Raw genomic sequence first — 144,179 nt, 5'->3', positions numbered from 1 at the left:
AAACTTAAATGCCACCTCTTCCATGAAGCCTTCCCTGAGTCTTCAGGTGAAAGTTACTTTTCTCTTCTCTGAGCATTGTTTGTAGTTCTTTTGTGACACATATGCACTTTACCTTCTGTTATGGTTGGGTGCACATTTGACTCTCCTTATCAAACTGTAGGTTTTTAATAGAGTAAGGATCATGCATCTTCCACAGAACTTAAAAGAATGCCTTGGACATTGGAAGATCTAAATAAATACTGAATAAGACCCAGTTTTTAATCTCTAGAAGTTGTATTCCAAGGCTTATCACAAAGGATTATTTTTCTCTAGCTTTAAAAAAAAATATGGTTCTCTTCTTCATGAATTCAGGCCTGCCTCAGAAACTAATACAGGGTCAGAGGCAAGTGAAAAATAATGTGTGATGCCTCAAAGAAATCAGACTGTTAAATAAAAACAAATATAAATCACTTATATTCTCCTTAAGTAGTGGGAGCTGACTTTTTTAGGCAGCCGATGTTGATTCTCATCAGAATTTTTATTGTTATAATACTGAGTGTGGAAGGAGTTGATAAAAATATGTAGTAAATTTACCTTTCTTCATATATACATATGTATGCATATTTATCCATTTTATGGAATAAGAAGGTATAAAAGAGTTGCAATTTGCACTTTGGCTCTGCTTTCTCTGCCCAGGAGGACTCCAGTCTTATGGATAGAAAGGAAAGAACAAAAATAGCTAATATTGGGATAATATATAAGATAAATAAAGAGATAACAAGAAAGTACCCCATTGTCCTTAATGAATTTAAGTCACCTGGTCCAGATGGACTTTGACTTTGCTTGCTGGAAGATCTGGCTGGACCACTCTAATAATTTCTGAAAATCACTACCTTTCTTGATATACCTCCACTCTCCATAGTCCCCTAGTATAGTCCCCTCATCTCCAAATTATGATGTATCTATTTCATATATATTTTGAACATACTTATATGTGCATATATTGTTTCTCTCAACAGAATATGGAAAATGATATGTACAAATATAAGTAAATATAGAATAAATACAAAAGAAAATATAAGGTTGTATAAAGAGGGAAGGCACTGGTAATTGGAATTAGGAATTAGTGGATTAGGGGAAAAAAAGCTTCATGTAGAAGATGATACTAGAGTAGAGTCTTGAAGGAAGTAAAAGATTTATTTAGTGCCTACTGTGTGCCAGGACCCTCATGGTACAAGATTTGAAGTGATCTCCTTGATTTGTCATATTAAAAAGATATTTTTCAAAGATAGCATGGCATAAAGGACCAGCCTTGGAGTCAGAAGGACTTGGGTTCAAGTCCTGCTTCTAATAAATAGTAGCTGTATATTTCTGGGCAAATCATTCAAGTCCTTAGAGACTCTGTCAACATTAAACTGTATGTTGGTGATCTTTTATATTAGTGTGGAGCTTAGTTTCTTACACTGATGAAATCATGTAGGGCTTAGATTGCTTGAATCAGAGGCAGGAAGACCCAGGTTCAAATCCAACCTCAGATACATACTTGCTGTGTGACCCAGGGTAAGTCACTTAACCTCTCTGGGCTTCTGTTTAACTTTATTTGTAAAATGAGGGGTTGACTCGATGGCCTTTCAGGGTCCTTCACTCTAAGTCTGTGATCCTATGATGTCTCTGGACCTCATTTTTCTCATCTATAAAATGAGGGGGTTGGCTACGTGGCTCTTTAGATGTCTCTAAATGTATAATATTTAATCCACACCTCCTCTAATCCCCCCATCAGCCTGCCAACCTGTCTGAAATTCCCACTAATTACTCATACTGATCTAGACATTTTACAACCCCTGTTAAAAGCTAAATATTAGGAAAGGAGTTTCTGGTAGCTATTAACATCTCAGCACACATTAGTTTGTCAGATTAGCTGTTAAGGAGAAGAAGGGTCAGAGATGATGGGAAATGACAAGGCTGTTTTCATTCGAGGAAGGAGGTTAGGGGTTTAGGGAAAAAGCAGTGCCTGATGGAGTTTCATAGAAAGCCATGAAAAACCAGGGGGAGTTGGGCCAACCAAAGGAAAAATTCCCCCTTGCTGAAAGGGGCATAGCCCAAAGAGAAATTTAGCCTGTTTCTCAATATTGCCTCTGGCAGGGCCTGCCAATACCAATACTTTAAATTCCATGCCAATCTCCTACCTCCTGAGACACATATTTAACATATAATAATTTTCTTAGTACACTTAAATTTAATACATACTTTAACAATAAAATGTGAGGCACAGTGACAGTATGAAGGATTAATCCCCTTGCATAGACTTCACAGAGGGGTGAAAACTGGACAAAGTAGAATATTTCTATTTCACTGCCTTGAGTTCCCTGAGGGAAGACTTTCTGTTTTTTATTTTACACGCTGTGCCCTTTAACTAATGAGTCTAATCTATTCAGTCAGCTCTACTTCATCCATCTGGTTTCGGAAGTGCCAAGTTTTCAGTTAAACATTTCTCTTTTCAAATGGGTCTGGCCTAAGAGCAGATCAAACATTTGATGAGTTTCAGATTCATTCTTCCCCTTCACCTCCCCCAACTGAAAAAAAAAATCCTTCTCCAAAAAAAAGGCAAAAGGAACTGAAACTAGACTAGACTAAAATGATAATAGAGCAATGCTAGCTTCTGGAGGCTTCACAATCGTGCCTGTCTTCCCTGACCCATGACCCTGTGTCTTGGAAAACTATCATTCTTGGAAAGAAATTAAAGGCAAAGGGGAGCTGGCAGCTTCTAGAGACGAGCTTGTGAGAGGCCTGGAAAATGATCTCACACTGACATTATGAATCCACATGAATTGCTTTACCCCTGTTTCATTTTGAAGATCCCTGGTTAGTCTATGGAAAGAAGCCAAAACGAATTTCCAAGATTTCTCATAAGGTTACTTAATATCTGTGCCCTTTCTAAGAGGGAGAGAGCTGATCCTCTGGGCTAGCTGCAAGGCACCTGATTTATATCAAGAAGATCTAAGATATCAAAGATGAAGAATTCCAAGTAAGACAAGAGGCATTCCCGATTCATTAGTGGCTCACACACTTGATTTTCAGTTCTAACAGCAAGCAATTAGTCTAAATAGTAATACCACCAAGTGAAGCATAACTTAGTTAAAATTTACATTTAAATGAGATCATTTGAAGACTCAAATCCAGGGCAATCTGTTATTTTTAATGTAACGATTCATAATATTTTCCTCTAGTAGGTATTCTGTACAATGTGATTTTATTACTTCTTAGTACCAAAGTATCATTTGTGCATACTTGAAAAGTTTTGTGACTTCTGTGAAATGTAATTTCTTATCTGATACTTATTCTTTGTAAGGTTAGACAATATTGCTGAGTCAGATTTTCAATGGTGTCATTCAAATGCTTTGTTTTTAGAACCTCTGTGCTATAATAAAGAACGTACCAGTTCAGCTGATGTTGAATTGGATGAATGATTGAAAAACCATTTTTAAACACTTATTATGTGGTTGGTACCATGTGAAAAGTGCTGGAGATACAAATATAACAGTGAAATTTTTCCTGCCCTAAAAGAGTTTACATTCTGATATGGAAGATAGCACATGTATGACTTCAATTCAGGGTCTACAGACTGCTTTGGCTAAATAAAGCCATTTCTAATGCTGAGTGGCTAGTGTCTATAGCTAGTATCTGTTTCATTGGTGTTAGAATGGTGGGCAGAAAAGAGGTAGCCTCTGCCTGCACTCAATCTCTCCAGTGTCCTAGGTTTCCCATAAGCTGAGGGTGTTTTGACATCCTTTCTCATCCCTAAGGCATATCATGGTTGAGCTTTTTCTTCATCTGGATTTTGATTCCACCATATGGGTCAATCTTTGGGTTCCAAATGTTCATTTACAATTAGTGGATGAGCACATCTGGGGCCAAATTTCTCGACTCTTCTACGTTCCTGGCTTTTCATTTGACTAATACCCTTTTGGGTAAAAAAGTGATTGCGATACATCACATTTGCAAGGTACTATCTTGTTGACCAACAAATTATCTAGATTTTTAATCACTTGGTCAGGAGTGACTTTTGACCAGGGCACTACCATCTGCTTTCCTAACACATTGAGATTTCATTGCAGCACTCTATACTATAGCTAGAATTCTTAACAGTGAAATCAAGTGTAATATCATTGGTTATCATTTGTGCTTTTTTGTCCCAAATCCATAGGCAACAGGCCTCCTTCAACAGTTCTCTCAAATGATCAGTGTACTGATTGTGTCTCCACATTTTCCCTGTCTTTGGAGAGTACAACGCACATGTCAATAAGCCATCGTGGCTCTTGCCCAAAGATCAACAGGTAAGAAGTAAAACCTGGAGTGAGAATGATAAAAAACCAGCCTGTGGGATGAAGAGAGAAAAGTGATAGCTTTATCCAGTAATTTGTGAAAGAGAAAGAGAGAAAACCCAGGGATAGTCTGACATGTACTCTATATTTATGGAAAGAACACATTTAAAATGGTCAAGAGAATAAATAGGAAGGAGACCCTGAACTAAAATTATATAGAAGAAGTAAATCTAGGAGAGAAGGGAAATTCTCAAGAATGAGATTCTGAAAACGCCAAGAGAAATAATACAGTTAAGTAGGAAAAGGGAAAGTTGCTTATTTAGATGACTAATTTGGATTTTTCAGACATGTATAGAAGATCAAAGTAAGGAAGCAAAATAAAGAATGAACTGTTGTTTGCCCTTTATTTTCAAAAAAGACCAATAAACTCATAGGGTGATGTCTAGACTCACACATGAATTGGATTTAAGCAAGGCAAAGTTGCACAAAGTTCTCAGCTTCACTTCCTTTTGGAGAGTCATTGAAGTCCTACGGCAAGAGAGAAGTCAGGATGACCGGCAATGGCCTGGGATGCAGTAGATGACCTTGGCTTCTTTGAGGTCTGACCAAGCTCTAAGCATGCTGCAGCAGGAGTCCCCATCTGCCCATTCTGCTGGGGTGAAGTCTTCCCATGCTTAGGGTAAATATCCCCCTAACTCACTGACAGGTTTGAGGCCTGTCAGTTATCCTCAATCTGGTTTAGCCCATCTGCTGAGATGATGTACCAGAGTATGGCCTCCATACATGCTACAGCTTCTTGGAGCCACAGGTGAAGGTTGGGTGAAGGTGGACATCAAAGGTAGATAAGCAGCCCTGAAAAGGGCTTGAAACCCTCAGAGAGGTTCTAATCCTCTCTGAGCACCCCATATACCCCAAAGAATAAATACAAATGTGTCACATGATCCTATGACATACTAAAGTTCAAGGATGAGCTGAGGCTGTCATGGAATTTAAGAACAACAAAAAAGGGGTTTTTCTGCTTCCTTTTGTTTTTAAGCTACATGAAGGATGGGAGAAGGGAGGTTGCCATTGCTCAGGGTACCTGGAGAGATGATCATGGACAGCAGAGAGATGTTAAGCTGTCTGCTTATTTTGCTTCTGTTTTCTTTGCTAGAGAGAATGATCTTTAGACTAGAAAGGGAAGTATAAAACTTGTTAGCAGGGAATTAATAATTAAGGTAAGTCAGAAATTAGGGAAAGCTCATCTAACTGCCTTTAATAATTTCAATTCACAAGGTCCAAATGAATTAAACTACATCCTAGGAGACAGAAAAAATATGGCAGATAATGTGCTGCAAAGACTGTTTTCTCCAGTTAAACTTTTTTCCTTTTAATTTTAGCTGCATTGATTTTGTTTGTGCATAAACCTTTCAGTTTTAAGTAAAAGAAAATTATCCATTTTTTATCCTCTGTGATACTTTCTATCCTTTGTTTGATCATGATCTTTTCACCTATCCATAGATTGGAAAAATATTTTTTCCTTGTTTCTGTAATTTATGATGTGGCTTTCTGTATCTAACTCCAGTTTTCCCAACAATTTTTGTCAATGGGTCCTCATCTCTGAGCCACTAACTGCAATTTTTCTAAGGATTGTGGACAGAAGACATAACTTTTGTTGCCCCTCAAATCACACCAGGGTTATAGGTGCTTTCTTTGCTTACACATAAGGCTAACTCTATTACTCAGACCAAAAGGCCTATGCAGAATTTAATAACAGAAGAATTTGAACCATAGCATATTTTTTTATTTTTCTTCCTTTCATATTGTTTAAATTGCCCAATGTTTGACAATTTTCTTTTCAAAAAATTAATGATTAACTTAAATGCCTACATAATGAATTATTGAAAACAGAACTAATCCAAATCAAGACTTGATTCCTGCCCTCTCAACCCCACCTGCCTTCAGACTTTAATGAACTCTGCCTGAGCACAGTAAGAAAAACCTGGTTGGGCAGGGGTAAAAGAGTGGGGCTTAGTGACAGCAAGCTCAAAGTAACAGCCAAGTGCTGAGGCCAAAAAGTGATGTAAATTAGTACAAGTTTGGTCATTTTAAAAGCAAATCCCAGACTCATTATTCATTCCAGATCAACTCTGTAACTTCCAGTATAATAAAACAAGATTCTAAGCAGTCTCATTTTGACATGTTTATGTGCTCCTGGTACACTGCCTTTCTCTGTTTCAAAGCCTCATTCTGGCCTTCTCAAGAGGAGAGCCAAAGGATAGATTCCTTTGGAAACTAAACCATAGTACTATCTCTGGGCCAGGTCAGAGTTAAGGGCCACTTGTGGGGCACTGTGTTTAGGCACATCAAATATTTGTAGCGCTATTGCTCTTTATTTTCCAGAATAAAGTCTTCAATCTGTCTTCACCTAACTTTTCTCTATATCCATGGAATTTCATACTTGGAAGGAAAATTGCACACCAAGAAGCCCATGTAGGCTGATCAAAGTCTTATTACATTTATGATTTTTTTTGGGGGGGCGGGTAAAATCTCAAGACAAGTGCTAGTTGACTCTTACAAAACAAAACTATACTAAAATAATCATATTGGCATTCTCTCCCCTCTCCCTTTCTTAAGAAATTAACAGAAAATTAACCAAAACGCACACTAACGTACACACATACACACACATTGAACACCTCGTATGCCAATTCTACCATCCACTAAGGAAGAGCAGTGTGGTACAGTAGATAATGTGTTTAACTTGAGAGAAGGAAGTCTACGTTTCAAATCCTGTTTCTGAAACTTACCAACTATAACTAATGTAGATATGTGACCATGGGTAAATCCCTTTATCTCACAGAAGCTCAATTTCCCCTTTCCAAACCTTATAGCATTACATCAGTGTCAGCTTTAGTACTGTAATCAATAAATAACCTTTAAGTTTTCCAATGTATGTGATGCTGTATAAACTAAAGACACATATACCCACTAATCCTATTACCCAAGACTTTGCATGTTAATACAGATCCAATTAAATTTGTAATAACATACACAACACTGCCTTAATGTGAATGAATGAGTATAGCAGAGAAGCATTTGAGGATATTAGGAAGTGTGCTGATCTCAGAATCAGAAGGCCTAGGTTCACATCCCAACTAAATGACCTTGGTAAATCATTTAGCTCCTCTAAGTTTTGATTCTCATTTACAAATAGGTAATAATAATTACACTCACCATTTCACAGGATCATTTTGAAGACAGTACTTTGTAAAGATTAATATGCTATATATGTAGGATTACTTTGAAAAATGAGCCATTGCCATACAGGCCCTGTGTCCACATATAAAAAGCGGAAAGGAATAAACTGAATTCTCATGTTGGATAGTATGTATTAATTTCTGAATGAAGTAGATGGATTGGTCTCCACAGTTTTTTTTTTACTAAAATATTTATTTCAGATATAGTGAATTGTATTATATGTAGAGATTTCCTATCAAAAGTCAATAGCTCTTAAGGATGAGGCATTTTGTTATGGACTGTGATTGACAGGTTGACAGATCTTTAATCCATTAGGGGATATCATATAAATCATAAAGTTGGAATCTTAGAGTTCAAAGGGGCCTTCGAGATCATCTAGTTAAAAATCCTATCTGATAAAGAAACCCTTACTACAGGATCAATAGCAGGTGGATATTTCAGCTTTAATATCTCTAATGATAGAGAAGTCACTACTTCAGGCAGTTCATTTCATTGCTGGATAGTTCTAATTACATAGAAAATTCTTCCCTATATTGAGCTAAAATCTTTCCTCGTAATTTTCACCCATATTAGTTCTGCCCTATGCAGCTATTCAGTGAATCTACTCTTTCTTTTAATCCTTCAAATATTTCAGGACAGCTTTCATGGACTTCAGAGGCCAAAGGTACCATTCATTTACTCCACTTGGCAAGAGTATACCATGGTGCTCACTTGCCCGAAGCATATAGAGTTCTCTGCCAACATCAGTACCCAGTGTTATATATTATCTGCTAGCATGTTCTAGCAACTGGATCAATGCTAACTGATGTCTATGGTTTACTGACTGAATAAAAAATAGGCGTGAAGGCAGCACACATATAAGTACAATATATTTTTATAGATTTCGCAGCACCCTAGCTATTATCACAATGACTACTGAGGCCCAATTCAGATCACCCAGGATTAAGTTTCTGATTCTGTCCTTATAAAGAAAACTAAAACAGATGTTTTATTGAACAGTAGTAGCAAATAGTAGTGCACCTGCATGTTTTATTCTGGATGCTGTTTACATAGGAAAAATATATAGGGCACCTGCTGTGACTGGATTGAAGGCAATAATTTGGTCAAGGATTTTGCTGACATTGGGAACTCTATTGTAGTTCATACCGTTGAATATAGACTCAGGATTGAATTACAACTCTTGCATCTATTGAATTGCATGTATTGTCATTCATAATGGAAAAGGACAATTCTCAAGTTTAAAAAATGGCTGCACTTGAATAGAGCTAGAATATTTAGCAACTTGTCACCCCAAAGGAAATTATTATAGTCAGACGAGCAAAATTTCACTGAAAGATTTAAGTGGCTAAGGATGGCAAATGGACTTCTTTTTTGAAATCACCTTGGCTTATGAATACTGGGCCTTTATTCTTGATACTATTTTCTTGGAATAATGAAAATATTTGATTATTGAGGCACATTAAATCAGTTTTCAATCACATTAATGCTAAGCCAATCAGTCCTTTATTAGTAATGGTAGAGCAAATGAAATTCAAAGGATAAAAACTGAGAAATAAGCATGAATTAAGTTTCAATGCAGGGTATTTTTCTAGGGATTTCTCTATTTTATTATTTCTTCATTTATCATCACTTAGAAGGCATTTTTAATTCCTCCCTTAAGTACTCTAGTTGGTTTTATAAAAGAAGATGATCAGTCAACAATAATTTATTAATGAGACACCTCAATGGCACAGTGGATAGAGCACTGAACTTGGGAGTCAGAAGACCTGAATTCAAATGCTGGCTCCTATACTGACTAATTGTGTGACCCTTCAACTTCCATTCACATTCTTCTCTTCTTTTTATATTTAAAATCTCCCACACCATGCTAAGAACTTTCAAATGCATAAGAGCAGGTAGAAGTTCTCACTCTTATAAAAAGCTTCCATCTGCATTATTTTATTTATACTCACCCCAATCAGGGGTTTGGATCTGAGGATTTCTCATGTTACAGGTAAAGACTTTCAGACCAGGGAGCTTGGAAAGGTTGTGGCCTCTCTTAGAGAGGGCCTAGAAATGTCTGGCTGAGTTAGCTATTGGAGATGTATAATGTTGAGATAATCAGAGGCAGAGTGCTGACTTCGGATCTGAAGGGCATTGGTTTCAGAAAGGTCTGATCCTGGGAGAGTGGAGGTTTAAATTCTGAACAAAGTTCATGCAACACAGTTTGTAGCACTTGGTAGGGAAGGTTTTCTGTAGCCTTGGAGGATCCCTAAGCTAGGGGCCAAAAAGACTTGGAAACAAGAGCAGAGGAGGATGCAAATGAAGCTGCCTGCTAATGGACTGTTCCTTTTTCAGTTTACCCTTGCTCAATGTCCAAGTCTTTTTGATAGACCTCTATAGGATGAACTGTATTCTTTAATCTGCAGAACCTTCAATATAAGCATTAGAGCTAAGTCCTGATTAGTGCAAATTATTTGAATTCACACTAGCTGAAGTTAAAATTTCATTGGTTCTAACTCAATGGAAATAGGCAGTGTGAATTTGAATAATGTTAACCACTCCATGGAATTCATTATTCACACTAAGCAAGAACTAGCTGCTATAAAAGGGCTTTAATCCAATGTTAGCATCAAGGTCTATTTGATCCACTGACCAAATATCTCAATTCTTGGTTTGTGAAATATACTGTATTTCTAGGGGACTTGTTAAGAGGTTGGCAAACTTAAGCCAATGACTAGAGGCTTCCCACTTCTTATTTTAAGTCTTTCTTGATTGTATTTAATTAAGGAAGAAATACTACAGGACAAAAAAAAAAGAAGTATTATAGGAGGTAGGGACATATGTGAATGAGTGAAAAGAACCTTTGTAAAGGTGAGAGAATAGGCCCAAGAAGACTATACAGAAATGGGAACTGGAAAAGAAAATAAAAAGAGATATAAGAAGCTCCCTTCAGTTTCCTCATCTGTAAAATGTCAGGGTTGGGTTATATTATCTCTAAGGTTCATTTATGTCCAGAAATCTATGAGTATAAGATTAATTTGAATGGAAGGAAATAAGGAGGAAGGGAGAGAAGAGATTAGTACCATAAGGCAGGTGGTCTGATGTAAGATCTTGAAATCAGGTATAAATAATTTTAAATAAATATAAGTAAATGAGTCAAAAGAAAATAACACTTTTCTAAGAAAATAAAAAGGCCACATAAATGTAGTACCTTTGCAAAGAAATTATTTTCTAGTCTGCTCCCCTCATATGAGTTATGATTAAGGATCACATTGGTCTGATCTCTACACAGCCTTCTATTTGTGTCACTGTTCTTGTACAAACAAGTTTGACTCCATTCAGTGAAACGGGGAAAAAAACCCCCAAACACCTGAATTTAGTAATGAATGAGTTTTTATTGTCTTTTAAATTGTGTTCTACATATCCAAAAGCAGGAGTAATGAAAAGACTATCTGGTAGGGAATTAGAGGAGACTTGGGTCCTAATCTTAAATCAGACGATTATAGATTTGGAGGTAAAAGGAACTTCAAAGATCACCTATTCCAACCCCCTCATATTACGTAAGAAGGAAAAGAGGCCCAGGAAGGTCAGGTAGTATTAGAGGCAGAATTTGAGCACAGGTCTTCTGACTCTAAATCCAGTGTTCTTTCCACTGAACTACTCCTGCCTTGCTCTGCTACTGGTCTGCTGTGTGATCTTGGGCTTTAGTTTCCTCAAATTAGGGATTTGACTGGGATGATCTCTACTTGTCCCTTTTTGCTCTAAGATTTTATGACAGATACAAACTTTGATTATCTGATTCTTCCCTTCTCCCAATTTTCAGCCAATTGGCTTGGTAATGTGACCAACCAGCCTTAGACTTTTGCAATGTTCCCAAGTCACAAAATGGCAATGCCTGAATTATTTTACTTTTAGATATAAGCTAAAGTGTTAGCTCTGCAAAGTTCAGTGACAAAATACCTGGTGTGGAATCTTCCTGCTCCCTTAAGTTCATAGCAGATGTTATAGGTAGCAACTTTGTTGGGAGTGGAAGACCCACCCTAGTGGATAGAGCTATGGAAACATCTGCCTCTCTCTTTAGAATTCTGTCATGCTGCTGCTTTCTTGATGTTCATGGTGTTTGGGGCAGTCTAGGTAAAGTCCAAGAGAGTAGAGGCAGTGGCTATGCAATACTTTCGGTCCCTAGCCAACTATCTACCACATACAGACTGGTAATAAATTATGTTTGGTTTTGTTTCAAAGGGTAAAAATAGTTGCCCTTGATCTTTTTGTTAGCTCAAAGTTTTGTTGTCTTCAGGGCATCTGTAATTCTAAAAGTCATGTATCCTAAAAGCTGGAGAACAATCTCTTGCCTCCTGCCCCCAACCCTATGTCATTTTCTTCTTTAACATTTGGCAGCCCTTGATACTTCTCATATTTATTTTTTACTCTTACATTCAGCTTGCTGATGTCATTACTGAGGTAAGCCCTCAGGCTGGAAATCTGGATGAAATCTACATTTTCCTTTTTAGCTGTCTATGGCTTTCCAGAGTAAACTGCCTTTTATTTCAAACTTTCTTGAGGAAAGATCAGTGGGTTGGGAGGGGAAAAAAGTCATTCATTTCCAGATCAAATCAGGTTTAAAATAGTTTAGATTCAGTGCTACTGTAATTGTATTTGACATTTACACTTTAAACAAAACTACACCATTGCCCACAACTTAAACAAACTTTACTCTTTGAAACTGTGGCTGAAAAATGTCACCAGTATCTCACTGTGTGGGTGAAGTATACAATTTAGGTTGAATTCCTTAACACAAAGAGGATGGAGGAGGGGAGGAGGAAGACTTATAAAAATAAAATAACAGCTGGACAAATGTTTATGTGCACCCTGAGCTGTGGAAGACCTTTGCTGGGTTATTGGGTGACAAGTCTTTTTTTTTTCTTTTCTTTCTTTCTCTAGTTATGCTATTGAAACTGGGTTTACTATGACTACCCATGATGCTCCTGCCATGGCTTCTGTGAAAATTAATCCCTTAAGGTTATTTTTTAATCATCAAATTTGTGACTATATTCAACTCAAGCCAATTGAATATACCTCCTATTTGTAAAAAAAAAAAAGGTTCCAGGGATACAAAGTACAAATACAAAGTTAAAAAACCAAACAGTCCCTGCCTTCAAGGGGTTTACAATCTACTAGAGGGAATGCACATATCGAAGAAATATAAGGGACAATGAAAGGTATGAAATATTGGGGGCAAATGAGCTATCCAGCTCAAATATTCCAGAAATAGTTGAGGAAAGAGAGGATGTTATAATACTTAAGTTGGAGGATCAATACAAGTTTCTAGAGTTGTTGGCTACATTGAGTTTGAACGCCTAGTCAAGAGAAGTCCCAAACAGGTTGTTGCAAAATGGACTTATGGAGGATATAGAAGAATCCCCAAGGACATAACCAGTATGGGGCAAGTATGACTTTGACCCAGGCATGGTTGAATTTGAGGGTATCAGATTATTATTCCAAGCATAGGTGCAGGGACTATAGGTCTTCACAAGGGAGAGCAGGGAGGGGCAGGGACATGGGGTCCAAAGCTTTAAGTTTTCCTACCATTGACCCTCTACAGAGTTAGGGGAAAATTCTTCCAGGAATTTCTTCTGATAACCATGGCACCATTGCATGGGCATCTCGCATCTAAGCCAAGACTGGGAGGAGGATCTGGAAATGGGAGTGGCTCCTACCCTAAGCTCCTAAGAGCTCCTATCTCTTTGGCCTGGAGATGACTAGGTCTCTTTCCACTTGAAGCTAGGTTTCCTCAACAGTGAGAGAATGTGACAAGTGTCCAGGAAGTGTATGGACTGTGGGGGACATTGCCTTTGAGAATGCACTCCTTTCTGTCATCTGCCCATACATTACATATACACACACATGCATACACACAGGGGAATGATATTACTACTGGAACAGAAATATGATCACCCTAGGTCACTTGAGAAGATGAATTTCCATTCTGCTCTGACTACCTCTCTGTAACAACAAGTAAAGATTAAGGTATAGGATTTTTCTTTTTTCTACATCCCACAACACCATTCAGTCTAGCCAGTTAGTAAGAAGAGCCAAAAATAGACAGCTATCATCTTATTTTATCTCTTCCCTTTCACAGCCAAAATCCATTTCATTTCCTTTTGCTCACTTCTTAACCTCTTGAAATTATATTTGCCTTCACCACTCAGACTAGAACGGTTCTTTCTAAGGTTACCAAGGATCTCTTAACTGCTAAATCCTATAGCTTTTCATTAGTCTTTATTCTTTTTGTCTACAGTTTTTGATACTGTTGACCACCATCTTTTTCTGCATATTCTCTTGCCCTCAGGTTTCCCTACATTGTTCTCTCCTGAATTTCCTCCTGTTTTTTCTTCATTTCCTTCACTCAGTCATCATCAGTGACTCACCTCAAAACCAGGTGAACCCGGAATGCTCTTTCTTATCACACTGCCTATATTATCTGTGTATGGGCTTAAGGTCATTCTCCTGCTCAGGCATTTTTCATGGTTCTTAATACCAACAAAATAAAGTTCATATTCTTTATCTTAACACAGAAGACCCTCTACAAAGTGGCTCAAGCCTACCTTTCAAACTCTTATCACTTTACCCGACTATACAAAAATCCTATCCTAACTACCCTGGTTCATTTACTATTCCCTGATCCCCTTTTTTTATCTGTACACTTTTGATCTTGCCATTTCTTCCTACTCCATGTATCCTCCATTCTTTCTCCTTAGCTCATGAAAATGCTGCCAATAATTTAAGACCCTCCTTAAATATTACTCCTAGGAAACTTTCCATGATCCCCAATCTCTAAAGTAATTGCTTCCTCCTTTGAACTCTAAAATTATTATATACATCATTTAGTCATTTATTGCCTTGCACAGTTTATTTTTTCATCTTTACATCTCATCTCTTTGATTATATAGTAAATTTCTTGAGGGCAATGGCCATATTTCATATGTATGTATGTATATATATATATATATATATATATATATATATATATATATATACACACATACATGTAGATTTTTATTTTTTTCTTTTTCACAGAACCTCTAAAGAAGAATAGCGCAGTCCTTACCCTGACCTGTGTAACTGTTTCTCATTTGTAAGATGGGCATTAACATATTTGTCCTTCCTGCCTCCCAGAGTTATTGTAAAGCTCAATTAAGATAATGCATGTAGCATGCTTTGTAACCATGAAGCTCCCTATTAATATCCTTGATATTATCATCATTACTATTTGGGCATCAAGGTGAGATTGCTTTTGGGGTTGTGTTGTCTTTTCCAATGCTTGAGAAATCTATGAATTTGGACAATATGTGGCTGTTGGAAAATGTGTTCAAGTCTGAAGGGAGACTATGAGGGGGTATGTGTATATGTGTGTGTGTTTGTGTGTGTGTGTGTGTGTGTGTGTGTGTGTGTGTGTGTGTGTGTGTTAGAGATAGGCATCCACCTTGAAGACAGATGTGCATTTGGATTGAAAGGCACAAGAGAATACACTGTAACGTCACCTATTATCTCTTCCCAGACAGAAGTGCTGTCAGCCTCCCTAAGCCCATAGGCCCCACCTAGGCTAGACTGAGTCATCCTTTTTCCCAAAGAAGATAGAGTATCATCTTGTGGTTTGCAATGTGGGAATCCTTCAAAGAAGGATTTTATTTCTGGAAAATAAAGATTCCATCATAGTTCCTATAATTGAAAAATATTTATATTCTTAGCCAGATTTCTAGGACAACCCTACTCCCACCCCAGAATTTTTGGGAAGCTGAGAATCTATTTCCTATAAAATATTATGTAGTGTATCATTGTACAAAGTTCTTTCTTTCTCTTTGTGTATGTATGTGTGCATGTATACTTATCATATAAAATTACAGTCATTTGAATACGAATCACAAAGCCTTAAAAATTTAAGGGACAAGTAGAGGTCATCAAATACAACTCCCTGCTCATTGCTCGAATCCTCTCTTCAGTATCCTCAACAGATGGCTATCCAGCTGCTATTTGAACATTTCCAGGCATGGGGAACTTGCTTCTTCATAAAATGGTTCTTTAAAGAGTTGCTGCTAGATGGAACAGTGGATAGAGTGCCAGACCTAGAGTCAGGAGGACCTGAGTTCAAATCTGGCCTCAGACACTTATTAGCTGTGTAACCCGAGCAAGTCACTTCACCCCATTTGCCTCAGTTCCTCATCTGTAGAATGAGCTGGAGAAGGATATGGCGAACCACTCCAGTATCTTTGCCAAGAAAACTCCAGTTGGGGTCATGAAGGTGTGACTGCAATGACTGAATAACCACCACAACACCACCTGCCTCCCTGTAACTTCCATCCATTGGCTTTAGTGACTGGTTCTAACCCAGTGGAAATACATAGTATGAAACTGAAAAATATGACTTGATGGCATTCATTATTTGCTCTAACCATTTAGTTCACAAAATATGTCTCTTTTTTAGGTCTGCAATATTACAGTTATATTTGTATTCAGATATTTTTAGAGATTATAGAGGAAGTATGGGGCAATAGATAGAGAATAGTAGCCTAGGATTCAGGAAGACCTTGGCTTAAGCTCTGCCTCTGACACGTATTTGCTTAACTTTAATGACCTAGTCACATTCTAGGCCAATAAGTTGAGAGCATTTGCTGATTTGTAGTGGCAGAGTTTCCTCAGTAGGAATTCCCTACACTAGGGGTAGGAAACTTGTGGCCTCGAGGCCTCATGTGGTCCTCTAAGTCCTCAAGTGCTGCCCTTAGACCAAATCCAAACTTCACAGAACAAATCCTCTTAATAAAAGGATTTGTTCTGTAAAACTTGGACTCAGTCAAAAGGCCACACCTGAGGACCTAGAAGGCCACATGTGGCCTGACAGGTTCCCCACCCCTGCTCCACACCAGTGAATTCACATGTGTGGTCCTTCTTCCCAAGTCTATATTTATCATCTAGATAAAGCTGTATGTGTGTTTTTATGTATGTGTATGTATAGTTGTATACGTGTATGTATGAATATGTGTTTATAGGGTCTCCCAAAAGTCTTAGTACAGTTGTAAGCTTTAATAGATTAAAGTTTAAGTTTTAGTAGCTTCAAACTACATTAAGACTTTGAAGATACCCTGCATATCTACCTCTTTATCTATTCTCATATGTTATATGTAGTATTTTCATATATTAGAAAGATGTACGCACACACACATACACTCAAAATTTATAGTCACAATGACACTTCCAGTTATTGTAAAAGTCATCTCAGTGATTGAACTAGTGCCAGACATCTGTTTGTTTCAGCCCAGCTGTACACCACTTGGGCTGGTTCCCACAATGGGCACATTCCGTTCCCTAAACTGATGAACCCGTCTGACAGAGGCCAATCTTGTGCTTTGTTGGACTTGTTCTGTGCTTGTTACATCCTGCAGGCTGACATGGCCAGGGGTTGGACCCTTGTCTGATCTCCACAGCTGGAAATTACTTCTCCCTCTTTGAAACTTTCAGGGAATGTTGTACCTTTTCTATGTAGATATCACATTCTAATTTGTGTTACAGTTATTTGTATGTTTATCTCTCCTAGTAGATCATAAACTTCCTGAGGGCAGAGGTGTTTTTTCTTCCTTGCATGTTCACCACCTTGCAAGTTCTTATAAAATAATAACATTTTATAGCCAGAAGGAACCTTAATACAGTGCCTTGAACACAGGAAGTATTTGAAAAATGCTTGTTGAATTGAATACAATTCCAACCCTGGCAAACTTTGGATCCTGGTCAGGAATTACCTCTTGGGTAAATGAGTTCCAGCCCAGGGCCTAGTGGAGAAATACTCATATACTAGGGCCTGATTCAAGTTTGGGTGAAGTGAAGAGAATTCTAGTCTTGGAGTCAGGGGAGACTTGGGTTTAAATCTTTTCCTTAACACTAGTTGTTGTTAATTTGGGCAAATTGCCATCTCTCTGAATCAAAGTCCCATTGGTAAAGATGGAGAATAATACCTATGATACCTGACTCACAGGATTGTTAGACTCAAATGATTATTAGAATGTAAGTTCCTTGAGGGCAGTGACTGTCTTTTGCCTTCTTTTATATCCTTGGTGCTTAGCACAGTGCCTGGTACATAGAAGGTGCTTAATAAATGTAAATTGCTTGATTGATTATTAGAAATGAGATAATGCCAACTATTACTTTTATCACTAGGGAATAACATTGGAATGAGCAATTGAGTGGAGTTGGATTTATATTCCATTACAACCCCCTTCAAAAATTATTAATTATAACTGTGCCAATAACTCTTTAAGTTTCAATGCATATCTACCCCTGTTTTTATAATTATGTTTTCTGAAAACTATCATTCTCCACCTTTTCTGTAAGGGGAACTGGAGTGCGGAGAAGTGAGCAGTGGGAAGGGTAGAGGAGTTGGTTATGCTGCTAGGTGGGCACAGTGGCTAGAGTGTTGGGCCAGAAGTCAAGAAGATCTGAGTTCAAATTCTATCCCAGACACTTATTAGCTGTGTGACCTTGGACTGGATCAATTACTTCACTTCTCTTAGCCTCACTCTAGTTTCCTCATCTGAAAAATGTAGATATTAATAGCTTCTACCCTTTCAGGTTGTTGTGAAGATCAAATGAGTTAATATATGCAATGCACTTCAAAAACCTTAAAATGCTATATAAATGCTATTATCATTATTTAAATAAAATTTGTGAAAGTCAGAAATAAACAGCTGAGGAGATACTTATAACAACAGGGACCCAGCCAGGCCAAATACCAAATAGATTAATGCTACTTATTTGGATGCTCAAATACTCAAGGTCATTGGTATCAGCTCAAATAGAAAGGAGACCACTAATCTGTGCATAAAGATCCCTGCCAGAAGCTAGTAAACTCCATTTTAAAATGTAATGCTATCTATGTTTTATTGTATTTTTATTTATTTTGTTAAGCATTTCCCAGTTACATTTTAACCTGGTTCTGGTGCCACTTAGAGACTGACTTCAGGGCATCTCTGCTCAAAAAGTTATAGAATCTCATCATTTCAGGAGTTTTCTCCAAGAACATAGACCGTAATTTAGCTTTTTAAAAAGGGACAAGCCAGAGGTGACATAGTATTGTAACAATTCACAATGATTTGGCACCACAAGGTTGACAAAATATTTTCCTCACACTATGCCTGGAAAGGAGGTAGTCTCAGTATTGTTTAATTTTTTTTGGTCTGGATCTATAATTTCATTTATGTAAAATGCGTTCCAGGTGAGGAACTGTGGCCGATGAAATTTAGCACCTGCTCAGTAACTTAGTCTTAGCTGTCCACACTAAGAGACTACGGGATTTGCCCAGGAGCACATAACCAATTTGTGTCAAAGTGGGGCTTGACCCCTGGTCTGCCTGTCTCTGAGGTATGGGGGGTGTTTAGGGAGGGCTGCCCCCTCTGGTGTGAGGGTTGCTGAGCTGCTTGTCCACCTTTGGTATCCATTTTTCACCCAACTCTCACTTGTGACTCCAAGAAGCTGTAGTATGCACAGCTGCCACACCCTGGTAAAACCTTCTCAGCAGACAGGCCAAACCAGAGTGAGGGTAACCAACAGGACTCAAACCTATCATTGAGTTAGGGGGATGCCTACCCCAAGCATTTGAAGACTTCTTCTGGTGGAATGGGCAGATGGGAGGAACACTGTTCCATTGGTCATGAAGGTGGCTGAAGCAGGTGCTATGGAGTGTTTAGAACTTGGTCAGACACTGAAGACTCCGAGGTCATCATTGCATCCCTGGCCATCACCAGTCATCCTGACTTTTGTCCTGCCACTGGACTTCGATGACTCTGGAAGAGACAACGAGGCTGATGACTTTGTGCAGCTGTGCCTCACTTAAATCCAATTCACAGGCAAGTCAAGACATCACCCTCCTGATGTCATTGGTACTCTTGGAGAATGAAAGACAAACAACAATAATAGCACTGTCTCTGAGACCAGATCTGTGTACCCACTATCTCTCTAAATATTATTACTGATGCCTTTGGCAGGTGAGGAAACTGAATCTCAGAGTCACTAAGTGATCAATCCCATAACTAGTAATGAGGAGAACCAGGATTGAGGCCTAGGGCCCACCTGACTCTGAGGACACTCAGGATCCAGTTTTAGTTTTATTATTAGCTAACTTCATGACTTAATAAATTTCTCGGGCCTGAATTTTCTCAACTATAAAATGAGGGAGTCAGATTAAAACAGTGGGGTTAAACTCAAATAGAAATTGATGCATATTGACTTAGAAAACCATGAATTAATATTATGTATGTTGTATTAGAATTTTATTTATTTTGTCAAACATTTCCCAATTACATTTTAATCTGGTTCAAGTCACTTCTTGGAGTTTTGCCCCATGTGGGTGCTAGTTTGATATCTCTGGATGTAGGGGAAGCTAGGTGGTGCGGTGGATAGAGCACTGGCCCTGAAGTCAGGAGGACCTGAGTTCAAATCTGACCTTAGACCAAACATTTGACACCTACTAGCTGTGTGACCCTGGGCAAGTCACGTAACCCCAATTGCCTAAAAAATACAAAATAGATAAAAAAATAAAATAAATAAATAGATATCTCTGGATGTGATGATGACTAGGTTCATTCTAGTTATAAAAATTTTATTATTTTATGAGAACTCACAAACTGCTAATTCAGGGAAAAGGATTAACAGTGATGTTTTTCACCAGTTCTAACATCATCCATTCTCTAGTTTTCTCCTAGAATTGGAAACAAGTTAATATTTTTATGCTGATCTCTGAGAAATAATACCAGACTTTTAGCTGTCATCATCAATATCATCATCATTATGATTTGTTCCAAGGTTTAAATAGAAACCAAATGTAATAAGCCAGAAGAACTCATGCTTAAAATACCAAAGTTATCAGTTGACTCTAGTACGGGGTAAATGAATTTAAAAGGGAGGGTTTGAGGCTTTGAGACATTGTCTCCTTGGAGCTCTGCAAATGAAGGAAGAGGGCACATGACTTTGGTTCATTGGCAGAATGGGTACAACCAAGCAGCCTCATCATAAAAGATGTATGCACCAGCACTTTCAATTCATTGCTAATGATTTACATTCAATTTATAATTAAAATGAAAGGCCCAAAGATAGAGAGGGGGCATCAACTATAAATGATGTGTGCTAAGCAACACAGTCAAGTTCCAGAGTTGGAATGAGGTCACATAGTAACTTTCATAATATGCAAAGCCTTTGTGAGTTCCAATGAGAGACTGTCAGATGCTGAGATTTCAACTGAGCTTGGTTATATACCAGCAAGGATGAGTAAAAATAGATCTAGTTGTTCAAAGACATAATCCTTCTAGGCACCCCTGTTTGAAACCTTGGCAACATCCTTGCATCTTCCCTTTCTGTCTTCCTTCAGATCCAATGAGCTGCTAAATATTGTTATTCCCCCCCCCTCCCGCCACTGTATCCCTATCACCTGGATCAATCTCTCCATTCAACCTCTACCCTAGCTAAGACCTTTATAATCTGTCTCCCCAACTACTGTAATAGCCTCTTAATTTCTTCTATTCTTTCTTCTCCCCAATCCATTCTCTACGAAACTGACAAAATGATAATTCTGAAATTAGGTCAGATCTTATCACTCCAGTAATCAATCATTTTCAATAATTTCTTCTTGCTTCTAGCAAAAAATACAGAATTCTTAGTTCGAGATTTAAAGCCCTCCACAATCTGGCTCCCATCTACCTTTCCAATCTTATTTCATATTACTCCTTTCACACACTTTCTGGTGAAGACAAAATGGTTCACTGGTTGCTCCCTGAATGTGACATCTCATTTCCCACCTCCTTGCTTTTGCACAGGATGAACCCTTGCCTGACTCTCCCAACTCACTCCCTCTTTAGTTCTGTCTCCTAGAATATCTTCTCTTAAAGCACAGTTCAGGTATCACCTTCTCTCTGAGGTCTTTCCTGATTTCCACCTCACCCAGTGTCTCCCCCACTTCTTGTTAGTGCTTTCTCCCTACTGTAATTATTTTTTTATTTATTTGTGTGCATACTTTTTTCTCCCAGTAAAATGTAAGCTTTTTAGGACAGGAACACTTTCTTTTTTTGTCTTTGTGCCTTCAGTACCCAGTTCAATGCCTCTGCATGGAAGGTTTTATTGAATTAAATTGAATTAATGCCTCTGGTTTAATGGCTTTCTATGAGTATTGGTATACCGTTTTTGTTCCTACACTCTTTAGAAGTAGGAAAAATTGTGACATAAGATTGTTTGTACTTGGCCCCTCCTCTTTTATCAACTCTCTAACCCTACTAGGCATTTATTGTTCTCATGTTACCCAGGATTGCCATTTCTAAGACTACTCCCCTGTTTGTGAGCCATACTCTCATATCTGTCCTGCCCACCCAAAACAAAACTAATCTATCCTGTATCATATTGCCTGAAATGAAGCTCTCAGTTAGTTTTCCTGATTTAAAATGGATCATCTGAACTAATTTCCTGATAAAGTATTATAGTTGATAATATCTTCCTTCTCCTAGGGCTAACTTGCCTTTCAACTGAGGACCAAGATATTAACCCAAAGAAAAGATTCCACTAACCTTCCAGGGAGGGAGCGATTTAGAAACTATAATATAAGGTTTTAGTGTCTTCCAGATCATATCACTTAGATAGCTTTGGACTTGGTTGACACTGCCCCCTAGCTTAGCAATATTCCATTTTTTTTTCCCCTGAAGGGGCCAAAAAGTTCTTATTAGCCTAGGCCCACAGCCTATTAGCAAATGGAAACTGTATTAAGGAGGAGTCCTTCAAGGCACCAGATACTTTGGCATTTGCCAGAATTGCCAGATGGCCAGACCGCCCTCATATTCCAGGGTATACCTCTCATTAAACACCTGGTCCCTGCAGGAATCGCTGCAGTCTCCATATTTTTTGAAAATATTATTCTTCATTTGTGCCAGCATAGAAACAGCCACCATCAATTATAACCATAATTAAGTACTCAGTATGGCATCAATTTTTTTTTCCTTTGCTAAAACCTCAGTGATTTTCCCCCCCAAGTTATCCATAACATTTCCCTAGTTCTCTTCAAAGGCACATACATTTTCTACACAAGGCAAGTTATTGATCCTTGAAGTCATTTTTACACAAGGCAAGCAGATTCAATCAGAGGCTATGATTTGATCCTTCTTTTCCCACTTCTTCCACCCCTTTATTTCTTTTAATTTATCTACATGGTATTTGGCAAACTGGAGTTGAAAATATCTATGTGTAGTAGAGTATAAGGTCCTTGACTTTCATTTTTCCCTTTGTTAGCCTAGCCTCTAGCTCAGCATGGGCATATACTAGATGCCCAGTAAGTAATTATTGAATTGAATTAATACAGTAGCTTTGTGGAATTGCTCCTAGCAGTTATAATAATAGTGGCCTTAGAAATGGCTTCCAAGGAATATCTTATTATGGAACTATATATATCTTGAGAAACCTTCTTTGACTGTGCACTGGGTTCCCTGGGTTAATCCCAAATTAGCATGAGTGTCCTAAGGCTATAGATAGTCCTAATGATATTTTTAGGATTCATTCTCCTAACAATGTTTGGTTGGTTGAAAATGTGTGTATTGTAGGGTGGGTCGGGGAGAGAGAATTAGTTAGGAGTTCCAAAAGTCCATCCACATAACCAAAGAGTCTCAGAATTAGAAGGCACTTCTGAGTGCACCTATTCCAATTCATACTTGAATGAGAATATCCCTAACAAAAGAGCATTCATCAGTGGCTTGTGTCCCATTCACCTTTGGATCTCTCTAATCATGAAAAAGTCTTTTCCTTACAACAGGCCTAAATTTGTTTCTCTGAAAACTCATGTGCTTCTCCTAGTTCTCCGCTCTAGGGCCTAGCAGAACAAATCTAATCTCTCTTTTGCATGATAATCCTTCAACTATTTGGAAGACAGCTACCTCCAGGCTAAATATCCCCAGCTTCTTCACCTCATAGCTGTACAGCATGATCTCTTTAGGCTCTTTGCCATCTTGTCTGTTTTCTTCTAGTTCTCGCCAAGCTTTTTGATGTCATCTGAAAATATGGTGTCCAGAACTGAACATAATCCTCCCCATGTGGTCCAAACCAGGGCAGAGGGAGACTACTGCTGTTCATCTTCCAAAAACTACACCTCTTAATGCAGCCAAAAATTACAATAACTTTTTTGCTCCCATATCACACTGTTGACCCATACGGAGCTAGCAGTCCACTAAAACCCCCAGATCTTTTTCTCCAATCTTTTCCTGGTGACTTGTTCTCTTTCGCCATACTCATCCTCTCCTCTAGCTGCCCATCTAGGTTTGAGGAAGTACTCTTTAAATGCTTCCATAGGTAGATCAGAGAGTTGGAACTGTTAACACAACTAACACAGAAATTTTTGCTATTGTTGTTTGCATGCAAAACACATCAGTTTGAAGCAAACCTTTTACTAAAATGTTTCATTGGGTAGAGTCACATCCACCCCTCCCACTTCCTGTGAAGAAAAGCTAGTTTATCCTATCCTAAAATGGGGGCCAGACATGATAAACAAACAGAACTGGAGTTACTCTCTGTCCACTGACATTGATTCAGCAATGGCATTCCTACTGGTTGGATAGAAAAGACATGTTTCTCTTAATTCTTCCTTTCAGGCTTTCCCCCCTTTTTCTTTCCAGTGAACTTGCTTTCAGTTTGTGACACAGTTCTTAGCACTCTAAAGGTTATGTTGACAAGTGTCTCTTTTCCACCATTTTAATTTGCATCTATTTATAAATATGAATCTTAATCCGTGTCTGAGCTTCCAAAGGCAGCCGTTTCCTGTCAACAATATTTAAATAAATCCAAATAACTTCTATTCCTTCTCAGTGTGGCAGAATTGCATTTTAACATCTCTATGTTATGGCACTTTGCAATTCATATATACAGTAGCAATGTCAATTTCCTCTCTCTCTGAGCAAAAAGGCTTTCCACTTTCTCCACCACAATTTTCTGCACATTTCTAAGACCATAATAATTATGATGATAATAACAGGCTCCCTTATGCTATCCATAGACAAAAATCCCATTGAAGACAGTTTTTAAAACCCTTTGAAATCAATAGGCACTTGAAGGAGGATTCTTGAATACAGTCAAATAGCAATATTAACAATTTTTGTAATTTATAACAGCATTTTTATTCCAATGAGTTCAGGCTGTTTGAAATTACTAAAAAAGCCTGATGCTTACTAAGACGATGTCTGCTCAAGTATTTCAAACAATATTTTGGTGTTTGGCCCAAATTATAATGCTGGGAACATAGTAGGCATTCAAGATATGCATTTTCATTGATCTAGTTTCTCTGTTCTTCCCCCTTCCCTCATTGCTGGCATAGTCCAATTTAGAGTAGGAGAAGAGGGTGAGGAGAAGATGCATTAGAGAAGGCTTTAAGGAAGGGTAGGACTTACCAGTTGCCATAGTAGGACAGCATAATGGCACTAAGGAAGAGGAAAGACAGGAAGTTAAATGACTGAAAGTTAGAGAAAGAGAGGGGAGAAAGCCTCAGAATCTTTGAAATCTTGCCTCTCCCCTTCTGTCCTCTAGACTAAGAGGGGGAAAAATGGTTAATCATGAGGCCCCTAGGAAGGCCCTGACTGCTGCTGCTTCCTTTCAGAAAACGAACAAAAGCTGGGCCCAAGAGGAGGAGAAATGCCCTGGCCTGCCCTGACCTAGGGGACTAGGGTCAGTATGGAGAGGAGTAGGGGTATGCTAGGGCCAGCTCAGCTCCAGAGCGTGAGCATTTATACCTTGGAAGAAGGCAAATACAACACATCAGGATTTGGTTTTTGTTGTGTTGACTGTTTAGACCTAAGAATGTGATAGAGAAAATGTGAATAATGCATTTAAACTTTAAAAAAAAGTGTCACTTTTGTTGTTCCAGAGAGCCAGTTGTTAAACATTTACTGCCTGTAAACTCTGAAGCACACCAGTGGGGTCAAAAGGCCCTATTAAACCTTTTTTTTTTTAAATAAGGGCTCTGAGATAGTATTAAAGGACTTTCCTACTCATGGGTGATTAATACATGACAGAGCTCGAGACTCGAGTCCTGACTGAAACCTAGGTCTTTCAATGAGATCAAAAGTCCAGTGTTCTTTTGACTTTACCATACTAGGACAGCTAGAGAAAATGTTGTTCAATTGTGTCCGATTCTTCACAACCCCTTTTTGGGGTTTTATGGCAAAGATACTGGAGTTGTTTGCTATTTCCTTCTCTGGTAGATTAAGGCAATAGAGGTTAAGTGACTTGCCCAGGGTCACACAGCTAGTGAGTGTCTGTGATGGATTTGAACTCAGGTCTTCCTGACTTCAGGCCCAATGCTGTATCCACTGAGCCATCTAGCTGCAGGAGGGAGTAGTTGTCCACAAATAACTGTAATGAAAGTCAGAATGAGTTAAGCCCTTCTATTCCTGAACTCTTGTTCAAGAAAAGGGAGGATTACTTATGGCTGTGGTGAAAAGGAAGGTTTTCATGGATGAATTCTGTCATTGTGAAACTTTAAGGGAACACTAAAATGTACTAAACATTTGGTAAGTGCCTATGGTATATTGAACTCTGTGCTTTAAAGTAAGGCAAAGACTCTTAGATAAGCTACTGTCTTTTCCCTGCCTAGAGCTTAGAGTGTAGCAGGGGGATTTCACAGTTTTATGCTCTAGGTAACATTAATACAGAAATGGAATCAGAGGGGTAACGGGGGAGCCCCATCCCACATACTTTCCCCAAGTCAGTTTTCATCTCTTCCCAAATTAACTGAAATAGAAAGTGGTGCCTTTGTGTATGTGGATATCATCATGGCACAGAGCCATGACTTACACCAAAATCACTTTCTGGCTCTGACTTTTCAGGAAAAGGGATATTGTCTACATGCTCAACAACATCTCCTTCCTGGCCATTGCCTCAAAAAAAGTACCTGGTCTACTTTTGTCACCTGAGAGGAGTGGCAAAATCATGGCATTAAGCTTAGTAGGAACGAGTCTTTTGTTAAATTCAGACATTTTGTCTTTTCTCATTTGAAGCCTTCAGATTCCCTTAGCTTAAAGGGCCCTACCCTATATTAAGGGGAAAAAAACATTTTTATATAAAGAAGAAGGAAGTACCTATCAGATCTCACTGATTACTTTGTCTTTGGAGGGTTCACAGATGTTCTAAGAATTGTGCCATTATATGTAGAGAGAGCTGAGGAAGATCAGGCTGTATGTAGTGTGTTATTGAGGGCAAAGAAGGTAGTAGAAGTGTGACAGTCTTTCAGCCTTTTTCATCCAGGACAGCTTCTGCTATTTTCCTAAGATAGAAGAACCTGATGGAAGGAAAGTTAAAACAATTTCCTCCCTGCATTACCAGCTCAGTTCTTTTACTCTTTGAGGTAGAGGAGTCCTGGGGATATTTATTTCAGCTAAGGAGTAGGATAAGACCTGAGAACTAAAATGCATTTGTGGATATGTTAAATGATAGTTGAACGGAGAAGGTCAAAGAAGGCAGTAGAGGAGAAAGAAGTCCACAGAAGAGAGAAAACAGGAGACTTTTGCTCTGGAGTTCCTTGCCCTTTGTACTTTGACTGGTCATCACTAGCTATCCTCAGACTTGCACTCCTCGCAGTGTTTGCTTCTTTCACTCTTATTCACAGGCTACTGAGCAAGGCTGAAGTAAGTTACAAATTAGTGACTGAGTAAATTACAAATTAATGTTAAGCAACTTCAACTTGGCCCTCACTGCAACAAGTCAGTCCTTTTATCCCCTGGCCTTACTTGATTCAGTATCTCACTCCCAACAGAAACCATTCCAAGCCTTCTCTTTCCCAAATAAGCCTCTCATATTTCCCCCAATCCCAACCTTTTTTCTGAGGACTTTCTCTCTTAACTGGTCAAATTGAGGCCATTTGATATGAGCAGTCTCTCCTTTCATCCTTTGCATCTTTCAGCCTGACATCATCTCTACCCCACTCAGTCTTCCTTTTACCTAGTCGCTGACAAAAAAAGTGACCCTTTTTCTTTCAAAATTCTAATCCTTCTACATATTCAGGTTTCTCCTTCCCATTTTCTTCAGCTGAATGCAACTTCAGTCATTCTTCCTCTTGAATCTTCAGCTTCTCCCAATAATGGTTGCTTCCCCATTTCCGTCAAACATTCCCAAATCTGCCTTATCCTTAAAAAATTTTCACTAGACTCAACTATCCTTCAAGCTATAATCTGCTATCTCTTCCTCCGTTTTCAGCCAAATTGCTGGGAAAAGCTCTCATATTTGCTTCCTCTATTTCCTTTCTTCTTAATCTTTCCTTAACTTTTTGGAAACTGAACTCTTATTTCATCACTCAACTGAAACTACTCTCCAAAATTACCAAAGATTACCAAATCTGATGTATTTTTCTCAGTCTTAATCCTTCTTGACTTATTTGACCATCTTCTTTTACAGTATAATTTCTATTCTCTGAGTTTTTGTGACACTGCTCTCTCCTGGTTTTCCTCCTACCAGTATGACCATTCCTTCTCAGTCTCATTTGCTAGCTCAGCATCCATCTCGTGCCCACTATTCTGAAGACATATTCAGAAGATGGCAGTAACTCATTGGAGAAACTGTTAATTATAGCCTTGCAGGCAGGAGACAGTGGTTTGGAGGCAAAGCCAGTTGCCAGAAGATGGAGCCATGAGAATAATTCCAGTGCAACCCTAGGAGGATATGTTTTCTAGGAAGTATTCTCTCTCCTACAAGCATGGGAATGTGGGAAGTTGCACCTTCTGTATTTAAGGGCTGTTGACATAGATTTTATTATTTGACTGTTCCTTATTTTGCCAGTTGGTCTTAAAAGACTCACTATTTAAAAATTATTTAGATAGGAAATTTTACCCATATTTGCTTAACTATGATTGTCTAAACAAAATGCCCCATGTTTAACCTAGGGTATTCATGAGGGAACCATGTTACATAAGCATTTTCAGTGTCAGTGTTGGAACGCCAGAAAAGCTCAAACTAGGACTTGGGAATGGAAAAGGCAGGAATAAAATATTGGGTTTTGGAGGGAAGAAGACCGGCAGTTCTATTGTAATTCAATATATATATTCCTCCAAAAGCTAAAAGCTTTACAAAAACTTGCAATAAAAACCACAGGGCTTAGAAGTAAATGGGGTTAAGGGAGAGTTTAGCTAACTAGGCACAACACTCAAAAACTTCATCAAAAACATATTAAAAAAAAAAGATAGGAACCTAATTAAGAAAAAAAAAGTAGCACAGTTTTAAAAATGTTAAAAGGTTAAGAAATACATAAATGCTACAATAAATAGTGGCCACATCCTCAGCCTGTGGTGGTAGTTCCATCAGTGCCCAGTTGAGACCAGGCAGGTCTCAATTCCTGGCCCTCAGCCCAGAGGTCACAGCTGAGGGACTGGGGGTGTTACAGAACAGCCATTCTCCATTCACAGCTACTATGGCAACAGAGGATATACTATAAATATGGCACTTTACCTTGACAGAGACCAGAAGTTTGCTTGTGGAAGTGGGCTGCTGAAGGGTTGCAGCTTGGGAGTTACTGGGATATGGTGCAGTTCTCTGCATTCTCCACGTTTCTCTAAGAAGAAACACAGAAGCAAACTTGAAATTTGCATTACACTCAAAGTTATAAAATAACACTAGCCAAACTGTAATCCTTATTACAGTCTGATACCCTGCTTCAAGTACAGCTTGGAAGGAAATCCTACAATTTTATTTTCCAAAAAAATTATTACTTTCATGTTTTGGGGGTAACATTTCATCTCAGTGAAACAGGCTCTCAATGGCTGATCTCCGAAAGTGAACTAATGATGAGACTGGAAAGATAGGGCATTTACACTGACGGAAAAATATCATACTTAAGTTCAATGTTTTGAAAAGCTTTAGGAGCTGCCTAGAGGGTGAAATATGCCACGTAAAAGGCCATTCCAAGATAATACCTGTCTCATCTTGCTTCTTCCCTGGAGTCAAGCTCTTTCGCACCAAAGAAGACATTATCTGGGCCTTCTCTAGAGGGTTTTGGGTAGGCTTTGGGCAGAGATACACTCGGCTCTCCCCCCTCCCCATTTTTATATGGGTTTAAAGTGGGTTAAATTAGATTGAGCTTCCAGGGAATCTGAATAGGAAACAAAAGTCACAATAGGTAGAGTGCATAGATTTAATTCAAGATGGAATCTATCTTAGAAGTCATTCAATCCAAATCATTCACTTTAAAATTGATATCTTTGATTTAGATGTATGACTTTATTTATACAGGGAACTCTCCTTTACAGAACAGCAGCAACTATTCTACAGTTTGTGGTGTTAAGAGAATCTCCTAAGAGAACCAAGAGGTCTGGTGACTTGCCCACAGTCTCACAACTAGTATGTCAGAAGCAAGACATCAACCCATCTTTTCTTGACTCTAAGGCCATCTCTCTATCCCTGTTACTCCATGCTACTTCTCACCATCTTTTTATAGATGAGGAAACTAAGGCCCAGAGCAGCTTCGTGATTTGCTTAGGTCACAAACTTCATTAAGTTATAGAGTCTGTATGTGAGCCCAGGTCCTCTGACATCCAGATTCAGTCACTAAACATGGAGTCAGATAAACTTGGGTTCAAATTCTGCCTCAGATATTTACTAGCTGTATGATCTCTTGATCCTAACATACAGAACACTTTGCCAGGTCCTGGGAGGGTTATGTAAGGATAAAAAAATCATTACTAAACTCTCTCTTCTAAAGCCGGGATTTAATACCCCCTTTGAAACATCTCTGGTTTAAGAACCCCCTAAACCATCACCAAACAAAAGAGAGTCAGTCCTTCTTCTCTGCCTTCTCTCCTGAAGGCTGCAACAGCTGGGGCTGATGTGGAATACTGGCTCAGCTAGGGGATTTGAGGACAGTCATTGCAGGATTCATCCCATTATTTATATGGAAAATCAAAAGCATTAGAGGGTGTCACTTGCATCTCTTTAACTCTGCTTTGTTGTTTTCCTTATAGTTTTAATGACACTTATTAGGGGATCAAATATAGAGTTTGTAGATAGCTACACACATGTATGTACTTAAAGTAAGTTAACAGGAGCAATGGGAGTTTCTTGTTTAAATATTTAAAAAAAACATTTCATTGATATCTTTTATTTTTATATCATCTTTATTTCCCGATATATCTCTTCCTTCTCTTCCACCTGTGAGGGTAGAGACTCTCCACCCAGTGAGCCATCTCTTATAACAAAGAAGAAAAAAAAGCTAGATCAGAAGAAACCAGAGCCAAATAGTTTAGCTAACTAGGAACTAAGTTCAGTTGTTTGTTCCTAATGAAGGAGTACAAGTACTGTCATCCTCAAATATCAAATGAGTGAATGAATGAAAAGGCATTTATTAAGCATTTACTATGTGCCGAGCAAGCTGCTGAGCACTGAGGCTACAAAAGAAAAAAAGAAGCCCTGCCCTCAGGGGGCTTACCTTCAAATAGGGGATACAACACACCTAAGGAAATGGTGGTTTGGAAAGGGCACTTTAGTTTGAAGAGTTGTAGAAATGATGAGTGGGACCATAGTGAAATAGATTGGCAGAGTTGATTTGATCATAGTGCAATGGTTCCAGACCTGGAGAGAGAGGCAGAAGAATTTCATAGTCTTTGGTGAGAATCTGGCAAAGAGGCCCTCAAAAAAAATTGGATGGAAAGGAGGGAGAGCAGGAAAGCATGGCTGGGACTTTTCTGAAATAGTGGTCCCAGAGAGGCAGTCATCAGTCAGGAGGGAAAAGCCTTCTCTCACAGCCCTGAGGGCAATTTGAGCTATTGTGATTTTTGAGCCAGGACTTGAGTCATGCCTGATAGTTTTAAAAGAGATACCCAGCCCGTGAGAGAGCAGAGAAGAGAAGGAAGGAGAAGAAACACAACATTCAGAGCCCCTCCTGGGACAACAAGGAGCTGAATGTTGGTGGCACAGGGACAGCAAATGACAGAAGCACCAGAAAGAAATGTAAAGTAGAAATAGAGAGCAGAGTCACAGCAAAGAAGGGAGAGATTGGGGTAATCCATCAGGCTCTGGGGGCATCTTGAGCTGAGGTTCTTCAGGAACTGAGAAAGGTTCCAAAAAAAGATCTGTGATTTTCCCATATTTTCCTCTCCATGCCTATCTGCTAACAGACACTATTATACTCTCTACTTGCTTCTTGTGACCTAAATATTTCCTGTATCCTGATCTTGCTTCTAACACTGGGAGCCCAAAATTTAACTGAAGATACTCTAAAATTTTAATTAGGGCAAAGAGCCAGACTTCTATCTGAATGTTAGAGATTTTCCTAACTGGGGGTTTTGAGCTCTTATAATAGTATTGCTTATCTTTTTGTCTGATAAAATTGAAGAAGAAGGGACCATATGGATCTAAGAGCCATGTTGTTTCCGCCTGGCTAAAACATAAGACAATTGTTTAATAGAGTATGACTGATTAAACCTCCAGAAAGGGGGTAGAAAGGAAAGAGGGATGGCCAAGGAGAATGTGACTCCTCAAATTACCTTCTAAGAAGATGTAAGCAAGGCTTGGGAAGGATTTAGCTCTGTCTTTATCCAACAAAAGACATAATAGAAATGGTTAAGAAATATCTGGCCAACTATATACTGTACAGTGATATCCAGAGGTGTTAACTCATCCTAGTTTTGGCAATGTTTAACAGAGCTAAATATAAACTCCTTCATTTAGGTTTTAAAAAATCATTTGCACAAATATAGAATGCAGTATATGTTGCTAGACAAGAATCCGTGTGGAAAAAATACAAGTAAAAGTGACAACCAGTGAACTCTAAGGGAGTCAGCAGTGTAACATATTGCTAACAAAGCTAATATGGTCTTAGGTTGCATCAATTGAAATATCAAGTTCAGGAAAAGATAATATCTCATTATACTATGTGCAGATATTTGTTTTTGAGTGTCACATCTTAAAAGGAACAGTGACACGCTATAAAACATTTAGAGTAGGGCAAATGAGATGGTAAGGAGCTCAAAACAGGCAGAAAAGTTGAAAGAAGTAGGAGTATCTATTTTAGTTAAGAGACAACCCAGGGAGGACATGGTAGCTGTGTCCAAAATATCTAAAGGACTGATTCATAGAAGGAAGATTAAGTGTATTCCTCATAGTTCCAGAAGAAAAAAAAAACTGTTACACATGGGTAGAAATTTGGGGAAGATAAATTCCAAATCAATATAAAGGAAAGAAAAGTAGCATTTAGAAGCATCCAAAAATGGAACGGACTCCCTAGTAAACTCCCTAGAACCAGAGGTTTATCAGTTTTAGAGGGGATAATACTACTACTACTATTCTACTAATAGCTATTATTTATATAGCACTTCTATGTGCTGAACACAGTGCTAAGTACTTTACAATTGTCTTCTCATTTCATATTCACAAGGTAGGTGCCATTTTTATTCCCATTTCATAGATGAGGAAATTGAGGCAAACAGAGGCTAAGTAACTTGCCCAGGATCATGCAGCTAGTAAGTGTCTGAGGCCACATTTGAACTCAGGACTTTCTGACTCCAAGCCTAGCACTTTATCAACTGGGCCACTTATCATTATTATTGTAATATAATTCTAATAACAAATGCATATCTTATGATTCATCAAGGGACCTACCCACATACCTGCCTACCCGTCTCCTTTAGTGAAAGTGATTTGTAAGCCTTAGAACTCTGCATGAGTTACAATAAAAAAATTAAAATTATGCAGGTCAAACAGTATAAAGAATGTCATAAAAATGTATGACTCCCCCCCCCCAATCATGTATCAAGAGGAAGACAGAACTAATAGATACCCTGGGTGCTCCACTGGTATCCTTACAATGTCGAGAGAAGATTGCCCCTGCCCCTTCCCCCTACCTCCATGGTGGATTTATGAGAGGATCAAATGAACATCAAGTAAGATAGGCAGGCATGAATGAGTCACTTATCTGCATCATTAGAAGAAATACGCACATTGGTGAGGTCACAGATCCATTGTAGCATTGGAGTATGAAAGCTAGGCCGATGAAAGAAAATTAAACTGAAAATCTTACTTTGTATTATCTCATTGCCTTGTTCCAACACATCATTTCCTGTTGTGTTAGTATCCAAGGGTTGGAGGATAGGTGGGAACAATGTTTCTGTTTTATTCCACCTGCATATCTGATGCTTGTGGTTATTACACAAAGACATATGTGGCGTTTACCAACAGGCTCCATGACGGAATGTGTCTGGTGGCAGAATCTAAGCTTCAAAGGCCTAAGGACATATTTTCTTATCCACTTATGCTTATTTGCATCACGAGGGGAATCTCCCACCATTAGTTAATGCCTGGTGATGCCTGAAGATAATTATGAGGTCTGTGAGCCACAGGCAGCCACCAAAATGCTGCATTGCATGCCCATTATGGGTTAAAGAAAAAATTCAATAGCAAAGCCTTGGTATAGCTGCATTGCCCAACAGGTTCACTAGGTGTCAGCCTGTTCCTCAGAATTAGAGCCATTTTGCTGAACAGTGATGCTCACCGTAGAGATTTACTATAATTAGAACCATAATTTCAAGGAAACCATCCTTTCTAATAATAACAAGATGATAATTAGTGAGGAAAATGGCATAAAATTATATCATCACTTTGGTGCAACTATGATTCCAAACTATACTAAAAAGATACCCTTTTTTCCCTTTTTTTTTGCTCATTCATCCACAATACCTGTTGTTTTCCTCTTTCAATGGAAAAATTTGAGTTTGCTAAATAAAATGAATGGATTTCAGGAAATTTGCTAACACTTGTTCTGCTCCCTTTGTTCTTTGAAATTTTCTGAGTCTTTTTGGAGACTCAGGTTAGACAGTAGCTAGAACAGCAGAAAGTGGAGCAGCCTTTCATCCTCTCCACCTTGTCTATTATTTCAGGGAGGCCCGGACAACAATTGCCTAAAGACTTGATTTCAATTTGGAAGTGGCTGCAGAGGGCCCCCCCTCACCTACTACCCATGCTTTAAATTTAAACGGACTGTCTCCTCCTAGGAAGCTATCTTATGCCATGGCCTGTACATGCACATTCACTGGCTCCATTTTATTAGTTCTAGGGCCTACTCCACAACTTTCATGTCTCCATATCTATGACTACATACTTCCTCTTTCCTCTTTTATCCTATCATACATACAGCCAGATATTGAGACAGCTGCTTTCTACAGACTTGCCAGAGGTTCCACAAACGGCTATTGTATACTGAAAGTAAAATTACGTCTGAAGATCAGCAATATAGAAAGAATAACTTTAACATATAAATCAATAAGCATCAATCAATAAGCTATAATTCCAAATCAATTTAATTAAGCTTAATTAATTCAAGCATATTAAGTTCCTACTGGGTGCTAGACACTGGGCTAGACACTGGAGATACAAAAACAAAAATGAAAATAAAGCCTGCCATCAAGGAACTTATAATCTACTGGAGAAGACAACATAGACATAGATGAGTAAATAAAAAATAATTTTAGTGTGTGTTGGGGATGTGAGTGGGAAGAACTGCAGGGATCAGGAAAGGCTTACCATAGGAAACAGAACTTGAGCTGAGCTTTGAAGGGAGCTGGAGATTCCAAGGAGGAGAGAGGTTTATAGTTTATGGATTTATAGTTGATAGATTTAGAACAAGAAAGGACTTTAGTCCAACTCTCTCATTTTGTAGATAAGAAAACTGAGTCTCAGAGAGTTTCAATGACTTGCTCAAGGTCACACAGATAGCAAATGGTGGCATATAAATGAGTTCTCTATCTACAGATCTATTGTAGGAAGAAGTGCATGCCAGGTATGGAATTGAGAGATAGAATATGATATATGAGAAATAGCAAATAGTCTGGCTAGAATGTAGAGTGCTTGAAGGAGTGATGTGAAAAAAAAAATCCTGGAAGCTCTAGCTAGATTGTGAAAAAAGAGATGAGCCTGTATTTTATTGTAGAGGCAATGGGAAGCCACCAACTCTCTGAGAATCTGAGCAGTGCTGCCAGGCAGATGCTGTATGGAAGATGTATAGGAGAGAGAAGAGATGGGGAGGCAGGAAGACCAGGGACTGATGGTTTGACCTCAGGCGGTGGCTGAATGTGAGAAATAGATCCATGGAGTATAGTTCTAGGACTGGAAGGAACCCCATTGAATAAAACCTCCTCATTTTATAGATGAAGACACCAAGCCTTATGGAGGAAAATGACTTGCCCAAGGTCACATAACACATCAAGGTCTGTAATTTTGTCGCTGTGGAAACTCCACATTTCTCTGACATAGTAGATAAGTTCTAGGGGTGGGATGTAAGCTGCATCTGCTTGCCTTCACTACAGTACTCAGCCTCTCCATTTTAATAAATGCAGTTTGGTGGTGCATTGGCAAATCACTTGGCCTGGAGTCAAAAAGACCCAAGTTCAAATATAGCCTCAGAAACTTATTAGTTGCATGATCCTGGGCAAGTCACTCAACTCGTGTGCCTCAACTTCCTCATCTGTAAAATGGAGATTAATATAACATCTCCCTAACAGATCCATTATAAAGATCAAATGAGATAATATTTATAAAGCACTTAGCACAGAGCCTGGTACATAGCAGGTACTATATAAATGCTTATTCTCTTCACTGCTCCTTTATATACAGAAAGAATAAAACAATGTGTATATAAAAATTATCTTTGTTTACACATCTATTTCTCCTCCATTTAGAATGAGCTACTTAAAAGCAGAGGCAGCATTGCTTTCCTATTTGTACAGTATGTGCTTGGCATATGGTAAACAATAAGTGCTTTTTAATTCATTTATAGTATGTGCTTTGTACATAATGTGTGAAGCTAGCTGGTACAGTGGGTAGATCACAGGGCCTAGAGTCAGGAAGACCTAAGTTCAAATCCAATCTCAGATATTTACTAAGTCACTAAACCTCTGTCTGCCTCAGTTTCCTCTTCTATAAAACGGGGATAGTGATAGAATTTAACCCCCAGGGCTGCTGTGAGGATTAAATGAGATAATATTTGTAAAGTGTTTTACAAACCTTTAAGTGATACATAAATGCTAGCTATTATTATATAAATACATGACATATGCCTATCAATACTTTACAATTCTAGAAAACATATGCATTGTACTTGACCTTTTAAAATGACCAAAACCAAAAAGAATTTGGAAAGGAAACGCAAAAAAAAAAACCCAAAACCAACCTAACAACAACAGAAAGTTTCTTTCATTGAAAAAACAAAACAGAGGGAAAGACTAGAGAAGATCTTGAGTTATCTTTCTAATACAGCTCTGTGTTGAAAGGAATATCAGATTCATCATTGATGATGGTAGCAGCAGTGTATTTTGGAAAGACCAAAGAGGATGTTTTCAGCACCAATCATGATAAAGTGTAAATGAGTGAGGGACAAATGTCCGAGTAAAAAGAAGAAAAGTGTATGCTTTCCTTTCTGTTTTATTAGCCAGAAAGCAAAAGGAGATAAGGCTGGGCCTCCCCATGCTATGGCTTCCCAGGCTTTTTCTCAAGAAGAACCTTAATACAATTTCCCCAACAGACTCAGTGTCCTGCTACCAGCTCACTTAGTTCATTACATAATTTACATATATATATATATATATATATATATATATATATATGTATATTATATATATATATATATATATATATGTATATATGTATTTTAGTAAACCTGCATGAAGAATAGCATAGGAAAGATGGAAAAAGAGCATTGAATTTGGAGTCAGAAGGCCTGGATATGAACTTTGGCATGAACTTTCTGAGCCTCAATTTCTTCATCTGTAAAATAAGGAGATTGACCTAGGTGATCTCTGTGGACTCTTCCAGCTCTAAACTCAATGATCTATTTATAGATGTTGGCTCTGATTCTAAAAATCAACTGCAGCTTCCAAGCTTCTAGTTCAATTAAAGACAAGAAATCCCAGACACAGAGAGGTGATAGCAAATCGTCTAAGTCCGCTTTGCTAATATGTTTCCTTTTCAAATTATAATGAAAGACTTACAGAATGCTTCTTTTATTCTGAGATACAGAGTATGTCTGTACAGTGAGTTGGAATTTCTTTTGAAATTCCATTCAGTTGGTCGTTGCTATAGGTGGCACCACATTCCTAGGAATCAAAGCCCAGGCATCGTTAGAGCAGGTATTATTTTGTGTTTAGTAGAGCACTAAATTGATGATCTATAGTGGTGATTCTGCTGGTGAATATCCCTGTTGCCATAGTAACAATATTATGTCATGTTAGCTTGTCCTTGGTGTTTCTGAGAGCAATGAGGTCTTCATGAGCTCGTCATTTACTTTGGAGACGCAAATAGGCCATTTTTATGTGTGTGGAATAAAATCAGGCTTATTAGAGGCACAATGCCACGTGTGCTGAGAATGCATTCATGTCTATTATTTTGTCAATTTACTACAGGTTGGCTCAACATTAATATTAAGATAAAATAGGCAATTAATGAACTGCAAATGACAAATTTGCAGACATTGTGTAGATTTGCCCTTTCAGTGTCAAAGTCCTCTGTAAAGGCCCCCCAAATTCTCCAGACTTGGCCATTAACCTCAGGGGTTTAAAAAATGGTCCATATTTCCCTCCCACAAAACCTCCCAGAGGGAGAGAAGGCAGTCAAGATGGAATCATATCTATTCTACAAGAAATCTCTCTTGGTTCACAAAGAGAAAAAAAAAATCAAAGAAAAAAATACACATCTTCTCCCTCTATAAGAGAAAACAAAAGAAGCAAAATGGTCTCCTGGGAGTATGAGGGGATTGGAGAGGGGAGAGACAGGAGTGAGACAGGTTAATAAGGGATTTACTTATCTAGTTACCTTTGTGCTTCTGATGGACCCATTCATCATAGTATGCTTGATAAAGACAATATTGGAGGATGAATAATAGAAGGAGTCTTAGGGATTGGTGAGCTGCGTGTGTGTGGGGGGTGGGAGGTGGGGGTTTGGATTGAGAGGTTTGGATTGAGAGGGAGGCCTGGATCTAGGAAAAAGAACCTGCAGATTTCTATGAAGAAATCCCCTTTCTAACCTGTCTGCAGTTTGAGCATATACTGTACTGCCGACCTCCAGTTTTTGAATGGAAAGAGCTCAGTGGCTGACTTTCCATCAGTTTCATGTCTCACAAAGCAGAAAGCCGTCCCAGAGGGGATTCTGAATCCTGATTGGGTTGGGGATCAGGCTGATTTTGACAATAAGTCTTTAAGTTATAGTACTCCTGGGCAAAACAATTCCATGTGATCCTAATGAACACCCACACTTACCTTTCCCTTTTCTGGGATCAGTCTGTAGCATGCTGGCCAGCAGGTGGCAGTTCACGCAGTTCACCTACTGGTCTCACCCACAATCTTGGTAAGCAGTTAATGAGAAAGCAAGGGAAAATGTGCCCTTTATTTGCCAATGGAAAATAAAGAGATTGTAACACCCCCAGAAGCTGTGGAACAGAGTGCATGGAGTAGACAGCTTAAAAATAATAATAATGCACCACAGTCCCATGGGCCAACAGACCGATTAAAAATGCCCTTGTGTCTCTACAACTTTCCCTCTCCTACCAGCCCTAACAGAGAGGCTGAGCCACAGTGTGGTTTTTTTTTATAAAAATGGGTAATAGTGACATGCAGATGAACTACAAGTTATTTGATACCTAGGGAAGGAATCTCTCTGAAGGGTCTTTGAGGTCTTGATGGACTGCGAGAATTAATGAAATTGTGCAAAGCGTAACTTACTAAGCCACTTAACAATTTGGCTTTTTTGTAGAATTAGTACCTCATTCTTTGAAGTTGAGCTAGAAATGTGGAAAGACAGGGAAACCCAGGCAAGCAAAATAATTTACTAAGTGTTCACAAAAGCTGTGTATATGGGATGTCAGAAATCTGGATATATATAAGGTGAAGTGACTTCTCTAGGATCATACAAGTATTAAGTGTCTGAGGCTGGATTTGAACTCAGTTCTTCTTTACTCCAGGCCCTAGCACTATACCATCTAGGTGCCCTATTTTTTTTTTAGTCAATTGGGGTTAAGTGACTTGCCCAGGGTCACACAGCTAGTAAGTGTCAAGTGTTTGGTCTGAAGCTGGATTTGAACTCAGGTCCTCCTGACTTTAGGGCTGGTGGTCTATCCACCACACCACCTAGCTGCCCCCTATTTTTTTTTTTAGTCAGCAGAAAACCTTAGTTTATTTCAGGTATAAGTAAGCCACAAGCAAAGGCTTAAACGACAGACATAAGTTAGAAAGCATTAGCTATTCCTTAGGATTAGAAATAGCCCAATATTGGGCCCAGAAAAGTGGGGAGGAGACTTAAGGGATAGGAATCTTTAAATCTGGATGCTCTGTCTATACCTGTGGTTCTTAATCCTGGGGTTGCAGGGTCTATGGGTAGAATTTAGGGGATCTGTGTACTTGGATGGAAAATAATTACATCTTTATGTTCCATAGCCAAGAATGGAATATAAGCATTTCTTCCACTTATAAATGTAGGGAGAGGTCTCTAGTCAGTCAGTCAATCAATAAACATAGGTTTCATCAGAAGACCAAAGTGGGCCATGACACTAAAAGGTTAAAAATCCCTGGTCTAGAGAATACTATAGCTCTAGAAAGGAAGGAGTGTGCTTAGGGGAAAGGCTCCTGGCTCTGGAGTCAAAGGACGTGTGTTCCTTTCCTGACTCCCTCGTTCTGTTCGTGTGTTACCTCAGGCAAGTCATTAGTTTCTCTGAGCCTTAGTTTCCTCATCTATAAAATTAAAGAGATGGACTATATGACCTTCAACATCTCTTCCAGTTCTATATCTATGATCTAAAAAATATTTAAATATCTTAGCTTGATAGCAGATTTGGGGGGGGGCAGGGGGAATTATGTGAAAGGGCAAGGATATTGTACCCTGTGGGAGAGATCTTGGGGTTAAGTCTCTGTCACTCACTTAACTGCTCTGTGCCTCACTTTACTCATTTGGAAACTGAAATATGTAGAAAGCAATAGCATTGCACCATTTCTCTAAGCTATTGTTTACTTGTTCATTACTTGTTTTATTATTTAGTATTTATATTAGTCCTAGAAGCAGTATATTAATCAAGAATTAATTAAATACATCCTATGTGCAAGGGATGAAAAAGAAGTAGTCTCTCTTCTCAAGGAACTTATATTCTATATGAGGGAATAATACATACACCTGTAAATAAACACAAAAAGGTACAAAGTAAATACGAGCTAATTTTTTTGGGCGGCGTAACAGCAGATTGGGGGATTGGGAAATATCTCATGCTCCTGATCATGCTTCAGCTGAGTTTAGCAGTAATCCAGACATTCTTCTAAGGCAGGAGTAGGAAGCATCCTCACTCTGGAGCACAGCGTATAAAAAGCATGGAGAGGGGAGAGAGCTTGTTATTTAAAAAGAAAAGCATGCAGTCCAGTTTGGCCGGACTATAGAGTACATGGAAGGAAGGCTGGAACTCCCTGGGCTTGGAGTCAGAAGGATCTACATTCAGGTCTGGCCTTTGACACTTAGTAGCTGTGTGACCCGGGACTGGCAGACACCTTCCACATTCTTCTGGAAACTCTCTAGGACCTAAGTCATGAATGGGCTGTGACATGGGTATCTTTTTACCAGTGATTTCATATGAAACATTTTCATGTTGCTCTTAGTATGTTATTTTATTGGATTGGATTTTGATTGTGATGTGCAGAATCTATCATATTTTTTCAATTCATCCTTTTTTTTACAATTTAAAATATGATAATTTTAAATGTTTACAGTTTAAAATATAATTTTGACTCTATGTTATTGTAGAATTGTAGAGAGCCTCGAAATGGAAGCATCCTCAAAATAGCATTTAGGCCAACTGTCTCCTTGTTTTCAGACAGGTGATTGCTGACATTTCCTGTTGTTGTTGAGTGGTGTCCAACTCTTTGTGACCCCATTTGGAGTTTTCTCAGCAAAGATAATGGAGTGGTTTGGCACCTCCTTCTCCAGATCATTTTTCCAGATGAGGAACTGAGGCAAATGGGATTAAGTGACTTGCCCAGGGTCACACAGTTAGTGTCTGAGGCCAGATCTGAACTCATGAAAATGAATTTTCCTGATTGCAGGTCCAGAACTCTAGCCATTTCATAAATAAAGTAATTGAGGCCCACTGGTGTTGAGTGTTTTTCCAAGGGCCATTTGGTTAGAAGAGAGATCATAGAAGTTTCTTCTCCTGCCTCTTCCTTCAGTGTCCCTTCCTCTGTACCACACCTGCCAAAGGTATTTGACCAAAGCTTTTTAAAATAATGATTATGGACAATTAACTCCTGCACCATATTTATCTTTAACTGGCCGTTTGAACTCGCATGTGCATGCCAGTGATCTGGTGAGTCTGTTTATTAAGGCAGCTGCAGCTGTCCTTGTATTTTAGTTAGGTCATTACCTGCAGGCTACTGTGGGCTAGATGGTTATTAGCCTTCTCCTTTAAGTTTGTTGTTTTTGCTCAGTTATTACTGACAGTTTCATCGTAACCACAGGGCAGGAGTTCACTGTTTATTTAAGTAAATTTTCTTCTTAATGGCCTTAATTTGCTGTCACTTCAATGATGTATTCTTTAACTTGCATGATAAATGGATGCCTTTTCCTGAACGAGTCTTAATGAAGTGTCTCCACGTGTGTCTCCAAGTACTTAGAGATAGGAACCTTTTTGTCTTTTAGATATCTATATGATACGATGAGTCTTTTTGGCCCTTTAAGACAAGTAAGCAATTCATAAGTCACTTACAATCCTAGAGAGTTGCTGGGGGAAGTGAGAGGGTGAGAAATTTGCTCATGATCATACGTCAATATCTATAAGAAACAGGGCTTGAACCCAGGCTTCCTAATGTCAAGGATAGCCTACTATGCCATACTGCTTCACAGTACATAAGAGTTAAAGTGAGGCTATTGGGAACCATGGCCTAGCTTTGCAAAACTTATGAATTGACTGGCCTGATTTCTTCTCCCTTGGCTATTGGAATTATTGAATGCTGCAGACCTCAGAGATCTAGGAATCTCACCTCATCATTCTACAGAAGACAAAACAGGTCTAAGAGGTAAAAATATGTAGCCAATGTCACATAGATATTGTGTGTATTTAATATTAACTTTTAACCTGTCAGATTAGCCCTCCATATAAGGAGTGAAGGGAGTTAACTGAGGAGGGGTGACTTGACTGTGACTTTGTAGGCTGTCTCAACATGAGGTACCATGGAATAGCTGGATTTGGAATCAGGAAGGCCTGAGTTCAGATCCCATATCTGACAGTTACTACTTGTGTGACATCAGAAAAGTAACTGGTCTTTAGATTCCTGACCTGTAAAACAAAGACATTAGATTAGATGGCTTCGAAGGGTCCTTCAATGATGCTATGACGCTACAGCAAAATATTCCTCCCAGAGCTATAACTAGCATATGAACAAAATTTTTTTGGGGGGGGATGGGGATGGGGAAGGAAGAATGGAAAAACACCTCTCCAAGAAAACTTGCTCGCCTGTATCCTTTCTCCCTGAAAAGAATCACAGTCTAGTGGCACCTTGCTTCACAGTCCTCTGGAGGCATAGGGCACCTTTGCAGGATTATGGGGCCCCTTCCCATAATGGCTCTACCTATGAATGGACTATGGTCTGTACCCCCTTCATGCCCCTCCTCAAAGGACTGTCCTTGAGTAACTGCACTCTGCCTTCCACCGCCACCTCCACTAAATTTTGCTCAAGCACAGTTTCAGATAGTTATGGCTGGCTCTGATCTCTCCAACGACCTGTCATGATTCCATGCTTGGATAGCTGTGATCTCATCCACTAAGTTATTTCCTTTGCTAGTGTACACTGCACGTCATCCATGCTTTCTTATCTTATATGGTTCTCCTTCAGTAATCTTCCCATTATAATCCATCAAAAGTGCCTTCCTCTGGTCTATATTAGTGCAACGATCAGACTTTCCAGATGTTCTTCCTCATTCTTGCTACATGGCTGGCCAACCTAATTTTCCTAATTTTAAGACGGATGTCTTAAAGCCACGGTAGCATGCTAGAGCCTACATATATCTACTGCATGGTTTTTCAGTTATTTGAAATCACTTACAGTTTTTATTCATCTGACAGTATGAAGTTCTGTGTCTAGGGCCATATGACATCATTAGAATAGCATTAGATGCCGTGTTGTCTAAATGTTTCATTGTGACTTGCCCTAAGGTCAAACAGACTGGAAGAGGCAGGGCTGATGTCTTCTGAGGTAGAGACAAGGAGGTGGCATTTGCCTTCAAGCACCACCCCACCTCAGAATCTGATGGGGCTAGTTCGGAACCTGGAATCCAAGAGCCTTAGGAAAAGCAATGCCTGTCGGACTACTGTTCCTGTTTTGGGCAGCCCCTGCAGCCATCATCCTAGGAAGCAACCTTTGGGAAGATAGGAGCTGTTTCTGCAGGTGTAGCAACCACAGCTAGTGAATACTCAGCTCTTGCCATCAAAGTCCTTGGCACTAAAGTGGTTCATCGGAAACACATATGATTTTATTAATAGAAATGACTGTAAAGTTGCATTACCATCTGCTTTGCTGCTACATGCTAAGGACCATGGAACCTTTCCATAAGACTTGGAGCTGCCCCCTCTTAGATGTGTTGTCTTCTTTATTGGAACATAAGGCTGCTTGAGACCAGGGACTGTCTTGCTCCTTTATTGGTTATAATCAGAGCGCAGCACATTGCCTTGTTCATTGTAAGTGCTTAATAAATGCTTATTCATTGTTCATTCATTCAGACTCCCTCTTTTAAGGGTGAGCCACAGTGTGTTCAGAAGGCAGTGGTTGAGGAATAAATCAGTTATAACAAGGGGTAACACATCAGGCTATTAACATCCATTAACATTACAATGTATTAATTTTCCAGATTTTAGCTAACTGTCAATTTAGAAAGTAGGAATTGGCCTCAGGGCAAGTACATTTTTATAGGGTAACAGGAGGAAAGAGACAAGCTTGATCTCCTTGCTCATGGTGGAGCCACCTTGAAGTATAACGGACACGTACCAGGCAGTAGGTGCTCATCTGGGCTCCCAAAGGTGAGGATGAAGAAAGAGGATGGAAAAGGAAGTGGGGCAAGAGGGGGAGAAAAATCGAAAAGGCTCTACAGGAGTGGTGGAAGGTGTACTCTACTAAGGATCTGAAGACCTAGGTCTAATTCTGATTCTGTCACCACTACATTCCTTCTCTGACCAATAAATTTATCCTCTGGGTCATGGAAATCATGATGCCTCTACCACCAGCTTCCCAGGGTTGTTATGAGAAAAGTACTCTGGTTCTATCACTTATTTCCTGTGCAACCCTGGCTGAATCATTTAACTTTCCTGGGTCTCAGTTTCCTCATCTATAAAATGGGGATACTAATAATACTGTCTATCTCACAGGCTTGTTGTGTGGATCAAATGAGATCCTATTTTTAAAGTGCCATGTAAATATTAGGTCTTATTATTATCTTAAACCAGGTGTATGCTGGTAAATGTTTAACAGCAGGCTTTTTTAAAGTAAAATGAATAGTTTTAAGCTTAATCTGAATTATTAAGATTTTCTCCATCTCTTTCTTAAGTCTAGATAGCTACAAAGAAATATATCAAGCCCAGATTTGTAGTTTGCTGGATTGTGAAGTGTAAATGCTGACACAGAAAATTTAACAATGGGAGCTTTGGTACAACTAGCTTCAGCACACCTGTAAAGTCTATCTATATAAATGTGAGCTATTTAAAATTTTGCCTAAACACTTGGGTGCCACATACAGAACAAAATCAGACATCTTCCCCCTCCCCACATAGCAGGTTGGGACTGACTCAAAGTACTCTTCCTCACCCTATGCCACCAAGGGACTGAGACATGAGCAAGTATGTGGCCCCTTTTGTATACCAGCTCAGGTTTACTCAATTGCTTCTGAGTCTTCAGTTCTTCCAGGTCTGAGCCAATCAGAAGCCTTTTCATGATCACCCAGTATCCACCCCTCAGCCACACGAGGCTGGTAACAAGTTTCAGGTTTCTATATTATCTCTTGGACTGAAATCCAGAGGAGAATATCTGCGCCTGCCTGCCTCTCACTCCAGGCCAGCTGAGCCCTATTACATAAAGAACTTGGCTCGCATCAACCCTGTGAGGTAATTGTGCAGGTATTATAATCCTTATTTTATAGATGCGGAGACTGAGGCTTAGGAGGTTTGTGACTATTTTAACATCACACAGCTAGTAAGTTTCTGATCCAGGATTCAAAAACCAATGTAACCTCCCTTTGTACTAGTTATTTTATCTTCCAGATGTAAATAGATTAAAACATTTTTTTTCTGAGTTTCTTTCTCATTTGTTATTTGGTTTACTTTCCCCCTTCATTTCCCTGGAGGTGATTGATAGGAATCAGAAGCCAATCCACAGGCAAATTTCAGATGACAACCTGTATTGTTAGAAGCCATTGGAAGAATCAGCAAGTGCTATTCTTTCAGGGATATTAAAGGGACTACCGTATCAGACCCTTTCCACTTCTACCCCAACGGCGATGAGTATATTCTCTCTGGTGCACTGATTCTCTATGCAAAATGAACATCATAATGCCTGCACTGTCCAAGTCACAGGATTCTAGAGAGGATCCACTTACTCATTTGTTAAGGGCCCTCTAAGTGGCAGGCACTGCTCCAGGAGCCAAGACCACCCAGACAAAACCCAAACAGGCCCAGCCCTCAAGGTTCATTGTTCAGTTACAGCCAAGTGCCATTTAGTCCCATATTCTCATTTTCAAAAAGAGGAAACTGAGACCCAGAGAGATTAAGTGACTTGGTTAATATCACATATGTATCAAGTGACAGAGGAGATATAGGTCCTTTGATTCTAAGTCTGATGCTCTTTCCACCATACCATACTGGATCTGTTGGGAGAAAACAAGATGACGATGAAAACAATGTGGAAATAAGTTATAAAAACATATAAAACAAAGTATTTTTTAGGGGGAAGGAAGGTTAATAGTAATGGAGGAAGAGAGGATATTAGGATAAGCCTGATGTAGGAGGTGATACCTGAGCTGATCCTAGAAAGAAAGTAGGAATGCTAGGAAGCAGAGGTGAGAAGGAAATACCTTCCAGTCCGGGTGGGAAAGCTTATGCAAAGCTATAGTGGTGGGAGTGTGTTTGGGGAGCAGCAAGTTGCAGTTTTGCTGAAAAAAATTTGCTTGAAAGAAAATAATGTTCAATACAATTGGAAAGATAGCCTCGGGCCAGATTTTGAGAAGCTTGAAATGCCAAATGGATGAGCTTGTATTTTATCATAGAGGTGATTGAGAGCCTCTGTAACAGGTTTTCTACACTTAAGGAAAATCACTTTGGCAGCAGTGTGAAGGTTGAACTGAAATGGAGAGAGACTGGAGGCGTGGGAGACCAATTAGAAAGTTGTTGCACTAATCTAGGCAAGAAGTGATGATGGCCTGGTAGTTGGCTATATGAGGGAAGAAAAGAAGGGGCTGGACTTGAGGGATGTTGTGAAGGTAGAAGTGAGGAGATTTATCAACTGATTAGATAATGTGAGATGAGGGAGAATGAGATATTGAGGATATGGCCAAACTGGGAAACTAGAAGGATAGTAGAATCTCCAACAGAAAAGGGAGATCTGGAAGAGGAAAGGGTTTAGGAGAAAGATAATTAGTTTGGGTTTTAGATCATTTGAATTTGAGATGTCTCTAGGACATCCAATTTGACATGTCTAATAGGCAACTGGCCATGTGGGATTGAAGCTCTGGGGAGAGACTGAGATTGAATACATAGATCTGTAATTCATCAGCATAGAAATGATAATTAAACCCATGGGAGCTGATGAGATTACCAGGGGAGAGAGGGGAGAGAGAAAAGCCAAGAGGATAGGACCTTAGGGAGCTTTAATATATGAATGAGGAGCCAACTAAGGAGAATGAGAATTCAACAAGTAGGAAAAGAACCAGGGAAGAGCAGTGTTACAAAAACCAAGAGAAGAGAGTAGAAAGAAAAAGAAGTCAGGTAACAGTGTCAAATGCAACACGTAGGTCAAGATGAAGGAGAACTGATTTTTTTAAAATTAGACTTGCCAATTAATAGACCACTGGTAACTTTTAGAGTAGTTTTAGTTGAGTGATGCCAGTTTGCAGAGGGCTAAGGAGTGAGTAAGAGGAAAGGAAGTGGAGTTAGCAAGTGTAGATATCTTTTTCAAGGGAGATGACTGAGAAAGGGAAGAGGGAGATAGAACAATAGCTTAAGGGGATAGATAGTAGGATCTAGTGAATGTGTTTTAAGAATGGGAGACAGACATATTTGAAGGCAATATCAAAGGAACCAATACACAGGGAAAGATTGAAGATTTGGCAGAGGGAGAGAATGATTGAGGATGCAATTGGCTACAGAAAGAGGGAAGGGATAGGGTCAACCAAACATGTAGAGAGGTTGGTGGAAAGCAGATTACTAGGTGGGAGGTTTAGAAAAGAGGGTTCAAGAACTGCAGGGGTAAGTGGAGGAGATATATACACTGTAAAACTATGGCTGGCAAGGAATGCAAAGAAGGATGGCCATTGTGGCATTTTGGTTTGACTCTGATGATTGTAGAGTCAAGGCACAAGGCTACAACATTGGCTAGCCTGCTGCTACTTATCAGCCACTATTTTTTTGCCTCTAGGGAATCCCAGAAATGACACAGTAAGAGGCTGATATCATTGCACTTTAAGTATATCCCACCAGAGGTATGAAGCTATGTCCTTCCATTAGGCTGGAGAGAGAGACTGAAGTGGGGGATGGGGTGAGAGAAGAGAAAGAGGGAAAGAGGGAATGAAGCAGAATTAGAGTATAACTCCCCTGGAGGTATAGGAGATCACATCCCTTTATGTATGGATGCAGATAATATTTTACTTTTTGTAATTATTCCCTTTTTGTGTTATTTATGTTGTTTTACATCTTAATTAAATGTCATTCCTATTAGATTTATGTGTCTGGCATGGTCTATCAGGAGAGTCACACACATGATGTAGATTCAAGCTGTGTATTTAATAGTTGTTACTCCAAAACAGTAATAATGAATCTAGGCCCTGTTGCTACACAGAAAATGAGATCTCTTGGCTTCAATTTCATTCCTAAATCTTTTTTTTTTAAATCCTAGGTTCCCAGAATGAATCTTCTTGAAGGAGACAGTCATGCAGATGTGCAATAAATGTCTTCGTTAAGTTTGAAAGGCTATTCCAAGAATAAACGAGGCAGCGTCTAGTGCTGGAGAAGCAGTGAATATAGAACAAGACAGGAGAAAGTGCATTTTCCAAGCCTTTTTCACAAAAGTTTTCCTTCAGTCTCCTCAGCTGGTGTCAGGTAAACTGTAATAACAAAACAAAATAGGTGTTCAGGGGAAAGTCTGTTTGTGGCTGCTCTTTCATTGGGAGCTCTTGCTTTTTTTGAATTAATGAATTCATGTCACTGAAACAAAGACCAACAGAGAGCCTGACCCTTCCTGAGTACAAGATTATTTATTGAGTGACAGTCAACAGAGGTTGAAATATTGACAAAAGTTAACTGCAATAATAATTTAGCAATAAGAACTATAAAAGAGCCAATCAGCCCAACCAATTATTATTAGTGTGTTTGCCCTTCATTTGTACCCATTATGCTAAGGAGCTGTCAGAGCAGAGCTACTGGGAGGCTATGGCTAACCCAACATGTGCCCTCTTCCTGTCCCAACCCCTCAGGTCACACGCTGCATAAATGCTGATGCTGAGGAAATAGAGAGCAAATAGAGCTGGGCCTTCTAAATTCTACCTCTTTCCATTATATTACCATCTTCTCTAATACCAGGGACAGACACAGTTCCTTCATGGATTCGGCCTTGTTCTTGTTTCCTGGGATCACAGACCTAAGCTGAAAGAGACCTCGGGGGACCATATAGTCCACCCCCTTATTTACAGTGGGGAAAACTGAGCCCCTGAAAGGTTAGATGACTTTTCCATGGTTAAACAGATGTAATAAGCACCAGGGGCACAATCCTTCTTCACGAATAATTCAGCCAGAATTTGCTGCTAGCATCAAGTCTTCAGATAATCTACAGAAATGGTAGAGTGTTGGTTCGCTGCTTCAAATAGCAATGCACATATATAGATTTGCAAAGCACTACCCTCACCACAACCATCTGAAGTGAGCAGCATATATCTTATCTTCATCTTATAGCTGAGAAAACTAACACTCAGGGTGGCCATGTCTCATCCTTGGTCACACAGCTAAGCGTTGGCGAGGAAGCAAACTTAACTCTTCTGGATCCAACTCCAAAGCTCCTTCAGCTCAGCTGTCTTGCTCCTCTATCAAGTCCCATGCATGAGACGTGGAGGTACCAGAGATCCTATCCCTTTCTGCTTTTCATAGTCATTACCAACTCTCAGAATAACTGGAGAATAATGGCTCACATTCAATGAGCCTTTTACAGTTTATAAAGATCATATTGGACTTGGAGCCAGTAGAAACCTGGGTTCAAATCTCACGTTTCTACTTAACTGTCTATGTGATGAAGGTCAAATCGCTTAATTTCTCTCATCTGTAAAATGGGGATAACAATAGACTATTTTACAGAGTTATTGTGAAGACCATTAAGTCAAGTGCTTTCCAAACCTAAAATGACTATTTAAATGTTAGCTATCATTTTTATTTCTTCATAACAATCCTATTATCTAAATTACTACCCTTTTCAGTTCCTAGCACAGGATTCTCCCTGCACACTGTTGGGGACTTATTGTTTATTTTGGTTCTACCCATTCTCTCTTATCCCACAGGCACTAATGATCTGTTCAGTCTCCTCATTTCTTCCTTCACAACATCCCTCGAATCCAGCCCCTTCTTTTTCCTCACATAGCTAGTGGCCTCCTTAATTCAGTCTTACATCACCTCTCACGTAGATAGGTGCAACAACCTCCTAGTTGGTCTCCCAAGCCTCATATCTCTCTCCATTTTAGTCCATTCTCCACACTGGCTGCCAGAGTGATTTTCCTTGAATGCAGATCCAACCATGGGTCACCCCTATTCCATCAACTCTAATGGCTTCCTAAGCCTCTAGGGACAAGTATAAACTTCTCTGTTGAGCTTTTAAAGCCCTACACCACCTAGTTCCAACCTACTATGCAGGTTCATTGGATCTTATTTCCCCTTCTACATCCTATGACCCAGCCAAATTGACATTTTCTTTGTCACCCACGTAATGCCAAAGTTATGAACCTGGAAGACTGGAAGGATGGTCTTGCCTTCTCCAGAAATAGGGGAGTTTGGAGGTGGAACTGTAGTTGAGGGAAAGATAATTAGTTCTGCTTTAGACCAATTGAGTTTTAGATGTCTTTTGAATATACGATCTGATATATCTAAAAAGCAACTGGTGAGGTGGAATTGAAGCTCTGATTAGAGACTGGATGTATGGATCTGTGAGTCATTTGCATAGAAATCATAATTAAACCTATGGAGCTTATGAGGTCACTGAGAGAGAAGGAGAGTGGAACAACAGGAGACTGAGAGGACAGAACCTTGCAAGAATCTCCACATTTAGGGAGCATGACTGGATGATGATAAGGAGACTGAGAAGAACCAAACAGAGAGGTAGGAGAAAAACCAAGGAGGAACAGTGCCACGGAAGCCCAGAGAGGAGAGTGTCCAGGAGGAGAGAGTGGATAACAGCGTCCAATATCACAGACTGGTTGAGAAGACTGAGGACTGATAAACACCCATTTGTTTTGGCAGTTAAGGAGTCAAGGAGTTTGGTAGAGGAAAGGAGGAAAGGTATCAGCTGATAGCTGGCTAGGGACTAGTGAAGGTTATTTTAAGGATAAGGGAGACAGGCATGGAAGACTTGTGTATTGTTGTCCTGCAGGTGCTCTGCAGGTTGGTTCAAAATTCATGGCATGCAAAAATGTACATACTTCCTTTTTTATTACACGTTTTAATCGCCATGGGAAAACTCAATAATAAACATTAAATAAGTCCCTTCAACAGAAGTTCCCTGAGAAAGGGGCAGGGGGGAGGGGAGAGAGAGAGAGAGAGAGAGAGAGAGAGAGAGAGAGAGAGAGTGTGTGTGTGTGTGTGTGTGTGTGTGTGTGTGTGTGTGTGTGTGTAGGAGCAGCCAGTCCACATTTCGTCCTGTTGAAAGTGAGGTCCACCACACTAAAGCACTGATTAGAATGGTAATGACTGCTGTATTTTGCTTGTCTATTCCAAAAGGCAAAACCTTTCATAAAAAAGAGGCTTGTCAGCCAGGAAATCATTTTCCTGTTTCATCTGAGGTCCAGGTTCATGTCCACACTTTCTCAGGGGTAGCTTGGCATAGTGGATAGCATCCCCCTACTCAGAAGTAGGACTACTTGGGCTACTTAACTCTTTGAGCTTGTTTTCTCATCAGTAAAATGGGGATAAAAGCACATCAGAGGTTGGTCTAAAGATCAAATGAGATATATGATAAAAGCTCTGCAAATCTTTAGTTATATGTTAGCTATTATCTTAAAAAATAGAAGTAGAGATGCTTACGTTCTGGCTTGAAAACAATGTGGAAGGGTTACACAACTTGTAACTGCAGAGAAAAACATGATGCTTTCCAAGTCAACAAGAGGCCTTTTGTGTGGCAGAAGGATTGCAGTGAGACTCTGTGTATAAAGACAGCTAGGTGGTACAGTGGGTGTGGGTGGAGTACTGCGCGTAGCGTGAGTAAGACTCATTTTCAAATTTGGCCTCAGACACTTACGAGTTGTATGACCCTGGGCAAGTCACTTAATCTCTGTTTTCCTTGGAGGCATCTAGATGGCTTAGTGGATAGAGCACTAGGCCTGGAGCCAGGAACACCTAAGTCCAAATTTGGCCTCAGACACTTAACTAGTTGTGTGACCCTGGGCAAGTCATTTAATCCAATGGAAAAGGAAATGGCAAACTACTCTCGTATCTTTGCCAAGATGGACAATATTGGCATGGTATGGTCCATAGGGTCACAGAGTCAGATCCAACTGAAGTGGTAGATGCTCTGATCCATATCTACCATTATTTCCATTGCATTACTTTTCCGTGTAGCACTGGAATAGACGCTGAAAGCTAATCTTGTGAATTGTGCCCTTTATGCTACAGATCTCATCCATTCCTATACCTAGTATATATATGACTATTCCCCACCCCCACTCCTTGCTACATAAATTACCGAGTGTCTTAGAACTCATCATTCTTTTACAAGGGAAGATATTAGGGAAATAACTCAAGGGTTATTTGGAGCAATATGACTATTTCCAAATTTGTCAAGATTAAAAATTAAAAAATTAACTTACCTTATCACAATTGACATTTACATTATATTTTCAAGTTTCTAAAGTTCTTTGTATATGTTGTATCATTCAGCCTCTTAAGCACCCTACGAGATATATAATAGAGCTGTCATTATAGTATTCTTTCTTTCTGATGAGGAAACTGAGGCTTGCAGAGCCTAAATGACTTGTCTTTGGTCACACAGCTACTAAGTGACAGAGACAATATTTGAACTCAGGTCTTCCTGAACCCCTAACTCCACCATGAACTACAGATAGTGATTTTTTTCCCTTATCAATTAGTTTTTTTTTTTTTCAACTGACAAATGTATTCATAACCAGTGGAGAGCAAGATTTTTCAATCTTAAAAACAATTTCCAACATTAGCAAGCACCTGGTGAATATACTCCTAACCAGAAGAGAGAAACAGAATCACTCAGATCATTGGGGTTTCCAGTTAAATGAAACAGGACAAACAGGATAACACAATGAAGAGGAACAGGTAAGTCATGCACCAGTGGGAGTTTACAGTTATGTTTCTTGACACTGAGCTAGTGCACATGGGAACAAATGACCTTTTAGCTTATGACTCTGCTTTCCCCTTTCCTGGCTCAAAGTGTTCTCCAGTACATCCCTTACAATGATGCTTTGCACATTTTTTTTCATAAAGAAGGAACTCATTTTATGTGATGGTTGCCTAACACAAGCCTGTAATTAGAGCTGTTTGCAAAGATTTGTTCCCCTTGATTTTACCCCCTTTCTTTCAGTGGGGGAAGGAACAATCTGCTGTGCTGTTCATGCAGCCTGTGATTCATATTGTCTTCTTGCTGTGGTTTATTTGCCATGCCGTTCATGGTGTTCTGTTTGTTTTCGGAGTAGCCAGGGAGAGTCCTGGAAAAAGTGAGAAGTGTAGGTGTGGTGCTCCAACACAGGCCCTCCCTGACCCAAGTTTACTTCCAGGGTTACTGTTGCTGGATAATTGATTTGGTGAAAAACAGAGCTTCAGCTTCTAGCAGATAGTCTTGCAATGAGATGATTAAAAACCCCGGCTGGTTGTCTAAATAAGTATATCATTTATCGTGCAATTTTCTTCTGCCCCATACAGTGTTACATCTTTGGCTATAATAATCTCCATGCAGAATACTTAATGAGAGATGAAATAGCGAAAGCAATCTTTCTAGATAAGCCCTGATTTTTAAAAAAATCTGATATAAAAAATTAAAGTCACAAAGCAGATAAATCAATGGTAATTACACCTTTACAAAAGTTTTCCCCCCCTTTAAAAAAGGATTCCAAGTTGGGTTTCTTTAAAGCTAACTTTCCCTAGCATATTTAAAATATGATTTCATTAATTAAATCGAGCCTTACTTCTCAGTAACACAGTTATTGTGCAACATGTAACCCAGTGACTATATTATTGAAAGCTAGGACTTTAAGTCAGAGAGGAGAGAGCTCTGAAATCAAGTAATGTCTGGCTAACCAGTGTCTTCATTGTACTGTCAATGGATCTGGGTGAGGGTGAGTCCTAGAATGCACTCATCCATGGGGCCTAGTATAGAATTTGCAAGCCTTGGCTTCAGGAAGGCCTGGGCTCAAAGCCTGTTTGGATTATTACTAGCTGTATGACTCTAAATAAATTACTTCACCAATCAGTCAATCAATCAATCAATCAACAAACATTTATTAAGCACATACCAGGCACTGTGCTAAGGCTGATGATACAGAGAATGGTAAAAATAGCCTCTGCCCTCAAGGGCCTTACATTCTAGTGGAGGAGACAACATATAAAGAATTATGTGCATATAAGACAGAAACAGTAGAGGCAAAGTAAGAAAGAAATGGTCTAACATCTGTGAGAGAGGGAATAGGGAGCAGTCTCCTGAAGAAGGAGCATTTGAGTGGATCCTTGGAGGAAGTCGGGGATTCTAAATGGTGGAGGTAAGAAAGCCTTCTGAATTTTAGTTTCCTCATCTATAAAATGAAGGGGACTGGACTAGAAGGAAGGAAAGCAGCATAGGTATTCTGTTAAGCTCTTTATGAGTACTATCTAATTTGATCCTCATAACCCTTAGAGGTAGGTGCTATTTTATTATTATTCCCCTTTTAGAGCTGGGAAAACTGACGCAAATAGACTTGCTTAAGTGATGCGCTCAGGATCACACAGTATGTGAAGCCATATTTGAACTCAGATCTTTGTGTCCCCAGACCCAGCATACTACCCACTGTGGTACCTAGCTGCCTCTAAGAAGGCAGCCACTTGCTACCAGAAGACTTCTAAGATCTGTTTCAGCACTAAATTAGTGATCCCAGGAAGTTACAAGGGCCAATTATAAATCTACTAAAGTAGGTTGGAAATCATTCATTGGATAAAGGAGCTGGATTGGGGAAGCCATCTTAGACTTGGTCTTAACCAGAATTCCTAAGGGCTATTGGGAAGTCCAAAGTTCTAACCTTAGTGTAGAAGTTTTTGTGTTTTTTATTTTTTTAAACTAGGAAGGTGGGCTTAAAGCATTTTGCTACTCATGTCTATCTGGGGTAAAGAGATCAAAGACCAGAGACCAGGGCAGAGTTATCAGTTCAGTTCAACAAGTCTCTAATTTCCTCATATCTGCACTACACTAGGCTCTAGAGAGGCAAAGACAAAAAGGAAATACTCCCTTTGCTAAAGGAGCTCAGATTTTGCTGTGGAAAAAGAGGAGAGGGGATAGAGCACTTGTACAGATCAGTAAATAAATAGTATAAGCAAACTATCACTAAGGAGGAGTGTAGGGATGAAAAAATAAACTACATACAAAAACCTCTTTCCCCCAAGCCTGACCAAGGCATTACTTTGTGGGACCTTGGACAAATAATTTAATTTCCCTGAGCCTCTGTTTTATCATCTTAACATCATAGCATGGGAGCTTCCATTAATTGTCAAACCTTACTTCTCAGTAACACAGTTATTGTGCAACATATAACCTCGTGAATACATTATTGAAAACTAGGACTTTTAGGAAGTGGAGAGTTCTGAAACATACTGAAGTCAAGTAATGTTTGAATAACCAGTATCATTTTATTTTTAATGGATCTGGGCTCAAAGGGACCTTTAAGATCATCTCTAATTCACCATCTCTAGTCTACCTCCGCATTTTACAGCTGAGGAAATTGAGGTCATGGAAGTTCATTGAGATGTTTGGACTAGTTGACCCCTTTGCTCCCCTTCAGTCTAAATCTTTGATCTTACCATCTCTTTTCCTAGGACTATCACTGCAAAAGATCTCAAGTTTTTGATAGTCAAAATATGCCAGGAGCATGAAGAGTGAAGGAAAACACGTAGAATCTTTGTTTGGTGTGAAATCTGCTGCTTGATGAAGCCCATTGATGATTTGATTTTACTGATCAGATTTCCAGCCTTAAAGGCTAGTTGCTGGTATTACTTACTAATTATTTACTCTGAGTTCCAGATTTCAGTTAGGAGAACCAATGGTGTGTTTGTCTCCTTTGCTGTTTTCAGAATTAGAACTTCCAAGGGTTAATGACTACCAGATACAACTATTATGACTTAGAAAGAGATCAATAGTAATTGTTTAATCAACTAAGCTTCTAAAATCACTAAAATACCTTTAAAAATGAAGATTTTTTTCTCTCTCAGTGCAGTGTATGATTAAAAGAGCTGAGTTTTATGTAACTGAGGCATGGTAATCCTGGGTTACAACAACCAATTTAGGATTACTCAAATTGATTATCAAGTGGCCTTCTTATATCCTCATGTTAATCAGAGCCTTATGGCTTCTCATATTATCATGAAAGGTCAAATTATGCTGCTTACTTTCTTTTTTAATTTTAATTTTTTTTGTAAATATTTTATTTTTTCCAATTATATGCAAAGGTAGTTTTTGACATTCATTTTTTTACTTCATTCAAACTTTTTTTTGCTGTTATTATCCTCATTTTATTTTTTCTTTAATAGTACTTTTTCCAATTACATCTAAAGATAGTTTCCCATATTCATTTTTGTAAAATTTTGAGTTCCAAATTTTTCTCCTGCCCCTCCATCCCCACCCTCCTCCCAAGACTGCAAGCAATCTGATATAGGTTATACATGTACAATTATATAAACATATTTCCACATAAGGTATATTGTGAAAGAAGAAACAGAACAAAAGGGAAAAACCACAAAAAAATGAAAAAAAAATGCTTTGATCTGCATTCAGACTCCATAGTTTTTTCTCTGGATGTGGATAGCATTTTCCATCATAAGTCTTTTGGAATTGTCTTAGATCATTGTATTGCTGAGAAGAGCTAAGTCAATCATAGTTGATCATTGCACAATGTTGCTGTTACTGTGTACAATGTTCTCCTGGTTCTGCTTGCTTCACTCAGCATCAGTTCATGGAAGTCTTTCCAGGTTTTTCTGAAATTGGCCTGCTATATAGCACAATAATATTCCATTACATTCATATACCACAAATTGTTTACCCAGTTGATGGGTACACCCTCAATTTACAATTCTTTGCCACCACAAAAAAGGGCTGCTATAAATATTTTTGTACAAATAGCTTCTTTTCCCTTTAAAAAAATCTTTTTGGGATCCAGACCTAGTAGTGGTATTGGTGGATCAAAGGGTATACACAGTTTGATTGCCCTTTGGGCATAGTTCCAAATTGCTCTCCAGAATGTTTGGATCAGTTCACAACTCTACCAGCAATTTTCCCACATCTTCTCCCACATTTATTATTTTCCTTTTATGTCATATTAGCCAATCTGATAGGCACGAGGTGATGCCTCCCAGTTGTTTTAGTTTGCATTTCTCTAATCAATAGTGATTTAGAGCATTTTTTTCATATAACTATAGAGAGCTTTATTTTATTCATCTGAAAACTGCTTGTTCATGTCCTTTGACCATTTATCAACTGAGGAATGACTTGTATTCTTATAAATTGGACTCAGTTCTTTATATATTTTAGAAATGTGACCTTTATCAGAAACACTTGCTGTAAAAATTATTTCCCATCTTTCTGCTTTCCTTCTAATCTTAGTTGCATTGGTTTTGTTTGTACAAAACCTTTTAAATTTATTATAATCAAAATTATCCATTTTGCATTTCATTATGTTCTCTATTTCTTGTTTGGTCCTAAATTCTTCTCTTTTCCATAAATCTGACAGGTAAACTATGCTTTGCTCTCCTAATTTGCTTGTGGTATCACCCTTTATGTTTAAATCATGTACCCATTTTGACCTTATCATGGTTTATGATGTGAGATGTTGGTCTATGCCTAGTTTCTGCCATACTATTTTCCAGTTTTCCTAATAGTTTTTTTTTAATCAAATAATGAGCTCTTATGCCAGAAACTGGATTCTTTGGGTTTATCAAACAGTAGATTACTATAATAATTTACTACTGTGCTATATGTACCTAATCTATTCCACTGATCCACCCCTCTATTTCTCAGCCCATACCAAATAGTTCTGATGATTGCTGCTTTATGATACAGTTTGAGATCTGATATGGCTAGGCCACCTTCCTTTGCATTTTTAAAATTAATTTCCTTGAAATTTTTTACCTTTTGTTCTTCCAAATGAATTTTGTATATATTTTTCCTTAGCTCTATAAAATATTTCTTTTGATAGTTTGATTGGTATGGCACTGAATAGGTAAATTAATTTAGGTAGAATTGTCATTTTTATTATATTATACACTGCTTACTTTCTATCAAAGTCTGACACACCTTTGCCCTGAGCACACTTCCCATTTGCTCTCTTGCTTTTAACCGGTTAAATTCTTTCATAACCTGGACCGATATAGCTTTTCCAGGTTTCTTCCCCATGTCCTCAGCAATCCAGTGATACCGGTTTCCTTGCTGATCCTCAGATGATACTCCATCTCCTGATTCTGAGTATTTTCACCAGACCTGAAACTCTCTTCCTCCTCATCTTCACCTCATGGCTTCCTTTAAAGCTCAGCTAAAGTCCTACCTCCTGCAAGAAGCATTTTCCAGTTCTCCTTAATTTTAGTTATCTGAGGTTATTTCCAATTTATTACATAGATATTTTCCTTATACATAATTTTTTTTCGTGTTGTCTCCCCATTAAACCATGAGGTCCTTGAGAGCAGGGACTGCTTTTGTTTGTTTGTTTTGGCCTTGTTTTGTATTCCTCACACTGCTTAGCACAATGAATAGCACATAAAAAGCACTTAAGAAATGCTTGTTGTTTTTGACTAGGCCTGTCAGATTGATATATATGATCAACTAACCAGAGGGGAGTATCCTGTCTCATATTATTTTCCTATCAGTACTGGGACAAAGCCGAACTCCACAAATGACCCCACACTGAGGCAACAGCAATCACAGAAGCAATGTAAATTGGAATGTGTGTACTGAACAATCCAAAGATGAGTCTTTCTTTAGAAGGTTATAATACAAAGCTGAGCCCGTCTGACATTTGTGTATTGTCTGAAAGATCTTGTGACCAGGAAGAATGACACTTTCTCAGCACAACTGATAGAACAAATTAGGTTCCATCAAATATTAGGCAGCCAGATCAATACTGTCCATTTCAACTTCATTTAACTCTTGAGGTTTTGATGCTTGTGTGGCAAAAGACTAAGTATTTAATTAGGCTTAACATTTCTTTGAGCATCCCATCAGGAAAAAAAAAGCAAGAAAGTGAAATATACTAAGTGTATGTTAGCTAACTAACTAACTGTATATGTGTGTATGGGTGTTTTCATTCTAATCAAAGGATTCAATTTCCCTCTTGAAACCTGGGAAAATCCGTAGTTCATGATGTGGCCCCTTTTGGGCAAATGTTCTTTTTCTCTCATCTAATAATAAAGCAGCTCCTCTCAGCTCTTTTTTCCATGGCTCTGCAAATCAGTTCTCTCTCTTGCACCCTCTTCCCCCATTCTCCTTGACCTTATGCTCTTGCAAGCTCTGACAGGCAATTCAGCAGGCTTCTTCCTCTCTTTGAGTCAAGACCTCAAACCATGACTGACCCTGACGCTCTTCAAAATGGACGGGTATAAAGTTCTCATTTGGAAGGTTGCGGAAGCAATTAGTCATTTCCCCTTTCTGCTAAATATGAAACAGGAGTGGCTGGCTGAAAGACACAGAAACCTCAATCTGTTTTGCTGGATACAAAATTCACCAAGAAACAATGTCACCAAATGAATGTGTTTGTATTTGTTTTGGTTTGTTTTTTTTTTTTACACTCAAATTCAAAAAAATGATGAGTGCCAATATCTCCTCTCCTTTGTAGATTTTTTTTTAGTATAATATATTTATATAGCTTCTTGGTGACTACCATCTGTACCTTAAATTCCATTTCCCAAAGCATTATGGACATCTGCTTAAACATCGCCATTTCTGATGCTACAGCACACTGGTTATTGAACTAGGATTCTGAACTTTAATGTGACTGGGACACTGAGGAAATAATAAATTCATATTAACTGTGTGCACACAGTGAGCATTATAACTAATATCTTTAACATCTACCAGAGTGACCTTAGGCAAGTCATTTTATCTCTCTGTGGGCCTTAGTTTCCTCCTCTGTAAAATTAGGGCATCGGACTAGATGAGTTCTGAGGTCCTTTCCAGCTCTTAAGCTATGATCCTATGACTATCTGACTGGCCAGTTATTCCATCCTTACTACCTCTTTTCACTTGGACATTTACTGACATCTTTCAGTTGAAGATTTATGTACTTAGAGTAACAGCCTTTACTCCCTTAGGAAATGAAGTGCCTACATATTGATTCATAATTGTACATTTTGCATAGTGGACAAAAATGTACATTTGACATCCATACAAAAAGATAAAATATTATGTAGAGTCTCAGAAATGAAATAAGAAAGATGCCTGGAATGTTTTACACCAGTGATTTTTTTCACTGTTGTTCCTCTAGTATGTAACCAAGCCATAGGCAATCTTTTTTCTCTTGTTGGAGTAGTGTCTCATTACTTTAGAATCAAGAATATTCTTGTCAACTATAAACTTTTGCTTCACTTTTTTCATTTCAATATTCCTTTTAAACCCAATTTACACCAAACAATTCTTTTCTGCAGTGTGCGCATACTTCCCAAATTTGTAGCTTACCATTTGAATTATTTCTCTACATTTCACCCCAAAGCTGGTTTTCCTGCTTAGCTCCAGTAATCTTTGCTTTGGAGCTAACATGTCCAGTCTCTCTTGACTCTTCAGTTTGCAGCTTGGAAGAGATGCAATTCAACCCTTCACAAAATACAAAGAGATGGAAAAATTGGTATTATTCCCATGACTGTCTATATATTATTAAATAATGAACATTTCATCTAAAATTATAAAATTGAAGTAGACCTAACAAAACAGCTGTTTTATTAAAGAAAAAAATATGTTGGAGAGTTACTAGATAATATTTTAAGTTTTAGAGAAGGAAAAAAGTCCATTTAGATAGAAGTTCCTTCCCTAGCATTTAGCACAGTGCCTGGCATGTGGTAAACATTTATAAATGCTTGTTTAAATGAAATGAATGCCACTAACAGAACTGAAGCTTTCTGTGATGTCAGAAAAGTTGTTTTGTTCACTTCTCTTCTCTCTCACCCTGCCTGTTTTTTTTAAATTTAAATTTAATTTTTAATTTATGGAATAAAACAGGTATTTCCATAATATAGTATAATGAAAAAGAGATGATTACACATGAAACTACAAATCTATTATGTACAACTTGCTATTCCTTTTAAATATAAAATAAAGTTATCCTATAAATTATTTTTTTCTCTCTCTTCCAAACCCCCCACCTTAGAGATGGCTTTTATTAGACACAAATATGTATATATGTATGTGTGTGTGTGTATATATGTATATGTATGTATATATATGTATATATATGTATATATATATACATACATGTGTATATGTATATGTGTGTGTATGTAAAATCATTCTATACATACTTCTATTTATCAGTTCTTTCTCTGGAGGCAGATAGCATCTTCCTTCACATATCCTTTGTAGTCAATTTGGGTATATAATACTCTATAATTATATAATAACATAATAATTTGGGTATATAATAGCGAATGACATTCACTCAAAGTTCTTTTTAAAACCATATTGTGGAACAGCTAGGTGGTGCAGTGTATAGAGCACTGGCCCTGAAGTCAGGAGGATCTGAATTCAAATCCGGCCTCAGACCAAACACTTGACACTTACTAGCTGTGTGACCCTGGGCAAGTCACTTAGCCCCAACTGCCTAAAAAAAAACCCCCAAACAAACCATATTGCTATTAGTGTGTATTACTGCATATAATATTCTCTTGGTTCTGCTCATTTCACCCTTTGTTATTTTGTGTAAGCCTATCCATGTTTTTCTAAGATCATCTAACTCATCATCCTTATAGTACAGCAGTATTCTATCACAATCATATGCTACAATTTGTTCAGCCATTCCCCAACTGAGGAGCACCTGTGCAATTTCCAGTTCTTTGCCACCACAAAGAGAGCTGCTGTAAATATTTAAGAACATATGGGTTATTTTCCTTTTTCTCTCATCATCTTTGGAAATAGACCTAGTAGTGATCAATTATTTTGAATTAATTGTTTTAAATTTACACTGGCATTGGAAATAATAACTTTAATATTTTTGATATTACTTCTCCTCACATGGATATTGGCTGACATTTTTAACTAGAGATCCATAAAGTCACTGGATTTCTAAGTTGGAAGATTTCTTAGAGATTTTCTACAATCAAAGACCCTCAAGGGTAGAAGAAGCCTAACAGATTACCTAGCCCAATTCCATCATTTTCTTTCTACCATATATGAAAGAAAAGAAAATGGAAGTCCAGAGTTTAAATGAGTTTCTCATGGTCACATAATGAAGGAGTGGCAGAGTCAGGTGTAGAACTCAGATACCCTCATTCCCAGTCTAGTACACCTTCCACTACACTGTACTCCCACAAGCCTAAGAAATAGTTTCATCCTTTTTTTTTTTATTCAACCTGTTATTTTCTTCCAGCACTGAATTTTGACTTTCAAAGAGGTGTATGGGAATTGATAATACAAAAGCTCGTGAGTATCTTAATTTTAGAGAACTAATGTTGAAACATTCCTCCCTTCTCTGGACTTCTTGCTTCGCTTAACTATAAGTGTTTGTTCTAAAGGAGGAAGATGGGAGGGGGAGTCTTTAAGAAGTGTCAGTGGTATAAAAAAAAGCATCAAGAAAATACTGATTTAATTTAAACAAAAAAAAACTCATGAGGCCTCCTGTAACTCTACAAGTAAAAGGAGATGACTTGGAATGTGGTGGCCATCCTGTTGAAGATAAGCTAGTCCCAATAAGTGTGAGTAATGAATACCACAAAATGGTTTCATCATTTGGATCTGTATTGCACCTCTGCATTGGGCAGGATCCCATGAACATATTTTATACAATTATAACTACAAATAACGCAAATTCAGATATATGGGACCACTTCACAAGATTCGTTATTCAGACTAGGGAGGGCCTTCATTATTTGCACTAACTGGGACCCAGACGCATAAGGAAGCATCTTCAAGGGCAGCATCTTTTATTGTCTAACACATGATTCCTTATCAATTACTCGCCTCACTTGCAGTTCTTGATTAGCTGGAAGCACTGAATTTTGATCTTTAATACACATGGACCATTTATATTATACTTTGATAAAAGCCAGAGAAGAGCTGGGCAACATTTTTGTTCTCTTTAGATAAAGTATAAGAATTTTCCTCCTACTGATTCTTTATGTGGTTCTGCTTATTGAACTGAAACATGTCTCTCAAATCTATTTTACTTTGGAATGTAACTGAACAGATTCTGTTTCTCAGTGCTTTGGTACTTCTCTGACCTCACACTTGCAGAAGTCATTAATGGTTGACATAGTCTCATTCCTCTCCGTGTAATTTAAAACATTCAAACAAACAAGACAATAAGAGTGAAACTGTTCCATGTCAGAATCTAAAAGCCTTCCCTTCAAATCAGATCTTTGAGAAGTGAAGCCTGAGTTGTGGGTTTAAATTTGGTCGACTCTTTTCTCCCCACTCCTGAAAACCTAGGTCATTTCTTTCTCTGGAAAATGACAGGGAGAATGAATCAATTCTAGGAGACCTACTGGGTTAGGATCTGTCTTAGAATGAAGTTTTGCTTTTTTTCAAGTCAACAAGCATTTATTAATCACTTACTATGTGTCAGACACTGTGCAATACAAATACAAGTAGAAAGAAAGACAGTCCCTACCCCTAAGGAGCTTACATTTGAATGAGGGAAGAAAACATGTAAAAGGGAGTAGGGGTATGGTAGAGAAAGTCCTGTAGAGAAGACTTGGTAATGCAGCTTGGAGAAGAATGAAGACATAGTTGGCCTGGGCTTCTTACTAAAATGCTGAGAGGAACTGGCCAATCAGAAGGAGAGGCAGCAGGGGCAGGAAGACCTAACTTAAAGACATCCTTAAGGTCCTTATCCTCCCAGGTCAGCGCTGAAACTAGTGCTGGCATTCTTGAGATAACTTGGGTATAGATTCTACTTCCTAGGAGCTCTCTGGATCAGAGAAGATTGTCCCAGAGGTGTTGAGAAGAAGTCTATGGGCAGAGAAGTGGAGTTTTCGGTGAAATGCCAATTAATTAGCTCAGTTCTAATCTAAGCTAGACTATCAGCCTGCCTGCAAGGTTCCATAGGCAATCTGAGAAGATTTGGGGAGGATAATAATGTCATCATTCTGTTCCATGGTAAGATAAGCTTTTTTTTGTAGATATACTGAAAGATATACTGCTGTCCCCATGCCCACCCTCAGCTTCTTCAATAGGATTCACATTAAAATTTTAGGAATACATTCCATAGAACTGACTCACCAAATTGTTTGGGAGCTCATTCCTTGATTATATTCTCAAATTTCAAGTTAATCATCCTATACTTCATTCATTTTTTTTTTTCATTCATCAAGTGCCCACTATGTACAAATCCCTATGCTGAATGCTAGGCATACAAAGACAAAAGGAAACAGTTCCTTTCCTCAAAGAGCATACCTTCTATTTGGGGGAAACAATACATACACAGATAAGTCAATTAATGCAGGGACAGGCCAGTGAGAGCCCAGTCATCACAGTATGCTCAGATTTGCCCTTCCTGGTGGGTTATACAGAACATACACTGATATTCTGTGCCTTCTTCCAATCTAACAAAGTTCCAAAGGAATTTTGGAAGCCTCTTTCCAGCCATGTGTAATGGATTTGCTGGAACTGTGATGGCAAAAAGTTTTCTAATTGTCTAGGAACTAGAAGAACTATTGCATCAGGTGTTATTGAGCTGGAATTGGGTACACATACAAAGGGAATAACCCACCAGTCTCTTTGTCTCTTTTCTTTCCTGGCACTGAGTGAGGAATGGACTACTGTGATCTGTCCAACCAGCTGCTATATGTCTGCAATCACATGGCACTTCTGTTTCTTTTGTGTTTATGATTTCCTAATCTTAGATGGGGGGGGGAAATTCTCAGGCAACTATTCAAGAGTTCAAAAGAGGCAGAGTTCTCATTAGAAGTTCATTGGGTTCAGAGGCAACAGCAGTGGCCAATGCAGTAGCAGTATGATGATAGAAGTGTTTATAGATGTGTGTGGAAAGAGAGTCATATAAAGATGGTAGCAAATTCAGGAATCATAAACCTTGTGATAGAGAGAAGTGCCAGCTATAGACTCCAAAAATTTATCACTTGTCAAAACCCAACAGAGATCCACCCAAAGGGAATTTCATGACATAGTCTTAAGGGAAAAAGGACTGCCAGGGCTAGGAGTTGGGAGGTACCCGGTGGTCATATGTGGGCAGTACCTGTGTGTCTCATTGCCACTGTTCTATAAGTTTGGGCCTCCCTCTTCAGGGATCTTATATGTGGAAGGGGGTAGTGCACCCCCAGTTTGAGGTGATGGTTTTGTAACTTCCATTCTCACTATGACTGCTTAGTAAATCCCATTCCCTAAAATCCATGGGATTCAGCTGATTCTAAATGATAACATGGAGCGTACTGATGAGGGCTCAGGAGCTAGTGTTAGAGCCCCAAACCTTCAGCATGACCCCTGGAAAACTTGAGGTTAGTAGTTATTGCCTAATGGGGAGCCCAACCTGTTTGTGGGAACATGAATTGGGGGATTAAGCCCCAGAAGGATATTATGCATATAAAATAAAGACAGAATAATTTAAGGCAGGGGAAAGCAGCTGGAGAAATCAACAAAAGGCTCAAAATTTCAATGATCTGTGACCTTGTTGATATTGGTACTTCTTCCATCGTTGCAGATTTCAACTCCCCAATGCCTTCTCATTTGGGAGATTCTTGTCCATGACTCCATAAAGTCCTCCAAAGACTACCAACCTTAGTGGTCTCCAGTATGGGGTCTGTGACCTAGTCTCAAGGAGTTTATGAACAACCAAAAGGAAAGTGAGAAGCTGAGTCATATCCTACCTTCCCAGTGATAACCAATCCATGGGCTTGTCTTCAATGCAACCACAATATCCCCTTCACCCCTTATAGTTCAACACTCCCTTATTCTTCCTCCTTTCATTTCTGTCCTTCCTTGGGCTGAGGCATTGACCATGAAAGACAGAACCCAGATACTGGTAGCAGTTGTACAGACACAAATTCCTTGCCCTGTCCTCACCATTTCTATACCCTACTGCCAAGATCACCTCATAGTTGCATCAACAGGTGGTTACTGTTCAAAGGCAGAAGCCAGTGAGTAAAAGCCCCCTACTTTTCATTTTCTTCAGTGGGAAAGAGTAACACACAATTAGAAGACATGAGTTGGCTTTGCAGATCTCATTATGTTATTTTTGCCCCATGCCCATCCTCTTTGGTTTTTTCCTATATCCCTCAATGAAAATATTATCCTTTCAGTCTCCCAATATCCTCAATAACCTATTTGAGGTTCTCAATATCCTCTTTATCCTTGACTCCCCAGTCAATTGAAAATGCTCTCTTCAAAGTTATATATGACCATTTAATTGTCACATTTGATAGCCTTTTCTCAATCCTCATCCTTCTTGACCACTCTGTAGCATTTGATACTGTTGACCAGCCTTTCCTCTTAAATACTTATTCTTTACTGTCATGGTTGCTAGAAACAATGAAGGCATGTCACCTATAAAAAGCGACCTATGTCACCTATAAAAACTCTCATATTTGTACACTAAAAAAAACTGGAAATGCTTAAAAAACTAGAATTTTCCAACCCACTTAAAATCTTTTAGAATCTAGTCCAAGTTTTACAGAACAAATCCTTTTATTATGGCGATTTGTTCTGTGAAGTTTGGATTCGGTCAAAGGGCCACACTTGTGGACCTAGAGGGCGACATGTGACCTTGAGGCCACAGATTCCCCATTACTGTATCTAGATGAAGAATTTCAGTGAATTTTGAATGTATTTGTTAAAAATATGAAAATAAAAAATCTTCTAATTAGCTTTTTCTTTAAAAAATTATACAGAAAAATAGTACCAAATAAAAGGGTCATTTCTATATATGTAATAGGACTGAAAAGTAGGATTATACATGAAACTTCAGGTCTCTATTATGCACAGTTTGCTTTTCTTTTGAAATACAAATTCAACCTGAAGCTTTCAGTGCTATCTGGCTCATCTGTGCTGTTTTCATCTTGTACCTTCCTTCTGTTCTCTCTGCATTTAAAAAAAATGCCTCAATGATCCAACTTTTTTGTCTTTTTTGTTACCCTGTCTCTATTCCCTGACTCTTAATCTCCTCTGACTCTGCCAACTGGGAAAAAAAAGAAAAATAAATCCTTTGTAACAAATATACGTAGTCAAGCAAAACAAATTCCCATGTTGACTGTGTCTGAAAATGTGCCTTATTTTGCATTTATCAGAATTCTTAAGTCATTCAAAGTTGTTTTTCTTTATAATGTCATTATTGGATAAATTGTTCTTCTGGTACTGCTCACCTCACTCTGTATCAGTTCATACAAATCTTTCCAGATTTCTTTGGAACTGTCTTTATGGGGCAATACTATTCAATTATTTTCATATACCATAATTTGTTTAGCTTTCCCCAATAGATTTGTACCTCTTTAGTTTCCAGTTCTTTGCTCCTGCAAAAGGAGCTGTTATAAATATTTTTATACATAGGAGTCCTTCCCCCTTCTCTTTAATCTCCTTGAGGTACTGGCCTAGTAATGTTATATGTAGGTCAAAGGGTATGCACACAGTAGTAATTTCATAATTTTCAACTGTTTCCCAAAATTACTAGACCAAGTGAAATTCACTTCTCTATCAACACTACAGCAATGTGTCTGTTTTCCTGCAGCCCCTCCAACGCTTTTCATTTTCCTGTTTTGTCCTCTCTGCCAGTCTGATAAGTGTGAGGTACAAGGAAGTAATGAAACAAACATTTGTTAAGTACTTACTCTGTGACAGTCACTATGCTAGGATCCACAGAGAAGCAAAGAAGACATTCTCTGCCCTTAATGAACTTACATTCTATGGGGGTGAAGGCAACACAGGAAAGAAAGCTGAAAAGCAGGGGTGTATATTGAGAGAGAAAATGAAAGTACGTACTACAGAGACCTCATTTTGAAGTCAGGAGCAGAGTTGGAAAGGGAACGAAGTCTGGCTGGATCATCAATGCAAAAAGGGACTGGGGAGGCAGAGTGTTGTTCCGGAATGAGGAGGCCCCTGAGGCTGAGTGTAACCTCAAAGTTGTTTTAATATAGATTTCTCTAATTACTAGTGATTTGGAACATTTTTTTTCATATGTTTATTGATCGTTTTGGTTTCTTTCTTTGAAAACCTTGTGTTCTTATTCTCAGCTCATTTATCTGTTGGGAAATAGCTCTTGTCCAATTAGTAAGAACAAATCCATAGCATCAGAGAAGATAGAAATATATTGTCTGAATTTCCACCAAAAATTTGCATAATTATTGGATAGATTTGAAAAATGAGTGTCATGATTTAGTAAGCACAGCCAATGACATTTCTTTCATTTGGATTCATGTATCTTTATTAGGTACCTTTTTAAGCTATGAAAACCATTAAACCACCTATTTGAATAACTTAGAATTAGACCTTTGAATCAGAGTATTGAAAAGTTTTAAGCCAAGACTTTAGAAAATAATGAGGCATATTCAAATCACGTTGCTCTCACTAAAAATAGAATTCTTAACTATAGTATTTCTAGTGAGGGCAAAAATGGATTTGAATCATTAAAATATTATTTTTAAGATATATCATCATTATGTCTTTTTTCATTTTATATGTTTTTATAATGTACACAATCGTTAGTACAGTAGCAGAGACAGAAATAGATCTGTGATTTACTTAGCAAAAGAAGTGCCTGATGAAGAAACCCTACCTATCGATGCATATTTCCAACTTCTTCTTTGAAAGGCTGAGGCATTGGGAAGTTAAGTGACTTGCCAAAGGTTACAGACAGAATGACTTAAAACAGGATTCAGTAACATAATGTGTGACTAGTGTCATAAGAAAAAAAGCATCAGCTAAAGAAAGCAGCTCTTTAATTACAGCAGTTGTCAAGATGACAACTTTTTAATAAAGAAAAGATGCGCATTTTCAAATTTTTCTTAACAGTTCTGATGAGATGGTCTAGGTTGTTCTGGCTACCTTTTTATTTTCCCAACAGAAAATAGCATGCTCAAGGTGACACTTGAATCCATGTCTTCCTGACTTCAAGGTTTCTAGTACAACAGTACATGTATATAATTTATAAATAAAGCTGATACATTGGAAGTGGGGACTCAAAAATTTTTTATTGCATGATGAAAACATTTTGACCTCACTGATTCTTTTGACATTTAGTTGGCCATGGCAGTACTTGTTCATTTCTTATCCTCTGTTCTCAATATACAACTGACCTATCTACTTTTCATGTCTGAGATGTTTTTTATACCACTTCCATGTAAATGACCTACTAGGGCATACTCTGATATGATTAAGTGAGAATATGAATTATGGAGATCTACCTTCTTCCTGTTTCTCTTAATTTTTTTCCGTTATTCTTGTCTAACAATAAAGAACTACTCATAAACCCAGGGGCCTGGGACATAGGGCCTTCTATCTCCCTAGGGGTTTCCTCTACTCTGGACTCATGCTCAAAGTCCAGACCATATTCTGTCCAGGGGGATCCTTGCCTCCAATGAGTAGGGAATCTCAGCTTCCTTTCTTCATCCCAGTTCCCCAGAGACAAATATTTAAAACTTAGATTTTGACTCATGTCTAGGTTTCCTCAAAAAGGAGAGAGTTAAAAGGTACTGAATATGCCATATCATTCAGGTATGGGACAGATATTTATTTCCTACATACAAAAGAAATGCTAAAGGACACAGTCATCTGAAGTGACAGAATGATTTAAAACAGGATTCAGGAATCTAACTTATGACTACTATTACAATCTCTTGGGAGGCAGATAACTACATTTCATCAGAACATAAAATATTTTGTGGGACTACCTATTTAGTGTGGTTACGTTTTACCTCATCCATTGTCCAAATAACTCAACTTCATTGAGCTGCTGGTTGTGATCTACTCTGATGAAAAAAACTCCCCTGGCCTCATGGACCCAATGTATTGCTAGACCTCTCCAGTTTTCAAGGTCACCTCCAAACCTAGACATGTTTATCTTGAGGCTGATGTTCTATCACTTACTGGGGAGAAGAAGCACGAAGGAGAAAAGGCAGCCAGAGGCCAGGCTTATGCTCATTTAGTTGAGTCCTCTACTGTAGTTGTGGGCATGGTTGCCATGATCCTTCAGTGATAGTAGGCCAGTCCTTCCCCATTCTGCACTAGAGCTCTTAGTTACTTGATGCCACCTGGAAGGCCAAAGGAAGATTGAACCAGAAGCTGCCCTTCTTTTTAACTGACACAATTCCCTGCCCCTTGTCATTTTCAAGAGGTGGTGGAGGACCAAGGGACCACCTGGGGTTTCCTATATTATGTCAAAGTAACAAATCCTTCCAGTACTGAGCCACCACATGGCCAGAAGCAACCAGGAAATTCATCATCCCTGAAGGACTCAAGAGCCAAGTCACATATGTTTTAGCCACAAGCAGGGAGAAGATATCTAAACATGCTGTGTACAACCCATATTACACTTGTATCTGGCTACTTTTTTCAAATACAAATAGGTTGTGCTTAAGATGATACTTGAACCCAAGTCTTCCTGACTTTGAGGTTTCCTGTCTACTTTTAAATGGGCTTTATTGATATAGTTTCCTTTTCCCTTCTCCTAGAAAGCTATCTCTGATAACAAAGAGTTTTAAAAAAAGAGGACGAGTAGAAAAAAAATGGTAAAACTAATCAATACCCTGAAAAATTCTGATAATAAAAGCAATATTCCATACCCATGAACTCCCTACCTTCACAAAGAAGTAGGGAGAGGTGTCTGCTCATATTTCTTCTTTTGGGCCAAGCTTTTTTTTTTATGATTTTTCTATATTGATTTTCAGATGTTTTGTGGTGGTTGTTTTTTCCATTTCTATTTCTTTTCATCGAGTATATTGTTTTCTTGGCTCTGCTTATTTCATTTTGCATCAGTTCATGTAAGTCTTTCCATGCTTCTCTGCATTCATTGTACCCATTATTTTGTAAAGCACTACAATATTCTACTAATTCATGTACTATAATATAATTAACCATTCTCCAATCTATGGGCATCTACTTTATTTCCAGTTCTTTGCTACCACAAAAATTGCCACTAAAATATTTTGAGTTAGGCCTGTATTTACAAAGTCCTTTAGAATTATTTATTTCTTCTCCTCTCGTCTTATTGTCTTCACCTCTTGTTGGATCCCTCCCCTCCAATGATCTTCAGAGATAGGCTAGAATTTGGCCCCTCACTTTCCCAATAATAAAAGTGAGGCTAAAGTAGTTGAACTGATTAGAAATTTGAGGTGACTTTGGAAGAGCAGGACTAATCCTTTAAATATTGAAAGAAAGATATTTATATGAGTAATGACATAGATGTCCATCTGTCTGCCCAGGGTCCCTCAGGCCCATTGCTGGGTGAGCTAGTTTTATGATGGTTTCCTCTCTATATTTTTCTAGGTGCCCCAGGTAACATAGTTATTCTATTCTTGGACAGCAGTGTTGAGGATGGGAGTGGACGTTTTTATTTCCTAGGAACCCTAGAGCAGTCTCCTCACATTTATTCTTGCTAGATTAGGGGTAGGTAGAGGGCAGGAAGAAGTGGAGGGCAATACCCCCACTCCTTCCACCAACTCTACTTGGCATCGAATGCTGTGTATCCAAATGTGAAATTCTGCATAGAGACTTAACACATTGCCACATGACTGCCAAACTGCTTTGAAATATGTCCTTCTTAATTATATCCTTCTCATGAGGGGGATAAAGTCTATCTGCTACATGGCTTTTGCCAGAACAGTGTTAAAAATAAAGGATTTTGAGTATGAAAGTATATAGTAATAGGATGACATTAACCAAATTATAAAATGTCTTGGCTTACTTTGTCAGCTGTTCCCTCCCTGATTTTTTAAATGTAAAAGTGTACCTTTCAATGTACGAATGAATCACTGGCCCCAGACTGGATATGGCACACCAGCTGCAGACTTTTGGCAAGAATCTGAACTGAGCTGTGGTGGATGAGACTTTCATTCTTATTTACTGGAATTCATGCTCTCCTCATGGGCAGGCTGCTTAAAGGAGAGACATTTTACCATCTGCAAGTGTTCCTTTCTCAACTTAATCTCTGGTCCCAGTGGCAGAGGGGGAAAAAAAGGCTGAGAGAGCTAAACAACTATTTAAACCCTGTATCCTCAAAATGAACCCAAATCAAAGCTAACTTTCTGAGATTTGAAGTCTCTTACTTTGGTTCAAATTCATTCTTCATATTTATATGGCTCTGGATTCTCACATCAGCCTTTCCAAGAGAATACTTTTGGGCCAAATACTGCCAGACAGGGATGAGAGACCAAAAAGCCTAGGCTCATTTCAAATTGTGAGAGGTGTATGTTGTAAATTTATACAAAAAAATGCTTTTTCCTGTATGATAGAACCTTTCTACCCTAAACATATAATTCATGTCCATATACCTTTAACAGGTGTTTTTTTTAATCGATGTTTCATAAAACACAGATATGGTTATAATTTCTAGGTGCTAGAGTGGGAAAAGCTACAGTAGTCTAAAAAAGACACAGAAGCCTTCCTACCCTGCAAGTTCACTCTAACTTTGGACTTTTTACACTGGAAGTATACTTTGCTCCTTTAACTTCTTCCTCTCATTGGCTAATTCTTCCCAGAACCTCCATTTTAAGGAAAGAACCCAGGCTAGCAATGTGTTCAATTACTCTCAGGGTTCTACTTCTGATTGTCTGGACTTTCTCTACCATGCTTCAACATGGTACTTCGCCATCCTCCCCTCCTCTCTCTGCTTCAGCTTCTTTTTATGTGTTGTCCTCTCCCATTAGAATGCAAACTCCTTAAGGGTAGACACTGTCTTTTTAGCACAATACTTGGCACACAGTAAGTACTTAAGTGCTTATTGACTTGACTTCTGAGCAACTGGGGAAAAAAAAAAAGATCCTTCCACCCAAGTCCTTGGCACTGCCAAAGAACGTAAGAAATGGAAATGGTTTTCTCAGCAGAAATAACATTAATGAAGATGTGTTATCTGCTTTGCTACTGTACCCTAAGAATCCTGGGATCTTTCCACCTGATTTGAGCTCAAATTTCCTCTTTGCATTGTCTTCCCTTTGTAGAATAGGAGGTCCCTGAAATCAGGCCCTGTCCTGCTTTTCTCTTTGTATCCTCAGTGCTTAGAAAGGTCCTTTACACATAGTAAGTGCTTAATAAATGCTTTTTCATTGATTCAGTCATTCAAGAATTTAAACCTACACATTTAGAGGATATTTATTTGCTCTCATTCAGTTTTGTTACTATTTTCAGAGACACCTTCCGTTTACCTCCTTTCAACATCTCATCAAAAATATCTAATGGGATTTCCTTGAGATGAATGCTCACTAACTGAAAATTAGTTAAACATTCTCTCTCTCTACTTTTCCTCTGCCTCATCTGGAGTTTCCCAGATTCCATTTTAGGTTACGCTCTGCTAATTCCTCTGAACTACTGACTCCAATTCAGTAATTAATTGGTATTCTCCCTAGTTCCTCTTGCCAAGTTTACCCGGAGCATTTGTATTTTTAAGAGTCAAACTAAAGAAGTCTTCCTAGAAAATGAAAAAAATGACAAAAAGTGTTGCTGCTTTTCATGCTGTGAGGTCTCCTGGGATTTTCATGTAGACCTAAGGATCTCATTGTATTGAATACTCACTGCATGCCTGTGTTTTTGGCCATGACAAAATGAACCAATTTGCTCCGTAACAGTATGTCTGGCTTATTAAGAGGCTCAAATTGCATAGCCTCAGCTGAGTTACCTGCACAGTGATATAATTTCCAATAACTAAAATGGGGAAAATCTTAAGGATTCTTTGAATGATGCAACCAGATTTATTCTGCTTTTCCTACTCCAAAACCTTTATTCTCCCTCTCTTTTCTAAGGCACAGAAGGCTGAAGATTAGCTATTGAACCTCTTCTCCACCATTTTCTCCTTCCCTGGGTATGAACTACACCAGATAAAAAGGGGATGAACCACTGCAGGTAAGAGAGGGCTTCAGCATGTTGGGATAAGGAAATGGATGTGCTCATTTCTGAAACAAGATCTATCCTCCAAGCTCAGTGAATAGAGGACCAGTCATACAGTCAGAAGGTCTTGTTCCCACAAATATTGTGTGTGGTGTGACTGTGGTCAAGTCATTTCAGATCTCAGTGCTTCTAAGCTTCCTAATATTATAAGTTTACAGAGGAGTTACCTAATTAGTAGAGAAAACATCTGTAAATAGAGTTCTCCAAATTGATGAAATAATAGGTTGGTCTGACCCCCTACCTCCTCCCACCAAAAACTTATCTATGTGCATACTGTTCTCTCTCTCTCTCTCTCTCTCTCTCTCTCTCTCTCTCTCTCTCTCTCTCTCTCTCTCTCTCTTTCTTTCATTCTTTCTCTCTCTCTCTTACTCTCCCTTTCCATCTACATATATATCCTCCAAGGAAGACCTGGATAGAACTATAGTGAAATTACTGTAAATTTGCATTAACCAAGACTTTCTTCATCTGTCCTGTGCTAGTCAGAATCATTTCTTGGGCTATGATTCTTCTAAGGAATATGTACCAGGGACCAGATCTATGCTTATAAGTAGAAAAAAAATCAATTTGTTTTTCTGTGAACAGCAAAGTGAAACCATACCTTGAAAGAGGTATTAAATTTATTGTGTACCTGACTGGGGGATTCAACTAGTATAATAATAACTCATTTTTATAGTGCTTTAAGATTTCTGAAATCCTGTCCCTACAGAAACTTATTATCAATAACTGATGTTTGCATAATATTTTAAAGTTTGCAAAACACTTTATGTACATGATATCATTATATGTCACAATAATCTAGTGAGGTAGGTACTAAAAGTATGATTTCTTCTCTCTCTGCCCCCATTTTACAAATGACCTTACAGCTAGAATGAGACATAGGATTTGAAGCCAAGCCGTCCTGACTTCCAATCCAGCACTCCATTCATTACATCGTACTGCCTCTTTTTCTTTTATTTCCATTTTAGAGATGTGGAAACTGAGGTTCTGAGATTAAGTTCACAGGTGTACAGATCTAGTAATAAAAATTATAGCTAGCATTTCTATAACACTTTTAAGTGTGCCAAGTGCTTTACATGTATTGTCTCTTTTAATCCCTGCAATAACCCTGCAGAATAGGTGCTATTATCCCCATTTTATAGGTGAACAAAGTGGGGCCAAAGTGGAATAAGTGATTTGTTTAGGATTATGCAGTCAGTAAGAATTGGAACTAGGTCATCTGACTCCAAGTTCTATACTCCTTTCACTAAGCCATGCACCCTTTATACTGACAGGACTCCTGGTCAGAGCCTGTTCTGTCTGCCTGACTGTCTAGCGGTTGGAGGACTCTTGAGATCTGTTACTCAAAGTTAAATTTAGAAGGGGGCCTATTAAGGGTTTCTAGCCTTCCAGGCATGACAGGGGTGATGGGATGGACTTTAATCACAGAGGTTGAAACTGGCAGACATTTTCAAAACTTCCAGGAGTAACAGGGAATCCTTACTTTGTTTCAGTGTTTTGAGTATCATTTTGAGCAATGTCTTGCACGGGAAAAAATAGCCTGCCACTAACAGTCACGAAATCTGGGTTCTAGTCCTGATGTGTCTGTGTGACCCTCCTTGAGTCACTTTACTTAATCTCTTCAGCCCCTATTTCCTACTGGAAAAGGTGAGGGACTTAATTCAACAAGCATTTATTTCGTACCTACTAGGAGAGAGGCATCTGTGGTTTAGTGCATAAAGAGCTGTTCTCAAAGTTAGGAAGACCTGGGTTTGAGTCTTGCCTCTGACACATACTGGGTTTGGGAACTTCGCTAAATCACTAAACCTCAGAGTGCCTTAGCCAGCTGTTTAAATTGTAAGTTTCAAAGCAGGTACCAATTGACATTGGCAGGGAGAGTTTTCTCACTAGGAGTTCCTTAATCAGAAGTCTGCCCCCTCTTCCCCCTGAAAAAAAGTACTTGTTATTGTGCTAGGCACTGGGGACCCAAAGGGCACCTCAAGAAGCTTGTATTTTACTGGGGAAAACACTATGAATACAGACTAAAAATACAATGGAATTTGAGGGGGGGTTGGGAGGCTAAGAACTGAGGTGATCAGAAAAGGTCTGATCTCTTAACGTCCCTTTTAGTTTTGAAAAATTCTGATTCTGTGCCAGAGCCAGAAGAGGTTTAACAGTGACTCTCTTTGTGGGTGGTAATTTAAACATTGTGGAACACCTTTCAGGCAAGAAAAGCTTCCCTTTGTCTTGTTTTCCACATCTGTGCAATAGGAATCCTTGGAGATGCCAAGTTATCTCACAAGGACCTGTGGGGATTGGCAGGGAAGTCCAGTCCCCACAGAGAAACAATGGCCTTGAATTCAAAAATGCTGCTATTTTAAACAAAGGATAGATAAACTCCCGGCACACATTCAGGAAGGTTAAAAACTACAGCCAGGCCAATATTTGTTTAACTGTACTAAGTGAAATATGATTTAACAGAGGGATTGGGGACAGACCCTGTGTTTGAGTTGATTCTTTGGCAAACATCCCTGCCAACAAAGAGGGCAGGAAGGTCTAAGGCCTTATCATAGCAATCATTAGATGTCTGCTCAGGGGATCTCTCATTGTTTCTCCAAGTGTCAGTTATTTGCTGCTGACTTATAAGGCCCATAGTGCTACCCTCAAACCTGATATTGGCTCCATTCATTCAGCTGTGGATGTATCCCTGGGGATGTGTGACAGAGCTAGAAATTGTGAATCCTCAAGCTAAAGTCTTAGCATGTGCCCCTTGGCCTCTTTTAAAAATAGCAAACTAGATTTCTAACCCTTTGCAATAGAGAATTTCTCTTACTAGCTGAGTCTAGCTTGTCTTCCATTTCTTTGTGTCCTTTCTCTATGTGGATAAGAAGCAAATGAGTTAATCCTTAAAAAAATAAATAACCAATCTTTGTAGGCCAGTGGGTAAACTCTTGCAATTTTCAATGGTTTAGCTGAAGTGGACATTGTATATTCAGTAAAATCCTGGTTAATCATAACTCAATTAGAGAATCAGCTTTCTCTTCTCCCCCCCCCCCTTCACTCCACGTTTAGAATTAATCAATGTACAAGAGTATGTTAAATGCTTACGATGTACCAGGAACTATGCTAAGCACTAGAGATACAAAAAAAAGAAACCCCCCTCCCCCACAAAACCAGTGTCTTCACCTCAAAGAACTCACTAATGAGGGAGAGAACATGTAAATAAATGGGTAGATATGCAATAATGTGATATATACAGAATAGAAGAAGAAATAAATCATAAAAATAAAATGCTACTCTGAGGGGTTTGTTCTCTCTGCCTCCACTCCCGGTTCCTCCCCCAAAAGACCACTGCAACCACCAAAACAAACAAATGTAAAAAACCAAAACCTCAAAGCAAGTTACAGGATATAACCAAGGGTCAGGGGACAATTGGTACAATTTCCTACATCTCCATCTATTCTGAGGTTCACAAAGAGTTTCATACTCAAATTATTTTCCTGAGATATTCCAATATCCTCAACTTAATTTGGTTCAATAAGAATTATTAAAACACCTACTATATTCCAGGCCTTGGGAAGATGAAGACAACCTGGTCCCTCAAGGTTACCCCTGGAGTCCTGAGTATTAGTAGTAACCCACCATCCGGAGATCAAGCCTCCCAGTGAGAGTGGGAGTTGGAGAAGTTGGCCTGGAAGGGGGTACTCCATAATGGGGTCTCATTCAGGATCATTTCTGGGCCCTTTGTTTTTTGCAAGGACCCATTAGAGATATTTTTTTTTATCCAAGACTTTCATTTTTTGCATAATTTACTTTTGCCTTTAGGTATCTACTAGAGAAAAATTAGCATTTTCTTCTATTTTTGCTTTAGAACATAATTGAGCAGTCTGTTTTCTAGTGTGTTTCTATACAATTCAAACCAATTTCTTTGTAATAACCTTTGTTTGAATGATTAATTGCTAATATCTACTGTATTACTGTATTCTTATGAACATGGAAGCTACTGGTTGCATGTATTTCTGAAATCCTAAAATATGAGTGCTTAGCAGTTTGCCTGGAGCACAATATAATAGCACATAAAAGTTCCCTTTTTACTTCTTACTTTTTTTACTTTTTCCTTTTAAGCTGACCTTAGATTGCTTGGCTTATTTGTGACATGAGTCTAGAGAGTTTGTCTGAGCTCCTTATGGACTATAGGTCCATAGGATAAGGTTTACTTGCTGACCTTATTAACCCAAAAATACTTGATTCCTTTTTGGAAATCTCATACCTCCTTGAAGGTTTTCTAAGTTAACCTGTTTGTCCTCAGATAAGTAGGTTAGGAACTCTATTTGGAGAGGAAATTTTGTCTGGACCTCCAGGATTGCCTTACATGTAAAAGAGATTCCTAGAGATATTTGGTGTGCCTATTATGAAAAGGGTCACCTGTAGCTATTTTGTCCAGACTTCTATTTGGATACCTCTAATATATAGATGAGAACCATAGACATTTCACCCAGGACTTCTCTGGACTTGAACGTGTCTTCCTGGTCCTGAAGCCAATGACCATTTTTTTTTGCTTTTTTTTTTTTAATAAGGGTGATGAGAGTATCTTCCGTCAACTCCAAATCCCTAATCCCTTGGGAAGATTCTCTCAAGTTCTGGGACTTCTTTAGGGACTAAGCTTTCCCTAGGAGATGGGAAACTTGATTTCCTTTTCCTTTCCTTTTCTTTATTATTTTTGTAAGCCTCAAGGAAGAAATTTATGAAATGCTGTTTTATAGTAGGAAAAAATGGAAACTAAAAGGGTACCTACTTAATAGTGAATAACTAGACAAATTGTGGTATGTGAATATAATAGAATATTTTTATGCCATAAGAAATGATGAAATTGACAGTTGTAAAGAAAATTAGTAAGACTCTCATGAACTTATGCAGAGTAAAGTGAGAACTATGAAAACAACATGCAATAACAACACGAGAAAGAAAAAACAACAACTTTAAAAGGCTTTAGGACTGTAATTAATACAACCACAAACCACATTTTCAAAGGTTTAAAGATAAGTATGCTAACCATATCCTGACAGAGAGGTGATGTACTTAAATTGTTGAATGAGACATATATTTTGGACATGGCCAAAGATTGAACTCACTTTGCTTAACTATGCATATTTATTATGGGGATTTTCTTTCTTTCTTGGGAGAAGAAAAAATAAATGCTTGCTAATTGAAAAAAAAAACAATTTTTAAATGCTATGTTGAGTTGAATCATCCAGCATTTGGAAGTATACTTGGCTGGTTTCTGGGTTTGCTAATAAACTGTACCACACAGACTTTTCTTAAGGTTCTTTAGTGCAAGCAACTAGGGAAGACATTGGAAAGGCTGATATTGAACCTATCCACTAGACTGCTATTCAGAATGTGGGACTGGAGACTATGCCAAAATTACTCTAGATAATTTGCTAGAGGAAGCAAATGTTTTACTGGGGGGGGGGGTGGAATATAAAGGTAGAGGATCCAACCTCACCCAAAATAATCAAAGAACATTCAAATATTTTGATTGAATCAAAGTAAATGAAGTATACATAAGTTCTAATTAATTTGAAACGATCATCAGGATTTTGAAGGTCATTGGATGAAGTAGATTATGCAATATGGTGAATATCTTATGATTGGTTGAAGGGACAAGGGGTGGGGAACTTGTGGCCTCAAGGCCACATGTGGCCATCTAGGTGTTCAAGTATGGTCCAAAACAAAGATTTGTTCTGTGAAATTTGGATTTAGTCAAAGGGCCAAACTTGAGGACCTAGAGGGCCTCGAAGCTGCAGGTTCCCACCAATACTTAAAAACAAGAAGTTAGTTTGAAGCCAGTCAGTCAAGAGGGAGAGGACTCTAATTGTGGAATTGAGGATTCCAAATCTCTGAAAAGGAATTGCTTCTTTGGAGGAGAAGAAAATGCCTCTCTCCTTGTCAGCCCCTTTCCTCACTGATCAGTGATCAGAGAAAAAGGACTAGTAGGAGAAAATGAATACAACTGGGAGTACAAAAAAAGACATTCCAAGGGAAAACAGAAATTTCCCAGGAAAAGGCAAAGGAATAAGAAGAGATGGAAATGACTTTGAGAACTTCAATAAATCAGAAGACCAGTAGGTGCCATTGGTATTGGTAGCAATTTCCTCTGAACCCCAGATCAGAGTCCACAGAGCAGCAATTGTCAATAGCATACTGTGCATCAGGAACTAAGAGGCTCAGTGAGGCTAGCTCCATCCTAGAAAGGTAGCTCTGGGACACTTACAAGAAGGAGAGCCCAGAGAGAGCTGCCCAGAAAGGGATCTCCATGATGATTTAAAATGGGTGAAAAAGACTTCCAATAGTCAGGTGTTGTGAATTATCCTTTTGCCACAGAAGTACCTCACTAGCATTTTATTGCAAGTTTGATTCTACTTTGCTCAGGGAACTTGTGTGAGCTGGTGGAGAGTGTCATTGTGATATTAGGGGATTTTTTTTAAAACAACTGTACTTGCTAGACCTGCTTAGTAAGTAGCTATTTTAAAAGCTAATCATGTCTGCCTCATAATCAAAGGGAAGCACACAAATGGGGGCCTATGAGCAAGAATGCCAGAAACCCAAGTGCCCTGGGGTTAACTCTACAATTCTCTTGGGAGGTAAGATAGTAGCCAGTGTCCTCTGGGGACCCAATCTGAATAGGAGTTGGGGAAGGAGTCCTATACTAGGTGCTGCACCAGATTTGGAAACAGCAGGTAGGCAAATCTAGACAGAATTTAGAGTATAAGAAGGGGAATAATATGAAATAAGCCAAGAAAGATAGGCTGGAGTCAGAATTAGAATAACTTAAATGGTAGTCATTGATTACGAAGAGTTTTAAATGCTCAATCATAGTCTTAGAGCTCATTTAGGCCAACACCTCATTTTACACATAAGGAAACTGAGATATGTGGCATCTAAGATTACAGAGGAATTGGTGAGACATCTTGAATTAGCATTGATTTTTTTTTCTTCCATGACATCAACTGTCAAAAGAATATCCAGTTGTACACACCAGATCCTATTAAGGGAAGAGAACAGACAAAATTTTTAAAAGATTTGCAAGTGTTAAAATGAGATGGATTTTCTGATTAAACTGAATATTCAGTTAAGTAGATACCCTATTTCCTGGGCATTCCAATCAAGATTTTACTATACATTCAGTGCCTTGTGGAGCCTTAAATATGTCTTATATGACCTATAACCTAAAACAGATAAGTTTTAGAAAAGTTCCTGATACTCAAAGAGTTTAAATGACTTGCTTACGTTCATAGATACTGAGTGTCAAAAAGTAGGATCTGAACCCAAATCTTTCCAAATATTTTGACATTAATGAGAATGAAACTATAGGGGGTAATAGAATGTGAAAGACTTGGCATAGATTGGTTCTTAATACATGACTGGCCTTAAATAGATTAACAATATAAACCCTGCATTTCAAAATACTGAAAGTGAAGGTAATCATAAATATGTAATCATTGTAATTATATAATTGTAATTGTAAATTATAAATATATAATCATGTATATATAATATTATATACATATAATATAATTTGAAAGTTTGTTCCTTCATACAACCAGAACCTATCTTATTCAAAATACTGTTCTCCAATAATGATCCTACTGGGGAGACCTGATAGCTGCCATTAAGTATTTGAAGACCTATGACAAGAAAGAGGCATTAGATTTTGTTGTTTTCGTCATTGTTCAGTCATTTGAGTCATGTCCGATTATTGGTGACCCTGTTTGGCGTTATTTTTGGCAAAGATACTGGAGTGGCTTGCCATTTCCTTCTCCAGCTCATTTCACATATGAGGAAACTGGGGCAAACAAGGTTAAAGGACTTGTTAAGGGTCACACAGTAAGTAAGTGGTTGAGGGTGGATCTGAATTCTGTTCAGTTATCTGCCGGGCTACCTTACTGCCCCAGATTTATTTTGCTTGGCTCAAAAGGGCAGAACTAACAGTACTGAGTGGAAGATGCAAAGAAGCTAATTTAGACTTGGTATAAGAATCAACTTTCTAATAATTGGACCTATGTGAAGGTAGGTGGGCTGCCTTAGAAGGTAATGAGCTCTGTTCTTCCTTGAGGCCTTCATGCAAAAGCTGGATGACTATTTAACAGGCATATGGCAGAAGGAATTCTAGTATGAAGAATGGGTTGGGGTAGACTCCTCTGAGGTTCCTTCCAACACTGAGATTCTGTGATTCTATAACCATAAGCTTAGCACACCCTCCATTATATTATGTCTTTTTGTTGCCCTGCTGGGTAATTAAGAGGCATTTTCTGCAATCCCTCTACTGTGATTTCCGGTTTGGTCTTGTCAGGGTAAAGAGCTAAGTAAGGACTGGCTTGCTGAGCTGCTCTAGAAGAAGTAATTAGATCTCAGTAAAGTCCATGGTTTGGTTGCCAAGCTGAGGTGAAACAGACACAGGAAGTAGAGTTCAGAGACACAGGAGAACAGTCAGGTTGTACGGGAAGGCAGGGAGCATGGAAAGACAGTCCCTGTTGCTAAATGGAGGCCAAAGCCCAGGGCAGAGGAGGAAGCATCATTCACATTCTCCGGCAGAAGAAGGTTAAGTTCAGAGACAAATCCTTAGCAGGGAGGAGAGGGCTTTAAGCACCAGCTATATGAACTAGGTGATCTAGCTCCACAAGGTGCTGGGCTGCAAACCAACCCTTGCAAAGCTAGGCTGCTTACTTCTCTGTGCATTTCTAACCCCTTGTGGGCCTTATGGTCTCTAAGCTTCCAAAATTTGTAGAGATGCTCAAGTGGAAGTCAGAATTATATTATAGATACTTTAAAAAAGTTTTACCTATTAATTAGAAGAAACCATAAGTTTTGCTCTGTGTTAGGGATTTTTTTTTTTCCTGAAGAGGTTTTTCCTTCAGATATGTCTATAGTGAAGAATGGAGCCTAGCGTTTTTTTTTTCCTTCTTCTTTAAAGTAGTTGCCTAAGATTGGTGGTAGGGCAGCTTAGTGGCACAGTGGATAGAATGCCAGGTCTGTAGTTAGAAAGACTCTTCTTCCTGAGTTCAGATCTGGCCTCAGGCATTTACTAGTTGTGTAAACTGGGCAAGTCATTGTATTCCTCAGTTTCCTCATCTGTAAAATGAGCCAGAGAAGAAAATGGCAAACCCTAGTATCTTTGTTAAGAAAACCCCAAATGGGGTCACCAAGAGTCAGAAATGACTGAAGACTGGCATAAGACATAGATTCTTTGGGATATGACAGATATCTCCATAAGCCATTTTCTCTCTTTGCCCATAAAATGCTAGTATTCTCTAGTTTTAACCTTTTTTTTTTAATGTCATGGATTCCATGGGCTATTTGGAGAAACTCATGGACCCCTTCTCAGAATCATGTTTTTAAATGCACATAATAAAATATAGACAAAGGAAACCAATTATGTAGAAATACAGTGGTATACATGTATACATATACATACATATATGTTTAAATATATATATATATATATATATATATATCTTTTTCCCTCAAAACAAACCAAGTTCACAGACCTTGGGTTAAGAATCCTTGTTATAGACTGATGAGTGTGAATGATAACTAACAGGTCCAAAGAATCCAAAAGAAAAGTTATGAAAGTTACATGAGATATCTTGGGTGGCAGCATGGTTTAATGAAAAGTGGACTGAACTGGGAAACCAGAGACCCGATTTCTAGTCCAGTGTCTGACAATCAATCAACAAACATTTACCTTGTGTCTACTTTGTGCCAGGCACTAGGGATAAAAGATAGGAAACAATCTCTACTTGCAATGAGCTTTCATTCTAATGCCAGAATGTAATGTAAACCTCCCTCTGGTCTTCATCTGTATCCTCATTCAAATGAAAGGATTGAACCAGATGACCTCTAAAGTACCTTCTAATTCTAAAATTCTCTGCTTATGCCCAGCATCTGATGTGGCTATCCACACCATCCTTCATGCCAGGATGGCCAAATGAGACTCAGTCTCCACAATTAGTGGATCAACAAGCATTTATTAAGGATCTACTCTGTGCTGAACACCATGCTGGAGATAGGAAGAAAGGGAAAAACAGTCCCTGACCCCAAGGAGCTCACAACGTAATGGGAAAGACAGCATGCAAATAACACTGTATGTCTAAGATATATAAACTATGCATGAAAAAGTCAAGGTCATAAATTATCAAAATAGTTTAAAGAGAAACTCTTTTTAGAAATTAAATTTCTGAGGTTAATACTTTATTCCTTTCAAGTAGGCTATGTGATTGCTTCTACTCGCCCTTGCCTATAAGAACAAATTGGAAACTAGGCTACTCTAGCATATTATCAAAGGGTTATGCTCCAGCTTACCATGTGAGCACCTTGGCTACTCAGTGGTGCTGATTGGTAGTACTAATAGTAAACAACTGCCAAAATAATAGTAATAGCAATACTAATAGTAGTTATGGCTTATTATAGAATACAGCTTTAACAATGCTTCCTAATGTCATTTCTTCGAAAAGTAATTCCTTGCTTATCTTCTATGTCAGTCAGTAAGTCTGCTAGCATGTATTAGGCATTTACTATGTGCCAGGCACTGTGTTTAATCCTGGAATTCATGTCCATTTCTTTCCTCAAAAACCTTGCTCCTCTAAGCTGCTTCCAATATTTTGCTTGGACTCTTCGTATGTGCTCCTGTTCTTTCTTTCTTTCTTTCTTTCTTTCTTTCTTTCTTTCTTTCTTTCTTTCTTTCTTTCTTTCTTTCTTTCTTTCTTTCTTTCTTTCTTTCTCTTTCTTCTTTCTTTCCTTCTTTCTTTCTTTCCTTCTTTCTTTCTTTCCTTCTTTCTTTCTTTCTTTCTTTCTTTCTTTCTTTCTTTCTTTCTTTCTTTCTTTCTTTCTTTCTTTCTTTCTTTCTTAGCAATTGGGGTTAAGTGACTTGCCTAGGGTTACACAGCTAGTAAGTGTCAAGTGTTTGGTCTGAGGCTGGATTTGAACTCAGGTCCCTCCTGTTATTTCAAAAAGAGTATGTTTGATCTCTCTCTCTCTCTCTCTCTCCCTCTCCCCAACCCCCTTTCTGAACACTATCTCTCTGATTCCAAATCCACTGCTCTTTCCACAGTACCATGATGTATGTTAAGGTCCTTTCCAATTTTAAGATTGTATTATTTTTCTTTAAAAGTTGTACACCATAGCTCCCTACCCAACCACAACAGAGCACAACATATAGAGGATATTTTCTCTGAAGCTGAATACAGGCAATGATCAAAGCTAAACTGTTTCAGCCTGAATGGAAAACAAAAGCAGTCCCCTCTTTATCTGACTGGGGTTGTGGGTGGGGAGGGGGAATAGTGTGAGAATGGACAAACAACACCATCATCAAAACAACCCTAGATTCTCTGAAAACAAAAGCTGCCACTAAGGGTTGTGTTTTGAAGAAAAAAGACATTCAATTCACATCATGGGAAAAAACTCCAGAGATGTGCCACATCAGGAAAGCAAGGGACTGTGGAAAGGGGCCCACTGTAAATAGTGCTTCTACTCTACAGTGATTTGTGGCACTCACATAATAGATCATCTTCCCCGGCTATGTTACTGTAAATGACTGCATCCATTAAAATACACTTCCCTCTTCCTTCTATTGTAATAGACGCTCCCATAGTATGTCCCTGGAAAAAGGAAAGGAAAAAAAAACAACCCTTTGTGAAATTTTGTAAGATCTAGCTACTCAAAGAGCTAATAACAACCATAAAAAGGGAAAAGCTCCGACAAACACAGGGAAAGCCAACAATTGAGTCTGTCAGTTCTATGTGGGATGGATGGACTATTAGTTCTATCAACACTATTAACCCAAGACACAAAATGTTAGCAACTGGCTGATAGGTCGGAGGCACCTTTCAATCCTTAGTCTTTTAAGATGTCAATATCAAAATGGCTTTCAGATTGCAGGATCATCCGAGGGCTAAATTTACATGCATCAATTCTAGCAAAAACAGGGCATGGAGTGTTCTTTGAACTCTCACTTCTAGTAAATCCCCCCTCACTTACTGTATCCCCCACCCCTCAATTTCCCAACTTGCCAAGATTTTCTAAGATCAATTCCCCTGAAAAATGGAAGCTTTTAGGTTCCAGTGACCATTAATTGTATTGCTTTTTAGGTTACACTGTAACAGATGCACTAGGTTTAGTCTGGTCATTCTCCAGAATCTTTTTTCTTTTCAGCTTATAGTTCATTGGCTACTCTGTGTGATTTGAGGGGACACTTCCTGCTGCAAACTTTCCTGACCCACTATCCCAATTTTCTTCCTTCTGTAGTTCATTTTATTACTGACATACATTGTGGGCACCCTCTAGGTCCTTCATAAAGAGGTTGTTCTTACATTGGCTGTGTCTGGACACAACAAAAGCATAAAGGTAGGAGCCCACCTCAGAAACTCTCCTTTTCTTTTGTTAGATAGTTAATCACTACTTGGCCTTTCCCCTCCCTGGGGCCTGTCTTCTTCCATAAGGCCCATAAACAAGGTTCCCCACAATAAAGCCAAATCAGTTTTCCAGATGGAGTATAAACAAAATAAATCTGTTCCACACTAAGATATAGAGGATGCGTACCTTTCACACCTCATTAAGATTGGCAGCTGTTCCTTGCCAACCCAAGCAACTGCTTTAGCTGCTGGCAACATGATTCTGACCCTGTGATGTTGTTACCAACATTACTTCCAAGGTGTCAGTAGTGCTATATCTTTGCTTATAAATCCAGCAGTTAGCCAGTCAATGAGTGTTTGCTGAATGCCTCAGGATGCCTAAAAACAGGCATCCCAAACCAGCTAATCAGGAGCTAGAAGTTCAGGTCAAAATCTTATCAGGTAGATTGGCTGCAGAATGCAGTTTGCTTGGGATTACCATTAGGCAGGAAATTGTAGCCATCTATAAAATCCCTCCTGGAATCCATAAAAGGGACATTATCAGCCTTTATGGATATCTTCCCATGGCTCCAGCTAAAGGATTTCATTCTTAGCTCTTACTTTCCATCCCCTCAGTGATCTCAAAGCTCTATTCAACAACAACAAATAACAATGATAATGATAATCTTTTACATTTGTGTGTGGAGGCAGCATGGTATAGGGAATGGAGAAGTGACCTTGAAGAGAGGCAGACCTGGGTTTGCATCCAACCTCTGACTCATAAAGTCTTTGTGACTTGACCAAATTATTTCACTTTTCAGTGCAACAGGAAACTCTAAGACTATAAATTGCAGAGAAAATGCTGACTTGCTTTGATAAAGGGTGTTACACATCCTAATGAAATCATGGGTTCAGTTTCTATCCTACATTTGTATAGCATCTTAGAGTTTCCAAAGCACATTTGCATATTTCACATATCACTTAATCCTTGCTGATGCGACACAAGACAGGCATTCTTATCTCCATTTACAGATGAGGAAACAGATAAGCCCAAGAGAATTCAAGTGACTTGCTAAGGTCACATTGCTAGTGGTGGAACTGGGAATGAAATTCAGGTCTTAGAGGCCTCACAGTGTAATGGTTTGGAGCTGAAGATGTGTCATGTCCCAAATAGTGGCTGTTGGGCAAGTCATTTAATTTCAATGAGTCTTAATTTTTCATCTATAAAGTAGAATAATAACATTGGAATAACTTATTCCACATATTATCAAGGCAAAGTCAAGAACCCTACAGGTGTTGGTATCTCGGGGTATGAGTCTATGTCCATAAAGACACCATTCTCTGAGTTTATCGTTCCTGTTGGAATGGTTCATTTGTATCTGGGCAGCAAAGTGATATAGTGGGTAGAACACTGGACTTGAAGTCACGAAGACCTGAGTTCAAATCCTGCCTCATAAAAATACTCACTGTGTGACCCTGGGCAAGTCACACATCCTCTCTAAACCTCAGTGTCCTCATCTACAAAATGGGGATAATACTAGCGCCTACCTCCCAGGGTTAGTATGAGGATCAAATGAAATAATATTTGTGAAGTGCTCTGTAAACCTTAAAGTGCTATATGAATAATAATTATTATTATTATTCCAGATTAATCCCTAAGGAATTTTGCATCTACCCAGCAACTACTTTTCTTTGACAATTCAAGACATTTTACCTAATCCAAAAAACAAGAAAGAAATATTTGAAAATGTTTCCTTATTTGATCTAATCTATAGAAATAACAAGGACAACAAAAAGATTTTATTTCATCAGCAGAACAATAGCATTCCCTCCACCATATGGTTTGCAAGCCATCTATGATCTTATAGAGAAACCCTAGGGAGTTATTGAGGTGCTTAGAGGTGAAATGACTTTCTCAGGGTCCCACTGGTAGTGTGTGAGACTATCAGTCTTCCTGACTTCAAGCCCAGCACTGAAGTCACAAACATTATGCTGCCTCCATTGAAAATTACATAAACAAATAGTACTTGTATGTATCTAAGGCTTAGATAGAATATTACTCTAAGGGGCAGCTAGGTGGCGCAGTGGATAGAGCACTGGCCCTGGAGTTAGGAGTACCTGAGTTCAAATGCGACCTCAGACACATAAAACTTACTAGCTGTGTGACTCTGGGCAAGTCACTTAACCCCAATTGCCTCATCCCCCCCCTCAAAAAAAAAAGAATATTATCCTAAGTTACACTTTTAGAGACTTTTTTTAAAATTTTTTAAGGCAATTGGGGTTAAGTGACTTGCCCAGAGTCACACAGCTAGTGAGCGTCAAGTGTTTGGTCTGAGGCCAGATTTGAACTCAGCTCCACCTGATTTCAGGGCCGGTGCTCTATCTACTGTGCCACCTAGCTGCCCCCACTTTTAGAGACTTTTAATATGCTTCTAATCAGTGCCAAAATAATTGTATCCAATGGTTCTAATTATGTGAACGAACTCTGTTCTAGCTCAATGCACTAATTATACTCAGGATAGTGAAAACCATGCTCGATTTATAGTCAGGAGACCTAGGTTCAGATTCTGACTTTGCCACTTATTAACTGTGTGCCCTTAGACAAGTCACTTCTCTAGGCCTCAGTTTCCTCAGTTTGAAAAGGAGTGGATTGGACTATATAAACTCTGAGCTTTCTTCCAGTTCTAAATCTGTTTTCCTTTCCTATACCTGAACTCCTCCTGTTCCTCCCAAACCTACTTCTAACTTCTCAATGATCTCTCCATCCTCCCAGTCACTATGGTTCACAGCCTCATAGTCATCTTGGGCTTTCTCTTTCACTTTCCACATCCCTCCAGCTGTCTAGTCCTACAGGTTCTTTTTTTCCGCAACATACCTCTCCCATTGCTACCACCACCTCACTAGTTAAGGCTCTCATCTCTTCTTGCCTTGATTATTTTAATCACCCATTTGCTCATCTTCTTGCTTCTCGGCTATCTCTTCACCCATCCTTGCCATTACTACAAAAGTAATATTCCTAATGAACTGCTCTGATCATATCCCTCTTTCTCTCAAAAGTATAAATAAAGCATAAATAGAAGCATAAATAAAGCATAGACTTCTGATCCTGATATTCAAGGCCCTATATATCCTCATTTCAACCCATTTTTCTAACTTGATCATACACTTTTCTGCTTCCTAGCCTCTATGTACAGTCAAACTGTACTATCCTCCTGTTCTCATGCTACCTTCTATCTTTGTCCAGGGCATCCCTTATGATTAATAACAAGAAGAATATCACTGCCCCCAATAATAATAGCATTTATATAGCACTTTAAAGTTTTCCAAATGTCTTGCAAATACTACTTCTTTTGATCCTGACAACAACCCTGGGAGGTATGTTATTACTTCCCCTTTTGCAGATGAAGAAACAGTGACTAAAGAGAGGGTAGGTGACTTTGCTCATGGTTTCTCACCTAGTGAGTATCTAAGGTGTGACTTGAACTTAGGTCCTGCTGGCTCCACCTCTAATATTCTATCTGCTCCGCCTCATAACCGGCTGACCTAAGAACAAACTGGGCAAAAAGTGGATAAGCAAGCTTTCCCTCTATTAATGGTTCTTTCAAAGGAGCTGTGGAAGGACAAGGGTTTTATGGGCTGTTGGGATGAACTTAGGAAAAGGAATCAGGTTCCTTTTTTCTCTAAGCTGGTCTAGTTGGTGAAGTGGGTAAAGAAAGATCCCAAATACTGGTCAGTTGAGGGCTTATTACTGAGCCCTACATTACATTTATGTGGAGGTAACCTCTAACTTCAGTAAGACAAGGATCTGTTATTTCATCAGTCTCTGTGCCCTTTTGTAACTTAGTAGATGGTTAGAGTTGTTCTTGGCCAGACTTCATCATCTGGTGATGAGCTCCTGTGAAATTAACTAGACTCGTACATAACTGACAGACACACGGCCTAATCACTGAGCTCAGACTCAAAGACTTTCCAAATGCTTTGGGCTCCAGCAATATACTGTACAACTGTCAGTTGAGGAGCAGCTTAGTGAAGTTCTGAGATGCTCATGCTTTGAGAACTCAGGTCATCTCATGACCCAACAAGCCATCAGAGTAAGACTGCAGTGGAGCTAACACACTAAGACATTACATTCGTGAGTGTCTCAGAATGACACATAATATATTTTCTACATATGTGCGCACATATACTACATGTATGTGTGTATGTGTATATGTATATACATATATATTTACAAAATAATATTTACTGAGAAGATATAGCAAGAACAAAAGTACAAATATTTCTCCCATCCTAGGGCACACTCTGCCCTATACCACTTCCACCCCTGGGGAAAGTGGGCTCAAACTTACCTAGTTGGGACAAATCATCCATCTCATCTAGTTCACTTCCAAATTCAGCATAACTAATGGACAAGTTGAGCAGCTTGGTGGCATGGTGGATAGAGTACTGGGCTTGGAACCAGGAATATGTTCATCTTCCTGAGTTCAAATATGGCCTCAGACACTTACTAGCTGTGTGATCCTGGGCAAGCCACTCAACCCTTTGCCTCAGTTTCTCATCTGTAAAATAAGCTAGAGAAGGAAATGGTAAACCAGTCCAGTATCTTTGCCCAAGAAAACCTCAAAATGGTACCAAAAAAGAGTCACACACAACTGAAAATGACTCACTAACAACAGACAAGTTGCTTCCTCTTGGCTGCTTAAAAACTCTGGCATGGATTCCCACCACTGGATCTCTGGCAACTTGCTATTCTAACCTTTCAGATTTCGCAAGGTCATACCACAGATGAGGAACCTTTGAGGCTACATGTAGCCCTCTAGGTCCTCAAGTGCAGCCCTTTGACTGAATCCAAACTTCACAGAACAAATCCTTTTATCCAGACTTCATAGAAGAAATCCTTCTATTAAGGGGATTTGTTCTGTAAAGTTTGGATTCAGTTAAAGGGCTGCACTTTGGGCCTAGATGTCCACATGTAGCATCGAGGCTGCAGGTTCCCCACCCTAGTCCATTCTGTATCTGTATCCACATGTATGAGACAGGCTCTCTTTGGACACTTGGTGTCTTTTGAATGCATACCTGGTTCCTGCTCAGCCCCCAATCAAAAGCCCATTTCTTCACGACATGGCTAGTGGAATGACAATGAATTAATTCAATTAAGATTAGTGAATCAGTCACCAAGCAAAGTTTTGAAGGAATAGGACAACAGACAGGTAAATTTTGGGGGGAGGTGAGGCAGTGGGGTGTGTGGCAAAGAGTACCATAGCCTGTTGGCAGCAGCATTAGGATAATCATTCAGTGACTGAATTGGAAAGAAATGGAAGGGCCCTGAAAACATAATTCTCCTAGAACACAATTTTGCCAAGAGAAAGTCCTGTCCAATTGTATGAATATGAATCATAGTGATCATAGATCTAGAGCTGAGACTTCAGAGGTCATCTCCTCCATATAGATGAGGAAACTATGGCTCAGAAATGATGCGACTTGTAAGGTCACAAAAGGAGCTGAAATTTGAACCCATGTCTCATGACTTCAAATCTAACACTTTTTGCTCAGTACTACAGTAACTCCATTGAGGATTTGAACTCTCTCCTCTTGAAATGTGTCTCATTTGATTGCGTTTCCACTCAATGTTAAGTCCACAATATTATCAACTTGCCTCTGGGTATAAAAGAAAAAAAAAAGACTTACTAGAAATGTGACGTTGGGCAAATCACACAACCTCCTGAGCCTTAGTTTCTTCAACTATAAAACTGATAGGATATGAGCCCAAGCCGAGACCTTTGCCCCTCACACCCTTCCCCCACCAAAAAAAAAAAAAAGAATTTGGGTCCTATTTGTCCAAGGACTCTCCTTGGACAAGGAAGTCTCTAGTGTTAGCCTGAGGCTAAAATCCTGTCAACTGGCCTTTCACTATCCTACCTAAACCCAATCTTCCAATTCTCTGTTACCCTTAACCTAGGCCAGCCCTCCATGATGGCCCCAGGCCACTTTTTGGTATAGAATGCTTAGAGAATGTGGTCAATTGATATTCCAGGTTAATCATATACTTGTTAAAATATTTTTCTAAAATGTGTTATCATAAGTTCCTGTTTTAGCAAGTACAGTAAACATAAAATACACTACACTGTCTTCAGTTATTTATATGGATTCTTCCCCCTCCACAAAACACAGACATATTTTCCTTATTCCAGTCTATTCCACCCTCAGATAGATCTTTCATGGTGGCCTTAAGCACTATTTCATGAGAAAACTTCTTTATGTCCTCAGATGTTTCCTCTAATGTTTCTTCTACTTTCTTGGATGAACTATAATCCACATTTCCCTCCCATAATACCACATTCATTCATTTAGGCCTCAGATACTTATTAGCAGTGTGACTCTGAGCAAGTTAGTTAATCTCTATTTGCCTCAGTTTCCTCATCTGTAAAACCAGGATAATAATAGCACCTTCCTCCCAGGGTTGTTGTGAGGATCAAATGAGATAATAATTGTAAAGGGTTTAGCGCATAATAAGCATTATGTAAATGTTAGCTATTAGTATTCATTCAACAAACTTATTAAATACCTGCTATTTATGACACACTGAGGGCTTAATAAAAACAAAAACAATCCCTGCCTTTTTCAAGGACTTTATACTATGTTGAGTTTACCCACATACAGATAGATATATACATGTACAAGAGAATGTGAAGAGGAAGGAACACTAATGGCGTGGGAGGAAGTGGGGGGGGTCAAGAAAAGCTTCATGTAGGAGGAGGTTTCCTGAGCTCCATACCTGAAGGAAGCTGGAGATTCTAGGAGGCAGAGGTGAAGAGGGAGAGAATCTTTGACAGGTGGGACAGCCTAGGCAACGGTACAGTGGCAGGAGATGCTATGCCAGAGAGCAGCTAGCAGACCAGTTTTTCTGGGACTTAAAGTGTGTGAATGAGAATGATGTGAAATAAATGTGGAAAGAGAGGTAGGAGCCAAATTGTATAGAACTTAAAATGCTGTGGGTATTATAATTGTCCAGTCTGCAAGAAAAACCACTGAGGCAGAGCTCTGAACCAATGGTGCTTTATTAAAGGGTCTATGGTCCCCTCTAATGGGGTGGACCTCAGGTCTTCCTCATGATCTGAGATCCTTCCTTCTTCCAGGACCTTGTTTTTACAGGGTTTGATACCCAGATATGCAAAAGAGGCATGGTAAAATACAGAAGCTCATTGGTTGATAGACCTTGCTTTTGAGGGGCTGAAATCACCTATGGGGGGCAGAGGAAGAGTCCACAGGTTGGCGAAGCATGGGGGATTTCCACTAAGTGGTCATGTTGGACAAAAGAGAATGGTCTTCTCTCTTGGGAGGACTTTCCAAAGAATCAAGGCACCCCACCCATGCTGGGTTTGGAAATGGAATTTGAGCAAAACAGGATGGAGATATCTTTGTCAGCATTCTTGTGGTTGTGCAAGTGAGCCTTACAACTTGGCAAACAAGTAGTAAACAGTACCTTAATGTCTGAGGCCTATTATAAAGGCCTCCTATAGGAACCTATCTTATCTAATTATTTCTATATGATTTACTCGAAATATCAAACTGATTAACACAGATTGGAATAGAGGAGGGTCCAAGTGAATTATTTTTCACAATGCCAGGCTGAGAAATTAGTATTTTTACCCTGGAGGCAATAGGGAACTGCTGAGGATTTCTGAGCAGGAGAAAGATGTTGTGAGTTCTGAGCCTTTGAAAGGTTATTTTGACCGTTGTGTAGAGACTAGATTGGAGAGGGACAACACTGGAATGGAGAGAACAATTAAGTGGGGAACTGAAATAGAATAGGTCCTCTTTAGCTTCTCAGGAATTCCTAGCTTAGAATACTAAATCAAGAGATTTCAAAAGAAATAGAGGTGCCATATGCTTAGGGACATACAGTAGGCAGATATGCATTGTCTTTGACCATTAAAATGTTCCCTACTTGCAGCCTAAAGTAGTCCTCCTCAATCAATGTCTCCAAGGAAAGAGACTGAGAAATGAGCAAATCACATCATTTGTACACACACTCAGTTTCATCTTAGTAAATCCAGAATCATTAGTTTTTCTGGCTCCAAAGGCAATTAAAAGAGTTTTTATTATCACACAGGAATTACCCAAGGTTATTCATGGCTGGAAGTAGGCTCACCAAAAGTTCCCACAAGGTTAGATTAGAAGCAAGCACAGAGATAGCTAGATGGCATAGTGGATAGAGCACCAGGCTGGAGTCAGGGAATTCTCATCTTCCTGAGTTCAAATATGGCCTCAGAAACTTACTAGCTCTGTGACCCTAGGCAAGTCACTTAACCCTGTTTGTCTCAGTTTCCTCATCTGTAAAATGAGCTAGAGGAGGAAATGGCAAACTCCTCCAGTATCTTTGCATGAAAACCCCATATGTGGTCATGAAGAATCAGACATGACTGAAACATCTGAACAAATAGAAGATTGGCCTTCATAAGCCAGAACACCCCCATCCCCAATTATATAGACTTTCATAGAGAGTTACACAGCAGTTTCTTCACAGAAACATCTGTTAATCTGTTAATTAACATCTGTTAATTGTGTTACCTCTCCTAGGAGAAAGGTTTGTAAACAAGACCATAGAATTTAGAGCTCAAAGGGACCTTAGAGAGCTAGTGGTCTCTTCCTTTTAGAGTTGAAGGTCAGAGAAATGAAGTGTCTTAGCCAAAGTCACATAGATAGAAAGAAGCAGAGCTGGGGTTCAAAACCAGGGCTTTTGATGACAAACCTGCTGCTCCTTCTACTACACCATTCCACCTATACTACCAAGATAACTTTAATCACTACTTTCCAATTTTTTGCTTATTTTGAGGGTTGCAAATTCATCCTTACTCCTTCTAGTTGAATGATGACGGAGTGGTTGCCAATGGGGAGCATGCAGACCTCGGAATAGCAATTTTTGTGCCTGGGACATGAAAGTCACAAAGTGTTCTCAAATCTACTTTTAATGCAAATTTCTAGTCAGAGAGGGTGAGGTCCACGAGTGTTAGAGAGCCAACTCTTAGCAGGCTTGGGAGAGCTGATTGTTAAATTTTCAGGGGGCGTTTACACCTACAAATCGGGCTTTGATTTATTGTTTATTGATTTCTAGAGACTTAAGGAAGCGCTAATAATACATATTAAACATATAATGTGTATATTTTTTTCTTCCCAGAGAACCTAGTTGTTAAACACTTGCCAACAGAGTCCTTTATTGCTCTAAGCACTGTGTAGTAGAAGGCTTAGAGATACAGTCATCACCAGACTGGAGGCCTGATGACTGCAGGCTAACATTAAGGACAATGGAATTTAAAGAGTACTTTAAGGTTTGCAAAGTACTCCAAATTTGTTGTCTCATTTGAGATAATGTCAAAATACCCCTAAGCAGGTCTATGGGGAGAGATTCTGGGACATTATGTGGACTCTAATGGGGAGGTTACTACCCTATGAAACATGGCTTGGATTGACAGGACCAGATTAGGAAGAAGTCATGTGGGGTCCCATCTTGGGAACAGCAGGGTTTGCTAAATTTCTAAACTGCTCAAGGACTACAAATGCTGTGAATCACCTCAGGATAAAGTCCAGATTGCCTCACACTAGTTATAGCTCTAGGAGAAAGAAGACACTATGTTTTCCCTGCAAACAAGATCTGGAATACATTTAGGAGATGAGATGCCAAACACTGAAATTCTCAGAGGTACAAGGGCTCATACATAGGAATGCCATTGAAGAAGCTTCCTCTATATGTGGAGGTATTGTTAATTGTTACAAAGTATTTCCTGTTAGCATGCTTGTGATTTACATTTTGTTCTATTGCATTCCCAGGGAAAGAAGGGTGTGCCTCTGAAAAATCCCAACACACCCATAAAGAAACCCATTTCTCTGAGATAGACATACCTACAAACTATGCAATTACCTATTACAGCAGACTGAAAACAGTATTTTGTTTTGCTTTGTTTTTTGCTTAGGCAATCAGGGGTAAGTGACTTGTCCAGGGTCACACAGCTAGTAAATGTCAAGTGTCTCAGGTCACATTTGAACTCAGGTCCTCCTGACTCCAAGGCCAGAGCTCTATCCACTGCACCACTTAGCTGTCCCAAAAACAATATTTCTTAACTGCAGATCTAGACTCTTCACATAGGGAAGAAATCCATTAATGTGTGTCTCAGTGATATCTCCAGTAACTATATCAGCCATGGTAAGTCTATGGAACAGAAATATTCAAAGCAGCACTTTTTGTGGTAGCAAAAACCTGAGAACAGAGTGTCTGCCAGGAGATTTAGGGAAATGGCTGAACACATTGTGTTACATGACTGAATTTTAAAAAAGCACTTATTTCCATTTAAAATAACTATAGACAATATAAAATATTTGGGACTTTACCTGCCAAGACAAACCCAGGAACTATAAGGACACAATTAGAAAACTTTTCACACAAATAAAATCAGATCTAAACAATTAGAAAAATATCAATTGCTGAGCCAATATAATAAAAATGATAATTCTACCTAAAATTAATATACTTATTCAGTACCATACCAATCAAATTACCAAAAATTATTCTATAGAGCTAGGAAAAATAACAAAATTCATCTGGGAGAATAAAAAGTCAAGAATATCAAGGGAATTGGTGAAAAAAATGTGAAGGAAGGTGGCCTAGTTGTACCAAATCTCTAACTATTGCAAAGTGGTAATCATCAAAACTGTCTGGTACTGGCTAAGAAATAGAGTAGTGATCAGTGGAATAGTTTAGGTATACAGTGGAAATGACCAAAACATAGTAATCATGTGTTTGATAGACAATCCAAACTTTTGGAATAAGAACTCACTATTTTACAAAATTTTCTGAGAAAACTGGAAAGTACTTTGGCAGAAGCTATAGACCAACACTTTACACTATATACTAAGATAGGGTCAAAATGGGTACATGATTTAGACATGAAGAGTGATACCAGAAGCAAATTAGGAGAGTGTGGAATAGGTTACCTGTCGAACTATGGAGAAGGGAAGAATTCAAACAAGAGATAGAGAATATTACAGGATATAAAATTGGATAAATTTAAAAGTTTTTGTATAAACAAAAACTACTTCCAGCATTAGAAGGAAAGCATGAAACTGGGGAGAAATTTTTATAGCAAGATTCTATAAAAGCCTCATCTTTCAAATATGTAGAGAACTGAGTCAAATTTATAAAACTGTGAGTCATTTCCCAATTGATAAATGGTCAAAGAATATGAACAGGTAGTTTTTAGGTGAAGAAATCAAAGCTATCTATAGTCATATGAAAAAATGCTCCAAATCACTGTTGATTGGAGAACTACAAATTAAAACAACTCTGAGAAATCACCCCACACTTATCATATTGACTAACATGACAGAAAAGGAAAATGACAAATGTTGGAGGGGATATTGGAAAACTGGGACACTAATGAAATATTAGTTGAGTTGTGAACTGATCCAACCATTCTGGAGAGCATTTTGGAACTATTCCCAAAGGGCTATAAAACTATACATACCCTTTGAATGAGCAATACCACTACTAAGTCTATATCTCAAAGAGATCAAAGAAAAGGGAAAAGGATGTATTTGTATAAAAATGTTTATAGCAGTTCTTTTTGTGGTGGCAAAGAATTGGAAATTGAGGGGATACCAATCAAATGGGGAATGGCTGAACAAGTTGTGGTATATGATTGTGATGGAATACTATTGTGCTATAAGAATGACAAGCAGAATGCTTTCAGAAAAACTTGGAAAAGCTTACATGAACTGATGCAAAGTAAAGTGAGCAGAACCAGGAGAACACTGTATGCAGTAATAACAATGCTGTACAATGATCAACTGTAAGTGATTTGGCCATTCTCAGTAATACAAAGATCTAAGACAATTCTGAAGAACCTATAATGAAAATACTATCCACCTCCAGAGAAAGAACTGATGGGATCTGAATGCATATTGAAGCATACTGTTTTGTTTTGTTTTGTTGTGTTTTTTTACTTTACTTTTCTTGTTTGTTTTTTGTCTGTGTTTTCTTTCACAACATGGCTAATATGGAAATGTTTTACTTTGCTGCACATGTATAACCTTTATCAAATTGCTTGCCTTCTCAATGAGAGAGGAGGGAGAGGGAAGGTGGGAAAGAATTTGGAACTCAAAATTGTTTAAAAAAAAGGTTAAAAATTATTTTTAAATATAAATGGAAAAAAAATATTAAAAATTAAAAACATTTATTAAGTGCTTTTTGCCAAGCACTGGGCTAAGAACTAAGATATATATATATATATATATATATATATATATATATATATATATATATTTTTTTTTTTTTTTAGAAAGCAAGGCAATCCCTGCTCTCAAGGAACTCACATTGTAATGGGGGAAGATGATACATGTAGCAAGGGTTCAGCTGAAGGACAGATAGATTGGCGAAGAAGTCCTAAGGGTAATAGTGGAAAGCATAGCAAGGCATAGGTAACAACATTTTATTATTCCATGCGAAATTACAAAATGAAGAATTCAGAGAAGTATGGGAAAACTTGTCTGAGGTGTTACAGAGAGAATAAAGTTTAATCAGGAGAAAAACATAAGTTATAAATTACAGTGTAAACAAAATCTACACTAAAAGACAACTGACCTCAGATTAAATACAATAGCCAGTCTTGATGTCAGAAAATAGATGATGAAACCTATTTCTCTCCTTTTCTGTAGAGAGTAGTAGAAAGAGTGCCAGATGGAGAATTGGAAGACCTGGGTTCAAATTCCACCATTACCACTTTATGTATTGCCCTTGGCCAATTACTATACCTTTCTAAGCTTTAGTTTTCTCTGATGGGGTTGATGATTTATATTCTACTACCAATCTGTGATTTCATAAAGTTGGGGGACAGGAGGTACTTAATATTAGATAAACTATCAGTTGAGGACACTATGTGGGTGGGTTTTGCTGACCTATTTGTCTTTTTTTTGGGGGGGGGCTAGGCAATGGGGTTAAGTGACTTGCCCAGGGTCACACAGCTAGTAAATGTTATGTGTCTGAGGCCGCATTTGAACTCAGGTCCTCCTGAATCCAGGACTGGTGGTCTATCCACTGCACTACCTAGCTGCCCCTGACCTATTTGTCTTAAGGGAAGATTGAGTACAGTGAGGAAAAGACATAGAGTGGGAAATTACTGTGGTGTAAAAACAGAAGGCATCCATAAGGTTGAAAAAACAAACAAACAAAAATACCAGAAAACATTGTAATAGCTTCCGGGTCAGAGAGATTTTGCGTCCCTACATGTCCAGGTCACCGTAGTATTGAGCCCTTTGCAGTTCTTCTCCATAGATCTTTTTATGCCTCAACGACTGGATCCAGACACGATGGGATGGGCAGTGGTACCCGGAAGGACAGCAAACCCAGCCCAGCACACTCAAGGAAAGCCAAACAAAACCAAAGAGTCGAACTGGGATGAGAGGGACACATAGAGTCAGTGCTGGTGACATGAGCCAACTTTACTACTGACCTTCCTTGGGAGTCCTCTTCTGTGATGGGTCATTTGGCAGCCTCAAAGAAAGGTACTTTTGTTTAGGGAAACATCTCCCCATCCCTGAAAGGAGTAGTTTTCAATATGTATTATCTGAATCAGGATTCATGCATTTTTGATGATATAAAGGAAGTGAGAGAAAAGCATTTGGCTCAGTTCCCCAGTTTACTTATTGTTGAAATCTGTAACTATGCCCTAGTGGTGCAAATCAGACAGCTGGGGGGTTGTAGCTTTATTTATTTATTTGTTTGATGTGTCTCCTGTGTTGTGACAAAAAGTCCAGAACCTAGGAGTTCAAATTCTGTCTCAGTAATTGGGAACAACTACCACTGACCCCAGTAGGAACTATCTACTGCAAACTGAGTATCTTGGCCCTGTGCTTCCATGTAAGCACCAGGACTTCCAGGAAAATAGCTTCAGGGCCTGGCTTAAAGAAGTTTTAAATCTGTTCATCGAGCTGTTTTTCGTCTTATTTCTTGATGAAATGATGAACATCAGCTCTCCTAAAGAGGAATGGCCCAGGGAACGTTAACTTTTAAATGTAACTGATGAGAATCCAGGGGAGGTAGAGTTGGATAATCACTTTATCACTTCTCCTGAATTTCCTAAAAAAAAAAGAAAATCTCTTCTATGTGGAAACTCTGCCAAACTGCCCAGCTGTGACAGCACTCCTGGAAATATTGACTAGGATGCCTTCCAGCATTAATGTCATTGTATGTGCCAGTGAGCATTTCCAACAGTGTAGTTTTGGAACTAGCATCATGTATTTGGCTGTGGCAATCTTGGGAAGAAATACATAAGCGCACACACACACACACACACACACACACACACACACACAGATGCATACATCTTACCTTTTGTGGATATCCATTTAGTCTACTTCCAGCTCCAGTATCTAAGAAGCACAATTAATTCTTTCCCTGCATGAAAGCAGCGAATGAAGCATGGGACATGAAGCAGAAAGGAAAGGATCAGTGCTGGTCAATGATTTTCTTTTTTCAAAATATTTTTGGAGTTATACAATCCCTCAATAATTAGATCAAAATTCCTCTTCTAAAGAGGTCTAACCTCCCTTGTTTCCTTTTGATAACAAAACAGCCATACCTGTTCCCCCTCCCATCCTAATACACTCCTAGAAGGTCATAAATTTAGAGCTGAAGGGACCTCCGAGGCCATCTAGCCCAAGTCTCTCATTTTACAGATGAGGAAACCTAAGTTGAGAGAATTTAAGTGATTTGCTCAGGGTCATAAAGCCAGTAAGTATCAGATGTGGAATTGGAAGCTGGGTCTTCACAGGTTCTAGTCAAGGACTTTATGCATGGTGCCTCATTGCCTTCAACCATTTTTTTTTTGGGGGGGTGGGTCCCTGTCAGCCTTATAGAGATTAAAAATCATCCCCCTTATTGAATTGTAGGGACAGTAATTGAAAATATATGATTTCAATTTTACTTGATTTTTTTCAGGGGAGGGGCAAATTGGGGTTAAATGACTTGCCCAGGGTCACACAGCTAGTAAGTGTCTGAGGAAAGATTTGAACTCAGGTTCTCCTGACTGCAGAGTTGGTGCTCTATCCACTGTGCCACCTAGCTGCTCCAGTTTAATTATTCATTTATTTTTACATTTTGGGAAATGGTGACCTGAAGAATCAGAAGCAATATGCAAGGAAAAGAGGCAACTAGGTAGTGCAGTGGATAGAGTGCTAGACCTGGAGTCAGAAAGACCTGAGTTCATATGTGACCTCAAACACTCATCGAGCTGTATGACCTTGGGGAAGTTACTAAGCTGCTGTCTGTCTCAGTTTCCTCATTTGTAAAATGATGATAATATAACCTACCTCCCAGGGTTATTGTGAGGATAAAATCACACAATAATGGTAAAATGCTTTGCAAACCTCAAAGCACTATAAAATTGCTAGCTATTATTATTATTCATATGAGATAGAATAATAGTTCAGTTGTCTATCAATCGTATGCACTATAAGCTCCGCATAGCAATTTCTTTACCACTCCATGAGGTGAGTAGTATAAATATTATCATCATTATTATTGTTAGTTCATTCTTCTCTTCTGTACAATGAAGATCAGATAGAAGCGTTCCTGGGACAAGTTGCTGTCCTACAACTATTGTCTTTTTTGTTTAATATTTAGTGGACTATTGCACACATGGATAAAATGATTACTTTTTGTAATTAAGTAAAGGTCATAGTCAAAAAGAGAATAGAGCTCATATATGAATGTGAGCTCACCTTCTGTAGGCTCACTGAAAGTATGATGAGCTGTCTCAAGAAAACAGTATACACAAATGTCGAGTCATCTGAGGGCAAGGACTGTCGTTTACATCTTTCTGTATACCCAATGCTTAGCACAGCATCTCAGTAGGTGTTTAACAAATGCTTATTGGCTGACTGACTGACTTCGGGAACACTCCATTACTAGGCAGAAGGATAGAAATTATACACAATTTCATCCTGTTCTCATATAGTTTTCATTTCTTCAGCTAAATCTTTATATTTTGAGAGTTTTTCATGTCATATAATTTGGAGGTTATGGATGTTCAGAATGATGATATCAATTAAAAGCTTTGTACTTAAATTTTTGTGGGTCAGTGTTAGGTCCCAGTGATTGTGGGCAACATTTCTGTCAGTGTAATTCCCTCCCTACCTTTTCCCTTTACCTCCCCTCACCCCTTCCATGTTCAGCCAGCATTCCAGGCAAGCTTTGGAAACTTCCAGAGGGTTTGCTTCTGGGCATGTATCATTAATGGGCCCTTTTCTTCACTTCCAGGCAAGTACTATTATTGTCCCTATTTGACCCAAAAATTGCATTATTATGCTTATAGCCCATAGAGGTCATATTGAGAAGAGGAAAGTTCCCATAAAAACCAAAATATTTATTACAGCACTTTTTATGATAGCAAAGAATTGGAAACAAAGTAGATGCCAATTCATTGGGAAATAACTAAACAAATTGTGATACCTGAATTTAATGGAATATTACCGTCGTATGAGAAATGATGGGTGTAATAAATACCGAAAGTATATTATGTAAAGGTATCCATGAAATGATGTAGAATGACATAATCAGGGCCAAGAAAACAATATACACAATGTCTACAACAATGTAAATGCAGACAACAACCATATACATACAAAACCAAAATGAATGTTGCAAAATTATAAAGAATATGCATGACTTCAAAAAAAGGGATATGAGAGGACATTTCTAATCCAGTCCTTTCCAGAAGTGGGGTGTCCATAGGTGTTGCACACTGCACTTGTTTTTAGACTTTTCCAATGTATTGTTTGGTTGAACTGATTGTTTTCTTCTTTTTGTCTTAAAAATACCATTTGTTATATGGGTTAGTTTTCTGGGAAGGAGAAGGGGAAGGATACTGGGGAAAATCATAAAGATATAAAAATAACTGACTTCAATAAAATATTAAAAAGATATTTGTGATATAGAAGTAGTTTGGTAAAAAACATTTTGCCCCCTATTTTTGGAGTAGTTTGTGTAATAGTAGAATTATTTGTTATTTGGATAGAAAGAATTCACTTATAAATCTATCTCCTATCTTGTCCTTTTGGGGGACAGGAGAGGTTCATTTGTGGACTGTAATTTCTTTTCCTTAGATTGGGTTATTTAAATTCTCTATCTCTTGTTCTGTTAAGTTGGTGTTTATATTTTTGTAAATATTCATACATTTAATTGAAATTGTCAGGTTTATCAGCATACTATTAGGCAAAGTATTTTCTAATAATTGCCTTTATTCTTTATTTCTTATGAACTCTTTTCATTTTTGATACTGGTTTGATTTCTTCTTTCTTTTTTAAAAATCAGACTAGCTATTGGTTTCTTTTTGTTATTAACCCCTCCCACTGTTTCTTAGTTATTATCCCTCACTCTCTAGTTCCTATTATTTATCAATTTCTTTTTGCTTTCTGTTTTTACCAATATTTTCTTTGATTTTCAGAACTTCAGTTTTGGTGTTTAGTTTTTTTTTTAATTTATTTACTGCTATTCTAGTTCTTTTTGTTTTTAGTTGTATGCCCAAGTCATTGATTTGTTCTCTCTCTTTTGTTGATTAAAGTGTTTAGAGACATAAATTTTACCTTATGGACTGCATACCAGAGTTTTGATATGTGATCTCACTGTTGACATTTTCCTTAATGAAATTATCTTTTTTTTCCCTTTGATTTGTTCTATGAGCCGCCAATTTTCCTGGTGTGTAATTCTGACCACTTTGGTAGGTGCTACATTATTGCAACTACAGTGATATGGGGTACCATTTCCAATATTTCCTTATGAAATATGCATTACAATTATTACTATTATGATCATCAGGTCAGGACTTATGACTATATTAATACAGGGAATACAGGCAGAAATTCCCTCTACCAATGCAGATTAGCCCATGTTTACACAGCTAGTGTGTGTCAAAGGCAGGACTTAAACCCAGGTCTTCTTGACTCAGAGACATTATCCTCATTTTAAGGATAAAGAATCTGAGGGTTGGAAAGATCATTTGACTTGCCAAAAGTTATACAGGTATTAAGTTTCAGAGTCCTGATTTAAGTGTAGGTCCTAGGATTGATTCCAAGTTCAATGATCTTTTCACTGCACCATTTCTTTTTTCTTCAGATGGAAGATTGGACTTTCTCTGAGATTCTTCCAGGAAGGAGCTCTCCTGCAATTTTCCCAGGTATATTTGATAGAACTCACTTATAAACCCATCATCCATCTTGTCCTTTTTGGGGAAGGAGAGGAGTTCATTTATGGATTGTCTAATTTCTTTTTCTGAGATTGAGTTATTTAAATCCCCTATTTCTTGTTCTGTTAATCTGGTATTTTTATATTTTTGTAAATATTCACCCATTTCATCTAAATTTTCAGGGTTGTCAGCAATGATTGGGCAAAGTATTTTCTAATAATTGCCTTTATTCTCTCTTTGTTTCTTATGAACTCTTTTTACATTTTTGAAGCATGCACATAAACACACACAGATACACACACACACACAATCCACAGACCTCCTGACCCAACTTTGAACAATTCCAATTTTGTCTCTTGCCCTGATGTGTTCTCCTCTTTCTCTCTGTGCTTTATGGTAGCCATAAATCCCAAATAGTCAGTGACTGAAAAAGCGTAACTGGAGCTATTTTTAAGGCACTTCAGAAACAACCCCATTGTCTCTGTGTATCAGTGTTTGTACTCTCTGCTTGAAACCAAAACATCACTTAGAATGGTGTTCCTTATTATGCCGTGCCTGGCTCACTGGGAGCTCAGGTTTATTTAATTGATTTTTAGAACTGCACAGTTGGCAGGAACCATCTCCCAGCCCCAGGATGACTTGGTTTCCAAACATGAAGCTCTTCTACTTATTTGCTTCCCTTGACTAGTATCCTGAGGAATCTTTCCGGAGTGACATTACATGTTTATCTACTTTGCATAGATTGTTGCCCTACTTGAATACTCATTTTGCTCATATGTGTTATTACTGAGTCAAAAATAAAAAACTCTGGCAAATAAAGGTTGAATTGAGAATTCATCAGCTCTCTCCTTTAAGGACCCAGTGGCTAAGAGTATCTGTGGCAAAATGTGCTCTCTTCCTTAAACAATACTGTGGGAAGCACAATCCCTGGGCAATCAAAGAAACCAATAAAGATCACATTTGAAAGCTGCACCAATAATACCTCACAAATTCAATCAATACTCTTTTGACAGGTTTGCAAATGGAGAATGAGGTTGGCAAATATAAATAATGTAAATTTTGATGGTTCATAGGGAAAGCCCATCTTGTGAATAACAAAGAGCTGATAAAAATGCACACAGAAAAGAGATTCAGTCACACTGGATTAATAAACAGGGGAAAAATGAGGGTTAGAATTAATGAAGTCCTAAGAATTCCAGAAAAAAAAGAGAGATTTATTTGGTTTGCCTTACATGTACAGTATTTCTTTCTTGGAGGTTTCTAGTGTTCTATACATGTATTTTAAAAGTTTATTTTTAAAAATTTCACATTCAAATTTCTTCCTGTCAGCTTCCTCTTTCTTATTTCTCCCTACCACCATCCTTAATGGGGAACAGAAGTAAAGGGTTTCCTTCCTCAGACAAAGCAATGGAAGTACATTTTAAAATTCTAACAATAGGAGTAGAAAGAATTTTGGAATGTCTATTTTTAGATGAGATAGCCCAGGCTAATAAGATAATGAGGTGGTAGATGAGTTGAGGTTAGAATTGTTGAATAGGCCATTCATCCACAGAGGATTAAGGCATTATCCTTGAATACTCATGTATGTCTCCTTTAAAATTCCTGGCTTCCTGAGTCAGATTTATTTACTGGGGCATAGAGAGAGGAAGCATTTTGGAGAGGGTATGTGGCTATTAATTTAATTTCACCCAAATTTTATCAAGTGTTGAGAGGGTCTCTGGTTCTGCTACTGTGTAGAGACAATTCTCTAGTTCTCCTGACAACTTACAATTTAATTTAGTCCTTAGATGCATCCCAAAGAACCATGGAAATACAGATTTAAGTACTGAAATATAATTAGCCAATTTGTAGCCCCATCAAAATGTTAGTACCTGGATGTCAGGAACAGTTTGGGTTTTTTTTTTTATTATGTATTCCTAGTGCCTAACATTTTGCCTTGCATGTAGTAGACACCTAAGGAATACGAGTTGAAGAGACATGGATTGAATTTCCCTAGCTTAATCAAGGAAGTCAGGCAATTCGAATAGTCATTAAGACATTACTTAAGACATTAGCCTGGATATATATTAGCTGTATTATCCTGGCCAAGTCACTTAACCTCTATGTGTCCCCTGCATCTAAGATTACATAAACTGCAGAACAGCTGCTGAGATGCTTTGCTAGATGGAATTTCTTTAATGGAAGTACCCTATATTGAAACTAGAGGTTTGGAAACTCTTCCTCTTCTTCCCCTTCTGGAAAAAAACTCAAAGAAGGTTTCATAGAAAAATGAATATTGAGGAATATTTTTAAAGATTGAAATGATCTTCCTAGCTATAGACTTTTTAATGCTTATTTATTAAATACCAGTATAATGGCCAGATGATCGAGAATGACATGATTCCTATCCAGCATGGTGGAGGGGAGGCAGCTCTGGACCTGAGATTAGAAGATCTGGGTTTAAATCTTCATCTCATCCCTATGAGTTTCATGAGTATGGACAAGTGTCAATCCTGCATAACTTCTTTATAATAACAATGCTGATGAGAACTAGGACTTATAGAGTTCTCCAAGATTTGCAGAACGCTTCACACATGTTCTCTCACTTGAGCCTCACAACACCTCGGCAAAGCTAGGTGCTATTATAATGCCCATTTTACAGATGAGGAAACTGAGGCTTTAGAGAAATTAAGTGATTTGCCAAGAGTCACATAGCCAGTAAGTATCTGAGGCAGGATTTGAACTTAGGTCTTCCTGACCCCAAGTCCATCTTCACTGCGCAACCCAGCTGCCCTGCAGGAGACACTTGATCTGAGCCTTGAAGAAAATTAGGTATTCTAAGGAGGAGAAGTAGGGAGAGAGAGTATTGTAAGGCCTTTCTGAAGGTAGGAAGATAGAAGGCCATTTTGACTGGAATTCACAGTACATGAAGAAAAGGAATGGATAAGAATGGAAAGGTAAAGTGGAGGACTCTTACTGCTAAGCTAAATTAGCATTTTGCCTTAGTGGAAAGAGGAAACCTCTGGGAATTCTTGGTCAGGGAAGTGACATAATCACACTTTTGCTTTTGGAAAAAATATTTTGGCATCTATGTGGAGGATGTATTGGAGAGTAGAAGAGACTAGAAGCTGGGAGAACAAGCAGGAGGCTTCTGCAATAGTCTAGGTGAGTGATGATAAAGGTCTCACCTAGGGTGAGTAGAGAACAGGGGGATGGATGTAAGACCTGTGAAATAGAAGTGAAAGAAGTAGAAAGACATAGAATAACTTCATAAAAAGGCAAATCAATATCATTCCGAAGCTGCTGACTCCACTGTTCTCATCTTGAGAAGACTTAGCACTGAACATGGTTGAGATGATAAGAGGAATAAAGTTGGACTTCAGTGTGGAAATAGACATAGAGATTGTGGTGCCCTGCATGAACACAGAGTTTGGGAAAGGAGAAGAAAAGTTAAGAGGAGGAACAACATGGCCCAACTTGCTGTATGGTTAGTTGACTTTTGATTTAACCTTACTGTTCAGGTTGGCAAGGGGTCAGATTGAAAACAGACTAGACTGCACTAGGGTCTTATTCTAATATCAGCAAAGAGGGGGAGCTGGGCTCTGCCACCTACAACTGTACGGCCTTGGACAATTTTTATCCTTTCTCTGCCTCACTTTCGTTATCTGAAAAACAAAGGGGTTGGACTAGATCATTCATAAAGCTCTAAATCCTATAATCTCTCCCACCTTTTATTGAAACTGATCCACAAATATCCTTGTCTGGGGGACACTAGGGAGAGTTAGCTGGTTTTGAAAATTTTAATTGACCAAATAATTACTGGGAGTTTTGGCTTGCTTCTTGATGTAACTGGGGATCTGATTCAGGCAGGGAAGAGTTGGAGGTAGCTCCAATTCTCCTTAATAGCTCTAATTACCAAGAAGTACTTGTTCAGAATCTGATTAATCTCAGCATTCCTAAGACAGGAATTTTATCCCCTCCACCCCCTTCATTGCCAAACCTCTTAGGACTGGATCAGTCTCAAATCAAGGGATTTGCCAGAATTACACCAACCTTAACAATGTAGTGAAACAAACCATTTATTAGCTAGTTAGATGTAACTAAGACAGACCACTAGATCTGGTGCTTCATTCATATGAAATTTCCTACTGCATAGTTAATCTGATTGATTGTGCAGCTGCCAGCTACCTAAGAAATTAAAAAAGGCAACAACAAATAAAAACAAAAACAATCAATTCAGTGGCTTCAAATTGAAATCAGAAATTGTTGGCAGATGGACTGAGGTCTTCAAAGAGTTTGAGAGTGAAAAATTGCAAGTAGAATTAAATAATAGATAGTAGGAGAGGTTTTGAGGCAGCTAGGTCTCACCAGTTTGGTAGCCATTTATGCACACAATAGTACTATGATAACTTACGTGTGCATAGTGCTTTAAACTTTGCAAAGCACTTTATACATATTGTCTCCTTTGAACACCAAAGCAGCCCTGTGATGTAGTTGCAGTAGATATTATTTCCAACTTTAAATTAAGAAACCAAAATTCAGAGCACTTTTTCTAAGGCAACTAGTCCAAGTTCATGCAGACAGTAAACAGCACACGTGGAATTTGAACCCAATTCCAATTCTAGCACTCTGGTCATTGTACCACATTGTTAGCCAGTGACTTTCTGGGATGTTAGACTCATTTTAATCCTCCTCCATTCTTTTTTTTTTTAATTGCCCAAACTTTGACACAACACACCCAAATGACTTATTCTTCAGCTATCCCAGCACTATACATCTGGAATAAGTAACATCACCTGTCCCTCGTCTAGGAAGAAGACACTTAATTGTGAGAGGTTCATAACTCACCGATATCCACAATTAGCCAAAGACTGCACATTTTCAAGCACAGGAAATGGAATATTTCCATTCATCATTGGGCAATTTTTATTTATTTAGTGTTTTAGCAACTTATTTGATCACAAGGATGTTCAGAGAAAAGCCTTTTAACAATGAAAAATTGCTTTAGGATATTAAATTGCATGACAAATGGACATTGGTTTATTGCAGATTTGCCTGTATGTCAATTCCTGAAGCATGCTCTTGTCATTCTGAACTGGCCTTATTCTTAGAATTCTGACTTCTCTTATCCAAAGTTGTAATACTTAACCTGTGTGCAGAAGGTAGGATTAATTTTCCCCAGCCCCATAATACAATGCAATCTTGCCCAGGGTCACACAGCTACTAAGTGTCTGAGGACACATTTGAACTCAGGTCCTCCTGACTCTAGGGCCTGTGCTCTAATCACCTGACTGCTCCTAGATTTTACTTTCTTACTGCCAGCCACAGGTCTCTGAAAAGAAAGACTTGTTTTAAAAAACTTTATATCTGGTAAGGCTGTTATTTGGGAGCCTGATTAAGTAATTTAAACATTGCTTACTGGCTTACCCTCTAGAGAGAAACATCTCATTTTAATGAGGCTCTCCCAGGGCATGAGTCATATCACCTCTCTTTAGATTTTTGCTTTATGCTTCATACTAAAAATATTGTGCAGAACACTGCTTAGCATCCTCATGTTATGTGACTGTGATGCTCACAGTTGGAAGTCTTCTCCAAATGATAAAGCTTCATCAGGTGAGAATCAACAATTCTTTTAAAACAATCTGGCCATGGGAATATACCATCAGAGGAGAAAATAGCATGTGTCTTCTCTTTCCCTTCTAATTCTTTTCTTCTCCCATCTTTAACTACTTTTAGCTGATTAAACAGGGTGATTAGGAGTCACACCATTGGGCTTGGAATCAGGAAGACTCTTATTCATGAGTTCAAAATCTGGCCTCAGACACTTACTAGCTGTGTGACTCTGGGCAAATCATTTAACCCCATTTGCCTCAGTTTCCTTCTTCTGTAAAATGAGCTGGAGAAGGAAATGGCAAACCACCCCAGTATATTTGCTGAGAAAGCCCCAAATGGGATAACAAAGAGTCAGACATGACTGAAACAACTGAACAACAACAGCAACAACAACAACAAAAACAACAAGAAAAAGCGGCTTAACCATAGCCCAGGTAAGACAGAGTAGGGAGTGCATGCTATCTGGAAGCATAAGCAGCCATTGCTGCTCCATTAACCCAGGGAAATTTGGTTAATTAAGTTAATGTGGGGGTAAAAGTGAAACATTTTTAATTTGCATGAAACTAGAGAACTGACATTTTTGCAGAATGTTCTTAGTCTCTTGAGCAGAAATCCTTTCCCTGTGTGTTTAAATATTTAAGGTCTTCTTAGGCAGGGTAAAGATAGATAAGGGCTTTTGATGAACTGTCCAATATAAACCCATTATGTTCTGCTTTAATGATACAGGTAGATTCCAATTAGTGCGAATGATGAATACCATGAAATGGTCTCATGTTTTGGGGTTTTGAAGTTATAATTATGTATAATGTGGCATTGATTCTAGCCCAATGGAAATATGCAGTGCAAATTCAAATAATGCAACCATTTCACATTACTTATATGTACTAAGCAGACCTAGCTATATGATGCTCCCAAAGCCAAGCTTTGGAGTTCATATAATCTGCTTGTTGGCTGGAAAGAATGAGAGGAACCTAGCTAGTTGCTGTTCAGTCGTGTCTGACTCTTTATGACCCTATTTAGGGTATTCTTGGTAAAGATACTTGAGTGGTTTTGCCATTTCTTTCTCCAGCTCATTTTACAGATGAGGCATCAAGGCAAACAGGGTTAAGTGATATGTGCCTATGGTCACACAGCTAGGAAATGTCTGAGGCTTGATTAGAAGTCAGAAAGACAAGTCTTGCTGACTCTAGGCCTGGCACTCTATAAACTGTACCACCTGGCTGCCCTGACCTAGCTCAATCCCAAGGTCTTTGAATTGGTCAAGTGAAGTAACATTATTTACACTGAGTGAATTTTCTCTCCCTAGTAATTTTCTTTATGTTTAAGTTCTACTTCTTAACAACCTTGCAGCTTATGGAAAGTAGAGAAAACAATCAATCATCAGAGCCTATCTGGCACATGAATTATATTGTAAATCAGATTTTTTTAAATTTGGTATATTCATTTGTTGTTACATCTCACATAGATTTTGCTAATCACCAAACAGTTTTATGAATAGAAAATTGAAATGTTGGCTTATTATTCATGAAGAGGCCCTTGTGGATAAAGACTCAGTCAATGGATTTTATCTTTTGTAGTATTTGAATGGCACCTGCCCAGCCATGCTGCAGGCCCAGCTGCCCATCAGCATGAGGGGCCAAGGAAAAGCAAGAATAAGAGGAAACAAAGCAGGGGAAGAAAATTTACAAAATGGAATGAGACATTTTGGGGGAAAGAGGGCATGTCATAAAAGGCAGGAATTAGTTAGAAGGTCTGTTTCTTAATATCAATGACATCTCCCACCTCAGTCCTTGTTATTATTATAAAAAGTCTAACTAGTTTCTTAAGAGTCCTTTAACATCATGCAGTGAAATGTTATTTGCACAGTTTTATGCTTTTGCCATGAAAACTTTAAGGACTAAACAACAGGATGGAAGGGAATAAAATGTCTATTGAATTACTGATTAAAAAATTCTTAGGTAAGCATGCATATGGAAATAAATTAAGTGTATTTTCATGTAAACTACTTCCATGAAAATCATAGGTTTTAAACTATTGGTACATTTAAAAAAAAAACCTCTTCAATACTTGTGTTTTTAAAAATTGCTATGAAATAGAAAATGTCCCCCAGCACCAATTTCCATATTCTTGTGGCTCAGCAAAATTCATTGATTACCACAAGTTACCCTGGATGTGTCTCTGCTGTAAATGAATGAATGAATTAATCAGTCAACAAACATTAAATGTTTTTTATGTGCTAAGCACTGAACTAGGTGTTGGATATGAATAAAGAACTGTGAATGTATTTTTTTTTCCCCTTGAATGTATCCTACATGAACCAATAGTCTAACAAGCCTTTCTGATTGGGCATCCCATCACTTAAAATGTCTAAATCAGAGTTCATTATCTTCTTCCCCCACTCACCCCCTTACTGAACTTCCTTATTTCTGTTTAGGACACCACTATTACACTGGATAGTATGCTGGACCTGGAGGCAGGAAGACACTTTCTCTATTTACCTTAATCCACCGGAGAAGGAAATGCCAACCCATTCCAGTGTCTTTGCTAAGAAAACCCCATGGACGGCATTGACATGTGAGGGTTCAAGGAGTCATGAGGACTCAGACCCGACTGAACAACAACATCCCTACAGTTACTCAGTTTCACAAGCTTGGTGAAGTCAGTCTTGACTCCTTACTCTCATCCCACATATTCAGTCAGGAAATAAATCTTGTTTTTACTTACACAATGAAGCTCATGTCTGTTCCCTTCTTTCCATTCACACAGCTACTGGCCCAGTATAAATCCATATTATCTCTTGCTTGAACTGTCACAATCATCTCAGAGTCAGTCCTATTACTTCAAGTCTCTCCCCATTTCAGTCAATCCCCCAGTCCTTCCTCCACGGCTGCCAAAATAATTTTCCTAAAATCTGAAGTCGGACCACGTTACTCTCTCCTCAATAAATTCCAGGCACTTCAAACATAAACTGCTCTGGATCCCCTAATAATCCATGCCCCAACTATCCTTTTTCTAGGCTTATTATATATTCTTCTTCTTCATATATACTATGATCCATTCAAATTCTTCACCTTATTATTTCTTATACATGGTACTACATCACTGGTTGACTTCCATGTCATGGCAGAACTTCATTACCTCTAGACCACTTAGACCACCTAGTTCCTTTCCAGGTTCAGTTCAAAGGTTACCTTCTACATGAAGCCCATCCTTACCCCCTTAGCTAGTAGTGCCTTCCTTCCTACCAAAATTATCTTATATCTGTTTTGTACTTATTGAAATATGTACATTTTGTCCACCTTTCCCTGCTACTTCAGCAAAATCATAAGCTTCTTTACAGCAGGCACTGTTTCAATTTTTTCTTCATTTCCTCAGGATGTGACATAGTACCTGTCACATAACGGGTACTTGTTGATTGATGGATTGATGTCGGAGAGTTATTGTATTGTCTTACACAGTAGGATCCCAGTATATTTTTTCTTACTCTTAGTTGAAAGCATGTCATTTCTTAGAATTTTTGGGAAGTCTACATTATCAAACACATAAAGAATAGACCTTCCATAGATACTTGTTCAGGAGATTATACATTTATATCTGTAACTATGTATATGTATGTACATGTGCATATATGTGTATATTTGTGTGTATGTATGTATATATGTATGTATGTATGTATGTACCTATCTAATCTTAAAAGCTTTTACTTCCTCCATTCTTTTTGGAGTTCGTTTTTAACTTAAAAAGTTGGAGGATGTATTTTTACACTCAGCTATTCAATAAAAGGCATTTGGCCTTACATGAGGCCATTTATTTCCAAAGAAAATAAGGTACAAAATGAACAAGTTGGAAGCAATAAGTTTGAAAGTTCTAAAACAAATCTCACCCCTTTACTTGCTTCCCTGTAATTGAAATGAAATTTTTGAAGGATTTAAGAATAATAATGCTAAAGACAGACCTGTATAATTATTGAAGTTTAGACCATGCTGTTATAATAAAATTTTAATTTACTTATGTTGGTGCTGTACCAATCAAACCACTAAATCAACTGATCAACAAGTATTTATTAAGCATTCACCACGTTCCAGCCACTGTACTAGGTGCTGGGGGTTACAACGCATAAAAAATGAAATGCTGTCTACTCACAAGGGCTTCCATTCTAATGGTAGATACAAGAAGTACATATATAAACCTGTACAACATAAATATAAAATGAATATATTCTTTATATTATTATAGATGCAAGATAGTATAGGAGGTAGGTCACCAACCATTGTAGGGATGAGGAAAGAATTCATGCAAAAGATGGTTCTTAAGCAATACATTAAAATAAGAGAACTCTGTTAGGTGGAAGTAAAGGAGGAAAACCTTCCAGGCTTGTGGGATGGACAGTGCAACAACAAACAGGCAGGAGACAGAGAGAGGAAGAGAGAGAAGGCCAATTTGGCTGGATAGCACAGTGTGGGAAGGGGAATAATTTCCAGTGAGGCTGGAAAGATAGGTTAGGGCCAGAATGTCAAATGCTTTAAAAACTAAACAGAAGAGTTTTTTAATATTAGCAGCAATAGGAAGCTACTGGAGTTTTTGAGTAGGGGAGTCAAATGGTCAGCTATGTGCTTAAGGAAAATTAATTTAGCAACAGTATGTAGGATGGACTGGAGTGGTAAGAGACCTGAGGTAGGGAGCCTAATTAGGAGATTGTGGTAATAATTTAGAGGCAATAAGGGTCTGAACTAAGTTGGCAGGTATGTAAGTGGAAAAAGGGGGACAAATAGAAGAGATATTGTGAAGGTAGGAATCACAATATTTGACAACTGACTGGATATGTTTGGGGAGAGAGAATGAGGAAGTGAGGATAATACTGAGGTTATGCACCTTGGATAATGGAAGGATGATGGTGCCTTCAACACAATTGGGGAAGTTTGGAAGAGAGGAGGGTTTGGGGCAATAAAAATGAATTCCGTTTTGAAAAACGTTTAGTTTAAGATGCCTCTGGGAATCCAGGTGGAAATAATCAAGAGGCAATGGATGATGTGGGATTGAAGGAGAGACTGGGGCTAGATGTAAAGACTTGTGAGTCATCTGCATAGACAAATTTAAACCATGAGGTTGATAAAAGAGGATAGAAAGAGAAGAGAAAAATGCATAGGACAAAACATGAGAGGACACTCGCAATTAGGGTCATGATATGGATGATGAACCACCAAAGGAGACTGAGGAGTGCTAGCTCAAGTAAGTGGTGAGCCAGAGAGCGTAATGCCATTAAAACCCATGAAGGCTAGAGTGTCTAGGATGCATGTGAACAGGGTATGAAGCAGTAGATATATTGAGATGGGTAAGTACTGACAGAAGAGCATCAAATTTGTCAATTAAGAGATGAGTAGTAATTTGGAAAGAGTGGTTTCAGTTAAGTGATTAATATCCTGAAAAATGAAAAAAATATATATTAGCTCTTCTTGTAGTGACAAAGAACTGTAAAGAAGGGGATACTCATTACTGAAAAATGCCAAAACAAATTAGTGTATAGGAATATAAAAGAATATTACTGTGTTATTTTTTTTAAAAAAATGATGAAAGGGATGGTTTAAAGATAATCCTAGGAAGACTTACTTGAACTTGTGCAGAGTGAAGTGAACAGAACCAGGATAATAAATTATCCAATAACAACATCATAAAGAAAAACAACTAAGAAAGACTTAGGAACTCTGATTAATGCAATGAACAAACAGTATTTCCAAGGGACTGGAAATATACTATTTCTGACTTAGAGGTCATAAACTCAACGTGTGGAATGAGACATGTATTTTGGGTCATGGCTAATGTATGCATTTGTTTTGTTTCACTGTATATTTGATACAAGGGTTCAATTTTTCTTTCTTCCACAGGGGATATGAGTTAGGCTGGGTAGAATGACTAGCAATAGGGTTACCAAAATAAAAAAAGAAGAAAAATCAGAAAAGAGTGTCATTGAAGCATTTGATAAAGTGAACAGAAGAGAATAGAAGGAAGGGCAGTAGGATATATAAACTATTTAGCTTAAAAAATAACATACTTAATTTGTTGTATACTTGGAGGAAGAAACAACCTGGATGTGATACTGATCCACGGTTGCAGATGCTATCTTCTTTTTCTGTTTTGTTTTATTTCTAGAAATGGTAACATTATTTGGTGTTTGTTAAATTCAGTATAAAAAATAAAATTAAAGAGTCAAGTTCTTTCTACTGTCTGGTTCTGTCTCTCTTGCCTTTGAACTACACAATTCAACCCTAACCCAAATCATCAATCTTGCCTAGAATGTTCTCTAGTAAGTGGTTTTCTCACCTGAGCTAAAAGATTTCTATTCATGGAAAGTTCACTACCCTCTGGGACAGCCAATTCCTTTTTTTGACGGCTCTCTTGGTTAGGAAGTTTTTCCTTGCATTGAGCTGAAGTTAAGTCCTTCACTTGTTCTAGCTCTGCCCTCTGGAACCAAGCAGAAGTCTAACCCTTCTTCCAAATGGCAATACTTCAAATAGTAAAGACAATGATCACATCTTCTTAATCTTCCTTTAGGCTACACACTCTGAGTTTCTTCAAGTGGTCCTCCCATGACAAGGTTTCTAGGCCCATCATCATCCTAGTTTGTCCTTTTTCTAAACAATACTCTGATTTATCAATATCCTTTTAAAAATGTGGAGCCCAGGATGAAATGGTATACTCTAAATGGGGACTAACTACAGAATTTATAGAACAGTGAAATCTCCTTAGCAACTGGGAATTTTCTACCATACGGCGTTATGAGGATAGAATGAAACAATGGATTTAATATGCTTTGTAATCATTAAAGTGCTATTTAAATGAGAGTAACTCTTCTTGTCATCAATGCAGCCTAAGGTTTCATGACCTTTTTTTTTTTTTGGTGGCCACGTAAGACTTCTAAGTCATTTCCTCTCAGTATACCACTAAATCCTCTAGGTCCTTTTTCATATGAGTTGCTTTCAAGTCATGTTTTTCCCTATCCTGTACCCATGTAGCTGATTTTCTAAATTATTAGAGTGGTAGTGAAATTTGAAGTAGAAAGGGAAATATATTTTAGATGGTATAAAATTCTGCTTTTAGTTATCTATTCACAATGCAGCTTTTGAGAAAAACAATAACCAAACCAAATTTCCAAGAATAATTTTCATCTCCATGAGTGGCTATGGGAAGAAGAGCAAGAAATGCTTACCAGAATGGGATATAGCACAAGTCTCTGCCAACAAGGAACTTACATTCAATGGAAGCAATAAAAAAAATTAAAGGAATGTTAAAATTATTCCAGCTCCAATTTATCCAACACTTTGCATTCAACATCATAATTTTTCTAGCCTAGTACTAGGTATGACCATAAAGAAACATTTCATGGATTTTTTTAAATGAACATACCAGCAAATATTGAGGCAAATGAAAGTTGTACTCTTCCAAGAAGTCATCTTGGGCAGCTACCAAGTAATGAGATGGGTTTTCTTGTGTACATTGTAAATAGGCTTTTGGTGGCCTTTTTAGTAAAGTAACTCTGAAGACATTATCCAGGATTACTAATGATCCCTTAGTTGCTAGCTTTAGTGATCTTTCCTCTTTCCTCATCCTCCTTGACATCTCTCTAGTATTTTACAATGCTGACCACTATTTTCTCTTTGACACTCCCTCCTTTTTCAGTTTTCATGACATTGTTCTCTCCTGGTTCCCATCCTACCTGCCCAAGTGCTCCTTATTAGCCTCATTTGGGAAATAATGACATATGTTCTGCACTCTTAAGTAATATGTGTCTTCTAAGGCTTTGTCCTGGACTCTCTCCTCTTCTTTCTTTACATTCTCAACAATCTACTGAGTTCTTATGGGTTCACAGAATCAGATAATTACAGAATTTCAGAGATGGTAGGTAACATAGTGGCTAACCCAAACCACAAAAAGAATCCCCACTATAAAATATCCAATAAGTGATCATCCAGTTTCTGTTCAAAGACCTTTAGCAAGGTGGAAGCCCATTACTTTTGGGGACAGCCCATTCCACTTTTTGATAACTACAATTATTAGGAAGTTTTTCTTGACATGAAGCCTGAATCTGCCCCTTTGCCATTTTTCCCTATTGTTTCTCCCCTCTGGGTATAATCTATCTTCCACAAAACATCTCTTCAAATACTTAAAACATCCATTACATCCCTCTTGAATCTTCTCTTCTCCATTCTAAACATATCTACTTCAGTCTACTTGTCCTCAAATAATACAGATTCAAGGTTCTTTACCATGGCTACCTTCCTGTGAATGCCTTCCAGATGAACAATGTCCTATCTAATGCTATAGGTACAGACCTATTCCTAGGAGCCGTGTCCCTTTTAATGCAACCCAATAGTACGTTAACAGTTTTGCCCATCACATCGTACTGTTGTCTACATGGAATAAGGATTCCTTATAGCTTTGGAGATTCCCCAGATGCTTCTGTTGACAAACAAAACTGTGCTGATTGACACAAACTTGGAAATACTATAAAACCTCCTCAATAATATCCATGCACATGCCTAATAATTCACCCAGGAAAAACCCAAGTAGATGAAGGATGCATATTATCTAGGTTTTGACATTCAGTTGGATATGTAGCCCATTTGGTTAATTCCTATCCCAAGACAGGCACTGCAGATGAACACTGTAATAGGCTCAGAGTTTAATAGGGGAAGGGGAGGGATCACATTTGAGAAAATGTATAGTGTTTTCAATAATCTCAAACTTCTTGTAGCTGTCAAAGCACATTCTTTTAGAATGATATTCTTCTGTTGATAGTATATAGATGCAAACCAGAGAACCCCACAATGGGAAAAGAATAAAATTCAGAGCAAAATAAAGAGATGCATAAACATAAGTAGGCTACAGTATATTACAAAAGATGACTTATCCATAAGAAATGGCACAAAAGACATCATTTGTGACATGAACAGCCAGAAAAGAAGATGGATCAGTCATGTAATGACAGTAAGAAATAAGCAGTGGATAACCTGAATCTTGTGCAAGAATCCACAAAATACTTAAAGACCTATAAGAAGGCTTCTAACATTTTGGGGAGTTCCTCTATGGAGAGTTTAATGGATTGATTTGGGTAAGAATCACACATTAGGAAACATCAAAAAAAAAGTTACACACTTAGTATATGTCAGAGGAAGGAATAGAACCTAGGTCTTCTTGACTCCAAGGTCAGCCCTTATCTATGATATCACATTTCTTTCTATCTCTCTGTCATATTTATTAAGAACCTACTGAGTGTTGGGCACTCTGCTAGGCACTGGACATATAAGTATAAAGAATTAATCCCTACTTGAAAGAAGATTACATTTAAATGGGTGAATATAGCAAATATTTATAAAAAAAAATACATGCCATGCTTCTTCTCATGTATACAGGCTATCCCAAAAGTTTCACTGTAGCTCTAATCTCTACTAAGACTTTAGGATATGCTATGTAAGATGCAACATTATGTAATATAACATAATATTATATGACATTTATATAACATTATATAATAGACGTGTTACACATACATTTTAATATTTACATTATAACAATATATTATATAATAGTATCTATCATCTCTATCATGATTATATAATAATACCTATCATAATATTTTATATAAATATAATGTATCTATTACATGTTATAATATCATATCTAGTATATCAGCAGGAATTTTTGGACCTGGGGTCCATGAGCTTAAAAGTTTTTGATAACTATTTCAATATAATGAAATTCCTTTGTTGTCTTATGGATTTTATTTTATGCATTTAAAAATACAGTTGTGAGGAGTCCATAGGCTTCACCAGATTGCCACAGGGGGCTAAGATACCAAAAAATGCAAGAACCACTGCTATACACTGTTATCACGACTCAGAACAACTGGAATTCTTTTGATTGAGTCCTAAGTAAACAGGAAAGCAGGCCCTTTTGAAGGGTTGCTGATATTCCATGTTATGGTCAAAAAGAATTCCAAGTCTGTCATCCTCTAAGGCACAAATTAGGATAGGAAGCTGGGAGGCTTATATTCATTGTAGTTTCCAGAACCAGATTGTCTATTTTTAGCTGTTACACTTTTTTTTCAGTTTGGAGCTGCTGATTCACTCTGAAAAGTGAAAGATAAACAAATATATATGCTCTAGCATTGTCACTGTAATGTAGTAAGACATCAGCCCTTAATATGGTCCTTTGGAGGATCTTAACTGAAAAGCATCCATGTAGAAATTGCTACCTTGTTCATAGGGATAATTGCACAACAACCACATTGAGGGATAAACCTGAATTTACTGGCAGCTACAGCTTCTGGCCCCTGTTTCGTAGGACACATAATATACTGTGTTTGTTTTCTATACTCATTCATGATAAATATGCTATGGGGCCAACTACCTTATTCTCCATTAGTATGACCCAAACAAGCATAAAGGGTAGTGGCCTTAATAGGCAGTTTTCTGGGCTTTGATGCTCTGATTGTGTAGCCATTCTCACAGTGTGGAAAATGTAATGTTTTATGAAGTTAATACATTTTCAAAATTGCTCCCATAATGACGCTTTCATTTTGTGTTAGGGCAGGAATGATGGCTTCTATCTCTTCCAGAAAAACTTCAGCATTGCCTCAAGTGGAAAGGCAAATCTCATATTTCAAGGCCAGTGACTGTGGCCCATTCACATTCCACCAGGGAACAGATGCCAGTTCCTTTTATGGTCAACAAATGATGGATGAGAGTCTCTTTAGTGATGTCTCCTCCATCAGTCTCTTCCTTCGTTTGTAGATCAGCCAGCCTGGGCTTCTATAGCGGGATTAAAATGTAATGTCTCCCAGCGAGCAAGTGAATCTCAGCACTCCTTCACTTTGTTGTGTGTAAACTCCCTTTTTAGTGGAGAGAGCCATTATTTGGAAAAAAGTATTGACATTTTTATGGGGTTGTTTTTGGAAAGGACCAACACGTAATATTAAATTCAACATATGGTTGCGGTCAAATTGTGTTCCTACTGTGTAAAATGTATGAATAACAACTCAGTGCCTTCTCTTGGCCCATACACAGAGAGAAGCCTGATTAATTTAACTAGTATCCCTTAATCTCTTGCCTTGGCTCCCATCCCATTCTGCAAGGGTTGATAAATCTCCCATCCCCTGAAGATTATTACAGTTCCTAATAGTCTTATGCCATTAGAAACAAGCTAGGCTCGGTGGCACAAAAATACATCCAACAAATGAAATCACATAAATAATTTAGTTCTCACAATTTCATTTTTGCAGACTTTTGTTGTTGTCATTGCTGCTGTTGTTTATGGGACGTGATAAGAACTGTTGGCGTGGCCAGCTGTAAATAACAGCACGGCCTTTCAACACAAAGACAGGAATATTACTGTTGCCTTTCACAATTGGCATTGCTCCCTGATCTCCTACTGCAGCCTAAGGTCATTCGTACATTGTATAATACAATCAGAGGGATAAATAGCCATATATCACATGGTGTGCCTACTACTTATCAGCAAACCATCATTTTCATTTTAAAATTTAATTTTTTAAAAAAAAATTCTATCCATGTTCTCCTGGCAGTAGATACAGATCTGGTCTTGGTGTCAGGAAGAACTGGATTCAACTGGATTCCTGTCCTGGACCCATGCTAATTAGATTGATCATGACAAGTTGTTTAAATGCTCAGTGTCTCAGACAACACTTATAGATGATAAGTATCACACAGTTATCAGACTAAATCCATGAAGGGCATAGATGGTATTTCGACACTTAGAGTTCCTTATACTGATGATACCAAAGGTCTCTAGGGGAAAATAACGGACAATGTGATATTTTCATGTGTAAAGTTGTATGTAGAAAAATAGCCCATACTTTTGTTTTGTGGCCACCAATCATCACTTATTGAAGATCCACTAGCACTCCCACTACCAACAAACCTTTATGGAACAATGAAAAAGGAATGATGCTGTGAAGGGTCCTAGGAGGTGTGTCCCTGCCCTCAAGGAGCTTTTAATCTAGCAGAGGCATCAAACACAAAGGTAAAAATTAAATAACAACACAAGGGCCAATTAATAACATTTTGCTACAATTGAAAAGGTGCCTGCCCAAACAGTCCATGATGATTTACCAAATGAACACCTAGCAAATAATATATTGGCCTGTTGTGGTATAGATTAGACCAAGATGTTGATCTTAAATATATTTGCTATTTAAGTAGAATATCTATATCTATATAGAGATATAATACATATATACATACATATACATACATGTAGGTATATGTGTATATATATTTATGTATGTGTGTGCATATATACTATATATGTATATATTCAAGTCAGTTCATAGGAACATAAAAGCATGGTTAACTTTTTTTTTTTGGCAATGTAATTGATGGGTGGGTTGTACTGAGAATAATTGCTTATCCATATCTCTATTGGTTACAGTATTAACTAAACTTTACTTAGCTAAGAGCTTATCTGAAAAACAAAAGAAATGCCAGATTCATGTCTATAACCTGTAGCCTAGAAAAACAGTTCTAGAATTACATGGACTGGGTCTAACCTGGGGAGCTTCTCATATATCATGCCCTTCTGCTTGGAGTTTCTCCTCCATCCAGAGTTTCTTCTGGGTACATCAGAATCTAACTCATTTTGTCACTACCTTGGGGTTTTCTGAGAACCACTAGAATTTTACTTGTGTTCATGTTTTTACACAAAAGGTAAAAGGGGGTCTCAGCTTCCATAAAAGCATTCAGACTAACAATATGCACACTGCAGGATCGGTTTTATTAAACCCAACAAAAACTCCACAAATACTCATGATTCTATAAAATGTCAAACTTACTCTTCCTTCCTCTCTGGTGGGCCCTATATATCATATATGCATATATGCACATATAAACATTGTGTATGTATATATGTTTATATAATGTGCATGACATATATATGTATACGCACATGTATATATATGTTTTATATATATATACATATATACATACACATATATATGTGAAATATATGTATGAAATTTCACCTTTCTGGGAAGTTTCCTCTTTTATACAATGAGAGGGTTCTAGACTGGATTGTTTCCAAGGTCATTACCAGTTATATTTTTTCTGATTCCATGACTAGATGTTACAAAACTCCTTCCAGCTCTGATTTTGTAAAACTTGTGAGTGAGCTCACCATCACATCCTATATCCTATCTACAGAGAGTTTTCAGAATGGTGTGGTTCTGATTCTGATGCCTCCCTAGCAGGGCTGACACCTATTTCTAAGTCTTCTTCTCTGCCCAAATCTCTTTTTCCATGAAGGACATTTGAGTGGATGATCCAATAGACAAGGTGTGTCCATACTGTTTCTTGGATTTCAACAGAGAATGGTCCTCATCAGTGTATTTTGAATTTGCTTTTCATAATTGCATACAAACATATGCTTTGTAGCAAGGAAAGATTGACTGCTGAGGGTGGGAGACAAAAATGAGGTCACCAATGAGGCAGCTGCCAGGTTATACTCAGATTGTTTCTATTGCACTAGGTAATAAATGGAAAACACTGCTTTGGGTGAGGGAAGGAAGGAAATCTCTTCCATGGTACAGTGAAAGCAGTGTGTGTGTGTGTGTGTGTGTGTGTGTGTGTGTGTGTGTGTGTGAAAATTGAAGTAAATTTAATATAAATCAAGGTTGACTGGGGATGTATATTTATTTTGCCAACAGAAGTAAACATATCACAGGTGTGCAAAGAATGCCCATGGACATAGCTGTCACAGATTTGCCACTATTTCTTAGGCTGTCTCTGTAACTTTTCTAATAAATTATCATGTAGCTCAACTATAGTATATGCAGCTCTCCAGTCAGAGGGCCTAAGTTCCAATCCTAAATGGCTTCTGAGGTCCCTTTTGTCTCTAGATCTATGATCCTTCGAGTCAATCGACTAGATGTCTAGAGAGAGACTGTGTTGTGCCCATGTCTTATTCTGTGGGCTCAAGGCATTCCCCATTATAGCTTGAAGACAATGATGCATAAGCTTCTCTTTTGATAAGGGACTATTTTCTTTGCCAGCATCTGATTCTATAGCTCACTAGGATTTTGGAATGACAAATGTACCACTGGAGGATGGCATGTGGCTTTGGTGACCATCTCTGGATGGCAGTAGGTACACAGAGCAAAGGAAAGATTGGGCTGCAGTGCTAGGTTTTTCTTTTTCAATCTGCACCAAATGCACCTGACTTTTGATGATAATTCTTAATTTCCTGTCATCTGAGGGTAATTCAGTGTGAGGCACTTCCATAAATGAGGAACAGAACATTCATTTGTATTTTAATGGCTCCGTATCGTGGCACCAGAGAAAGAACACAAAGGAGCAGATTTTGTGTATAAAAGCTGTAAGCAGGGGTTCCCACAGCCCCATGCTTGCGCTGAGGCAGAAAGCATGTTGCCTGCTAGTTTGTCCACTGAGATGCTCCTCGGCCTGTGTGTCATGTCAGGGCTGAGCAGGTATCTTGGGATCTGCCTTTCAGTTTCCTGAACAGAGTATCACATGGCAGGAAAGGCTGCTATTCTAACTGTTAAATGTCACCATACATATTTATAAGGCATATACTATAGTTGAGCTACATGATAATTTATTAGAAAATTTACAAAGACAGCCTAAAAAATAGTGGCAAATCTGTGACAGCTATGTCCATGGGCATTCTTTGCACACCTGTGATATGTTTACTTCTGTTGGCAAAATAAATATACATCCCCAGTCAACCTTGATTTATATTAAATTTACTTCAATTTTCACACACACACACACACACACACACACACACACACACACACACTGCTTTCACTGTACTTAAAAATGGTTTCCTGGTAATGATGCTCTTCTCTTGAGGTCTAATGAAAATATGCCAGGGTTCCAGTAAAATTGTAATTTCTTGCTTGTTAATATTCAGGGCCTGCCATGTAGTCAGAGAATTGCACAGCAGTCATCTGAACTGTTTATCTTGTCTCTATTTGGTCTCACAAATAAATGGTCTGGATTCCCCAGTTTTCAACTTATTTCATGATTCTAAGGCATTCATTGGCACTTAATAAATGGTTGTTTCCTTCTTATCCTCAAAATAATTCATCACCTAGTGTTCAGCCTATTAGTGATGAGACTCTCTGATCTTAGTAAGACACTAGTGTAACATACTTCAATATATATATCCATGATCTAACCAACATGGGTACTCCTGCCATGCAGATCATCATGCCATCTCATCCGTCCTGTGTGACTCTTGTGCATGTTTTTTTCATAAATCCCTCTCCCACTCTGTTCAATAGCTGGTAGCACAGTGGATAGAACACTGGGCATGGAGTCAGGAAGACCTAAGTTTAAATCTAGTCTCAGCTATGTAACCCTAGAAAAGTCACTTAACCTGTCTGCCTAAGTTTCCTCAATAATAAAATAAGGATAATAATAGCACCTACTTTTTAGGCAAAATAACTGGCACATAGTAGGTGCTTAATAAATTGTTGTTTCTTTTCCCTCAGAAACATTTGTCATCTAATACTCAGCCTTGTAGTAATAAGACTCTCTGAACTTAGCAAGGCTAGTCTTGGACAGAAAACATTTGTCTCTAAGACAAAACCTTTCTACCTTGGTACAACCTGTAAGATTCTGAATGACCTACGGCAACAACCATACATTACAATAGAATTTTGGAAAATAACATTTATGGAACAGGGTAATAATAATTCCTCCCATTTACATAGTATTTTGTGGTTAGAAAATGTTTTACATGACTATTCCTCATGACGGTTGCACACCCCCATATTACCTCCATCTCTTAGAATCTCTTGCTACCTTCCAAACTCTGCTCAAGCACCAACTCCTACATGAAGTCTTCCTTGATCCTTCAGCTGGTAGTGCACTCCCTTCCCTCCAATTTACACTAGTTTTACTTTGTACACATCCTGTGTATATTTATTTTTGTGCAAGATTTCATAGGTTCACAGTTCCTACATAGATTTGGAACTGGAAGGGATACCCAATCTGCTCATTTTATTGATGAAGAAACCAAAGCCCAGGGAAGTTAAGGGACTTACTCAAGGTCATATAAGTAGTATCAGAGGCAAGATTTGAACATATTGCTTTCTCTGACAAAATATAAACTCCTTGAGAGGATCCCCTCTTGGCCTCAGTTTTCTCATCTGTAAAATGAAGGAACTGGACTCAGTGATATTTTCCAGCTCTAAATAATAGTAATGATGATGATGATGGTGACAGTAATAATAGTTATCACTTATATAGGACATTAAAGCTTACAGAATGATTATGATAATAATAATTAGCATTCATATAGCATTTTAACATTTGCAAAGGCATTTACAAACACTTCATTTTATACTCATAGCAACCCTGAGAGATAGGTACTACTTTCATTCCCCTTTTACAGATGAAGAAACTGAGGCTGAGAGGTCATTTGTTCTGGGTTCCTCAGCTATGATTCCATGATCCAGGGCCAAAATATCTGTCTGAGCAAGAGGTAAAAGTGTTGTGGCAGCTATAGGTCTGCTCAGATCCTTGCTGTCTAAATCTGGCTTTGGCCAGAGTCTTCCTGAAACCATTCTCAGTTTCTGAGGCAGACATGGCACTGTCACTGGCATTCAAGCCCCTTGAAAGGCTACCACTGCTTGCCTAAGACCTATCACGTGGTGCCCTCTGGGAGATGATGCCCATTTTAATTATATCTGAACCCAGATATAGTCTTAAAATGCATAAGAGTGAGATAATAAACTGAATGAAATGTATAAGAGAATATTAATTCTAATTCCAGTGTTACTAATTTCTTAGTGAATTACTTGGAAAATAGGATTTTGTTTTTTAGTACCTGTAATACCTTGAGCAGGTCACCTTCCTTCACTAGACCTCAGTTTTCTTACGTATAAAATGAAGAGGTTAATAGAGGTCAAAAGTCTTAGTGCAAAAAAAAAAGTCTTAGTGCAGGCTTCCACTATTAAAGCTTAATAATTAAGTTTAATTATTACTGTTATTATTTCTTATTATTTAATTATTAAGCTTTAATAGAGGAAGCCTGCACTAAAACTTTTAGGACACTTTGACTATCACTTTAGGGTTTGCAAACCTTGTTGTTGTTCAGTTGTTTCAGTCATGTTTGATTCCATGGCCCCATTTAGGGTTTTCTTGGCATAGATACTGGAATGGTTTGCCATTTCCTTCTCCAGTTCATTTTACAGATAAGGAAACTGGGGCAACCAGGAATAAGTAACTTGCCCAGGTCACACAGTTAGTAAGTGTCTGAGACTGGATTTGAACTCAGAAGATGAGTCTTCTTGACTTCAGGACCAGTGCTCTATGATGCACCACCTACCAGCCCCTAAGGTTTGCAAAAAACTTTGCTTATATTATCTCATTTAATCCTCACGATTGTCCTGTGAGGTAAGTACTGTTTTTATCCCCATATCTCAAAAAAAGAAACTGAGACTGAGAGAGGTTGTGACTTGCCCATTGTCACACAGCATTCTAACTGAGGTTTCTCTCAGCCCGAGACTGTATGATCCTGTGACAATTTTCTTTCATCATTTTTTCCTACTGTTAAGTGGATAGATAGGAACTATATACCTCCTGTGGAGTTGTTATAAGAAGTTATTTCCAAGATAATCAGTTGCTACTCTCTATGTCGACCAATTATAGCTTATATTTATAAAATACTTTATAATTTACAAAGCTCTTTTCTCCCAATAACCTTGGGAGATTGGTAGTACAAGAATTATTACTGTCTCCTTCTCCAGTATTTCATGGAAGAGGAAATTGAGACTTAAAAAATAGGCATTTGATCAAATGTTTGTTGAATTAGGTGATATATAATTGGCAAGTAACAGATCAATACTCATACCTAGGTCTTCCCCCTCCAAATTAGCACTGGTGAGCAGATCAATATAGAGGAAGTGTCTCAAGTGGAGAGTAGAATGCAGAGGAAGAAATGTAATCGACATATAGAATGGGGAGAAATATGGAGGACTCCATTCCTATTTCTACTGTTCCAAGGTCACCCACTATTTACCCATGATAGGCACAATGAAGTGGCACATGGGTACATGGAGGGTGGGATGGCGAGAAGTGTATGTGTGGGGTAGGGACAAAAATTTCTTTTCCCTCAGTAGATCTAGTGATGAATGGAATTTATGCAGGCATCTATAGTACATGATGAGTCATATCCATGCAATTAACTGTAAACAGTAAGCAAACAGTGAATAGCAGTGACACAAATAACAGTGTTTTGCACTCTGTAATCTGAAGAGGGGAAAGACTATCTCAATGTCTCTGATATTGTCTCAACATCTCTATATCTGATGCACTTCAGCATTACAAGAGGTGTGAGTTAATTGGGAATCCCCAAGACCACAAAAAGAATTGCGTATGTTTAAGGGTAGGGGCCAAAGGTGTCCCCACAGACACCTAATGGGGAAATGAAGCATTAGAGATAGCTTATTTTCTACAAAGTGCCACTTGGGAAATAATCATACTTGAAATTTTTTTTATTGGCGCCTCAACTCAAAGGTAACATAATACAGCCCTAGCTATGGCATAGAACATGGTTTTTCCCCTGATGAAGAAAGAAACCAGAACAGAAATAATGAGAAAATTAATCAGCACAAATTTCTAAATTTGGCCGACCCTTGCTTTTAAAAAAATTATCTTCCTTTACTTTCTGGCTCTGGCAGGAAGTAATAATTATTTCCAATAAACAGCTGGGTCAGCAATCTATTCTGTATGCTGGGTAAGAAGAGAGTATTTAAGCAGAGGAATCCTTCATGTGTTCTCCAGAGGATTCGCCACTGATAGTCTTTCTCCTGTATATATTGGGGGGGGGGAAGCCTACAAATTTACAGTAAAAAAGCCATTCTCATAGTTACTCTCATCTATCAAAAGCATTTTTAAAGGTGTTACTAATTCACATGAGTATGGAAGGAAGGATGTACATGTATGAATGTATGTATGTGTATATGGGGGGGTGTATTTGTATAACGGGGGGTGGGAGGGATGCATTGTATTCTGGGTATTTGTCCAATGGCGGCATTTTCATTTTTTGACTGTGGGCCCATGAATGTCGGGTACTTGAGACACTGGATACACATAGGCATGTGAGCAGAGCTTTGAGACATGTGAGCATGCCCCAATCAAGAATTTCAAGCACGATCAATGGAATTCTCTTGGAGATGGTAATGACAGGCAAAAGAGCAAAAGTGGACCAGCTGATATTTGAACAACATCACCTTTCCCAGCATTGAGGAGAACTAGATCAAATGGGAAGATTATATTTTAATCCCAATTTGCTGTATTTATTTTTCCTTTTGGAAATTGGCAAGTGGGAATAAAACGGGCATAGAACAGTTATCTAGCAGGTGAGAGGTTTAAAAGGATGTCAGAAAATGAGATTACACAAAGGTAGGCAACCACATGCGGCTTCCTTCCGTCTGGAATAGACAAAATAGACATGCGGGTTGGGGGACTGAGGCAGGCACAGCTCAGCAGCTGAAGCCTGAGCTCCTTTTCCAGACAAATGGCCATCTGTTTTCAAAAGTACACATTTCCTTCTACTGACCTTTAACTGTTCCCTGCATACCAATGTTTCATGCCGTTGCTTTGTTATGAACATGTCCAAAATCAGGGCAAGTTTTCTACCCCATGCTCACCAGTGTTCACATGCTTAAACTTTTAGAATTCTAAACCTGAAGCTGGGAGCTAGAAACCCCCTCCCATCTATGAGATCATTCCTCTAAACAATCCTCCTTTAAAAAACATACACAGCCCAAAGTTGGAGTTTCCTTGACAGGCCATGCAGCACTTCAGGGGCTCACATTGTTCCCAGGCCCTTGCTGACATCAGTCAATAAAATGGCTACAAAAACAAGGATGTTTTGTCAAGAAAAAAACACTCCCACGAACTGAAGTTTTTCATTTGTTGTCAGACAAAAGGGATCATGTTAATCTCAGTTCCAAACAAAGGGGGCACAGCATGTTAATTTCAGTGCTGTCCAACTACCCCTCCTTTTTCACCAAACCCAGGGGGGAGGGGCAGCAGAGGGACAGAGGCTTAACAAGTGGGAAAGGACACCATTGCTGGGGGAAACAATATTTTCAAGCCGTGAAGAGGTTAGAATAAGCAGTGAAGAGTTAAACATGGTGTCAAAGCCATTGGAGTTCCTGACCAGCATCCTTTTGACCTTTTTCCTATTAAGAGGGTGGTGGATCCCAGGGCCTTTTCAAAACAAAACAAAATGGAATGGAATAAAATGAGCAAATCAAGGGCAACCACGTGAGACTTATTTACTTTAAAAAAAATTTAACAGAAATAATGACATAACAGTAGATGTTCAAACAGGGCTTTCAAGCTTTTATTAATCAAAGTTAAGGCTTCCCTGTGATACTTGTACTTTAATTGTTCCGCTCCTGAAGTGTCAAAGTGACTGATGGCAGCGTGTTTATGGGACTCCAAATGCTCCTGTCGGGAAGCCGGCTGTTAGTGAAAGCCAGGGAATTACTCTCTCAAGACCTTGCAAAAATGAAGAAGGAAGAATTTAAACTCTTCCTAAAGCAGTTTTTAGTGATCCTTTATTTGACAGTGAATGGAGAGAGGACCCTTACATTTTCAGGGACAGATCCTAGCACCCTTAAGAAAGAGGGTATCTGCTCTCCCAGCTTCCTCCCACATTATTGGCAAGTCTCCCAGGCAGGCAGCCCAAGTTTGAAAGGGCAGAGTGCTGACAAGGCCTAACCTGAACAAGAGCTATGCATTCGTTTCCTGTTTCATTTACATTGTGCTAATTTGAAAGATAAGCATATCTTTAAGAAGGGCAGAGCTGGGCCATCAGTACGCAGTTAATCAGGGAAACAGGTGACCCACTCAGGATCCAAATCAAGGGCCTTGCTGCAGTAAAGAATAGATTAGCATTTGTGGGATTTCTGAAGCTGCAAAGATATTTATATCTCTCCTCTTTGCATTTATATAGACCTTCTTGAAAAAGGATCCCAAAGAACTGGCTGTGATAATGTGGGGGTGCCAATCTCATCTTTAATCTCTTTATTTCAAAATGGGGTTATGGGCATTAATTAAATCTAGGTGGTATGCATTAACGTGTCCATTCCGCAGATGAGGTAACTTGGAGCTAAGAGGTTAAGCTGCTTTCCCCATAGGCAGTGTGTCACTTTTAGAACTAGAAATAGAAGCCAGGACTTCAGGCACACTGTGATACAGTCAGCCTATAAGGTCATATTTGGAACATGATATAGTCAGACCCAGCAGGAGATCTTGGCTAAGTAAGTTCATCTTAGGAACCCCGTGATGTCTAAGCTATCTATAGATTTTTGGAAGCTGTGGATGATAACTGTGGTGTCTACAATTATCCATGAACAACTCTGGGCTGTATGAAATGGTCAATTCCTAATATGAGTAGTTCAGGGGGGAGCCCATTCACTCAACAAACATCGTTGAGCACCTCTGAAATGCAAGGAGTTGATTCTATTAGGTGCTGTGGAGAATTGTACAGTGAAAGAAATTATAAACTACAGTCTTTGATTTCAAAGAGTTTGGAACCTACTAAATAAGGGATGTGAGAAATGGGAGGCATAGAGAACAGAGTGCTACACTTGAAGTCAGAAGATATGGATTCAAATTCTGCTTCTGACACTTAGTAGTTGTGTGATCCTGGACAGATCATTTAACTTCTAAGTGTCCTAAGCCATCTTCTAGGCCTTATCTAATAAGTTATACTTGTTATCTGCATCTGAAGAAGTTCCCATATTGTGGAAATCACCAATCCTTCTTACTATATATAATGCCAGGCAGTGTTATATGACAGGTATAAGAAGTAAGTTCAGAAAATTTTCATGGTAACATGAATACATTGCCATGTTATCATCTTCTTCCTATGGCCCCTTTCCCCACTTTACACACACCTTCAGGCTACATGGCCCCACATTTCCACCATGGACAGCGACATCTAATCTAACTGGATTTGTGGCACAGACTCTCCACATCTCTCTCCCTATAAGCAACCAGATGTAATAATCAAAGCACCCAGTTGGCAGTTCTGGCAAAGCTAACCTATTGTGTGGGTTACCTATTGGAGAAGATGCACATTATCCTAAAACAGGATGATCACACCAAAATGGCACATTGGTTTGGCTTTGTTCTTCACTAGCAGGATAGTAAATATGTCTTTGTAGCTGATTCCCAAACCAGGAAAGAGTGAAATGTCAGAGTGAAGCTCATTAGGCAGAGGACAGATACAGCTAAAAGAAGAATGAAACCAGAAAGAGAAGGCAGGAATTTTCTCCCCCAATACTGAGTTCTCAGGTCCTCAGCCTAGACCGGGAATCATGGCATTATCATAGCGTCATCTGTTTAGAGCTGGAAGGGAACTCAGAAGCCATTGGCCAAAACTGCTGTCATAAGCCTCACTCTACCTTCACCCACCTCACTCCATATGTTTCCTCAGCACTTTTGTGTGACTGGACTTTCATGCATAGGGATAAGCATACATGTGAAGAAACAACCCTAGCTCACTTAAAAAAAAAAAAACAACAACCCAACAGTATTTTCTGAACTTTGACCTGAGGTTATTTATAACTGGGTCTTAAGGTTTCTAATGGTCCACAGTATTCCCTTCCCCTTTTTCTTTCTGTAGTCTATGCCTTGCATATTTAAGGCTGCTAGGGAAGGGGATCTGTGTCAATAATTGTGGGTGGCAAGGAGGAATGGAGAATGGAACATTTGAGAGGCAATAGCCCTCAGGCAAGTGGTAATAAAACGGTAACTTGAAAATTGCCTGAGAATAGCCTACCCAGTCCATGTTGACATATGAAAATATACTCATGGCCTTCAGAACTATTTCATATACTTGGCTGTGGCCCTTTGGGGAAAAAAAAAAGCCCCATAGAAACAACTGATTTAAATCTGTTCCTTAGTCTAACTTGTGATCTCTGCCAGGGGTTGTCAAAGCTGACAGGGGCTTAGGAAATCAATGACTCTCCAGTGGCCTTGAAACCATATGAAATGGGGGAGCTTTTGTAACCAAACTGCTTTGGGAAGGAGGAGGGGAGAGAATCTTGTTGCTATGGCAACCTGTTGGCCTATTATGATGGCTTTTTTGCCACCTGAGGTATTTTTGTCATTGCTATTATGTCCAACTATTGTATCTAATTCTTAGGCCAAAATCAAGGTAACATTCAATTCTGCCCATTCCAAAAACTTGAACTGCTCCTATAGAGTTTTAGAGCAAGAAGATTAGTATCTATGTTTATACACAAATCTTCAGACACTCACTGCTTGATCCAATAAATATATTTTAAGCACCTATTATGTACAAGGTATTGGGAATACAGAAATAAAAAGTATACAGATCTTGCCTTTTAAAACTGAATTTTGGATCTAGACAGTAGGAGAGAACTTAAACTCAACTAGCATTTTTTAAACTACCTACTATGTGCAATGCACTGTGCTAGGTGACAGGTAAACAGAAACAAAAGAAAAATGAAATATTTCCAGCTCTCAGGTAACTTACATTCCACTGGAGACAAATACCATGTAGACACATTAGAAGATACAAAATGCATACAAAGTATTTGGGGAGGGGACCTTAACACTAACAACTGTTGGGATAAGAAAAGGTATGGTGTGGAAAGTTATTAAGCTAAGTGACATAGGTCATCTTAGACTTAAAGCTATAAGGGGCTTCAACCCCTTCTTTCTGTAGAATAACTATAAGAGGAGAGTTCAAGTGACTTGCTCATGGTTACACAGGTAGTAAGAGGCAGAACTGGGATTCAAAAATAGATTAATGACAACTCATTTGTTTAATTTAGTTTAAAAAACATGCAATTGTCTTTAAAGAGTTACAGGCTTGAGCTTCTAGTTGCTGGCTTCATATGAGAAGATCTCTAATATCATTTTCAGCTATACATTTTTATGATTCCATGGCTCACTGTTTTTCATAGTCCTTTGTTCTCCCACCCTCTGGTCTAGACTGAATTCTTTCTTCCAAACCTTAAGGGGCAATTTTTTTTTTCTGGGGTGGAGTTGCAGGTCATATCTTCTCCTACAGTCAGAACTACCTCCTAACTTGACTTGTCACCCACTGGACTCTGCTCATAAAAAAATCTCTGAGTAGTTTCTCCCCTTGTTTGTACACGTCTCTGTTCTCTGCTACAAACCAGCTATGTTCACATCCAGGGATCTCTTCTATCCAGTTTTGTTCCCAAAACAATTGTAGTATGTTTCCCCTCCTCTCCCCCAATTTCTCTGCTCTGTATAAAAATGAGGGGTATAGTTTGGCTCTCAAAAGACCCTTCTACCTCCAAAGTTCTATAATCCCACACATTTTGTGTAGATGAGAGCTCTGGTCCTCGAGAAAGAAATTCTGGGACTGAGCCTTGATTGATAATTACCAGCTATTTGACTCAGGACGGGCCACTTTTCCTCTCTGAGCTCCAACTCCCCCAGCTGTGTGGTGGAGATGAGGACTCCATTGTCTCCTTCACTAGGTAGTCATGAGGACAGAACTGTAGAAACTTGAAAGCACTATGTAAATATTTGTCTTTATTCTCCTCCCCTCCCGCATCTCTCTATGACCCGCTAAATCTCCTCTTAGCACTTCATAATTCCTTCCCTGGCAAGATTGTCTCCCATGACTAAATTCAAAAGTTCACTCTTCTTCTTCTTCAGCTTCTCAGGGATATATCTTTTGCAAGAACATGTGTTACTATGTTATTTTATATGAGCATGTTAAAGATGATTACCATCTAGCCCTAGGAGATCCCTTAATATCAAAGGCATCATGGAACGATGAACAGTGAGCTAGCCTAGGAGTCAGGAAGATTTGAGTTCAAGTCTTGCCTTGACATGAATTGACTCCAAGACCCTGGACAAGTCATTTAACCTCTCAGTACCCCAGGGAAGTAGGTGCCAATCTTCCATCTCCTAGTCCTTCACCTTTGCACAGGCTATCTCTTAAGCCTGAAATACACTCACCCCCTCATTTCTATCACTTATGCTCCCTGGCTTCCTTCAAGACATGGCTGAAGTGTCTGTCACCTCTTACAGGAAGCCTATTTCTAATCCCCCATTTGTCAAGACTCCTTCTCCTTGCATTACTTTGCATATTTTTGTATTTAATTTCCTGGGTACATGTTGGTAACCCTCAACAGAATGAAACTCCTTGAGGGCAGAAGTTTCCTGTTTGTTTATTCCCAGAACAGTGACAGAAATATAGTTAACTGCTTAATCAATGCTTATTGAATGAATGAATGACAGGTTATCATCTATGTTGGTTGAGGGAGTTTCCACACCAGGAATTTCCTACACTGATAAAACCTCTGGGTATTTACTTAAGATTACATATATATGTATATATATATATATATATATATATATACACACACACACACACACACACACACACATATATATATATTATCATATCTACCTCTGACAATAATTTTTGATGATTGAATTGGGCTAAGGAAAATCTTCTTCCACAGCCTACTCAAAGACTAAATAGAATGAGTGGAATCTTATGTGTAATGATTGTTTGAAAACACCAACTTGTCTCAGGTCACGTAGGTAGTAAGGAACCAAAATTTGAACCCAAATCCTGTGATTCTAGATACAATGCTCTTTCCACTAAGCCACACTGCCTCTATATTTGGGGTGTCCGAAAAGTCTCAGTGCAGCTTTAAACTTGAAGCTTTAGGCTGCACTCAGACTTTTGGGACAACTCATATAGCTAAATACTGCCTCTGCAGTCTTTTCTTCAAGGTACATGCAATCTAGCAGGACTTGATAATATGAATGTTGTTGTTCAGTCATTTTTCAGTTGTGTCTGACTCTTTGTGTTCTTGGCAAAGATACTGGAGTGGTTTGCCATTTCCTTCTCCAGCTCATTTTATACATGTAAAAACTGAGGCGAAGAGGGTTAAATAACTTGCCGAGGTCACACAGCTAGTGTCTGAGGCCAGATTTGAACTTGGGAAGATGAGTCTTCCTGACTCCAGGCCCAGTCCTCTATCCACTGTGCCACCTAGCTGCCTGATAATATGAACATAAATGGGTAAAATCCAAAATACAATATGATAGGTAGACATGGAAGGTGCATATTATTTTGTGGTCTGATGAGGGAGAAATAAAGGTCTTCCAGCTTTAAGAAAACTGGGGAGGAGGGAAGATCTGTGAAAATTTCCTTAAATAGATAGCATTTGAGTTGTTTCTTAAAGAGTAGAGTATAATTGCAACAGCTAGAGGTGAAAGGGAAAGACATTCCCTGTTTAAAGAAAAAAATTCAATCAAAGCAGTAAAGAGTACAAACAGGGCATGTCAATTGGATGGAAAGTAGTGTCATTTTGCTTGGGTCTAGGTCATGCAGTGGGAATTTTGAGTTGAAGCTGAAAGTTAGAACAGTTCCAGACTGTGGAAAACTTTGGATTTTAGGCAGAGAAGTCTGAACTTTGAGTTAAGGAGTGACATAACTGTTTTTTTGTTGTGCAGGATATAACTGCTGCCTTATAAAATTAGGTGTTTAATTTTTTAAAAATAATGATGATGCTTAGACCCATATGTATAAAATGTTTTCACTTTTAGTGCCCTTGGGAGTGGAGGCAGAGAAAAACTGAGAAGGAAAACCAACAGATCGGCTATCTTTGCAAAAACAAACAAAAAAGATGATACCATTACAAGGCAGAAAACATACTCCACAATATGCTAATGACAGAGTAGCAATAATTAAAAGTTACCAGTCTAATTAAAATGCCAATTGTCTGACAATAAACAGTAATTACATGATTGCTAGGACAATGAGTCATTGTAAGGGGGTGGAGGATGGGAATACAAGATCAGTTGCAGGTGTTATGAATAAAGAACTACTTTACTCCTAGAAGAAATCACCTTTGAGGGGCTGGGCTTCCAGGGCAGCTAAGCCAATTGCACTGTTTCAATTTGATTCAATTTAACAAGCATTTATTATTTGAACTGGAGCCAGGGTCTGCAGAGAGAAATAAACAGCGGTAGAATTATCACAAAATCCCAGAGATAGAAGGGACTTCAAAGGCCATCTAATGTACCAAGTACCTGATAAGGAACTGACTCTACAAAATGATGATCAAGTGGTCAGACAGCATTTGGTTCACCTCTAGTGAGGGAGAAATCCATTGCCTTCTGAGGCAGCCATTCCAATTTTGGATAGCTCTATTTATAAGGGAGTTTTTCTTTCAATCAAACCTAAATCTAGCTCTTTGCAACTTCAAACCATGGCTGAATAAATTTAATCCCTTTTCCAGAGACAATCTTTCAAAATACTTAAAGATAGCTATCATACTTTCTCAGCCAGCTCCATCCCACCTAATCTTCTCTTCTTCAGGCTAAGTATTCTCAGTGCCTTCAATAAATCCTTACTTGTCCTGATATCAAAGTGCATAAGTATCTTGGTTGCTCTCCTCAGGACAGTCTCTAGTTTGTCAGTTTCCTTCCTAAAATGTGTCAACAATAACTAGACAAAATACTCTAGGGGTGTTGACCAAGTAAATACAGAAGGACTTTCACCTCTCTTTGGATGCTATGCATTTTGATACAACCTAAGAATATATTAGCTATTTGAACTGATGTGATGTATTGCTGACTTATATTGGACTTACATTCCACCTAGTTCCACACAAACTGTGATCTATACGTGCCCCTTTGCTTAGACTTGTAATTTTTTTTAAACTCAAATATAGGACTTTATTTTTTACCAACTTCATTTTATTATATTCGCTTCTTGTTCAAGGATTTTTTGGATCCTGACTCTGATTTTCAATGTGTCCTCAACTTTTTGCCATCTGAAAGTTTGTCAAGCACACCATATATCTATCCAATCAGATAAAAATGTTAAACAGATTTGGGCTAATGACAGACTCGTATGGTGTTCTTAATAAAGATTTCTATCCAAGGTAGCACTTAGGTGTTGCTGACTATTGTTTAGATCTAGTCATTCAAAAAAGCTCCACACTCCTCTAACTATATTATCATCTTAGTCCACATAATTCCATCTTGTTCAAAAACGCTTTGCTGCAATATCAGTAACTCTGTCTATGTCTTTCCCTGGATCTACCAGTATAGCAACCCTATCAAAAAAGATTTCCTTCTGAGGTCAGTTTGGCATGACCTGTTATTGATGAAGACAGGATATCTCTTAATAATCACAGCTCCCTTTCTAGATTTTCAGAAAGCATCCCTTTAATAATATGCATTAGAATTTTGCCATAGATAACTATCAAGCTCACTGTCTTATATTCTGCAGACTGTACTCCTCTCACTTTTTTGAAAATCAGGGCAATATTTGCCCTTCCCCATTCCTGTGGTGGCTCCTCTATTCTTCAGTCTTTCAAAAAAATCATTGGCAGTGGCTCAACAGTGACATCTTCACCTTCTTTCAGTATCCTGGAATGTAGTTTGACTAGACCTGGTGACTTGCACTCAATAAGAATAGTAAAAAATTCTCTTAATCTTTTCTTAACCTGTCTTGGCGGTCAATTATCCACCGGCCTTTTGTTGAAGTTACTCTGTTCCTTCCAATCCAAAAATCATTCTCCATAACAGAGAACATAGAAGCAAAATGCATCAGATAGTTTTGCTTTTTCTCCAGAGTTCATTTTATCACAGTTCTATCCATTCTGAACAGCAGGAGTGTCCTTTCTTTGACTTTGACTTTTCTCTTTCCCCCCATACAGCTGAAAAAGCTTTAAAAAATGTCTTCAGTAGTAACTGCAAAACTCAATTTATTTGGAGCTGTATCATTCCTCATGTTTTTCTTCTAAGCATATTTATCCTGATAACTGCCCTTGCTTTCATCTGATGTGGATTTTAAAAAAAAATCTAAATTGGTCAATGAGTTATTGGTCTATTCTGTCAAGTTTCCCATCTCTTCCTCACTGGAATTCTTTCTGTTGATGGCTTCAGAATTCAGCTTTTGAGGGCTTCTCATGCTTTTGGGGTTAACTTCCCTTGCAGAATTTTAGGTCATGAGATCCTATTGTAACCTTGCTTGGCACATGCTCAGATCCCCCAAGATGGAAGCACCCACGTGGGAGATGTTAGGGACTTGCTTCTGGGAGAAGATATGCTACATTGCCTTACCACTGTGTGAATGGGTGCAGCTTATTTCCCACAGACTGCATAGCCAGAAAAGACTGTGTCTTTAAAACTATCAGACTGGGACAGGCTCTTTGTCTTTCCATGTGAATCCAGAGGGTGAAGGTCCAGTTTACCCACAGTATGAGAATTATGCATGGACTGAACTGTGTGTAGGGAATGTCTGCCTCTTTTCCTTTTGGGTCCTGTGGTCCAGAGAAATATGCTTGAGGTTTTAGTTTGTTTCCTTTGTCCTTTGAAAGTCTAGGTACAGGCAGTGGAATCTCTAGACCCAGGGGCTTCAGCCATAATGACTTTGGAGGCAGAATTTCAGGCTGGATGTTGCTGTCAGCCCAGCAGAGAAACTCTGAGAAGGCAGGGATACAAGCATGGGGTAAGGGGTGTTTGAACCTGGAATTTGGTGTTGTTGTTCAATCATTTTTCAACCGTGTCTGACTGTTTATGACCTCATTTAGGTTTTTTCAGGCAGAGATACTGGAATGGTTGGCCATTTTCTTCTCCAACTCTTTTTATAAGTGAGGAAACTGAGGCAAACAGGTGAATTGCCGAGGGTCACAAAGCTAGTAAGTGTCTCAGGACAGATTTGAACTCATGAAGCTAAGTTTTCCTGACTCCAGGCCTAGCACTCTATCTGCTGTACAACCTAGTTGCCTCTGAAATTTGGTGGGACCATACTAAAAAGGAATAAAGATAGATTGTGAAGCTCATCACACTTTGCTCCCCAGAGACCAAAGAAGTATAGAGGAAAGGGGATCATGCCTCCTAAGTGTTGGGGAGAGGTGTCTATATGTCTGCTCTTGATACAAATTTTGAAGTAAATATTCCTTTGTAAAGGCTAATAGTGATTATGCATGCAGTGGTTAAGTGGAAATGAGGCACAGGGGATCCATAACATTGGGAGAACAAATTGGTACGGGGTTGAATCAATGGGAAAGAGACTAGAAACCCTCAAGCCCCCTTAAAGGTACCAGATAATCTGGAGGAGTAGTGAAATGTAACATACTTGACCATATCTATCCTTTTTCTGAGCCCTAAGCAATCTACCTTCCCTAAATCTATGGCACATGCCAGACTTTATGCTTGTCTTTAATCACATTCTCAAACATGGCTTTTTTTTTTTGCCTCAGTGGACAAACATTCTTAATCATAAATGCATGGCCCCACTTGTTCCCAGGATTCTCATCAATTCTATTTCAGCAACCAATTCTTCCTTGTTTATAAATGTGATTCTGAAAAACCACTCCCACCCATCACTTCATTTGTCTTTTGAAGACTGAAATTATTATCAAGACACATCAAGATTTTATTAGCTTCTTTTCTTTTGACAGAAGGAAAGTTCAATCAAATGTCTATATTATTAAAGTTCCCTTTACTACTATCTCATGCTTCTGTCCCAGACTTTTGATCTCTTTCATGTTTTCTCATCCATTTCCTACTTTGTCTAGGTGGTTTGTAGTATTATCATACTGGGATATAGCTTCTGTTGTTACCTCCATTGATCTTTACCCCAGCATTCTTGATCATGCTTCCTCCAGCTGCTTCTGGGATTTCCTAATGTGTGCCTATCTTTTTAATATACAATGTTACTCTACTTCCTGGCTTTCTGTTTCATTTCTTTTGAATAATATATATCCTTCCAGATCTGTATTCAAGATTTTAGTCCCAATTCTCACCAATATCTATGATGTCAAATTTTCATTTTTTTGCAATAGGTTCTTTGGTTTCCCTTGGTCATTACTCACATTTTGTGCATTTGTGTTTAGATATCTAAATCCACGTATTTGATTTCTGATGCCTTTCTTAAATGTCATCTGCTGTTAACTATGGATTTCTTCTTCTTTTCCTCTTCCTCCTCTTCCTTCTCTTCCTTCTTTTCTTCCTCCTCCCCTTTCTTCTCCTGCTGCTCCTCTTCCTCCTTCTTCCTATGTTCTACTTGCTCTCCCTGGCTTCTAGTTTGTTGTATCTGTATTTATATAAATATTATATATAATATATATGTCTAGAAATATATAGAAACCATTCACCTATATCTTCTCTTTTTAAAGACTTCATAATTAGATTCTCAAGGAACCAGAGGAAAATTTTTTTTACCACTTCTCATTAGGAGCATTCTAGTCCTAGCAAGGAATACATGAAGCCTTTATTTTAAATTATGATCTAGAAATCCAAATTCTATACTCAAGCGTGATTTTGTTAACTAGCTGTTCACTTCTAAAGTGCTTTTCCCTTCTGAAGTCCTTGCTGTCAATCAGTAGCAGTGATGAAAACAGCGCCTGTGCCCCTAAGGTCTTCAGTTCCTGGTCAAAAACTTCATCATCCTTAGTAATTTTTTCTTGTTTCCATTTGGCAATATTATTTGTCCTCATAATACTCCGAGGTGGGTGGTGTTCATTAGGTTTGACAAGTTAGAGAGTCTTGGTCACATCCCAGACACATGCCCTGGGAAGACAGCTGACTTTGTGTTGTTAATTTCAGGTCATATAATAACTGACTCATTACTACTCAGCTGGGAGTCATACTATTGCTAGTTCTCATCTCTTCTTTATTTCATGATTTCTCTCCGAATACAATCTGTTTATCACACAATCATTTCCTAATAGGCAATCAGATACTTCCTCTTCAGGAGGCCCATTTTCTCTATCTATAGTAAAGCTCTCATATTAATACCTTACCTAGAACTGACATTCTTCTTTCCTCTTCCCAGCATTTCATTTTCCACCTTCCAACCCTTGGACACAGGTCAAGATTCCATCTGCCTCTCTAGATACTTTTCCATCCATATTTTCATTGTGAATCCTTCCTATGTTATTCCTCTAAGGAATACTAGGTTCCTTTGATCACTGAGACAGTAAGAAGGTATTACTCTTACCCCTTTTAGCTTCTCTTTTTGGAAGGAAACCAACCTACATGTTGAACATAGAAAGTAGTTATTTGGTCATGTTAGGGAAATAGCTATTGTACACCCTGTGCAGACTGTTGATGAGAATAAGGGATGGTCCCTAGGCAAAAGTATTCTGTAACACTTTTTATTGAATTCCACTTTCATTGCTTTCAAATCTAAGATGATGATGATTATGAAGGTAGCAATAACTGACATTTACATGGCACTTTAATATTTGCAAACTTTACATCCATATTTATTTGTATCTTCTATCAACAAGGATAGACATCCAATTTGGGATTCAGTGCAACAGTGAAAGCAAGATGGTGGGCAGAGCACTTTCTCAGTTACTTTTCAGAAAATCTCTGTGCTAGCAGAGTATAACCAACAGAAATCAGGGGAAAACAATCTATCCTCTGGATGGTTGCCAAACTAAAAAAAGCAGAACTTTGGCAACCATATGATTTTTAAAAAGGCCTAACAAGAGGCCTTTCCTATTTCTGCTCGTAGTTTGCTATTGCCTGAAATAACTTTGTACTTATTTTGCATATTTTGCATTCATTTTATGTATTGTTTTTTTCCATTAGAAGATAAGTTCCTTGAAGGCAAAGACAGGATTATTTTTGTCTTTGTATCCTTAGAACCTGGCATAATTATAGGCACATGATTGAATGGATAAATAAATGAATAAAAAAAATTTAGGCTCTTACAATGTGACTGGCACAGATGATAAATAATGAGGATTCAAATACCAAAAGAGGCACAGTCTCTGCCCTCAACAAACTGACATTCTAATGGGGAGAGACAATAAAGGAGTGATGGAGAGCAGTAGCTAAGATATGGTGTTTTGGTTTAAAATATCACCTACGTGGTGCATGAAGTCATAGAGTAGTCAGATGATACAGACTTTCAAGAAGCAACTATGATATTGACTTGATTACTGTTCCCAGAACAAGAGATGGGAAGTAGGGTTTGAGAGTCATGTGTATGGGGCAAGGCATGAAGATGAACAAGATGAAGCATGGTCAGGATCCTGGGGCTGGCACATATTAAGAGTTTCATAGGTGTATTTTCTTTTACTCATTTATCCATTCAATTCATTCATTCATCTACCAGGCGTCAGGGTAGAGTTACAGAAGCATCAACAGCAGCAGCAGTGCGCAAGACAATGCGACAGAAAGATGCATGGGTGAGGTGAAATCAATCTGCAAAACAGATGCTTTCTAAATTCTTGTTTTAAAGCCCTTCAGAGTCTGCCTTTGACTAAGCTTTCTAGATTTCTATCCAGATACATAGGCCTGCTAGCCAATCCCTAAACTGGACAGTTCTTCTCTCATCTCTGTGCCTTCACCCAGACTGTTCTCCAAGCCTGTAACATACTCTTTCCTCATAGCTTAGAAACCTCTTTGTTTTGCACTTGTATACCTTGAGCAGAAAGTAAGCTCAGTTGAGGCAAGGAGTTTTCACAGCCTCTTCTGA

General features: G+C 38.4%; 1 long non-coding RNA gene across 1 annotated transcript; it reads left to right on the top strand.

Moving 5' to 3' along the window:
- Window positions 1-48,671: 48,671 nt before the first annotated feature.
- LOC110211194 (uncharacterized) lies at window positions 48,672-113,631 on the top strand. The gene is made up of 4 exons (XR_002325297.2): window positions 48,672-48,870; window positions 74,311-74,410; window positions 104,984-105,044; window positions 113,080-113,631. It is a non-coding gene; the product is annotated as an uncharacterized LOC110211194 (long non-coding RNA).
- The last annotated feature ends 30,548 nt before the right edge of the window (window positions 113,632-144,179 follow it).

Source organism: Phascolarctos cinereus, unplaced genomic scaffold, assembly GCF_003287225.1.
Source record: "Phascolarctos cinereus isolate Bilbo 61053 unplaced genomic scaffold, phaCin_HiC Scaffold_1;HRSCAF=81, whole genome shotgun sequence".
NCBI lineage: Eukaryota > Metazoa > Chordata > Mammalia > Diprotodontia > Phascolarctidae > Phascolarctos > Phascolarctos cinereus.
Note: the sequence above shows the minus strand (reverse complement) of the source record. Positions and strands in the feature narration are given on the sequence as shown.